The following is a 141627-nucleotide window of genomic DNA, read 5'->3' as shown; positions in this document are numbered from 1 at the left end:
CACCCGCCTGGAGTCGTTGCTCAGGAAGCATTCCTCAATCTTCTCTCTGTGGTCTGCCTTGGCCTCCCGGATGCCGCGCTTTAGGTTAGCCCTGGTGGTGCTGTACAGCAGTGTGCCCTTCCCTGCTAAGGCGTTGTCCCTCTCATTGATCAGTTTTTGGACCTTCCCAGTCATCCATGGCTTCGTGTTGGGGTAGACCCGGACCCATTTGTCCACGGTGACTGAGTTGGTGCAGTTCACTATGTGGTTCAGAACCGACGACGTGAACTGTTCCAGGTCCTCATGCTCATATTCCTGCCATGAGGTGTCATTCAGGCAGATCTGCAGTGGAGCGGACCCTGCTGGCCACGTTCTGACAGTCTTAGTGGTGATGGGAGCACTTTTCCTCATGGGAGTGTAGGCTGGGATCAGGAGGATTGACACATGGTCAGACATGCCTAGATGAGCTAGCCTTGTAAGCAAGCTTGATGTTGGTGTATACCTTATCCAGTGTTTTTTCTCCACTTGTTGCACATTTAACATGCTGATAGAACTTCGGTAGTACTACCTTCAGGTCAGCATGATTAAAGTCTCCGGCGATTATATGGACTGCCTGTGGGTCCGCGCTCTGTTCACCACTGATGACGTCATGTAGCCGCGCCAATGCTAAGCTACCATCCGCGTTGGGCGCAATGTAAACAGATATGTACACTGCGTTGAATTCCCTCGGGAGGTATGTGGGTCGGCATTTAACAGTCAAGTATTCCAGGTCTGGGGAGCAGTGGCTACTTACAGTTTTTGTGTTTAAGCACCAGCTATCCTTCGTAGATATAATGAGGCCGCCTCCTCGCGTCTTCTCACTAATAGTCCAGTCAATCTGTGGTTTAACCCAGGGGAAATTGCAATAGTAATCATTCAAGTTTTTTTTGTGATCCCTAGGGACAACCAAATAACATATTAAAAGTCTTAGTCTTAATATTTATTGGATCACGGTAAATTCAGGGGTCGAAAATGTGGGTTTTTGTGCCAGGCGCAACACAGCCAGTTAATAGGATAAAAAAATTAACTAATAGATATCACCATGAAACTTCACCAGTTAATCACTTACATTAAGACTAACATTTTTTGTGTTACAAGTTTTCTGAAATATTATGTTTAAATATGCAAATTAGGCATTATCTAATGAAATATGTGCTAATTTGCATAACATTCAAAATCAGAAATCTGAACATTGGATAAAGCCAGGTTAAAAATTCTTGTTTCATCTTGTTGTCATATTAGAGTCAAGGTCCTCTATAACATTTTGCCATGTTTTTAGGAGTAACTGTTACATAAATCAGGCTATGAATGATATATTAACAAACCCCTCTATAGCAGACCTCGGAATGTAGATAGGAATACAACTGGAAAGTTTGGTGTATGTAAGTGCTACTGAAGTGGAGATTTCTGGCTCAGAGTATGAGAAAAAACTATTTTTGAGAAAACGGCCATTACCCCCTTGGGGGTACCCTTAACCCAAAATTATATAGTTTTATTTTATTTTATTTTATTTTATAGTTTTATTTTATTTTATTCAAACAAAGTCAATCAAATTAGTTTATAACACATTTATTATCATTGACATTTCTGAACATACAGAAATTTTAATGTTTTTCCATGAAAACCATGTTGCATATCATATACAGATTAAACCCTTAAATGAGAAATAAACCATATAAACCTATAAACCTATTAAAAACTGTTTTTAGACCAAGCTTGAAATATGCCTTTACTGTAGGCCTACATGTAACCTTCACTCCATGTCCTCATCCAAATGTTGTGCCGACATATTCGCGCATACACCTCTGCATTCTGAACAGGCTACAGAGCAATCAAGTCCTTGACAACGGCATTTGCAGCGCATAGTGCCACAACCTGACTTGCAATTACAGCGCACAAGCTCCAACAAGTATTGAGGAGCAGGGTCCTGGTCGGAATGGATGGGAATGAGGCATGAGTCTTGGATCCTCCAGCCCCATTCCTCTGGTGGTAGCAAGTTTCCCATCCATTCCTGAACCTGATGGTACACTCTGAAGCTGTGAAGCATGGCAGACGACCATGTTGGTGGCAAGTTGCAAGGGTGGATAGCCGTTTTGCTGTCAGTCACTTTAGTATAGAAACTTTTCAGCCTGAGGTCATTGAGAGAATCCATTTCGGCACCTTTGTAGATTAATATTAGTATATTGGTATATTAGTGCATTGCCCTTTCCCCTGCAGCAGCAATTTCTTCCTTGGTAGCAGATTGTTTTTGAAAAATGCTGGCCTGTACTCTGAATGAGTCGTTTTCGCTAACCAGACACAGAGATACCCCTTTCCCAACCCCAAAGAGTCTGGATGTTGTATCACAGCCAAGCATGGCATGCGCGAATAAGATGTTGTTGCAAACAACCTGTAACTTGATGATCAATATGGACAACTTCTTCTTTGTTCAGTTTGACTGTGGATTTGGAATCCATGGTGACTGCATGTGCTTTCCTCTTGAAGGTATATTCTGTCACCTTTTTCCCTACCATGTCTTTTAAGACCCTTCTACCAACTTCTTTTGAATGGTCCACATTCACCGCATTATGGGCTGTCACACCAGTGATTAGGTGCTGAAGGTGTTCATACCCGGCAAACAGATTTTGTGACTCCAACCATTGTAAAAGTATTTTGATAGTGTCAGCGTTGTCTCGTGCTTGTCTTGATGCAGAAAGGTCCTTGTGCTGTTCACTAGTTTCATAGTTTACCCCTGTCACTTCTTTCATTGCATTGTTGATTTCAGATGTTGCAGGGTTGGAAAGAACCCAGACCAAACGTTGTGTTTCAGACATACTCCTTCCCTGTGTCAGTCCTCCGGTTGTTTTCATACTTCGCATGCGGGCTTGTTCTATTACAAGGTCGGGGGATAGTCCGGCCCAGTATTCATTTGATCTACGAACAACTTGCAGACCATCTTCCTGAAATCGTTTGTAAACTTGGGGATGTGTGTCTTCTAGTTGGTGCATTTTCTGGAGGTATATGGTCAATGATTTTACATACAAGTTATGTCCGGAGGCAGCCTTGAATGGCATCATGTCTGTCAGGGTATCAAGGTGCTGATCCCAATTTCCAGTTCTCTCCGATCCAATGAATGCACAGACTAGGTCGATCATCTCCATGTACTGTAGCCACAATGCTGCTGCCGGTCATTTACCATGGTTGTCTTCTCTGCCCCCAAACGCTGAGCTATGATCTGGAGTAGTGCACTTGCATTTGTCCCGGTTGCGGTGGCAGCCATAACACTGTCATACAGATCTGAGGCTTCTGCTAGTTCCTCTGGTACTTTGGCATGGTCTGTGGATTCTCCATCTGGCTGATCAGAAACTGTGTCCTCGCTGTCATCAGCAACGGTACCATCTTGAGTCAACTCTGACACATCCTCTGAGTCCACAGCATAGTTTGCTTGTCATACAGATCTGAGGCTTCTGCTAGTTCCTCTGGTACTTTGGCATGGTCTGTGGATTCTCCATCTGGCTGATCAGAAACTGTGTCCTCGCTGTCATCAGCAACGGTACCATCTTGAGTCAACTCTGACACATCCTCTGAGTCAACAGCATAGTTTGCTTTGTTTGGGACAGGCAGTTTGACATTAAAAGTTTTCGCTGCCAGTAGGGTGTTCAGTGCTCCATCAACCAGGAAATGACCTCGTATGGCCCTGGCAACTGCTTTTCCTTCGAGCATTTTGGGCACCGTATTTGGTGTGTACACTAGGCCCCCAGACTTCTGTACATATGGAACAATGTTAATGCGTCCGACATCTGTTAGGTCCTTTGCTGTCAACTTGATACGTGGAATGATGGAAGCTTGTTCAATTCTGCGGGTGCTGCATACAATAATTCCCATGCCATAGAACGTTCCATGGCCATCAATTGTTCAGATATTATGGTCAGCATTATCAGCAACATATTGCATGAAGTGCCCAGGTGTGAATCCATGTACCTCAAGTTTCTCAGCTACTGCAGCACTTCAGCCAAACCCAAGTTGATACAGACTGTCAACTAGACATTTTGATTTTGAGAAATGTCTAACATATGTGTTTGAACTACTTACCAATGACAGACTGGGAGTGGTGTTTTCATTGTGTATTTTTATTGAAATTACATCAATGATGCATCAAGTTGTGTTTACAGTGATATATTGTGGGGGACCAATAATATCTTTCACAGGATGGGGGTGGGGCGTGACACATGATAAGGAACATTTGTGACGCAAGCCAGTCTAGGGAGAAACTAGTCACAGAAAATTAAAGTGAAACTTATTGTGTCAACAATATTTGGTTTTCTTTTTTTTCTTCTCATAACACTCAACTTTAAGTTTTAAAGTACCCACTCAATATAGGCCTAATAAAGTTTAACGATCACTAAATACTACCAGGCTACTGGTAAGGGAGACTTGACTTGTCAACATAAGGCCAATGCACACGGCGGCAATTTTGTCGCACCGCCGAATTCAATTCCATTGTTTTGAATGAGACAATGCACACGGCGTGCGATGCGATTTTGTCGCACGATAACATTCGATTCTCCATTCACACCCACACACTTCGGTGGTGTGAATTGAGAATCAAATGTTGTCGTGCGACAAAATCGCACGCCGTGTGCATTGGCCTATACTCTCTTTTTTGTTCGTGTTCAAAAGCAAGGACTGTGTGATCATCTAATTATGTGTAGTTATGTGTTTTTAGCATGTTGATGTTCTCTCAGCATGTTGTGATGTTATAAAAATGCAGTTAGATGTTCGTAGCTATGTGCCATTCTTAGCCGCTAGCTGTTAGCAGCGTTTGTTGTGACTTTTCTCCCATTCTGTGTTTGAGGTGTACCAACATTCAAATACTTGTGTCGTCTTCAATTTCTGTCCAATTTCAATGTATGACACATCATTTGAAAGCTTACAATCTGTAGTTTCAGAATATGTAAAAAACTGAGAGTTTATGTAGGCAACTGATTGATGAAAACATTGTCTGGCGTCACATTTGGCAAATAAGTGGGTGTTGGGGTAGTTGTACCCCTAATACAGGTATAAGACTTAAGAATATCCTCTGAAAAAGTGTTTTATTGGAAAGATTGACCCCCAAAACATAGGAAAAGACACCAAAAATGTTGGATAGGTATACATAGGCCCTCCAATATTAACACCATTTTACCCAGATGGCTTCACTCTAAAACATTGTTTAACCTCTTTTGACCTTGAAAAAAGTATGATCCAATACATTAATCAAGTAAGACTTTTAATATATTGTGAGACAGTCCACCATGGGTGGCTTTCCCTGTTGTTGTTGTTGTTGTGTTTATGTTACCGTTATTGTTGATTGGTTACTGTATGTCACATGATCACCCAGAGAGAGAGATAGCTCGTTACCTTGGTTACGTAAACAGTCAGAAAAGGGAACAACGCTCATCGGTATGGACAGCAAAGCTGCTGTTCTGTGCCAGAGCTAGTTTTCCCGTCATCTATTAACCTGCCATCTGGGACACAATTAGTTGTATCTTGTATTGTGTATTGTGTTTTGAAGAAGTTCACTAAAGAACCAGAAACGGAGAATCCCTTGTCGTGTGAGTCATTATACCCACGCACATCAGACGGACAAAACACGACAACTGGTATCAGAAGTAGCGATCATCCGTGAGTACATCCACCTGACAGAGGAAAAGCTAACAGAAGCTAACGGAAGATAATAAAGTTATAAGAGCCAAAGCTAACGGGAGCTAATAGGGGCTAACAGGAGACAGCTAGCTAGCCAGCTGACTGGATTCAGGAGTTACTACAACAACTGGTTGAGTACTGCCACCTGGTGGTGTTTGGGCAGACTGTACTCCCGTTAGACTCAACTAAATTAAGTGGACAATTCCATTAATAAACAACTCAACAAAATCAAAGAGACAATTATATAAATAAACAACTAAATAATACAAAGAGACAACTACATGAATGAGAACAAGACAAGTGGAACAGACAATCCACCGAAAATAAAAGGACAATTACATGAACAGAAAACTCAATAAAATGACAGAGGAACAAGGAGCTACAGTAGGACCTACTGAGCCTGATAGAGCCCCAACATGGCTACAAGCTTTGTTGGATAGCCAAAATCAGCAGACAAAACACCTGCAAATGATGCTAGCCCCCGTACTAACACACATAACAGGAGGAAATCCCGTTACACAGCAAGCCTCACCACCACTTGCTGCTTCCAGTCGAAATGGGGATAAGATCTTACAGCGCCCCACATTGGACAGGCATGCTTCTGAGCCTGAAGCTATACCTTCAGCCTCTTGGGATATACCAGTAAGACCAAAAACTCGTGTTGGTGCCCCCTTTGCAGCTGAGTTGGATGTCATCAATCAGCGCACTCGCAACTTTGGTCCCACCAGGAGGGGCGGCAATGCTGAACCTGACAGTAGATGGAGAGACACTAGAGACTCTGAGAATGAAACCCAACGCTCATTTCCCTATGGTGAGCAGAGACTGAATAGTTCTGGTCACAACAGTCAGCACACTCTGCAAGAAGTGCGTAGACCTAAACTTGCCACATTTGAAGGAAATGATGACTGGGACTCTTTCTTGTTGCCATTTGAGCGCCAGGCCAGGAAGTATGGATGGAGTACTACAGAAAGAGTGGACAGGCTGCATGAATGCTTAAGAGGAGCTGCAATACGATATGTCTGCTCACTGCCAGAACGTACACGGGAGGATTATGCTCTCTTAGTGGAGGAGCTTACTCAGCGCTTTGGGAAAAGAGACCCCCCTACCACAGTAAGGAGAAAGTTGGGAGAACTTCGGCAAGGTAGAGAGGCGTCAGCTGAATTTGCAGAAGAGGTGAGACGCCTCGTCACACTTGCATATCCAGGAGTGGATCTCCAGCTGCAAGATCAACTTGCAACTGATGCCTTTCTTAAAGGTCTAAAAAATCAAAAAGTGGCCTATGAAGTTATGAACCGAGATCCATGCTCCCTTGCAGAGGCTCAAAAGTGTGTAGAGGCTCATGAACACAACTTCAAAGCTACGGTGGGACGTGAAACAGAAATAAAGAACAGAACACGACGCATTTCTTGGGCTGATGATGGAGACATCTGTGAGGACTTTACTCCTACCTCTCGTAGGGTACAGACCCCTCAGTATGTAACTGCTGAACAGTTTGCTACACTAACGGACCAAGTCAAGACCCTCGTACATACAGTAGGGAATCTACAGCTGCAGTTTGAACATCATAAAACTAGAGCAACAACACAACGTCCCCTGTCACTAGAGAGGACACAGAACCATTATCAGGTGCAGCCCGGCCGGATGCGCTCCCAGTCACCAAGCCCAATCCGGGGAGCAGCTGGCCCATGTTATAAATGTGGAGAACAAGGACACTTCAGGAGGGACTGCAGTAGATCGCCGAGCCCAACAGCTGCACGTAACCGCGGTGACAAAGGCCCAGACCAACGGGGGCAGTCAGAAGGGAGACTACATGCAGATCACAAACCACAAGGGCTACAGATTGGCTGCACCAAAAACAAGGGTGAGAGTCTACAGATTCCGGTGACAGTAAACGGCATTCCAACACAGGCTGTGGTGGACACGGGAGCCCAGACAACAGTAATCTCAGAGGAGCTGTATAGGAGTTTCTCTGGAGGTGATCCGACAAGCCTACGTAAGACCTACCTTCTAAATGCGGGAGTTGGAGATGGCATGGAAGCAAAACGTGGACTGAACGTCACCTTTAAAATTGCAGCCAAAACAATCGACTGGGACGTACACGTAGCCCCCATACGTGACTCTGTCCTCATAGGATTGGATCTGATGAAGACTCATGATGTTGTCATCCACACCCGTGGTAAGGTGTTCATCGGTAACGAACTTGTGCCCTCCAAAATAGTACGAGGGGATGGATCAGACTATCATGTTGCCAGAGTGACCCTAGGAGAGACCACCACCATACCACCTACATCTGAATGTGTGGTCTGGGTCGAGGTGGAAGAACCAAGGCCAGGTGTTCCAGCTGTACTAGAGCCTTTGAACATCACAGAAAATGTAGTCTCCGGGAGTGTTGTTACCACTATGGAGAAGCGGGTGCCAGTCCGGCTATGCAACTTCTCGACCAGCAAAGCGGCCCTGCCAAGAGGAGCATGCCTTGGACTCTTAGTTGAAGCTTATCCTGAGGAGCCATCATGTTCACCTGAGCAAAGTGTAGAGCCCATCATAGAGGGAGAGTCAGAGAGTGTGCCATCACTGGTGTTTGGAAGAGTAGCAGCAATCTCTGAGATACATGAACATCTCCAAAGCCTGGTTGGTGCTACTAGTGAGGCACTCAGTGAGGAGCAACAAGAACAATTTATCCAACTGCTAGTGACCTACCAATCCCTCTTTGCCAAAAGTGATTCCGACCTGGGTTACATGTCTGCTGTCACACACAAGATTGACACAGGATCGGCTAAGCCTGTGCGCCAGCGAGTGAGAAGGGCACCTCTTGGATTTCAAAGTGAAGAGCAAACACATCTTCAAGACATGCTTAAAGCCGGTGTCGTTACACCATCATCATCGGAGTGGGCCTCTCCGGTCGTCTTAGTACGCAAGAAGGATGGAGGAGTACGGTGGTGCATAGATTACCGCGGCTTGAACAGTCTGATGGTAAAGGACGCATATCCTTTGCCCAAGATTGAAGAGTGTCTTGATGTTCTTGGGGAAGCTACAATGTTCTCAACACTTGACCTTCAGTCTGGCTATTGGCAGATAGCAGTGGATGACCAAGACCGCGGGAAGACAGCATTCATCACCAAATGGGGCCTCTATGAATACACCCGCATGCCATTTGGGCTCTGCAATGCCCCAAGCACCTTTCAGAGGGCAATGGAGCTCGTCCTCAGGGGACTCCAATGGGAAACATTGCTGATCTACCTTGACGACGTCATTGTCATTGGCAGGGGAGTGGATGAAAGCCTGGACCGGCTCGCACAGGTCTTCAAGTGTCTCCACAGCTATGGGTTGAAGCTGAAGCCTTCTAAATGTCACTTGCTTCAAGAGGAAGTTCTCTTCCTGGGCCACATTGTGAGTGGAGATGGGATCTGTCCAAACCCAGCTCTGGTCAAGGATGTACAGCGCTGGGAGCCACCCAACAACCTGAAGGAGCTGCAAGCTTTTCTTGGACTGTGTAACTACTACCGCAAGTTTGTTCCAGCTTTTGCAGAACTGGCAAGCCCTCTCCACAGCCTTTCAAAGAAGGGGGCTACATTCCTGTGGACAAATGAGCACCAAGATGCTTTTACAAAGCTGAAAGAAAAACTGACAACTACACCAGTGCTGGGATACCCCACTGTTGGAGGCAAGTACATTCTAGACACTGATGCCTCGAACCACAGTATTGGAGCTGTTCTGTCACAACTCCAGTGGGGAGAAGAGCGAGTCCTAACATACGCCAGCAGCCATCTTACACCAGCTCAGCAGAGGTACTGTGTTACCAGACGTGAGTTACTTGCTGTCGTCCGCTACACTCGTCAGTTCCGCCACTACCTACTGGGCAAGAAGTTTCTGCTACGAACAGATCATGGCAGTCTCACCTGGCTGTTTCGGTTCAAAAACCCTGAAGGTCAGTTGGCTCGCTGGCTGGAAGAGTTGAGCCAATATGACTTTGACATAGAGCATCGAGCGGGCCGGCAACACTGCAATGATGATGCCATGTCAAGGCAAACCAGAGAACATTCAGACAAATGTGACTGTTACCAAGCTGGAAAGAACTTGTCTGATCTACCATGTCAAGGATGTAAGTACTGCCGAAGACTTCATGAGCAGTGGACAAGATTTGAAGACGATGTTGATGATGTTGTGCCGCTGGCAGTTAGGAGTATTGAGTCTGGTGAGACCAGTGGTGATAACACTCAGTCGATGGAAACAGATCCACCACATACAACCATGCTGGAGACTCCAGTAGTTAACTGGCTGCAGTCAGTCAGATTGGAAGAGCTTGCCAAACTTCAGAAAGCTGATCCTGTCCTCTCCACCCTCCACACATGGAAAGAATCAGGAACACTCCCTACTAAAGATCAGGTGATGCTTGAGAACCCTGCAGTGAGGAAGTTCTGGCTCTGCTGGCCTCAGGTCATGCTGCAGCAAGGAGTTCTCTACTACTCCTGGGAGAGAGTAGGAGCCCAACAACCAACCGTGTTGCTATTAGTTCCAGCTTCCATGCAAAGAGAGGTCCTGCAGGCTTGCCATAATCCTCCTCAATCTGGTCATCTTGGGGAAGCAAAAACACTGGAGCGCTTACGCCAGAGCTATCACTGGTATGGAATGGGTGAAGAAGTCCATCTGTTTGTGAAGAGATGCCAGCACTGCAATGCATGCAAAACTACGGGACCAGTGAAACGAGCCAAGTTGCAAAGCTACCAAGCTGGAGCACCTTTGGACCGTCTCCACGTAGACATCCTCGGGCCATTCCCTGTATCCAGCTCTGGAAACAAGTACATTCTCGTCATAATTGACCAGTTTACTCGATGGGTCGAAGCCTTTGCTGTTCCTGACCAAGGGGCGGAAACAACAGCAAGGAGGCTTGTGTATGACTTTATCGCCCGATTTGGAGCCCCCCTCGAGTTGCACACTGACCAAGGTCGCAATTTTGAGAGTTCCCTGTTCCAGAATGTATGCAAGCTCCTACAGATCACAAAGACAAGGACCACCCCCTACCACCCTGCCTCTAACGGACAGGTGGAAAGGTTCAACAGAACTTTACTCCAGATGATCCGGTGCTACGTGGACCAGAACCAAAAGAACTGGGATGAGCATCTGTCACTACTCACCTCAGCCTACCGCAGCTCACGCCATGCAATCACAGGGTTCACACCTAACAGGCTCATGTTTGGCCGAGAAGTTCATCAACCACAGGATATCCAGTCTGGGGCTGCAGAACTCAAATCTGACCGAATGGAGGTAGCAGATTTCCTTCATAACCTGGGAGAAGGACTTAAGGAGGCACAAAGCACAGCGAGGGAGCACCTCCGCACTGCACAAGAACGTCAGAAGAAGATGTATGATGTCCGAGCACGAGAACATTCTTACAGCGTTGGAGATTTGGTGTATGTAAAGGATGACTCGAAAAAGAAGGGATTAAGCCCCAAGCTTCAAGCACCTTGGAAGGGCCCCTTGATTGTGGCTGGATGCCGTGGTCCTGTCCTCTACGATATTCAAGGGTTGAAGCGCAGAAAGATAATGCACCATGATCGGCTTAAACCATACAATAGTGAGGTGGTCCCTGCTGGGATAAAACGTCAAAGGAGTCAAGTGCTGCAGCAGTGCCAAGACCCAGCTACACAGCTACCTGAAGAGGATGTCCCGTTGGTACCAGAGCTGCCACTACAGAAAGACAATGATAAAGATCCAGCAGGGGAAGGAGCTTCTCGAGAGTCATGTGATCAAGAGGAGAAACCTAATCTCAAAGCTCCAAGGTGTCAGCAGGAAAAAAGACAAGAGGACACTCCAAAAAATACTGTTAAAACATCTAAGGGACGCATGGTTAATAAGCCAGAGAGATTCAGGAACTAGTTATTGAAAGAGAGACTGTTTAGTTTATCGGCAGATTGGTTACTTCATCCAAGAAGTTTTGCATTATAAAGAAAAAAAAAAAGAAAAATGTTTTACTGTAAAAACTGTTTACAAGTAGTTAAGTGTTTTAATTGTTTCACTGCTGTTTAGCTATAGGGCCTACGAGTTTGCAAAGAATGTGATGTAAGTAATCAAATAATTTAGACATGTTCATTGAGTCAACTGTTCTATTCCTAGACATGTTAATGTTAAGTCACCTGTACTGAAGGGACTCAGTACTCTTGGAGGGGGATAGTGTGAGACAGTCCACCATGGGTGGCTTTCCCTGTTGTTGTTGTTGTGTTTATGTTACCGTTATTGTTGATTGGTTACTGTATGTCACATGATCACCCAGAGAGAGAGAGATAGCTCGTTACCTTGGTTACGTAAACAGTCAGAAAAGGGAACAACGCTCATCGGTATGGACAGCAAAGCTGCTGTTCTGTGCCAGAGCTAGTTTTCCCGTCATCTATTAACCTGCCATCTGGGACACAATTAGTTGTATCTTGTATTGTGTATTGTGTTTTGAAGAAGTTCACTAAAGAACCAGAAACGGAGAATCCCTTGTCGTGTGAGTCATTATACCCACGCACATCAGACGGACAAAACACGACAATATGATGCAGGAGGGTATTAGGAACAATAAAAACTATGAAACATTACTATTGCAATTTCTCCTGGGTTGGGCCTTTTTTTTAGTTAGATTGCAGAGTCCGGTCCGCCTGGTGTAGAGTCCTTCCTTCCAGGCCTACCGCGGAGTCCAAGATAGTGTCATTTAGCCAGGTCTCCGTGAGAATAATCACACAGCTATCTCCCACGATGTTATTAGTAGATTGACAATTTACAGCCTAAACTTTCTATAACCTCAAAATCAAGTAGCCCATTCGGCGGTAACTCGCCCCATCTGGCAACCCTGGACCCAACCCTGGACGCGAAATGCATTTTGGGGATCCAGTACGCCAAAAGTGTACAGTCGTAACATTATTAAATTATCCCGGAAATATTGCTCGCATACTAAATTTCTCGCATACTCAAATCTCGCATACTGTACAGTGTGAACGCACTGCATACTCGAAATCTACGTCATATCTAGTATGAGTAGTATGCTAGTTTGCTATTCCGAACACAGCCACAGTCTAACTATTTGATTGTAATTAAAAGGGGGAATCAGTGTAGCTGTCTCTTCTGGAGGGGCACTGTATATTGTTCACCAAAACAACAACGTCATCATTATCCTTGGACAAAATGACATGTGATGGGATAGTGTCACGTAATAGAAGTATGTGGATATTCTTGAGTATTATAATAATAATAATAATAATAATAATAATGCAGAGTTGCTGATATGCGACTTAAATAAATAAATAATAATAATTTTAAAATGTTTTTCAATTAACCGGAAGTACATCGTCCACGTTGTGTTTGTGTCTCGCATGCAGAGATGTCGGACAGCATTGCTTCGAAGAAGCCTAAAGTTGACCCTTCTCAGGTATTTAACGGAAAACGTTTAACTTTCCGAGTCCATTGTCATTCCATGAATGACAGTTTGTGGTTGGTATGTTGAAATTGAATCAGTTCTTAACAAAACACGCTTTTCTTTCATTCTTTTCACAGGGCGAGGATAAGGTCGACTGGAAGAAGCGGAAAGCGGAGCGTGAGTATCAGCTCCAACATGGTGTGATCGTCTTGTTTGTCGTTATGGCTGTTGTTTATATATCTCGCTGTTGCTGATCGGTAATACTGGTAGTAGTAGCCATGTGCACAGCTCTCAACCCCCCCCAACAAGCTTCTCCTCGCATTACGACCTGTCATTGATTTGTTTCTGATTGACACAGGTAAAGAGCATAAGAAGCGAATCAAAGAAGCCAAACTCATTCAACAACTTGATAAGCAAAAGCAGGACGAAGAGGAGGAGAGGGAGGCGACACTGCAACAGAGTCAGAGGAGGGACAGAGGTAACTTCACTGCACGCGGATGGATGCACTAGTGTCTTCTCCCGGTGGTCTTAATGCATTATGGTTAAGTAATGGATGGTTTTCTGTTTCTAGGAAGGCCGTACACAGTGAGCGTTGCCATACCTGGATCTGTCTTGGACAACGCTCAGTCAACTGAACTTCGCACATATCTTGCTGGACAGATAGCCAGAGCCTGTGCTGTGTTTTGTGTTGATGAGATTGTTGTATTTGACGAATATGGGGAGGATACAAAGTAAGACTAATGTAAAGTAATACGTTTCTGTGCATTTTATGTTCCTGTTGGTGTTGGTAGAAACTAGTTTGTTACTGTTCCAGGCTTAGACATTTGCCATAAAACATCCTTGTTGTTGTGTTTGTCTCCTAGGAGTGTGGAGGGAGAATTCAATGGTGTTGGGAAAAAGGGTCAAGCTTGCATTCAGCTGGCTAGAATCCTCCAATATTTGGAGTGTCCACAGTAAGTAGTGCTGACCTAGAAGAGGAGACGACCATGTGAAATGTATGTACACAAATGATGTGCGGTTGTGATAATCTTCCTTATATCTGTTCACAAGGTATCTGCGCAAATGGTTTTTCCCTAAGCATCAAGATCTTCAATACGCAGGTGAGGACCCCTGCAGCCATTCCCATTTCTGCTATTATGCATTTTTATAAATGAACCAAGGTTTCAGTATTCCGCTTGGCCTTTTCACTCCCAACACATGTTGATATTGTCCAGGCTTGCTTAACCCTTTGGACGGCCCTCACCATATGAGGATAGATGAAGAGTCAGAGTATCGAGAGGGAGTCGTTCTTGACCGGCCCAGCAAACCAGGAAAAGGCTCTTATGTCAATTGTGGAATGAGGAAGGTGAGCATGTGCTTTTGGATATCACATATGTGCTCAAATAGCAATCACCAAAAGCCTTGGGTCACACTAATATCTGTTTTCGCCTATAGGAGGTGCAGATAGATAAGCAGCTTCAGTCTGGACTTCGAGTCACTGTCCACCTTAACAAGAACCAGAAAAAAGGTATGTCCACTGTTCCACCAATCCTTCTTTTCATGAGATTAATTTCCACTTCTGTGCTATTTCTAGGCAAGATAGTGCATAGCAGTGGCAACTATTTCAAACAGAGAGGCTCAACAAGCAATCACTTCCTGTAATGCCGACATCAGAGGCTAAGACAGTTTGATTTCAGAGTTCGAAAATAATTCTTCCAAACCAGTAATTTCCAGGAAGTAATCGCTTCTTGAGCGTCCCTGGGACTAGCACGCACTAGCTCTCAGAAAATACAGAGTGGTAGTGGACAACATTTGGCTATGAATGTATTAGTCTGTGAAGCTCAGGCTATTGACCATAAAACCATGGAAGCACTCTCCGTAATTTGACGGTTTGTTTGTGTGTCCACAGAGAGTAGGTTTAACAAAGGGTTGGTGGTGGCCCCTCACGTGCCGAGGACTGCTGGAGGACATTACTGGGGCTACAGTGTCCGCTTGGCATCTGGTCTCAGTAAGCACATGACAAACCTACACATCTGGAGCCATTTTTACAAGACCAGTCTTTTATAGTTACATTTTCTGTGTTGATTGCAGGCAGTGTGTTCACCGAAAGTCCATACAAAGAGGGCTATGACGTGACTGTTGGCACATCGGAAAAAGGCAGCGACATTGATCAAACATCTCTTCCTCCCTTCAAGTAAGTTCAGTGCATGCTATAAAGGGAAAGAAGGCCTTCACATAAGTAGCATTGTAGAAGCACTCCCCTGTTGACACATTGTACATATCATCACTCAAGCCTTCCATCGTCTATATCTGTTCCATTACCTGGGGGGTATTCCATCAATGTCGCTAAAGGAAAATCCATGCTTATTTTGAGCTTCTCGTGAGCTTTTCCTTTAGCGACGTTGATGGAATACCCCCCTGGTCTGTCTCCTCTCTCGCTTGCTCTCAGGCACTTGCTGGTAGTGTTTGGAGGTTTGCAGGGATTAGAATCCAGTGTGGACGCTGATCAGAACCTGGAGGTGACCGACCCTAGTGTCCTGTTTGACCTGTACCTCAATACCTGCCCTAACCAGGGTAGCAGGACTATACGCACAGAGGTGAGAGGGGGGGCACAGTCAGATTAATAGAATAATAGTAATATGATATATATAATATAATATGTGACAGGGTCTGGTGAAAAAGGTAGCCTAACAAGTCTTCCGACTTTAAGTCGTGCAATTGAACAAAACCATTGTTTAAAAAAAAAGTTTTATAACGAAAGAGTTGGAAGAGCCCACTCAGTATAACAAAACAGTGTTGGATTCACTGTACCGTCTGCCGTCCTGCTTTGTACTTGGGTGAGTCATAGTGATCCATGTTCTATCAGCGTGTTGTGATGTGCTAAACATGCAGTTAGATGTTACATAGCTATGTTCTTTGGTGTTAGCTGCTAGCTAGCTAGCAATCACAATGGAGCACTGACTGTTTTGAATCAGAGCGATTTTCTTCGCTCTTTAGTTTGATGTGTACCAACATTCAAATAAGCATACCGGTAATCTATTTTCAGATTTCAATGCATGAGACATCATTTGAAAGCTTACAATCTTTCAAAACTGAAAAATGACCGTGCCGACCAAAACACCAGACCCCATCACATAAGCTATTTAGCTGTGTTTTAGTTTTTATCCAAAGTGACCTACATTGCAGTGTGTGTGTGCATACATTTTTCAATATGTATGGTCCCAGCGGGAATCAAACCCACAACCTAAGCGTTGTTGCCACAGAGGACTAGATTAGAGCAGAGAAAACAGTGTGGACATTACATTTCAGATTATCATTTATCTGTCTTCTGTCCCTTTCGGGTGTCTTTCACAGGAGGCTATCTTGATCTCCATGTCGGGACTGAGACAGAAAATCACTGACGCCTTTTCAGATGTAACCAATGTCTCATAAGGACGTGTTCAGCAGACAACACCTTACAGAGAGAAACAAAAGGACTACGTCACACCTTTGGGAAACAATGTGGAGCTGGTCCAGAAGCTGAGGATTCATATTTACAGTTGAAGTCGGACGTTAAAATACACCGTAGCCAAATACATGTAAACTCAGTTATTCATAATTCCAGACATTTAATCCTAGTAAACATTCCCTATCTTAGGTCAGGTAGGATCACTACTTTATTTTAAGAATGTGAAATAATAGTAGAGAGAATTATTTATTTCAGCTTTTATTTCTTTTATCACATTCCCAGTGGGACGTTTACATATACTTAGTTAGTATATGGTAGCATTGCCTTTATTTATTTTTACTTCGGTCAAATGTGTCGGGCACAAACTTCCCACAATAAGTTGGTGGAATTTTGGGCCATTCCTCTGACGGAACTGGTGTAACTGGGTCAGGTTTGTAAGGCCTCCTTGCTCACACATGCTTTTTCAGTTCTGTCCACAAATGTTCTATAGGATTGAGGTCAGGGCTTTGTGAAGGCCACTCCAATACCTTGAATTTATTGTCCTTAATCCATTTTGCCACAACTTTTGTAAGTATGCTTTGCGGTCATTGTCCATTGGGAAGACTCATATACAGGAAGCTAAAAATGTTTTTATCCTCCAAACATAATGATGGTCATTATGGCCAAACAGTTACATTTTTGTTTCATTACCATAGTCTGGCTTTTTTATGGCAGTTTTGGAGCAGTGGCTTCTTCCTTGCTGAGCCTTTCAGGTTACGTCGATATCGGACTCGTTTTACTGTGGCTATAGATACTTTTGTACCGGCATCTTCACAAGCTTTTCGCACCAAAGTATGCTCATCTCTAGGAGACAGAATGTGTCTCCTTCCTGAGCGGTATGCCGACTCAGTGACGGTGTGGTGCCATGATGTTTATACTTGGGTACTATTGATTGTACAGATGAACGTGGTACTTTCAGGCGTTTGGAAATTGCTCCCAAGGATGAACCAGACTTGTGGAGGGCCTCAACTTTTTTCCTGAGGTCTTGGCTGATTTCTTTTGACTTTCCCATTAAATACAGGTACACCTCCAATTGAATATAATTTTCTGGAAAAAGTTTAAAGGCACAGTTAACTTAGTGTATGTACATTTTCGACCCACTGGAATTGTGATATAGTGAATTAACTATCTGATAAGTGAAATAATCTGTCTGTAAACAATTGTTGGAAAAATTACCTGTCTCATGCACAAAGTAGTCCTAACCAACTTGCCAAAACTATTGTTTATTAACATTAAATATGTGGATCGGTTAAAAAATAAGTTTGAGTATATGTAAACTTCCAACTTTAACTGTATATGTGCTGGTATGTCAAATGGGCATTGCTAGGAGCATTCCATACTGTCTGCATTTCATTAAAGGATAAGACTATTGTACTTTATGGTATTTCATACCAAGGCTCAGCCCACCCAAACATGCATCTTGCCCATCCATTCGGGGGGGTGTTTGAATGTTTAATCTCCCATTTGTATTTACTGTAGGTCCATATACTACAGTGGGGGAAATAAGTATTGAACACATCAACCTTTTGTCCAGTAAATGTATTTCCAATGAGCCTATTCAAATGAAATTGGCATTGTATTAATGCAAACAATCCAGACAAAAAAATCTAAACATTAAAGTCCATATGTAAATAAAGTTATGTATAATGAAGTGGAATGAAACAGGAAAAAAGTATTGAACACACTAAGAAAAAGCAGTACACCAAAATACTTTTTTCCTGTTTCATTCCACTTTATTACATAACTTTATTTACATATGGGCTTTAATGTTTAGATTGTTTGTCTGGATTGTTTGAGTTAATACCAAAGTGTGTTGCACATTTCACTTGAATAGGCTCATTGGAAACACATTTACTGGACAAAATGTTGTTGTTTTACTTATTTCCCTCACTCTGTCTAGCTATTTAGTGCTGCCCATAGCCCCCCCAAACACTTGTTTTTATCAGGTCAGTGGGCATTTCCCTTTCGGTCCACAATTAGACTACTCTGTCTTCGCTGATTTTTCCTCATGTTTCTACCATCCCAGTTTGTTGAATCATGTACATTAAAAATACATGTCTTTGCATTGTTTTTCAAATGTACTGCATGTAATTTGCTCTCTTGACACATTACAGAACATCCATGAAGAACAGGTTGCAACACAATGATAACAATAAATAACAATACATTCTTTTGTATCATCCAAACTCAAGAGCTGCATGCCACAGGGTGTCACAGAGGTAAAAGCTCAAATATAACAAGGCAACATTTCAACATGTCGTAATCTGACAGAAAACAAGGGAACAAAATGTGCAATGAATACAGCACAGTGGTGGGAAGGCCTGGTTTAGAGAGAGGCAAAGGGAAACTGCAGTTTTACATTGCCTGAACAACACACCTCTTCAGCTTTCCCCCTACATTCAATAGGCATTGTGTAGTTCCGCTGGGTTGGTGTGTCGCTGGTACCTATGTATAGGTATACTGTAAGTTTAGAAGTCTTTATGTACCTAAGAGGTATCTGATATTCATTCGTGATACCTAATCAAACATCTTGGCTAATACAATTCCCCTCAGCATGGGAAATTTGAAATATCTTATGATGCGCCTTTAAGGATTCTTTTTAACAAAAACATTATAAACATGTAAAAATACATTTTTAAATAACAATTCATTTTGTTTCTATTTACAAAAACATTGTAAATTGTGCTCTGCAGTCCTTCGCTGAATACAATTTATATTTCAGAAATCCCGTAAAAATGAACTTCTTTGTTTTGATAGCTTTGCTAAATAAAACATTAAAACTATCTGTTAACATAATCACAAACCAGCAAGCTCACAGGTTCTTAATACGGGGTATTAACCCAAAACAAAAATGGCTACCATTCAGAAAGCAGACACACAGAAAGGTCATGTGACTAACCCTCCATATGTGAGAGGATCAATAAAGTATATTCAATTCAATATGTCTTATGCAGTCCCAAGATCCTTGATCTGACTTGTGGGTGTGAAGCTTCTTGCCAACCTGTGGGTTGTGGTGGGCCATGTCTTCTCACCATGTGGGGTGGGTGAAGGTGATGTTATACTGCTTTGCCCAGCGTGCAAACACCTGCTTCTCCGTGATGAAGCGGTGGTGGTTGCCCCTCCGACCCCTCTCATGCTGGAGGTAGGTCACACACTCGTCTGGGCCTCTAGGCTTGTAGTAGTGATAGGGCATCTTTTTGGGCAGAGGTTTTCGCCTGGGAGATAACATAGGCTACTCAAAGACAAACAAGGCCATTTTAAGTAGAAATCAATCAGTAATATCATGAGAGCTACTGTTTTCATATTGTAGTTATCAGTATTGATGCTAAACTAATCATTGCTCATTCACCACTAATTTATTATTATAAAATGTCTTCTCATTTCTTAGTGTGTTGATGGTCGTTCATGTGTCACACTCACCCACAGTGACTAGGCGGCACCATCCCATACACCTTGATGTTGTCACACATCTCTATGGCCGTCACCATGGTGAACCAGCCTGTGCTCAACCAGGACTGAGACTTCTGTCTGTGAAAGTAAATGATAGAACAACAAACAACATGACAGAGGTTTAGGAAAATAAACACACCGGAAACTATTTACATATACTATTTTTCTGGATAAGAGTGTTTTCTGTGAATGGAGACTTGACAAAATGGCTCCTACAGCTAGTTGGACAAAGCGTGAAGCACTTTAAATAATAATAATATCTTAGATTTATATTGCGCCTTTCTCAGACCCAAGGACGCTTGCTCTAATCTAGTCCTCTGTGGCAACAACGCTTAGGTTGTGGGTTTGATTCCCGCTGGGACCATACATACTAAAAAATGTATGCACACACTGCAATGTAGGTAAATGAATAATCATTAATATAAATAATAACAATAATAATCTTCATCACCATAACCCTAACCACTTTCCTCCCTGTTCCATACCTGTCTCGTCCTGTCTCCTTTTGAAACAGGCTGTCAAACTTGCGCATCATGTTGGGTGCGATCGTGAAGCTGGACAGGTTACTGTAGGTCATGCTGACTTTCTGGATCAAACGGTACAGGGTGCCTTTGGCCTCTTTCCCGATCTTGGAGGGGGGTCCCCAAAATATTACCACAGGATTGGAAGTGTGGTTCAGGAACTCGGAAGGCCGTCGGACCACCCTGAACACGCTGGAGTGGGCCACCACCCGGAGAGTGGTCCGGTTCCCCACGTCAGCCTGAAACCCAGTGGTGGGAGCGTCGTTCATACGGATCACACACTCCATGTGGTCGATCTCTTCACCTGCTCTACTGCCTAGTAGGTGGCTGGAGCTTGTCACCAGGGCACAGTGATGGCAGTGCATGGTCATACTCTGTAGAGGAAATGCAATAACACATACATTACACATTAGACAATGAAGGTACAGTGTTTGTGAGCACACAGTAGCTTCTCACAGGGCAGTGTAGTCAATAGTCATCCACTTAGTCATCCCCCCCCCCCCAGCCCCAGTCAATCAAGGCGTGCCTCAAGGCTCTGTACTCGGACCCCTCCTCTTCACCATTTACATGCTCCCCCTCGGCCAGATCCCCCGTCATCATAGCCTCAACTTCCACTGCTATGCTGACGATTTATCTCAGCTCCACCCCATCCTCTCCTTCCAGTCACACATAAAATCTGTCACCAAATCCGCCTTTTTTCACCTCAGAAATATCGCCAGACTACGACCTTCCCTCACTGACTCTGTGGCCGAAACCCTCATTCACGCCTTCGTCACCTCCCGTCTGAACTATTGTAATGGAGTCCTGTTCGGGGTTCCCAGCAAAGCCTTGGACAGGCTCCAGTATGTACAGAACTCTGCTGCCAGGGTCCTCACCCACACCAAACCCTGGCAGCACATCACCCCCACCCTCATTCACCTCCACTGGCTTCCGGTCAAGTCCCGCATCACCTACAAAATCCTCCTCCTCACCTACAAATCCCTCCATGCCTGCGCCCCCCAATACCTCACTGACCTTCTCTGTCAACACACCCCTTCCCGGACCCTGCGCTCCCTAGGCATGGGCCTACTTTCCACCCCCCGCACCAACCTACGGACCTTCGGGGGCAGAGCTTTCAGTGTGGCAGCTCCCACCCTCTGGAACTCTCTCCCCACAGAGATCCGCAATGCCCCTACCCTGGACACCTTTAAATTTGCCCTCAAAACTCACCTGTTCTCTAAGGCCTTTGGCCTCTAGTCTAGTTTTCTCACTCTCGTTATCTTTGTTTCTTTGTTTTTTTTTCTGTTCTGTCTGTCGATGAAATCTGTAAAGTGTCCTTGGGTCTGGGAAAGGCGTTATATAAATATAAGATATTATTATTGTTATTATAATATTATAAGGCATGCATGTGAGCTTTGCATTACTAAGCGGTTCCTAGGCTCATGCAATATCTGAGACCAGATTTCACCTACGATATTTACAGCAAATCACATCACTTAAACGGTTGTGACGATGAAGAGAAATTACACATTGGCTTTAGGGGTGGCCAAATAGTGGCCTTGATATTATGTATGTCTATTTATTGTGTTTTTCATATTTTCTGATTCTGAATTGACACATACATTCTGCACATTCAGTTTCCTTTCACCTTTAGCAGTGCCTACAACAATGTCTTTACGTGCCCACATTTGTATTTAGAAACTTAGGGGTACCCTGATGTTATGTTGGGGTCCAGCATTACTCAGTAATTCTGTCCTTAAATGACATTACCTTGTTTCCATAGACAGCCACATAACCGTCTTTCCCAGCCCATTTCTTCAGATCAGTAATCTTGACAGCATGGTGGGGTGAGGAGACCCTGAAGGCACCGTAGATTATGTCGTTCCCACTGTTGGAGCTATAGAGGATGAGGAGAGTCATCAGGAGGAAGATGGCCCCAAAGATCACCATCCTCTGGCTCTGCTGCCCTTGCTGACAAGGGTATGAAATAATATATTATACATTATTATCAATGTAAGTTTGCAGAATTTCAGTAAAACTTTTCAATAAATTCCACCAATTGGCTGATGATTGTAAATGTTATGTCATGTCATCTTCAAAGTCTTACCTTCTCAACCAGTCTGAGCCCCATGCTTCCTGGTCAAGTTGAGCTACATCACATTTCCTGTGATTGTATTTCATCGTACCTGTATAGAGAACCCAGTCATGATTATCACACAACAGACATTAGTCAAATCTAATCTCTAGTGAAAACCATGACATAATGACAAAGCATATTCATTGTGAAACTGGAAAATGTGTTGGATCGCATACACAGTAAATGTTACCTAAATGTCATTTTTCTGTGGTCTATCGACTGAATAGCACCGGTCGTTGACAAAAAAAACTGCTGGAGTGGGCTGTCAAAACAAGCTGAATCGAGGGCGGCATTTTTCTTCTTGCACATAATTGCAATATACGGTAATACTGTATTTATTTACTATTTTACTATTATTCTAACAATTCAACTCGTGAAATGTGTACAATACAATGAGGATAATATGATGCTGGCGCAGACCCGTTGTACTGGCGCAGACTCGCCGCACATCAGACTAATAATCGTGTTGACACTTTATTTTAAACCTAATGTTGGACAATGGCTGTCGTTATTTTGTAACAGAATACTTATGACTACATAGCTGAGAGCCCTTGCTTACCAATTCAGTGTTTTGTCCGTATGTGGTCCGTGCATCATTGACGTTTGCTCCGTCAGCTAGCCCCCTATCTTTCTGCACCACCGGGACTCAGAATGGCGTCATACATGTACCAGCTGCAGTGCAAATGGGCCGATCCGGATCCTGGCTGGTCAGAAGTCCGGCTCCGCCCTTTTATTTTTGGTTCCAGAACTGCACGTCTGTACTGTCCGTACCTCATTAGCTGTATTTCCAACCTGTAATATAAGGGATTGGTTCAAATAACGCTCCCTGGTGACTGACATTTTCAAGCAGACTGACACTATAACACTTTAAACATTTAGCATTTTATCCATCAGCTGAATGATGGTCACTGACTCTCATGGACTATAGTTTATGTCGTTTTTTAATTCATTACATTTCCTTCATAAACACGCCGTAAGAGCTGAATAAAATACAATAAAACATGTTGTCACAGTTGCACAAGATAGCTCATAAACAATATATTTAACAACAATATCCGTAGATCAATAAAATCTGTCAAACAACATCCGTATACAGCAATAAGCATGACACCAATACTAGCTAATAACATGCTAGGTTACAGCTGAACTAACATGACACTGAATTGAACATAATAATAATATATTTTATTTGTATAGCACTTTGCCTGCAAACGTTGCAGCTCAAAGTGCTCTAATCATTATAATCATCATTTAATTATTTAGTCAATTACAGTTTTTTACGGTCGCTAAGTCACAGTGTTCAATACTGAGTCACAACTTCATACAGTCAGCGAACCAAACTGTGACTCTAAAGGGCTCTGCACACAGCGTGCGATTTCTGTTGCGCGTCAACGTTCCATTTTGAAGTTTGAATGGAAGTCTATGAGAACATCGCATTTACCCACACACGGCCCCGATTTTAATCGCACGGCGAACATTCGATTCCATTAATTTTGAATGGGACACAGCAGTGCGACAAAACTCGCACGCCGTGTGCTTTGTCCCATTCAAAATGAATGGAATCGAATGTTCGCCGTGCGATTAAAATCGGGGCCGTGTGTGGGTAAATGCGATGTTCTCATAGACTTCCATTCAAACTTCAAAATGGAACGTTGATGCGCAACAGAAATCGCACGCTGTGTGCAGAGCCCTTTAAGCTATAAAATCATGACAAAAGCCCTCACCCAACGGTTTCAAACCCTCCTCCCCTCAGTTATAGCCCCTGACCAAACCTGTAGCGTCCCCGGTAGGTCCATCAACGACAACCTGCTCCTGGTGAGAGACCTCATCCTGCACTCCCAGGAGCGGAGGTCCCCTTTAGGCCTTCTCAGCCTGGATCAGGAGAAGGCCTTTGACAGGGTTAGCCATGGTTTCCTGCGGAGGGTGCTGAGAGGCATGAACTTCCCCCAGCACCTGCTCAACTGGACCGAACTCTGCTACAACAACATCACGAGCAGAGTTCGGATCAACAACCAGTTGACAGACCCCTTCCCCATCAAAGCTGGAGTACGGCAGGGATGCCCCTTGGCCCCTCTACTGTACGTCATCTACCTGGAGCCGTTCCTACGGAAGATCAGGAGCTCCCCCAACATCATGGGCTACCCTCTACCAGGGGCCCGGGGGGAGAGGCTCAAGGTGGTGGCGTACATGGACGACATTACCATCGTCGGCACAGATAGTCGCTCCATTTCCACAGCAACGAAAGTGGTGGAGGACTACTGTGCAGCCACTGGCGCCCTGATCAATAGGGGTAAGTGTGAGCTGTTTCTGTCGCAGCACTGGCAGGAGAACCTGGCAACCTCCTTCCCTGTAAAGACGGAAAACATTAAGCTGCTGGGGATCACCTACCAGAAAGATGGAGGAGCCTCCGGCAGCTGGAAGGAGACCATCCGCCAGGTCCAAAAGAAGATCTGTGAGTGGAGTGCACGGCCTCTCACAATGACAGGCAAGATCCTGGTCCTGAAGGCTATTGTTCTTCCCATTCTCCTTTACCTGGGCAGGGTGTTTCCCCCAGACAGAGCAGTATCCAAAACCATCGAAAGGATCATGTTTACCTTTGTCTGGGGGAGCCAGATGGAAAAACTAAAACGCACCACCCTGTACAAAACAGTGGAGAATGGGGGGAAAGGGGTCCCAGACATCCTAAACATCATTAGGGCACAGGGACTCTCCAACCTCATCAACAACATCAACAACAAAGATAGGAAAGCCAGGTTCTTTGAAATATACTATGCCACACCCATCCTCCGGACACTCAGGGTGACCGCATCAATAAATCACACTGTGCCCTACAGCTGGGACCCCCCTCCAGTCTACAAGATATGGAGGGACTTTGCCTTCAAGACAGGATTGTCCACGGCTGGGCTGGCCTCATGGAAATACAAAGACATTATGACCTTCATAAGGTCGAAGGAAACCATTACTCACCCCAAGGCCAGCACAGCCGTGGACTCCAAACAGGTATGGAAAAACATTAATCATAAATGTACTAACAATAAACAAAAAGACATTGCCTGGATGGCTGCTCATGGTTGTCTCCCCACTAGGGAATTCTTGCATAGGCGGCACATCGCAACGACTGAGAAATGCCCCCACGGATGCACGGACACAGAACACATTAACCACCTGTTCTGTGAGTGCTCCGTGGCCAGGCGGGTCTGGGCCCTGTTTGTTCCCTCTGTCTCCCTAAACAGCCTGCTGACCCTGCCCCGCTTGACGGGCGAGAACATCCTGTATGGTCCTCCCGGGGGGTGCACAACCCCCCAACTACAACAACAGTGGAGGATCATCAGCGCCGTCAAGCAGGTACTCTGGGAGACGAGGAACATCAGGGTCTATCAGAAACAGAGCGTCCACCTGACAACCCTGAGGAGGAGAATCACCCTCTTCCTCAGGGACCATGCTATGGTTGACTTTAAAAATAACCCGGATCAAGCAAGAGCGGTGTGGGGGGTGGAGAGATGGAAGGACGTCATCCTCTAAACCGCCCCCCATGCCGCGCCGCATCGCCCAACCCCCCCCACCCCGGGCCTACCTCACTACACCACCAGTTCCTGCACTATCACCTTCACCACCGTTCCAGCACAAGCCCTGGTCAGCAGTATCACCATCACAAGGACCAGGAGAGGAGCAGCGCACAACACCAACAGGGAAGTTTACTGCACCTTCCACCACCTACACATGTACACAGCACTGACCCACTTCCTACCCTCACCAGAATATCACCACACACAACCCACAGCCGAACCAGCCGTCTCTGCCAGCACCACCAGCACTAGGATGACCAACACCACTGGGTCACAGGGAAGTACTGATCACCCGCCTGACACCAAAATGCACACTACACAAACCATGCACACCTCCCTTCTCTCACTCCTGTATCTTTTCAGGCACATGTCATATCCAGCTCTGACACCTACCCAGGCTTCCAGACCCAGGAGCAGAGACCGGCGGGAACCACCACGTCACCCCAGCACCAACCCCAGGTTCCAACTCAGCGACCCCAAACCCCCTGTTCCGGGCCCCCCCCCCCCAACTCCAGGCCCCCAGCTACAGGCCCAGTCCCCTACCCGCCAACCCCCAACCCCCAGCCCGGAACAAGCTGAAAAGAGCCAGGGAGCCTTTTCCCTGGATAAGCTGTGTACAGGTTTTTCGCCTCTGCTTGCCTGCCATGCGCCGAGCTCTCTGGGCCTCTCCTCGGGGGCCTCCGGTCGGCCTGCGTGCTCAATCTGCTCCGCCGCTGGGGCGCCTGGTCCGGCTAGCCTCGTGAAGGGCTACAGGAGTCTGAGCCTGGTGGGCTGGGCCGGATGCGCCGGTGGTGGGGCGGGTCGGGTGTGTGGGGTCCCTCGGGGGAGGGAGGTGGGGGAGCCACGGCTTTGCACTGGTGGGCAAACTGGATAGTAGTCGCTCTACAACTAGAGGGCTGCAGGGGAATTTTTTCCCGGATGCACAGCGAACAGGTTTTTTAACCCTGCCTCCTACCGACACTGGAACCTGGACACTGAACACTGAACACTGAACATTACACTACACTGGACAATACACTGAACACTGAGCACTTTAGTTAGTTTAATATTGGTTGTTGTTGAATGTAATGTCTTAAATGTCTGATTGTTTGATTAATTGATTGTATACACGGTGTTGCGTTTTTATAAAAACCAATAAAAAACACCTTTAATTAAATTAAAGTGTACCTTTCTATTATCATACAATATTTCCTTGAACATGTAAACTCTATAATCATACAGTTGTCTTTCTATTAGTTGTCTCTGTCATACTAAACTGTTTGTTATCATCCTGAACTATCTCTGTTGCTCACCTCACCTCAGTTCTGTCTTTATTGCTCTCCTCTCCTTGTTGTCTGTCTCTCTCCTCTCCTTGTTGTCTGTCTCTCTCCTCTCCTTGTTGTCTGTGTCTCTCCTCTCCTTGTTGTCTGTCTCTCTCCTCTCCTTGTTGTCTGTCTCTCTCCTCTCCTTGTTGTCTGTCTCTCTCCTCTCCTTGTTGTCTGTCTCTCTCCTCTCCTTGTTGTCTGTGTCTCTCCTCTCCTTGTTGTCTGTCTCTCTCCTCTCCTTGTTGTCTGTCTCTCTCCTCTCCTTGTTGTCTGTCTCTCTCCTCTCCTTGTTGTCTGTCTCTCTCCTCTCCTTGTTGTCTGTCTCTCTCCTCTCCTTGTTGTCTGTCTCTCTCCTCTCCTTGTTGTCTGTGTCTCTCCTCTCCTTGTTGTCTGTCTCTCTCCTCTCCTTGTTGTCTGTCTCTCTCCTCTCCTTGTTGTCTGTCCGAATATCGGTTGTTAAGTCGTGACGTGTTTCCGGGTCCAACGTTGGCTGAGGCGCTCTCTTCGAAATGCCTCAGTAATAATAATAATTAATTATATTTATATAGCGCTTTTCCGAGGCTCAAAGACACTGACAATATGGAGAAAACGGGAAAGTGCTGTGTCCCTTGTTGTATGAATAGATCCCAATAGATCCCAGTCTCTGACAGGGACATATTGCAGGTGGAAAAAGCGCTAAGCACTGAACTGAGTAGAATTTTGCATCTGGCTAGCTGACAATAAACTATCAATACACCTAGGTAAAACTGAAACCATCCTATACGGATCCCCATCTAAACTCAGAAAGGCTGTAAATTACAAAATAAAAGTGGGTAACATTACTATCACAAGAAAAGAGGATATTACATACCTGGGCTCCATCTTAGAGGCAAATCTTTCCAGAGATAAAATGGCAGCAAAAGTAATCAAAAAAGTTAACCATAGAACTAGATTCTTGTACAGGATATCCTCACTTGTCAGTAAAAACACACTGAGGACCCTATCAGGAGCTCTCATTCAATGTCACTTCGACTATGCCGTAACATCATGGTACTATAGAACCACAAAGGCCCAAAAAACAAGACGCCAGACAGCCCAAAATAAACTGGTTAGGCTTCTGCTAGGCCTCAACCATAGGACACATCTAACCGCTGCTAATTTTTTGAGCCTTGATTGGCTACGAGTAGTTGACAGAGTGCAGCAGCTTGCACTGGGCCTGGTCTTCAAGATACGCTACACCACAAAGACACCCAAGTACCTGTCAACATACTTCCAAAAAGTGAACAACGTCCACACATACAATACCAGAGGAAGCTCCACGAACCACGTTCAACCGCGTTGCACCACAAACAAGGGGTTAAACTCGTTTGCAAACTATGCAGTAAAAATGTGGAACGCCCTTCCTATAATCTTAAAGGAGTGCAAAACACTGCCCACCTTCAAAACCACTCTCAAAAAACATTTACAGGAGGCTGCAATCCGTAACTGGACCCTCTAAATCAAAAATCAAATTAAAAGACCCGAACTACCCACTGTACATACTTTGTGTTTTGTCCCCCGCCCCCACCTGTGGTGTATGTCCCCACCTGTCCTACCCGCTGTACATACCTTATGTTTTGTTGTATTGTTCTTCCCATGATGGATGTATGTTTATCTTGTAGATAGTACTAGTTATTTGTCTGTATTATCTTGTAGATAGTACTAGTTTTTTTTGTCTGTCTTACATGTAACGATGAATTGAGAATCAAGGACCCCAATTGAAATAAGCCAGTGGCTTTCTTGGGTTTTTATCCTGTTAGTTGACCTTGTATGTAATATGTACTTTCATGTACCTACTTCTGCAAATCTTCTAATAAAGTTTTCAATCAATCAATCAATCAATCTAAAAAACGATTGAACTGTCATTCTACCGCTTTAGTACACTGGTATTCTGGTGCGGAGAATTTCTGGTTTAGACCCGGAAATTGCTAAACGTCACGTTTGACGTCAGACTTAACAACTGGATATTCAGGGATATTCAGGGCATTTTTTAATTTTTACTACCCCTAGTGGTAGTGGCCCTAGGCTGCAGCCTAGGTAAGCCTATAATCTGCGCATGCTCAGGGCGCATTTTCTTGCGCCCCGACCGAGAAATAGGAGACAGCCAATTGGAGCGCTGCTACAGCTCACGTGTAAGCCAAAAGTATTTGCAGTGCCATAGACTTGCATTCGGCCGGCGTCCCGACTCCTCCCCTATGTATTTTCACAGTGAATTTTACACACACACAGATAAAATGTTTATTGTATTGGAGGATTTTTAATGAATGCTGATAGGCGCCGACAGAATATCAGCCGCATTTTGTGAATAAACAATGTTTATTTAAAAAAAAACTTTTACAAGTCGCAACTAGGAAGTGAAGGTGGGGGCGGCGCCCTAGCGCCCTCTATTGGCCAGCCGCCACTGGTTCTGAACCCAAAACCCAGCGTGAACCGTCAGCTGCCTGCCCGTCTCCCGGCTCTGTCTCAAATAGAGTCCTGGACAGAGTATGCGGGCATTAACATTAGTTATCTGAAGTAGCTACTTAGCTAACTTACCAGATAATCCGATAGCAACAGATATTGCTCTCCATGATTGGTCTCTTCTAGTTACTGTATGTCCTTATACATCTCATAGCTGGGGGTCGTATAGCTCCCTATGGCACTGAATAAACGTTATCAGCTTTTCGTCATCCATTTTTACATACACGTAGCCTACGTACAGTAGAGTAAATATTAATTTTGGGTTGCCAGATGTCCGGTTTTCAGTGGACAGTGTCTATACACTGGGGGGTAGTGGTGGTCTAGTGGATAGTGAGTTGGACTTGTGATCGGAAGGTTGTGAGTTCAAATCCCGCCTGAAACCACACCACTACTAGTGTGCCCTTGAGTAAGGCACTTAGCCCTCAGTTACTCCAGGGGGAATGTCCCTGTAATTCGTAATTGTAAGTCGCTTTGGATAAAGGCGTCTGCTAAATGTTAAAATTATTAAATTATTAAATTATTATACAACATGTGTATAATTTGGCTGGTCATTCAGTCGTGCTAGATTAGAAATCTGGCAACCCCGTGCAGCCAAAAACTATATCGTAGATGAGTAAACTAATATAATGTATATAGTATAGTATATATTATAAGTATAAATAACGTTACTTGTTCAAAGATTTACGATAGCCTTCAACCTTCAGCACGTCATAGAAACACACAGTCAAGAAACAAAATATGTTTACATGTCTCTGATTCCTTTTCTGTTTCACCCTATCCTGCCTTGCAAAGTCACACATTGTTTTGGAGAGTTAAAAATATGTTTTAAAATAGGTCATTGATGTCGTCATGCAATTAGCGAAAAGGCGAGAAATTGCTAATGACAGCTGTGCCACGGATTAGTGAATGATGTGCCTGGCACACTGAAAAAAAGATGAGGTTTACCAAATGGCATCCATTATCCGTTGTGTCCAGTATGTATTTGGAATATATTATATGAAAATGAAATGATAATGTTGTACGTCATAAACCCTTCATGTACCGTAGGTGTATGTACTGTATCAGACCTTTTGGGTCAGACCTTCAGCCTTTAACTTCTCTTCAAAAAAGGAGACAGTCAAAAATGTATGCTCCAGTCTCTCTCCCCGTTATGAGTGACTCAATTAATTTAGATAGACCAGTTGAAGTTTTCCCAATTGTCCCATTGTGATGCAATAATCCGTCGCACCACAAACTTTTAGCCGTGTGCTTTGTCCCATTCGTTTTGGAATCGAATTTTCGCAGTGCGATTACAATCGCACGCCGTGTGCATTGGGATGAGATTTTCTCATAGACTTCAATGGTGTGAGTTGAAAATCGAATTTTGTGGTGCGACAAAATCGCACGCTGGGTGCATTGGCCTATACTCTGTGATTTTTACATTGCTTTCACACAAAATGCATTCAATGACCACGTTCTCCAAAATCCATAACAATTCTCTCATTCAAACTCCCCCACCTGCAAAACACTATGTATTTGCAACACTTTTTTCCAATGTTAACACACTGTGTTCATAACTGTGAAGAACTATGCAGTAATCATAGTTCTATTAAAGCTCGCAATAAACTGTTTTTTGTGTGCAGATGCTGTTATTTTCTATTGATAGTTTTCTACACTCTATTGATACTCTTCAGTTCCAGCACCTCAGCAAAGTCTGATAACGGATGAGCGGTGGTATTTTCACTATTTGCAGTAATCATATTGAAATGTCTAGAAAATATTAGCAGAATATACAATGAAATGAAATAGACTAGATGCATTGCCAGGGAAGACATTAGATGTGACCAGATGCAGACCAGAGGGTGGACCAAAACCCTCAGGAGTGAGACATTTGTGATTTCTATTGTATTGTAGCCCTGGAATTTCTGTTTTTCTTTTTTGTTTGAACTTTTCCACTTTATTTTCCACATGTACTTTGAAGTAAATGTAAGTATAGAAGCAAATTGCAGCGTTTCTGATTAATTATTTTTGCCTAATACATTACAGTTTTACAGTCAACTATTCTGTCTATGATTACTATAAATCAAACCATTCTTATTATGAAATATTAATTCTTGTGAAAATCATTCAAACTATGTAATGCTCCCTGTTGTTAGTGTTTTGTAGGTCAGAGTGTTATGAATGGCTGTGTATGCTTTCTGAGTGAACATTGTTGCCAGTGTGGTTGAACGAGCTTCTTTTGAGACATGAATGAAGTGATTGGCCAACATGCATGTTGGTAATGCAGACTGTATGAAGAGTTGTGACTCTGTGACTTCAGCATTGAACACTGCGACTTAGCGACCGTAAAAAACTGTAAAGGCAATATTAAAAAGATGGGGTTTTAGTCTTGACTTGAACATAAGCACGGTGGAATGCACCGTTTAACCAATCAGATTGTGCCAATGAGAGTGGTCGGATCTAACTGATGTATAACTGTGATGTGTGCACAGTTAACCAGGCTCTGCCTGCTGTAGTAGATATTTGACTTTGACTAGACTTTGATCCCTCACTCTAATTCAGGTGGACCAGTTTATCAAGCACCTCTCTGCAACCATCAGTGCCAATAAGCATGCTTTGGAGATAGCATGTCATCTTCTGAAGCTTCAAGGAAGGAGTTTTCCACAGGAATTGTACCTGTCTAGTTTAGTGTGTTATTGTACATATATATTATTAAGTGTGCTTGCAGTAGCAAGCAACACTTATTAGTATTGTACATATACATGTATATGTATTTAGTGAGCTTGCAGAATTGTACCTGTCTAGTTTTAGTGTGCTTGCAGGATGCAAGGCACACTATATGTGACACGGTTTAATTAAAAGGTCCGCATCTCGGCAATTGTGAAACCTCACAATCGAGCCAAACAAGTCTTGTTGTGAAAAAATGTGTTTTCCTTTTTTTGGCATAGGACGACAAACGAAGCGATGAAGAACCCACTTGAATATCATATCCAACAGTTTTACATTCACTAAATACCTACATTTAGTTAGCAAAGTCGGGTGGGGGGTATTAGTGTGGCAGTGTGTGTAGCCACGCCCAACCCAGCTGTAAGGAGCCATGTGCGTGCATGTGTATCTGTTGACAAGTTTACAATGCTATCAACAGAATTTCAAAAGCAGGCAGAAATATCGACAGTGGGCAATTAATGAATTCCTTCATATTGGACTATACATAACGGGAACTCCGAACGGGAACTCCGAACTCCGAATCTGACGATGACAGATGACAACGGAATGTCAGACATTGATCTCCACATCAGTTCACTATTCTTGGGACAGTCGTCTGCAGACAGACGTTCTGCTGTGTTCTTGGGTAAGTTAGTGAGTTACATGTGTTGTTTACTAGGATTTTGTGTTGTTTACTTAGGATAGCCAAACAGTTATTTGTTGTTTTGTGAGTAAGGTAGATAGCGCCTTTGTTAGCCTCAGTTATCAAACCACTGAAACTGCTCACCACAATTATGCCACCCCTCTACACAACTAATAGGAGATGGTGGGAGGTAGAAATAGGTTGTCAAAGATAAAACATGAATAAATACATTTGTTGCAGACCTACTAAACATGCAACATAGTGTAATATGTTTCATGCACCATTTTAGTGTGTTTGTGTGTACCAGCTAGCCAAACAAGTGTTAGCTTGTTAGCTAGCTAGCTAGCTTTGTTAGAGATATAATAGACTATAGGAAAAGTACATGCTTTTGTAATGAACGATAATGTTGTGTGGAATCAAAAATAATGATTAATTCATTGATATGTAGATTTGCTGTAGAATAATACTGTGAATTTAAATTATTTCACTAGCCTACTTCTTACAGTACACTGAGTCTATGGAAAACCTACACTAGAGAAGTGTCCACACCTCTGACCTGAAATTTGTGTTACAGAATGACGAGGTGAGAGGTTCTGAGAGATGACACCTTGATGAGAGTCACCAGCACTTCAGGTATTTGTCATTGTCATTGTATAAGCAATTCTATTTTATGAAGATAGTAGTAGGCTATTTTGTTAAAAGTGGTTTTGGTAACAGTGGGCAATCATTTTAAATGTACTGTCTTCTTTTTTTATTACATCTTTGATGCCCAGATGGGATGGGAAGGAACTACACCGAAGTCCCACTAGATGCTTTATGGACTATAATGATAAATGCATGCACACAGACACAACATTATAATTTTTTACCATTCTATTATTGTATTGCTCAATTGTATCTTGCCTAATTTTTTTCCATTGCCATGAATTTTACTATCTTGTACTTGTTATAAACTTTTGGCACACATGGCAATAAAAAATCATGAATCTTGAATTATTATTACCTAATTTTTCTGGTTTTCTGCTCGAAATGACATGCCCACAGTGAATATAGAATATCTCCACAATCACAAGGGCCTTCATAATGATATTGTTATCAAATGAAAGCTAACACCTGTGGGGTGGCTGTAGAAGTGTCAGAATCAAAATCTATGTTACTGTGTCAGAGCAAATAGAGCTAGAACATTATAAAACATCTCAAATTCAGTCTCCGCCTAAAAAAACAACAGCTTTTACAGTGAATATCACCTTGGAAACCTGATAACCAAGCCCAAATCATCTAGGAATCAGTACTCCAGGGTCTTATTAGTACTTGTGCCAAAGTTGATGCTAGTAATGTGAGCAAATGCAACTTTGTACCTGTTTTAGTACAGGTATGTTTAGGCGGACACCTATATGTTTAGGCCATTTGGAGATATTTTGGCACCATCTTTGACCTTTGACCTTTCTCATGTATCATTTTTTTTTGGGGGGGGTTGGCTGACCAATGGTATGGAAATTTGGCGTTGAAACCGGACATGACACATTCTCCAGTTGGAGAAAACTGGATGTGACTTAGGCCGTGTTTACCGTCTCGGGAAAAAAAATGTGGCATCGTATAGCATGCAAAATTGTGATTTTTTTTTGATATCGATGAAGAGAATTGATCGAGGTAAACTCTTTATATCACTTCGGATGCCCATCTGGGTCCGTGGATAAGAAGAGGTTAAGTGTGCTTGCAGTAGCAAGCAGCACTTATTGTTATTGTATTTGTACATATAACTTGCCCCGTTTAGCAGACAAAAAATCCCATAGACAATGAATTGGGCAATATTGAAAACGCCACAGCTCGGCCTCTGGGTGACGTAAAGACACGCGGGTTTCGTCGGGGGGGGCAGGGTGGTGACCAAAACACATACACACTCACACACACACACACACACACACACACACACGCACACACACACACACACACACACACACACACACACACACACACACACACACACAGACACAGACTTTTTGTGGAGAGAAATCGCCATTTTAATTTCTCCATTGAATAAATAATGCCTAGTTGAATGGCTAAACAAGACAACTGTCTGGACAGTACAATCCATTTGAGCTGCTAGAATCATTCACCTTACCGCTGCACAGATAGACAAAGGGTATAAGTCCATTCTGTTAACATTAGGTCTACTCTGCTAACAAAGACTATTCCAGTTGATTTGTCAGTTGTTGTGCATTATATTTTTGTTGTGTTTGCAGTTTGCCCTTTAATACAAGTTATATATATATATATTCTCATGCTAAAATCGACTGTAAATCCAGATTTTAAAGTTGATATTCTTCCCCGTGGAACCTGTGCCCCACCCAACATTTTTATCACCAGCCGCCACTGCTGGTTGGGGTGGAAATTGTCAATTCCGTCTGGCAACCGTGGTAGCAAAATATGGATTCAGCACCTTTTAGACTGGTTGGGCTGGAAATGGTCAATTCCGTCTGGCAACCGTGGTAGCAAAATATGTGCATACAACATCGTATCTGGGTTGCACCAATTTGGCGCAAGTCATTACTAAATGCAGGCATTTAGTAGTTACTAATAAACTATAAACCCCTAGTTGTTACTAGCTAGTTTCAAACTAAAATTTCTGTTGCACCACGCAAATCTTTTTCCAATCTTAACTAGTAAATACTCAGTTTTGGTAACTGCTTTTTGTTTCTCTACTGTAACATAACCAGGTAAATTAATAATAATAATAATAATAATAATAATAATTACAATTTACAATACAAATACAACAATTGGGGGTCCCTCCCCAAAAAATTGAGCGGGCTGCACGCGCACAAGATCAACCGCCAAGGCCTCATTCTGACCCAGGAAAAACCCTGGTATGTCCTGTATAACATGATAGCCTATGCACTGTATATAAGAAAGGGTCTTTCTGCTGCTGACCATGGGGCTGAGTCCTGTTGATGGGGCCCAATTTTCTTTTAGACTCTGTAGGCTACTGTATTTGTTTATTAACATTTCATAAATATGATATATTCTCTGAATTTGTCTTGTTTTATAATGTTCCAATTATTTTCATTTCTTGTGCTGGTTTATTATGAACAACATGAACTAAGCACAACAGGAAGCTAGCACAAATAATTGGGTGGGAGAGAGGGGCCGCCGCTGCCAAAACGTGCAGTGTTGGGTCGCTCCACCGCCAAAAAATATCACTCCAAACTTTTGGTGAAACTTGGCAGCCCTGCTAACGTTAGCTTTTTAGCTGGCTGTGTTGCAACTACCTTGCTACTTTGTACTAGCCAGCTACATTCAAAACACAAACTCAAATACAAAAGTAACGTTACATTCTTGATTAACATTAACATTATTATCTGTCTCTTTACGATAACACCACCCAGTTATCTGGTACTGCAGGTGCATAAAATATTCAGTTCATTGTTAAAAAAAAGGGCATCCACAGAGCTCTTGGGAAGTAGCATGGTAGTAGTGCAGTATGGACTACAATGAATTAGCCAGTTACAGTTAGCCAGTTTAGGAGAGTTGTTAGTCCCAAGGAATGCTGAGGTGAAATGGTAACCTGACTCCACCAGATGGTTTGCTTCACATTTTCGTGACATTTAAATGTTTATGTCTACACAGGAGCACCCTCTACAACGCTTATCAAGGAGAACTACCAGAAAGTACTGTCAGACCAAGGTTGTGAACTACTCACCATGTGGGTTCGTCATCCACCCTAACGCACCCTGGCTGGGGTCTTCTCCAGGCGGATTGATTTACGACCCCACAGAAAGCCCACCATTTGGCCTGCATGAAATAAAGTGTCCCAACGCAAAAAGCTATGTCGACTGCTCCTACCTGAGGCTCGAGGGAGGCAACCTGAAGCTGCACTTCTGTCAAGTGTAAGGACAGCTGCTTGTCACAGGACTTGACTGGTGTAACTTTGTGGTATTCGCTGAGGAGGACATGCTAATCTAACGGATCTATAAAGACAGTAGCATTGCAAACACCATCAGAGAAAGGACAGACCATTTATTCTTTTACTTCTACATGCCAAGATACCTCAATTAGTAATTGAGTTTTGTTTAATCAATTAAATTAGTTAAATGATTTGGTTGTTAATAAACATTTCCATTGTTATACTCATCTCAGCATTCTGTTCTATTCATTTGCGTTTGCCTGCAAATCATTGTAAAAAGTAAGAAGATCACCACTGTATTTTCAATGTATTCAAGATGATTTGCAATTATACCATGGTTTGTATAAATACTTGGTTCTGATTGGCTATAGCCTAACTATTCTGGTGGGTACATGCAAGTGGTAGTTTACTTTCTGTAAAGATAAAATTATAGTATTGTAAAAATGTTTACATGTAAATGAAGGCCATGGTATACGTGATATGAACCACCAGGAGACATGAGTGAGTTAAAAAAAAACACATTTTATTGTAAATGTGGTAAACGGGTTACAAAGTTCACCTCTAGACCAGCCTTTCTCAACTCCAGTCCTCGGGACCCACTTGCCAGAAGATTTTTGTTGTAACCAGGAACTCACACACCTGATTTAACTAATCAGAAAAGTAAGGAAGGAAGTTGGCCCATGTGAAGTTGGCCCATGTGATGACAATCCTACTGGCTGTGGTGGTGAATGTGGAAGCGATGGCCTAGATCGCTCAGTGTCATGCCCACCGTGCATCAGAAATAGGAACAGCTCGTCAACAGGTTCAATAAAGAAAAACAGGCATCCTGTTCTCATACACGATGCACAACAGAACAGCAGCTGATATAACCAAAAGATAACGGCAAACATGTTGTAATTTAACAGTTTTTAAAACTGTGTCCAGTTCAAAGAAGAAAACATACCGTTGCTCTTAAAGGAATAGGCTCCTCAGGGTCAGTAGAGGCTACCTTAGCCCGGGTGACCCTCACCATTTTGGAGGTAGAAGGCTCGATCATGCGTCAGAAGCACATGAAATGCTCATAGGTAGCAAACCTTAGGACACAAGCCAGAATACATGACGTGTTAGTTTCATTGTATCTATACAGTTGTTAGACTACAAGCATTTGTTAAAGTATAGCCCAGTACTTATTATCTACTACGTGGGTGTGCATGAGAGAGATGGGGGTGGAGAGACTGAACAGGTGAGTTAATTTGCCTGGGGGATTAATAAATGAAATTATACAAATCAGACATAGCTGGACGGTCTCTAGCTGTTTCTGGAGCCTTTCTATTTCGTTCCTCAATGACTCGTTTTGGACCAGGGCATCATCCAAAGTGGCAGGATTAGGAGCCACGCAATAATCTTGGTCTCTCGGGGCGTTTAGGTGGCGTAGCGGGTTAAGCGCTGACCATGTAACCGCAGGGTCCCCGGTTCGGACATATCCCTCCTATCTCTCTCACCCATCCTTCCTGTCTAAATCTTCACTGTAACTGTCAATAAAAATAAAAAATGTGAGTGGGACTGCCCCACTCAGAAAAAATTACTCTAAAATAAATAAAATAATAATAATCATGGTCTTGCAGGGTGACCTCCATCTCATCAGAGGAATCCTCCAGAGCTAGCAGAGGGGCGACAGCAGCACGCTCATGGCGCTCCCACACACCTAGCCTGGGTGCTGGTTTGGCAAACCCGTTCCATTTAAAGAGAATTAGGGGTCCAGACACACCCAATCATAAATATAAGCATTCCAATGTGTTTCTAATAGTAAAAAAACATAAAATAGACAACAGGTTTGCATTTCTAGTTCATTTGGTTCAAATGTTATAGCCAAAACCTTTTTCGGAGGGCGGACATATTGATTTGGCCGCCATGGCGACCCCGGTGGTCGTTGGCTCGGGCGCCCTGGCTAAATCCTTAGAGCATACTCTGAGCTACATTTGGGCCACATTTGGTGCTTTTGCACAAATTTGCACGAACATAGCCTCATATAGCCCTAAGGCCCCCAACTATATGATAAAACTCACTTTCGGGTAGTTGCCATCTTGGAAATATGCAAATTAGGGGTCCAGACACACCCAATCATAAATATAAGCATTCCAATGCGTTTCTAATAGTCAGAAAAACATTAAATAGACACCAGGTTTGCATTTCTAGTTCATGTGGTTCAAAATGTATAGCCAAAACCTTTTTCGGAGGGCGGCCATATTGATTTGGCCGCCATGGCGACCCCGGTGGTCGTTGGCTCGGGCGCCCTGGCTAAATCATTAGAGCATACTCTGAGCTACATCTGGGCCAAATATGGTGCTTTTGCACAAATTTGCATGAAAATATCCCTAAGGCCCCCAACTATATTCTTGGTGACACTAAATGCGTCCCTCCGAATCTTCGCTAGCCACTTTCCTCACAGTTGCTAGGGAATGAATGGAAACTTAAATGCGAATTATAGCGCGTCGAATTCACATAACGTTTTTATACATTGGAATGTTACAAATGCTATTTCTTTAGCTGTGTAGTTTTATTGAGTTAATACCAATGTCTGGTCTAAATTTCATATAAATAGCTGCAATGGAAATAGTAAATAACCCCATGAAAAGTTATTATTTTATGTTAATTAACCTGCCGTACATTTGTACATTTCTAGCTTACTTATTGCAAGACCGTTTTGTTATGTGATTCATATGTTGTTTGAATAGGATATCGGTGACTTTTATTTCTAAGAGCTTTAGGTGAAATGTGTATGTGTTTTGTTTTGATTCGGTTTCCGTAGTGATGAAGCTCGCGACATGTTTATGAAAACACATCAAAAGGTAATTCAAAAAGACAAATAATTGGAATTAGAACAATTAGAACAAGAACATCAACTTATTGTTGATGTGTTGAATACTTATTTCCCCCACTGTAGATGGTATGTTAGAAGGGCATAGACAGAATGTTGTCTGTCATTGGATGGGGCATCATCATACAGTAAGATAATGACCCCAAACAAACTGTCATAGCAATTAGGGAGTTTTTCAGAGCCTTCGTGTTCTTGACTGGCAAAGTCAATCTAAATCCAATTTAACATGCATTTCCTGATGGTAAGATTTTATATTATATGCAGATTTTTGATACAACACTGAAGATGGCTGCAGTATAGGTTTTTGATACAACAACTGAAGATGGCTGCAGTATAGGCATGATTGCATCACCATAGAATATACCAGTATGGTGGGTCCAAGACTTCAAGCAGTTATTGCTTGCAACGGATTGTCGTCCAAATAGTACTTTATTTGGACATTATATAATTTTTTACACTATGTTTGGAGCCCTGAAATAGGGGGAGTATTTTATTTATTTATTTAGTATGTTTTTTTTAAATTGTACTTTCTAAATGGTGAACCCAATCAGAAAATAACATTTGATTAAAGCTGAGAATCTCTACTTTGACCCCATAGTAATTGTTTGATTTCAAATCCACACTGTCGGTTTATAGAAAGAAGACACAATTCTTCCTCTTTCTAATTGTTATGTAGTGCACTATATCTTGTGATTTCTATGGTTCCTCATATGCACCAAAAAGGGAAATTAAACACATGCCTCAATGCTGATTTCAGTCTTTTGTTTAATAGTAATAACAGCAGACAACAGTCTAATTGTGCAAAGCGCAATTCTCTCAGGAGGTAGAGACAACCCGCTGATAACAAAAACCAACAGATACACTAATAGACACATTGTTATCTCCTAAAAATGTGAGCATTTTCATTTACAAAATACTATACACTATATACTATCATTGCTGACACAGTGCTGATCTATAGAAATAATCAATGACTACCTACTAAGATTATGTATGAGGACATAATTGAACAAAAAAATCAACCAACTAAAACATAGCTGGTCTGGAGTGTGTAAGCACTTGATATGCCTTCCACGCCACAATTGAGATAAACTGCAGCTATGTTTACTGAGGAAGACATCCCCTGTACCTAGCTCTGTGGAGGTCTTGTCCTACCAAACAACGTGTCTGGGTACAGGCATAGTAGGACTGACTGTCTGGGTACAGGCATGGTAGGACTGTCTGTCTGGGTACAGGCATGGTAGGACTGTGTCTGGGTACAGGCAGTGTAGGACTGTGGCTGGGTACAGGCAGGGTAGGACTGTGGCTGGGTACAGGCATGGTAGGACTGTGGCTGGGTACAGGCATGGTAGGACTGTCTGTCTGGGTACAGGCATGGTAGGACTGTCTGTCTGGGTACAGGCATGGTAAGACTGTCTGACTGGGTACAGACGTGCCTCCTGTTTTTTTGTCATTCATTTCAAGTGGCTCCACTTTCTTAGAATGTCTTCGGCAGCATTCAGTGTTGAGTCCTCCTGTTGAATGAGAGGGTTCTACAAGTGAGTAGGTTTGTAGGTGAAACTGCAAAACCTCTGAGGTTCCATCCAAATCCACTCATCAATGTAGAAAAAATTAATGATTGAGTTTTGTGTAAACTAACTCCATATCTGTTTTTTTGAGGGGGGAGGGATCCCCAAAAACTCCATATCTTAGTTTTTCCTCTGTCGCTTTAACACGTTTTCTGAAAGCATAGCTCATTTTCTCTTAACTCTTAACACAAATCCAAAAACTCACACACAAAGCCCTAAACTCTACAAATCTCTTGCAAAAGCAAACACTGCATTCAAAATTATGTTATGTCTTCTCAAAATGAAATGTTGTCGTCAAATGACACATACATACTAGGGCTGCAACTAACGATTATTTTGGTAGTCGACTAATCTGTCGATTATTTTTTCGGTTAGTCGCGATTAGTCGTGTGGCTTTTCGCTGCGCGTAAATGGCGACGCAGAAGCATAAATCCGGCTTAACTAGCTATCTAACCTAACGTTACGCCAAGCTACAGCTGCTCACAGAGCTAGTTGACTGGCTAGCTAGCATTGCTGGCTAGACTACAGACAGCTCACGTTAGTAGGCTACGCTTGGCGCTGTTTATCTTACAGACAGCTCGCTGGTGGACTCAACATAATTGAAATAGCATTCACTTATCAAGCATCATTCATGATCATCCACCATGACTACCTGGTATTTTAATAGCGACCACCCCTCACTTCATTTCATCTCGCGTTCTCCTGGCTTCAACATGGAAAACCCCTGCTACGTAACGTTACATACAAGCGCCTCTGTCTGTCACATGCGTGCCACAGGGCAAATAAATTAATAGCACAAACGCTCATAGCATGTACAGCCCTGTCCATGAGACATTGTTTTCCAACATGTAACAGTAAAGCTAACATAAACATTACGACCCTAACAATATAACGTAAGCCAGTTGGCTAACAACGTTAGCTAAAACTTACCCAGCTGATTCTTGCATGGCTCCCGAAAAAAAAAAAGAAAAAAAAAACCCCCGTTTTTTTAACAATTTTTTTAAATGCGATTAGTCGACAACAACATTTCACGTCGACGAATTTCCGTACTCGATTAGTCGTGACTAGTCGACTAATCGTTGCAGCCCTAATACATACACCATCAAATGAATAGACACTTGTAAGAACCAATTGAACACTGATGTGCACAATGGAAAAAACAGTACTATGATAAGATTATCAGTACGCATTTTGCATTCTCAGTGTTACACTACATACATACAGTAGCCTGTTATATAATCTGTTATGTTTTCATACTCAAATATAAAACACAAATACAAGAATAGAATGTTTTTTTATTCTGAAATTCTGTATATATCTCAGCAAACACAGTTGGATTTGTAAAGTGTTCTTCATACAGAACAAACAATAGAAAAAAGAAAATAAGACCTCTGCATATACTGTAAAGAAAAATAAAATTAGGCTGCATCCTGCCTTTGGTTTCTGTCTGGCCACAGGACCTCATCGACATCTCACCTCTCGCTCTACCTTTCTCCCTCCCCCCTCCCCCTCCCTCTCCCTCTCGCTCTACCTTTCTCTGCAAGTTGGCATCTATTGTTCTCCAACACAGGAGAGCTCATCTTTTATTGCTAAAGCTATGATTGCTAATCCAAAAGCAATAGGTGTTTGCCCGTATGAGGTGTGTGATTGTGTGATTTGTGGTTTGAGTTTAGCACTCTGAATGGTAGTGTTAAAGCGGTGTGTGAACACAAGAGATTTTAGCAAGGAAGATTGTGCCAAATGTAGAGAATTGTATTTTGTTAACTGTGTGGTTTAGAGTGGCAAAATGAGTGATGAGCAAGAAATGTGTTTGTCATTGTGAAGAATTGGTGTGAGATAAAATACACCAGTTTCAGGTTTTGGTCATAGTGTTTGAGGTTCGGATGTTAGTGTTAAAGCGGTAGAGAAAAACTGGAAACAATCATACATGTATGCTAGAGTTTACCTTGACAAAGCAGAAACGGATGTAGTTTTCAAAGTCCTTGCGGTGCTCAGGGCTGTAGAAAGCTGAGACAGGGATTGTGGCTAAACCCTGTATTAATCAAATAACCAGACACGATATTGGCATTCTATTTTATAACATTTTTATTATGTAAATAATGATCACCACTTATCTTAGATGGGTTATATTTTGGAAACACATCTGGTTCCAAAAACATCACTGTTGAACACTTGATCATGATCATAATTAAAATGTATTGTCACTGAACTTTAATCCTCACAAAGTCTAAACCCATCTTCACTCATTTACCTTCTCTTTAATCAGCCACTTCACAAATCTGGAGTCGTAGGGTTCATCCTGAGTGGTTGGATCATTCAAGTCAGCCTCTGAAACAAAACAAAAAAACACCCTTGATGAAGGCTTTAGGGGAGAGCTGAAACATTAATGGTTAAGTAACAGTAACAGTTCAGACCCCCTAAAGAAACACTCACTGACAGAGATGAAACAATGTTACACTAAATGCCAGATGAAACACTGAAGCTCTCGGTGATGGGACACTGAAATACTCACTGACAGAGGAGATGTCTGCCATCATGAAGTAGCCTCCCTCTGGCATGATGGGCTGCAGACCAACACTTTCCAGACAGGAGGCCAGCTTCCTCCGCTTGTGATGCAGCCTCTCAGGGAGCTGAAGTAAGTAGCTTTCAGGAGTTTCAAAATGCTCATACTCTCTCTGGAAGCCCTGTGCCATCGCCTCCTGAAGGATGCAAGAATGGGTCAGTCACCCACCCCCCGGAGAGCGTTCTCTTTCAAACGAGTGTCAGGGATTAAACCACGGAATAGGCATCCACTAATCAAGGGCCACTGGGTTCGATTTCAAATGATAATGAGGTTCGAACCTCAGGGTTCGATTTTAAATGATAAGCAAAAAAGCACACATCGGAAATCATATAAATATATCATCACACAATAAATATAACCAATGAATCTATGAAAACTAGACAGCAGTGTTTTGACAAGTATGATGAAACAGTCTTTTTTGGACCTGAGCTGCCGTCGCACAGTGGTACACTGAGTTCTGATGGACGGTCTTCAGGTGCTTCACGATGTGCCCAGAGCCGATGGCCCAGCCAACCTGAAACACAACAAGGACTCATTCAATACACACCGTGTGGATTCACCTGGCACAACGTCTCCAAACTATATTCCACAGCAGTATTATCTCAGCAGATTACCTTCCACCCTGTAGCACTGAAGGTCTTTCCACCACTTCCAATAGTGACGGTCCGCTCCCACATCCCAGGAAGACTTGCTTTATCAAATCAAGATAGCATTAGATTGAAAGTCATTCACGTATTTTTCAGAACCTGACTTGTGAATTTTAGGAAAAAAACATGCATGCTTTTTTATCATATCGCTTTCATGTCATGGGGAGGCTGGTGGATGTAGACATTCTTTCATGTCATGGGGAGGCTGGTGGATGTAGACATTCTTTCATGTCATGGGGAGGCTGGTGGATGTAGACATTCTTTCATGTCATGGGGAGGCTGGTGGATGTAGACATTCTTTCATGTCATGGGGAGGCTGGTGGATGTAGACATTCTTTCATGTCATGGGGAGGCTGGTGGATGTAGACATTCTTTCATGTCATGGGGAGGCTGGTGGATGTAGACATTCTTTCATGTCATGGGGAGGCTGGTGGATGTAGACATTCATGTCATGGGGAGGCTGGTGGATGTAGACATTCGTAGAGGAGGTGGTAGAGGAGATGGTAGAGGAGGTGGTAGAGGAGGTGGTAGAGGAGGATGGGGAGGCTGGTGGATGTAGACATTCTTTCATGTCATGGGGAGGCTGGTGGATGTAGACATTCTTTCATGTCATGGGGAGGCTGGTGGATGTAGACATTCTTTCATGTCATGGGGAGGCTGGTGGATGTAGACATTCATGTCATGGGGAGGCTGGTGGATGTAGACATTCGTAGAGGAGGTGGTAGAGGAGGTGGTAGAGGAGGTGGTAGAGGAGGATGGGGAGGCTGGTGGATGTAGACATTCATGTCATGGGGAGGCTGGTGGATGTAGACATTCATGTCATGGGGAGGCTGGTGGATGGAGACATTCATGTCCTGGGGAGGCTGGTGGATGGAGACATTCATGTCCTGGGGAGGCTGGTGGATGTAGACATTCGTGTCATGGGGAGGCTGGTGGATGTAGACATGTCCTGGGGAGGCTGGTGGATGTAGACATTCGTGTCATGGGGAGGCTGGTGGATGTAGACATTCTTTCATGTCCTGGGGAGGCTGGTGGATGTAGACATTCTTTCATGTCCTGGGGAGGCTGGTGGATGTAGACATGGGGAGGCTGGTGGATGTAGACATTCATGTCCTGGGGAGGCTGGTGGATGTAGACATGGGGAGGCTGGTGGATGTAGACATGGGGAGGCTGGTGGATGTAGACATGGGGAGGCTGGTGGATGTAGACATGGGGAGGCTGGTGGATGTAGACATGGGGAGGCTGGTGGATGTAGACATGGGGAGGCTGGTGGATGTAGACATGGGGAGGCTGGTGGATGTAGACATGGGGAGGCTGGTGGATGTAGACATGGGGAGGCTGGTGGATGTAGACATGGGGAGGCTGGTGGATGTAGACATGGGGAGGCTGGTGGATGTAGACATGGGGAGGCTGGTGGATGTAGACATTAGAGGACAGCCTTGTTGTTATGCATGGAATGGAAGTGTTTGATACATGATATCTTTCCGTCTTCCGTTCCGTTCAATTACAATGAGCCCGTCTTCTGATGTTGACACTGTGCAGCGTCTCTCCATTGATTCCACTGGGTCTTACCTATCTTCACATGCTTGATTCCACTGGGTCTTACCTATCTTCACATGCTTGATTCCACTGGGTCTTACCTATCTTCACATGCTTGATTCCACTGGGTCTTACCTATCTTCACATGCTTGATTCCACTGGGTCTTACCTATCTTCACATGCTTGATTCCACTGGGTCTTACCTATCTTCACATGCTTGATTCCACTGGGTCTTACCTATCTTCACATGCTTGATTCCACTGGGTCTTACCTATCTTCACATGCTTGATTCCACTGGGTCTTACCTATCTTCACATGCTTGATTCCACTGGGTCTTACCTATCTTCACATGCTTGATTCCACTGGGTCTTACCTATCTTCACATGCTTGGCGCCGTCGTAGGTCAGCCACTCGTACACCTCATCACTAATACACACCACGTCATGCTTTATACACAGGTCAGCAATCTCCTGGAGCTCCTCCCTCTTAAACACCTGTGTGATAGAGGGGAGAGAGTCCAGGGCGTGACGCACAGTGAGCATGGATGACATCTAAACCGCTTATATTTACATTTTAAAGCGACTATCATCTATCCACCAGTCATAGCAGGAAAAAAGTAATCTATGCTCAGGCCTGGGGCCATTAGTAGTCATAATGCTAGAAGAAGGAAGACCTATGTCTCACCTTGCCTAAGGGATTGTTGGGAGTGTTTATAATTATGGCTTTTGTGCGTGGGTTGAATTTACTGGCCAGTTCTTCAGAGGACAGGACCCAGTCTCCACTAGAAAAGGCCTTGCCCCCCTCCACTCTCTGGGATCAAACAAACACAGAATCAGCAATACATTAACCTTGCTCTCTAAAAACCAATGGCATTTACTTACAGCCACTTAAAGGCACAAGGCAACTACTCACTGGCCTCAGTGGGACAAAGACAGCCTTTCCTCCTGCCATCTTCACCATTGGTTGATAGCAGTCAAAAAATGGCTCGATAATTATGACCTAAAAGGAGGGCCAGATGACATTGAGCTGTTAGATGGAGGAGGAGTGCTTCTGGCCAAATGTTATTCTCTATATTGTCATTTCGTACCTCATCCCCTTCATCGACCAGTGCTTGAAACGTGCAAAAGAGAGCCTGGTAGGCCCCAACGGTGACCAAGATGTCATCAAAAGCATCCACCTCCCGTCCCATAACTCTACCAAAGAACTTAGCCAGAATCTTCACAAGAGGGGGGTGGCCCTGAGGATGGAGCGCATATATGAAATAACCCGTAGAAATGTAGGTATATTGCATAAATTACTTCAGTTACATTTGGAACTTTACTTCTCTTACAAAAGCGCGTGTATACTGATGCATTGGACATTCTCCGCTCACTGCTTTGCAGAAAGCCTCTTGCATGTAGGTGGGAGGGGAGAAGTCGGGAAAGCCCTGTCCGAGGTTCACTGCCTTGTAATCTGCAGCCAGTTGCGTAAATTCAACCCTGAAAATGTACATAATTTATCAACCACTGTGTGCATTAATGTCAAAGCAACACATCTTAGCCAAATTTCATTCAATTTCGATAAAACTATTACCATATATTTTTGTCCACGCCATCAATTCTGCGAGCATGAAACTGACGTGACATGGTAAACTGAAATAAAATAATTCAGTTGTATGAGTATCTATCTACAATATGCAGGAGCGCACTCATTATTTCACGGTGAAACGGCAATGAAATTACGATTATATATAGGTCCAGGACAAATAAATAATAACCTTACCTGGTTAAAATCAGCGTTTCTAAAGTTTCCTCTGTGACAATTTACTATATCTGCAGCTACTCTCCTTAGCATACCAATGAGAAGTGCGCAGATCACCTTCAAAAAAACAATCGTTTACTAGGCACTATAAATAACACCGCACTTGTGACAGCATTGTATTACTTATCTGTCACGTTGTACCGTACAGTCATATGAACATTCAAGAAAGTGTTAGGTATGCAGTTTAAAATGTGTAATTTCGTATTCTTGTTTGATTCTTGTTTCGATCTTTCACCATAAACGAAACATTTCGTCCTCATTCGCTGACTTCAGGGTTTCTTCAGCTGAGGAAGACGTCACATGACCACTCCCCCCGAACCTTGATACCCTGGAGGCGGAGCCAGCTGCCAACCTACTGATCAGGGTCAGCGGTGGCTTTTTCTCTGTGTATGTTACGGTACATGTGGGGGTTAGGTGCTAGGATGCTAGGGTTAGGGTTAGGGTTAGACACGCCAGCATGTACCAAGTCACCCTAGCACCTAACCCTAACCTTCCCACATGTACCGTATTCCCACATGTACTGTAACATATATACCCACTGTGGGCACACAAACTCAGAAAAAGTACCATGAATGGGTTCCTCAGAAAGAAATCTATTCACCACTCATTTGTCAATAAAATGACTATACAATAGATACATAGATGTGAACAAAACAATGAATGGGAGTCATTACTAAATACTGAAGACAAGACAATTGAGTCGAGCAAGAAACTGCCATTGATACTGCCAAGTCAAATTAGCTGGAGCTAGGTGACTGAACTGACATGAAGGAAGTAATTGAAGAATGCATTCACACAACCAACTGAATGAAGCCCACAACATAAGCCAGTGTCTGCATTTTACAAAAAGTATTGCATTTTGTTTATACCGCGACTGCCAAACACATCAAATTACAGAGAACAGTAGAATTAACTCAACAGCATTTTTCAATGAAGTTTACAATATAAACAGTATTTCTCATTGGCGTTTCCCCCTTCATAGTGCAGCCTTCTTCAGGTCCTCCGGCAGTACACGGCCCCTCTTCCGAGCTCTGTCCTTCTTCCTCTCCACTTTGCCCTTGTTTTGTTTCCGGATGTTCTTGCGCCGTTTGTCCTGCCGATTCTGCATCTTCTCCACCACGTTGTGGCTGCGCTCTGTCCAGCGCTTCTTCTTCTGAGAGCGCATCTTCTCCTTCCTCTTCAGCGAGGCGCGGAGCAGGTCCTCGTCGTCTTTGATCTTGATGCCCTCGGCCTTGTACAGCACGTTGGTCCACTTCATCTTCTCCTCCGCCTCCCGGGCCTTGTCCTCGTCCTTCCCCCGTAGCTCCTCCAGCTTGGCCTTGCGCAGCTCCACACGGCCCAGGAGCTGCTTGTAGTTCTTCCCCGTCAGCGGCGTCAGTGCTCCCTTGACCCGGTTCTTCTTCTCCTTCTTCTGCTGCGCTTTATCCAGGAAACCTCCCTCGCCCATGTCCACCTTGTTGAAAACGATGGCCGTCTCGTCTCTCTTGGCTGTGGCCGGTTTAGGAGCAGGAGCAGGAGCAGGAGCAGGGGCCTCTTCCTTTTTCATCTCCTCCACCAGTTCATTGCCTGCTTCTTCGGCTAGCTTTTTCTTTCTGAATTCTTTCCGCTTCCTTTTCTTACGCTCCCTCTCCTGCTTCCGCCTCTCCCGCTTTAGTATCACATCCTCTGAAGACGGGTCTTTGGGGGTGCCCTGGGGTACAGATGGGGAGGATGGATTTGGGTTAGCTATGGTTATGTCACTAACAAACAGACTGACACGTTGTCAGTTGCAACTGGTGATCTCCATGACGACATTTGGTTGGCACTATGAGAGAGACAGAACCCCTTTTGGATCACCAGATACATACCTGCCCACGAGACTCCTCAATCTTCTCATGAAGTCTCTGACGTAGAATATCTACCGTGGAGAATTTTGCCCCAGCCTTTCCACCTTTAACAGAGAGCATAGGTCAGTGCAGCAAATCCCATGTCTCTTACATGCATATCTTACTTATCATTCTTATACTTACTGCAACTCTACATTAAATACAGACAGAGAAAAAGCAAAAACACTGGTTGTTTCACTGGACAAATTGAGGCTATATTTACCTTTGGGCTGCTTCTTAACCACTGGCCCATTTGGCTTGCCTGGGCCACTCTGGACAGCTGCATTAGACCCTCTCTGTGCTGGGCTGATTGCCGGCTTCCGATTAGGTTTCAGAGTTGGCCTCTTGTGTTTCCCATTGATGCCGTTTCCTTTAGTCTGTTTCTGGTTGGTGTTGTTGGTTTTCCTGGGAGGACGAGCGTCACCTCGAAAAGGAACTAGATACAAATTGATTGATAATGTAAAGTTGCTCTTCAGTCAAGGTAAACTCAGTCTCAGGTCATCTCTGAGAAGTACACAGTACTTTTAATTGATGTGATCAATCGGTTACATCCAACAGTCATCACTTCAGACATAGCATTCCTAATTAATAATATTCCCAACACAAACTACAAACATTTAACAAGCTTAAATATAACAATCATTTACCATATGGCCTCTCCCTCGGTGTTTGGTTCTGATGAGCACACACTTTGCTAGCTAATTTTTGAAGGTATGAGTCTTTTGAAGCGAGACTTGCCATTTGGAGAAGACTTGCGGTACTGCCAGTGTACCTTGATGGAACAGTATTATGCTAAACAAGCTGGCTAGTTAGCTTAGGTATAGGCCCCTAACAGAGTAAATTAAATAAGCGAGAAGCAAGTCATCTCTCTATTACAAACAAATTACTTACTCCAAATAAAATACCAACATTCATTGGTTGTTAAACTATAACAAACATGAGCAATAATATCAAACAGCGTGCAAATAGTAAAGCACGTGGATAGCTACGTTAAAATGGGCGTGGGTTGTAGTTCAACCGGAAGGGGTAACTTCCAAAACATCCCCCCCTGTGTTGGAAACAAGTCAGTTATGTAGTTAGTTACTGTTAAATTGCCTCGCCGTATCTGATTCCAATATCTTCAGTAACTATGAGTAGTTTGAGGGGAATTATGCTCGCATGCTCTACCAAGACCTTGAAGATAATAATAACACAAAACGTAAGTTGCTATGTGCGGCTGATCGCAGACTCCATTAGAAATGGAATTTGCCATCCACTTACTGTTAGCTAGCTTGTTCCATAAGTGAGCAGTGTAATGTTGGTAATCTAGCTTTGTTACATTACTGTGTATACTGAAGCTAGATTCCTCCTTTTCAGGCACATGTCATTGATTTTAAGAGGAGTCTCTTTCTACCGCGGTTGCCGCTCTTTAAACATGCAGGTGGTAAGTGTCAAAAAAGGTTGAGTAAATAACAGGTAGCCTATCGCTTCATATACATGTAAATAGATTGTTCTTAATGATCTGTCAGTCATTTTCCTGATCTACACATTTTCAGGCAAGTACATCAACTTGGGTCGACAGTCAAGCTCCACAGCTGCCAGTGCAGAGAAAGGAGAGGACTCTTTTCTCAAATGGTTTCTGCTTCTGATCCCAGTCACCACATTTGGCCTTGGGTCATGGCAGGTTAGATTCTTAGATACAACAGAACATCTCAGTTGTACACATAGGCCTATGTGTTATTTCAAGGTGAACCTTGTTGCACTGAAAGGATAAGGAAATGTGATTCACTTCCTCTATCAAGGTGAAACGTCGTCAATGGAAAATGAAATTGATTGCAGATCTCCAAAGTCTTACCTCTGCTGAGCCCATACCACTTCCTATTGAGTAAGTGCTCAGAAACCCACACACTCTTGTCAGTCAGACATTATATATCAAACAAAAATATTGCTTTCCCAAGGATGCGCTGGATGTGTTTCTTATGTCCTTGTTCTGTGTGTCTTTGCCTTCAAGTCCTCTTGAGCTGAACCACCTGGAGTATAGGCGAGTCAGGGTGCGTGGACACTTTGACCACTCCCAGGAGAGGTACATTCTACCTCGCTCACCAGTTGACCCAGAAAAAGAGGCAAGGGAGGCAGGCAGACTGTCGTCCAGTGGGGAAACCGGCGCAAATGTCATCACCCCATTCTACTGCACTGACTTAGGGTAGGATGGAACCAATTCTTTACTGTACTTAACTACACTAAACATACACAACACGATCATGAACCATATTTGGTATGTGCACATAATCATCATCATCTTGTGTATGCGCATAATATTCATTAATGCTTTCCTTCACAAATGTTCATCTGCTAATACTCAAAATGTTATCCTATATAGGATCACTATCCTTGTAAACAGAGGATATGTTCCCAGAAATAAAATAAGGCCAGAGACGAGGATGAAGGGACAGGTAAAAAAAACGACCCTCTAATTCCATAATTCAGAACTCACTATTTTCATTATCTGGTTTCTTATCTGATCTTCATACTGTGTGTTATGGACGACGATGTTGTTGTGTTGTCCTGCAGGTGGAGGATGAGGTGGACGTGGTGGGGGTCGTGAGACTGACTGAGATCCGCAAACCTTTTGTGCCACAAAATGACGTGGAGAGAAACCACTGGCACTACCGTGACCTAGAGGCCATGGCCCGTGTATCTGGGGCTGAGCCCATCTTCATCGACGCTGACCTGGGTAGAGCTCCTAATGATCACCAATGCACTTTGATAGCATATTAGTGATAGTGATACTGATCATAGTTCAATGATATATCAGCAAGTAAAGTGTGTGACTGACTTGCTGTGTGATTTACATTGACTCCCGCCAGAGGCGGGTGACGGGCTACTACTCAGGCTAGGAATAAAGATATATACAGCAGTGTCCAAATGTGCTGTTTAGCCTGATTGTGTGAGTAGTTTTGCTGTCCTGAGGATGAAGTCAATGCTTAAGTTAATGTTCCCTTTCAGCCAGCACAATTCCAGGTGGACCAATAGGAGGACAGACCCGAGTCACCCTCCGGAACGAACACATGCAATACATTACGACATGGTATGTGTGGAATTTTCCAATGATTCCAATTATTTTCCAATGGGATTTCATACATTATTATGAAAACATTACTGCCTGTTTTCTTTCTCATGGATTGTGCTCCTCAGCCTTAATTGATTTAAATGAATAGCAACTACACTAATAAATATGCTTTTTTCCTTTCCTATAGGTATGGCCTCTGTGCAGCCACCTCCTACATGTGGTATGCCAAGTTCATCAAAAGGATTAAGTTATAAGATGTTCATTAAGTTACCAACGGCCTTATGAGACAAAGGGGGCTTGGAACCACCCTTTTTAATGTGTAAATAGTGGGGTTCAATTGTTGTATATACTGTACTGACCATGTATAAACAAAGAAAACCACAAAATATAGTTTCTTCATTCATTACATAATGCATTATGATTAATCAGTCTGAAACAAGACTTGCAAATGGATGAAATGTAACATTTGTATTAAGCAGAAGTACTGTACATAACACCAACATAACACAGTACTGTACATAACACCAACATAACACAGTACTGTACATAACACCAAGGCTTCAAGTGTTGTTCAGTTGCTGATCCAAGTAGCACCGTGCTCCTCTGGGAGCCATCTGAAGAGTTGTTTCCCTATCTTCCACTGCAGTGTCACTAATGTCAGACATATGGCTGACCAATTGAAGACCTGTGTTAGTGTATGATTTATCCAGCCAATAATAGGAGACTTGAGTTTCATAGTTGTATATCACTGAACACTTCTTTTATTCACATTTAGCCTCTAACATTCTAGGCCAGGGGTATTCAATACAAATTCTAAACTACATTTTTAGAGACAATTTCCTCAAGCAAAGGTCCGGAACATCATAAAGTCTAGATTGCGTTATGATTCCGTGATATATATATAAACTCCTCAAAAAACGTGTTTTGGTCGATTATTCCTCCCCTTTAATAATACCAATTGGTATTGTATTTTATATCGTTGGAAAGCCTGATTAGTCACAACGAGCCACTACACACACGTTTATCTGTGTTACTCATTCCACAAATGCATGATCCTCGTTGTAAAGGTAACTAATCAGGCTTTCCAACAATGGCAACTCTACATTGTGATTTACAAGAGATATTAACTAATATTAAGTAACATTATTACTTGGTTACATTTTGCAATTGATCCGCAGTATCCGTGCCGAACCATGGAGGGTGATCGTTACACCCCTAGTAGGGGTAGGACCCGTATCTGCGGTCCTGTGTGACGCTCCAGTGGCATGGCTTGTAACCGCAGCTTCGCCCGTGGCGTGGACTTTTATTGACTTGCTGCAGGCTTTGCATAGGGCCATATGTAAATCTTTAAGAACCCATTCTTTGTAGATCTCTGAGCAACACATCCTGAAATTTCCATTTGCCAAACACATCTTAAGGTTGATTAATCAGCTGTGCACTGTGTGTTCCAACAGTTTACCGCACAGCTAATTAATCAATTAAACCAATAGAGTGAAACAGGATATGTTCATGCAAGGTGCCTTTCAGGAAGTAGTGGAGATCGTGCACCTAGCCTATTAGCTAGTTACAGCTGTTTGCTGCCGTTTAACCTGCAACTTCACTGGAACTTTCTTGAGGCAAGTGGCGTGACTCAGCTGGTGGGAGACATGCAGACAGCATAACGTAGCCGTCTCAAATTCACAAACATTCAAGGATTTCAAGGACCCGTGGGAACCCTGCTATAGGTCACAATATCAGGATTTCCCGATTTATCAAATTCATCAAATGACAAATCCAGGCATGTTTGAGGGTACATTTATTTTTTTTACATGAAACTGGGTGGTGTTCAACCAAGCTTGGTGGCCAGCTCCTTGGCCTTGGCCTTCTCAAGCTTTGTGATGCGGGCTGTGGACTTGGGGCCCATGATACCACCTCCCCAGTGACGACGGATCTGGAAGACAAAGTCAGGAGTCAGTACAGTGGAAAATGGGACATTAGGAGAAGTCCGCTTGTGGAGTGAGGGGGACTTGAGTGCAAACAGGACAACTGAACGACAGACGGTGAAAAGCAGCTCTCCAGACGACGACGACCACTACCACGACTAACAACCAAAGCTGGGAACTCACCTCCTCGTATCTGTCGTTGTAGTTGGTCTTGATGGCTTCCACCAGCTTGGCAAGTGCACCTTTGTCCTCACTGAAAAAGGACAAATATGGTCAGTCCATTATCACCAACGTAGGGGTAGTGGTGGTCTAGTGGATAGTGAGTTGGACTTCAAATCCCGCCTGAAGCCACACCACTACTAGTGTGCCCTTGGGTAAGGCACTTAGCCCTCAGTTACTCCAGGGGGAATGTCCCTGTAATTCGTAATTGTAAGTCGCTTTGGATAAAAGCGTCTGCTAAATGGCAAAATTAATTAATTAATTAACTTGGCACCGACACATCCCTGATTTACACTCAAACCTTTGGCTCAGGGTTAAAAAGCTCATGGAACCACATGGTTGTTCAGTTGAAGAAATTCAAACATCATTGCCAGAGGGTTGAGTTAGCTTCTAGTTTCTACAGGTATTAATAAATGTAACTGTTGACATGCAACTTTACCATTCTACCCAGACTGTTCCTACACCATGGCTGTGGTCCAAAAATGCATTCTTGCGCACTATCTAGCGCTTATACTGTACTTGGTGCACACTCTAGACTGAGTGCAAGAAGGCATTTTGGAACACAGCCCATGTTTCCTCTTCAGGGATTGCTGTGTGTACGTACGGGTTTGTCTGTGTGATGGCAACTGAAGTGCAGGTCTTTCTGTGCACCAGTCTGCCCAGCCTGGCCTTGCCCTTCACGATGCAGTAAGGGACACCCATCTTACGGCACAAAGCCGGCAGGAAGACCACCAGCTACAGGGGGTGGGGGGGGAAATGACAGGAAGAATCAATACTTGTTTTTGGGATATAAATGTCATATTGGTTGTGCTTGATCTTATTTCAAATACATAAAATGGCTGTGGTCTCTGCTCAGCATTAAAAAGCTCGTGTTTTCATCCACACAGTTGATTCAGGTGAAGAAATTCAAACATCATTGCAATTGACCTCATATTTGCCCATTAATAGACGTTCTGACACTTGACATGATTCAGACATAGTTCAGGTTCATTAAGGGGAGTTGACATCACAGGTAGTATTCAGGAATTTGCTAGTCTTTAGACTTACCTCGATGGGGTCCACATCATGAGCGATGATCACCAGTTGGGCCTTCTTGCTCTCCACCAGAGTGGTGACTGTGTTCACACCTTTAGGAAAACACCACGGCTCCCATTACAATTGGCCAACTCTTCCATGGTACTCCTAACAATGCCCATGGCTGATGCTCAGGGTTAAAAAGCTCAAAAACTACATGATTTGTTTCAGGTGAAGAAATTCAAACATCATTGCACCAGGGCCAAAAATGTCTTGCCATCAAATGTATACTTAATCCAAACAGGCCACAAGTTTCCCAGCATGCCTCACCTGCACGGAGGACAGGTGGCCTCTTGGTTGGGGTGTCTCCCTTCCCAGCAGCCTTCAGCTCAGCACGGGCCAGCAGTCTCTGCTTCTTCTCCTGCTTAGTCTCGGGCCTGTACTTGTGAGCCAGCTTGAACAGCTGCGTGGCTACAAGGGGAATATAAAGTATTATAATACAATCATGTTTGAAAGATACACATTTCAACATTGGACAGCACTGAAGTGGACTAGACTGATTGCAAGTTAAAAAGACAGCTTGTAAGTCTTTGGGCAGGGTGCATCAGTGATCTTGGTGGGAGTCAGCATTAAACTTCAGTTAGCAAATATTCTTTCACATCATCTGCAGAGCCCATAAACTAACCTTGCAATAGTCTATATGCACACTCTCACCGATGTGGGTCAATTTATCCAGGAATCTTGCGCTACCGCAGCAAGTAAAAAGGAAAAGGGCTTTAAACTATATGTTTCAAGCTACATCGGAAATAAAGTACATGGCAGAGTCAGAATGCGGAAGAGAGTGTGCATATAGCCTATTGTGAAGAATAGTCAAAAATATCGACAAACCAACTACAAACCCAAAGTCTCCCTGGCTTACCGGTCTGCCGGTCCAGTGCCTGTGTGAACTGGTTGATTGCTGGGGGAACCTTCAGACGCTTGTACAGGATGGAGCGCTGCCTCTGCAGGCGGATGTAACGTGGCCATTTCACAAAGCGCGTCAGATCACGCTTGGGCTGGATGTCTTGACCTGTAACAGACCATGGGATGGTTCAGTACCCCAAGTCAATTCAGTGTGAACAGAAGGCACTGAAGAATAGACAGGAACCCTGTAATCACAGGAAGTGCATCAGCGATCTTGGTGGAGTTGTCTGCATCGTTGTTAAGATAGCAAATATTCGTTTACATCCTCTGCACAAACTTATGGAGGAAGATGTGAAACCCATTCTCTTGGGAATCAAACAAACATCCCCATAGCCGTCACATTAGCAGCTGAGCCACTTTGGGCTACTCACCAATGCCGTAGTTCTTGGGCCTCTTCTCGAAGAGAGGGTTGACCACTTTCTTGGCCTCATGTTTCTTGGCCACTGAAGGGGCAGGTGCCACCTTCTTCCCCTTAGCCTTCTTTCCTTTAGGCTGTCATGGAAAGTCACATTAATATTCAGGTTAGTAGCTGGGGACTAAGACATCAGCAGGTGATCAAAACGGTATTATGGCTTTAGCTCAGGGTTAAAAAGCTCGTATACAGAATCCACATGGAAGATTCAGGTGAATAAATGTAAATCATCATTGCGAAAGCCAGGGGTTCAACTTCAATTAGATCAATACTAGAAGATGCTTGTTAGCATTCTTGCTATGAAACACTACGGTAAATCTGATCAGCTAGCTACAAGACTACCAACTTGTCTAATTCGCTGTCAAACAGGCATGCAAACCCTAACGAACATTGCGCTTATAATCTTCTACTACTTTTCAGTGGTAGCCACTAGCCAACATGGTTGGGCGCCAGCATAGTGGACTCAGACAAGTTCGGGCCTTCGAAGCTAACGTTAGCTAGCAAGCTAGACTTGTCTACCAGCGGAACAACCTACACCCTAACGATTTTCTAAACTCGAAAACTTCGAAATACACAAGTGACTTACATTAGCACACACTGCATTTCAGCAGCACACATTCCAAAAAACTACGAATACATGTTACTAAAGTAAACACGCTGCAGACGGGAGTGCTCCCGTGTGGACATCTACCACCGGCAATATCACTGCCTTTTCATAGGAAATCTCAGATAAAACACCAAAACATATCCAGGCCATAATAACTTAATCTAGATAGTTTGGTTATGTACGACTAATTGAAATAGTTGGTGTCATGCAACATTGCTTTAAAAAGAAGATGCTGAAGGATGAAATCAACAAGATTTCTTCCCCCAGCTGAAGTATCTACCACTCACCATGTTGGATCAGACAGAAAGGCAGAACCATGGATTGTGGGTAATTTAAGCACCGCGATACTATTCTCATGTGACGTCATTAACAAGCGACAGTAGTCGTCGTTATTTCGTTTTTCCCTAAGTATTACGAACACAATGCATTAGAAGGTGAGTGCGATATTATAATTAATATAAAACAATTGTGCGCATATATGTATGCATGTAAGAACAATACATTTCGCTTTCTATGATACGTTTGCTTGATTTCATTCATTTGTCCAATCTAGCAAGACAGACTGATGATCATAAAAGAGGATGTTGGTAGCTAGTATTAGTTGGTAGTATTAGTGGCATTCTGATTTATTTTGATCTGTGTTGGCTTTAGGTTTTTCCATTATCTGAACGCGATGGCCACTCAAAGAGTGCTCCCTCAAAGCAAAGAGACACTTCTTCAGAACTATAACAAAAGACTAAAGGATGATATCAGGTCCATTCTTGACAACTTCACAGAAATAATAAAAACTGCAAAGGTAATGTGTGTGTGTGTGTGTGTGTGTGTGTGTGTGTGTGTGTGTGTGTGTGTGTGTGTGTGTGTGTGTGTGTGTGTGTGTGTGTGTGTGTGTATGCACCTTTGATATAAGCCTAGAGGAAGCCTTCATGACTAAGGTCATGAAATACCAGTAGCTTGTAGACACCATCTCAGAGCTAGGCTATAGGTGTACGCTATTAGTCTTTATATTTGGCAGTCTTGGACATGTGCACAGATTGGTTGTCAGAGGACTACGTCTACTGGGAATGTCCAAGGGAGAAGCAAAAAGGCTCAGCAAGTATTGCTCTGTCTCTGCGATTATTGGCAGCCGCCAAATATGGCGGAGACGGTGTTACTTGTACCCGTGAGTCTTGTCCTGTTGTATGTGAAAGACATTGTCCATGTCTGTTTGTGAATGCATCCCATCTGTGCCTTCAGTATTTGTGTCCTTGTATACTTGTTTCTATGTGGACAGAAATAAATGATTAAAATGTGTGTGTGTGTGTGTGTGTGTGTGTGTGTGTGTGTGTGTGTGTGTGTGTGTGTGTGTGTGTGTGCGTGCGTGTTTGTTTATTCTTGAGTTCTCTCCTTGTGAAAGGAGACAGATAACTTAACCAGCCATTGGTAAATGAGATTCCAAACAGCAGCTGTGATGTTTTCCTCTAGGTCGAGGAAGAGACACAGGTGTCTCGTGCTACACAAGCAGAGCAAGACCACTACGAGATGCATGTCAGAGCAGCCAACATCGTAAGTGCCAGTCTTGTGAGAGGGCTTACATGTACCCTAGGATGTGCATTCATGTTACTTACTTTATATAGTTCAATTCAAATACATGAAATGCACTCTCTTATAATGCGTGCTTTGCGTTTGCTGTTGTGGTAAAGGTGCGCGCTGGTGAGTCCCTGATGAAGCTGGTGTCTGACCTGAAGCAGTTCCTGATCCTGAACGACTTCCCCTCAGTGAACGAGGCCATCAGCCTGCAGAACCAGCAGCTGCGCTCGCTGCAGGAGGAGTGCGACAAGAAGCTCACGTCCCTCCGGGACGAGATCGCTATCGACCTGTACGAGCTAGAGGAAGAATATTACTCCTCCAGGTACAAGTAGGCTCATACAGCCCCCCTAGTCCCACCCCTCGCCCCATGTCCCCCCCCCCCTCACCATCCCCTTTACCACTGTGCCTTATTACCCCCCCCCCCCCCCCCCATCTCATTACAGGTTTGATCGCCTTCATTTCTATATCATCACACAAACATCATTTTCAACTGCAAACAAAATGTGGATGATGTAGGTTCATTGTATATACTGTTCACTTGTGATGTAGTGCCTTGTTTTTCTGTATCTGGTTGCTATATTCCTCCTCATTCATGTCCTTGTAATCATGTCATAATTGAAGTGATGAATGAGTCCATGAACACTTACATGTATCATAATGAACATATATTTTTGTTCAAATGCAGGCCATGTTGTAGAATATGGCATTGATATAATGCTGTTGGTTAAAATTGTGTGACATCACATTTCAATCAGCAAGAGAAACAAACCAAAGTAATAAATGACCATGTGTATTCTGCAGTATCAGAACATACACTTACTGTTCATGAAGTGAATAGTCTTCAGAGTTCCATGGCTTGAATCCAGGTATCACACTCAGCATTAGAAACATGTTGGTGTGTGTTCCAGGCTCCGTCAGTAATGATAAATACATGGTATTTGTTTTTCTTCTGGCAGTTTTGCAACACAAGGCTTTGGAAGGAAAGGGAAAAGACTAGAGTATGCTGGCATTATGTGCTTTAGAAAGAAAGAAATGTTAAACATAATGACAACCTATATGAATAATTGTATAATCATATCAAGAACATAATTTCTATATCATAAATCATAAACTTGTTTTAGATTCTTTCCTATATTGATTATGAATTGTGGATGTAGATTATAGATTGATTAATAGTTTTATAATAATTCCAGACATTTTAATATTTTGGTGTTATTTATGTTCTAAAGAATGATTTTTGACAATCTTCATAAGTGAAATTGAATGATGGTTCCTGGAACGTTGCCTTCTGTAAACGGAATCCAGTGTTGTTGTTTTTTTTAACAGATTCCGTCCCTAGTGTACAAGTGACCCAAGCCCTAACCGTGCAAAGTATCAAGCAAGCACTGTTGCACACATTTACTATGGCCATATGTATTCAGTCTGTGTCAGCTATCTGCATAGACCCGCTCTCTCTATTTTCTAAACATTGAAAAAAATAAAGTAGAGGCTACAAAACAATGTAGTTCTTTGTCTAATTTGTTTTGCTGTGAGAGATCTTGAGAGGTGAATGCTGCTTTCGGTATGCTAGGTAGGGGGCCACTCTTTTCTGCCTGTGTATGCGCTCCCTCTATTTTCCTGCATCTTGACTTACTGCACAGTTTACTGTGATGAGGCTCTATCCTGAAATGCATAATCTAAAAAGAGATTTATTGCATTCAAGAGCCCTTAATGATGATGCTATTGTGTATCTAACAGTCAGTTAGATTTCTCAGATGAATTATTCAACAAAAAGAAGCAGCTTTGGATGTGTTTCTCGACAACCGTACTGAAGTAATCGGAGGAAGAAAAAAAAACCTGCCAGTTAAGTTACATAGTGTAGCCTTGCAATAGCTAACAGTCCTCTGTGATCCTTGAGCGTACGCCTGCCCTTCTCTCTGCAGTTTCCTGCTTTTTATGAGTCTGTTTTTCATGTTTGTCTCACTGTGTCCATTCTGTTTATGTATGTGTATGTGTGTGTGTATATATGTGTCTGCGCCAAATGTGAGTCGGGGACACACACCTGCCCCCTTCTCTGTGCTGATTCTATGCCCCCCTATGGTTTTTGTTCTGGAAAGCTACAGTCAGTGGGACAGTACCGACCTGCCCCTGTGTGAGGCCTACCGGCGCCTGGACAGCTGGGCCTCCCCGGGCACAGCCTCCAGGTCAGCCCAGGGGGGGGCGGAGGACACAGATGGACCTGCTTCACACCAGACCACACCCAAGCACCACCTCAACGGACATGGGATGAACTTGGCAGAGAAACCCTAGAACATGCAGGAGCAGACCCGATATGGAAGGCACGTCGAAGCAGACCTCTATTCTTCACTCTGTGTGTCTGAGTCTTACAGTGGTGCATAGTTTAGTGAGTGTTTCATAGCCTTATCTACGTTACCCAAGTCTTCCATCGTCAGCATGTCTGTGTGCTGGACGTGGGGCCAAACAAAACAGGGTAGGACCTGTGACATCTCTCCAGTCTAGAGGATTTGTCCTGTTAGATACTGCAAGGGAATAGCATCAAGGATGACCTTCACTAGTATAGTCAGGATAAGTGGACTTTACAGTTAGGCTACACTCAAATAAGAAAAAACATATCATATTTTATAGTCATTTAATCTCTGCTTACTTGACCTTCATGTGCTATATAATAATCGATTGCAACAGAAATGGAAAAGTGCATTTGGACAAGACCAGGGGAGCCACCCCTCCTAAATTTCGTTGTTTGGTACCTGTACTGTAGCAATGACAAATAAAGTCCATTCCATTCCAAGATAGACATTTGAAATAATTCATAAAACATGTTTGAAGACTAAGCTGACATAAACAACTTCAGAAATCAAGATCAGACAAGACTTTTAATATTGTTCTCCATTTCAGTCTCTAGTGTCACCATTTGTACAGTGTTGATTCAACTTGGTGAAAAACATTAGGGATATGTTCCTAGATATAATTTCCTATATGTTAAAACAAAAAAACTACAATTTCTTGGATTTTGGATTACTTTTGTAAAACTTTGTATGTGTAATGTTACATAACAGTTTATAAGCTTTTTTTAATTCCATGAAGGATTAACAACTCAATAAAATACCCTCAAACTCAAGATCTTGTGACTCATCTTTACAAAATCTGCAATATTCCTGGTACAATAAAATAAAAACATGGGAAATGTATAGTCGATACCTTACGACAGGCTTATGACATTCTACACATTCTAGCAGTAATCTTAAAAGACGAATAAATACATCAAACGTACTTCAGAAAACATAACAAATGAATTTAAGGAGGAATACAAAGGAGAAGGAGCTATGATACGATAGATCAACAGAGTGGACAGTAATTTCCCTCAAATTACATCCAATCAGTCAGTATCTGCGGTTCATCTTCTTGAACTTCTCATAATGGTAGTCATCAGTAGCCTTCTCGTTGTTTGGCCGTTTGCGATGGTTGGGTGGCGACGGGGCTGTGGAAGATAAAGAGACCAGATCCACAGTTAGCTTCTCCAATCACTCAACACCAAGGGGAGGATTCACTGAAGGTATAGGACCATGTGCCATAGGGGTGTACACTATAGGTGTGTGTAGGGATGGGAATTGATAAGATGTTATTGATACCGATTCCATTGTCAATCCTTTAAATTCATAATAGCCTATATATTATATGACTACTTGCACACTACCTGATTACTGGAACACTACCTGACTACTTGTACTGTATCATATTTGCATTTCATCTTATTGTACTTTGCATAGCATTTTATTGATAGTATTAATTCCAATAAAGTACAACTGGTTCTGCTGTACCATCACTTTTTCACTTTATTATTTTATTATTACTCACTTTGTGATTTTGTATCTTGCTGCAGTGGCAATGTTGAAGACTTGTGTACAATTACAATTACATTGGATGTAATAAAATACATTCTGATTTGTATACAAGTGTCTTGGTCAATGTCTTGTCTGACAAACTGAAAACCGTTTTCCATTTTTAAAATGTGTGTAAATAGCAGGCGTGTAAATAGCAGGCGTGTTAATATCAGACGTGTTAATAGCAGGCGTGTTAATAGCAGGCATGTAAATAGCAGACGTGTTAATAGCAGACGTGTTAATAGCAGGCGTGTTAATAGCAGGCGTGTTAATAGCAGACGTGTTAATAGCAGGCGTGTAAATAGCAGGCGTGTTAATAGCAGACGTGTTAATAGCAGGCGTGTTAATAGCAGGCGTGTTAATAGCAGACGTGTTAATAGCAGGCGTGTAAATAGCAGGCGTGTAAATAGCAGGCGTGTAAATATCAGACGTGTAAATAGCAGGCGTGTTAATAGCAGGCGTGTTACCCTGTGACAAAAGGCGTTTGACACAGGGTGACAGTCCCTGTTCCTCTGCCCCGGCGTCAGTCCAATGGAATCGTCAAGCACAGCCTTCCCCATAGAAATACATCGGTGCGCGATTAACATTTCAGAGATGTACAATCATGTTTATTTAGAAATAAATTGTTTGGCCCCGCGGTGGTGTAGCGGTCTACGCACTGGCCACTAGTGCATGCTGCCCACCGGGGCCGGGGTTCGTATCCCGGCTCGCCAGATCCAGATATGGCCGAGGCACACGGGAAGCGGCATATTGGCCGGCCGCTTCCGAGGGCGGTATAGGAGTATTTCTGGACTAGGATCCGTCGCGCAACACCGCCCCCTGGGCGCCGGAATAACGGTACTGGGCTCGAGGAGCCAGTCAGCCTAGTCTGCCTGGCGGCCTCTTCTGGGACTGCCGGCCACGGGGTCGTGCGGCGGATCCTATGCAATAGGCAGGGGATAATTGGATGCTAAATTGGGTTAAATTGGCTACCAAATTGGGTGAAAAAGGGATAAAATCTGGAGAAAAAAAAAAATAAAAAAATGTTTGACAGCGGATGATGGTAGACATATTTAATGTTAAGTTATCTATCTAAAGTTATCTATCCACAGGCTGATATGTGCATGATAGGCGCGAATTCCCCCCCCCCTTGGTGGTATATGACGCTATAGTTGTATTGCGGCACTTATTATACCAAAACAACTCGCAATCTAATCCGAGCAGTTGTTATTATGTAATATTATCGATGGATGTGCCATTTTTGATGGAGGGCAGTGAGCGGGAGACTCATCAAGGACATGTAGTTATTAGTTAATTAATGCAGTGGACAGCGGCTGTTTCTCCAGCGTTCCTGTCACATCGGATTTCGGAACGTCATAAAAATAACTCATGCATAAGTCATGCATTTTTCCATGTTTCCCATTGATGGCATATGACGCCGTAAATGTAACTTAAGTTCAGCCGCGAAGTTGTTGCACTGTTGTCCTAAATCAGTGCAGACTGGCAGGGTAGGAGCACAGGTTTCATACAGGTTAGAGTGCCGTTATTCTGTCATGGTCTGATAATGAAGCATTGTTCTTTTTTATTTGATGACTTGTTTGATCGTTTGATAGCGTAAAAGTGAAGTTGTGAATGAATCGTGAGTGTCAATGCTTTTCTACGATACTACTGATGACGTATCAGTCTTGAAGGGTCGTCCCATTTCATAGGGGTAGATTTCAACCCCGACGGCTTGTGGCTCTGTTCGAAGGCCTTGGCTCGAAATCGAGTGGCACTCGAAAACGAGCCATAGGGGTAGAAAAGGGAATCGGGATTGGGCCTTAATAGCAGACGTGTTAATAGCAGGCGTGTTAATAGCAGACGTGTTAATAGCAGGTGTGTAAATAGCAGACGTGCGCCACAAATCTTAGCCTCTGCTGCTGTCATCGCTGCCGTGCCCAGCGACGCTGCCCACAAAGAAGCCGATGTTGTGTCTGAAGATGTGTTAACATAACGCTGGTGTTTCCACCCTTACTTGAAATTATAATTAAAAGTAAATAAAAAGTAGTTACAAGTACTAGTCTCTTTCTCTCTCTCTCTACAACAACATATAATAACAACAAATATTAAAACGAATAACATTTCCGTGGAAACGCTCATGCTCTGAATGATTTGTCTACTACTCTTTCTCTCGTTCTCTCTCTCACTCACACACACACACACACACACACACACACACACACACACACACACACAGACACACCCGGTCTCTTTGCTTCTCTCTGTGTGCAACTGTGTTCTGGTTATAACCGTTGGATGACAGCAGAGACTGAACCCAGAACAATTCATAATGAAGTGAAATGAAACATTATATTATTGATGGCGATTATCAAAGGCAAACTCAATGTCCAAAGATAGGGCTGACTGTAGCAGCTCCGCAGGAGACACGCAAGAGCCGGCTGGCCACATGTCGAAGTGTTCTTGGGCAAGACACGGAACCACAAATTGCTCCCAATGAGCGGGCTGGCGCCTTGCATGGTAGCTTGTCGCCATTGGTGTGTGAATGGGTGAATGAGAGGCCATTGTAAAGCGCTTTGGAAATAAGTCCATTTACACACATATCATGGATATCATGTCCTCTGTATACGGCTCAGTAGGTCTTGTGATTAACACTAAAAAAACAGAAGTCATCATTCAAGAGAGGTCTCCATCCACTGTCCTTCCAGTATTCACCATCGACGGTACTCCCCTCAAGGTTGTCCAGCAGTGTTGTTACTGTGGCAGCATATTAACACCCACATGTCTAATCCATGACGACATCCAGGCCCGCATCAACCTAGCCTCCTCTGCCTTTGGTAGGCTGCGCCTATGAAAACAATGTCTTTGAAAACAATCATCTAAGAACATCAAATGAGTCGCAGTCTACAGGGCAGTGTGTGTCAACACTGCTTTATGGTTCAGAAGCCTGGACAGCCTATCGGCGTCATATCAGACACCTTGATGCGTTTAACACCAGATGCCTCCAACGCATCCTCTGCATCACCTGGCAGGACTGTGTTCATACTGATATCCTCCAGCGCACTAGCACAGAGGCAACTCCAGTGGGTCGGCCATATCATCCGGATGCCTGCCTGCTGTTTGCCCCATCAGGTGCTTTATGGACAGCTCCTGACAGCCAACAGAAAGGCTGGTGGTCAGAAGCTGCGATATAAATATCAGCTGAAAGTGACACTGAAGAGGTGCAACATTGACCCCAATGACCTTGAATCAGCTGCAGCAAACCGTCCACTCTGGCGCTCCTTGTGCCACACTGGGGGTCACACACCTTGAGGAGCATTGCACCCAACAACAGATGGTACGGTACCAGAGAAGACACCGTCCTGCTGATCCAGCACCACCTCAGCCTCCTGAGCCAGGTCTCACATGTCCCAACCGTGGCAGGATATGTGCTTCTCGAATCAGGATATGTGCTTCTAGAACCAGGATATGTGATTCTAGAATCAGGATGTGATTCTAGAATCAGGATATGTGATTTTAGAATCAGGATATGTGCTTCTAGAATCTGGCTTCATAGTCATCTGCAGTGGCATCGTCGCCAGCAACGATAGCCACTGACAAACATATTCATCACAACACAAGGAAGCTGCGTCATCTTCGCTAGCGACGGACTACCATAAGCAAGCAAGCAAGTGTATCCTTGGGTCAAATGATGCCATGTAGTTGACACTAGTGCAGAGTAGCTCCAGTGATGTGATTGTGTTCTCTTACCCTCTGGTCCTGGTTTCTCGGTATCGCCCACACGGAGCGGCCTGGCCTTAGGCTCCTCTTTGTTGTGTCTGTTGAGATGTCTCTGTGGAGCGTTCACATCCTCACGATAGACTGAAAGAAGAGAGATCCACAGTTATTAAAGACTTGAACTGTCTAGTTCACTCGTTGACTTAACCACGGCAACAAGGTAACTCACAGCGGTTGTGTTGGACGTAGTTGACGGCGATGTTGGTGGGGACGAAGGAGGTTCCGTTGTCTTTCTTCTTGTTCCTCTGCTCAGCCAGGAGCTTGGCCTTGGCCTCTTCTGTGAAGATGATGTTCTTTATCTTCGCACTAAGAAACAAAAAGACAATTCAGATCATTCTCTATAAAGGAATGTTTTTTTTTCCCTTATCCATGTTCTAATGGATCTAAGGAACCTAGAGAAAGGTCGATAATGAGGTAAACAACCAGAAGACAACGCAATAGACCTATCGCTAAGCCACTCCCCAAAACAGAAATTGTCCAATCATATCACAGCAAAAGTCACTACAAGCAGAAAACTCGGACAAACAACTCGCTAATATCTGATGGTGAAAAGCTTCTAGACTAAATATTCTTGTCATCTTTAATGTATTTTTACTTACTTTTGAAATTTGAACTCCTGCCATTGCAAGTCATTGAATGTCATTCAGTCACGGTCGGTCAGTCAGTCTTTGTCAGTGAAGAATTTGAGCAAGCGTTGTTTGTTTGTCTGTTTTCAAAGGGGGCGTGGCTTAGCAATAGGTCTATTCTAGGTTCAGTCATCTGATTCGTTAGGACAGATATATGGGGACTCCAACCGCTACAGCAGCTCTCAGAGATCCTGTCCACTCACTCAATGCCCAGATCCACCTCAGGGATCCCACTCAGCATCTGGTTGGACAACATCTCCTCAGTCTTCTTTGCAGAGTTGACCCTGATGTTCTCAGGCAGCTCATACAGGAGGTCCTCTGCGTTTTTAACCTTAACCTTCTGTTCCTCTGCTTCAACCAGTCCCTTCTTCTTCTTCAGCTCTGTCTCAATGTACTTCATCCTAGACGAGGAAGTGTCTTGAGTGAGTAGGATTGAAGACAAGCTTCAATTCAATTTCAAGACAAGTCATGTTTACGGAAGTTGGCAGATGTTGGAGTCTACTTACATGTCCGCATCCTCGTCTCTTCTGTTTGTTTCTGCAGAGAAAGAGGTGCCCAGATTGAGGTCTGTTTCATCCTCTGTCCTAAAGGTGGAAAAAATATGTTGTTTACCTTGAGGAACATACATTCATACACAAACATTTACTTACACATTCCTTTGGGGAAAATATAAGCATAAAGCCTTATATGAGCACACAATTATAAGCAAACCCCCCCATAACTGGCACAAATTAAAACTTTACTTACATGTCTCTATTCCTGTCTTTCACTTTCACTTTTTTCATGTCGACAACCCCTCCTGTCTTCAATTTAAAGGGGTCGTCCTGTTTGAGGAATGAACGGAATGTCAGTGTTGATCATCCATATCAAGTTAAGAGCAGGAGAATATCAGTATCACCCTAGTCAACTGTAGCCAAAAACATACCTCTGCGTCTGGGTCCATGGGAAGTTTCTCCCCCACCAACAATGCAGCCACACTGGATAGCACATATGCAAAATATTAACCAATCACATTGTCATGATGCCAGGCTTATTAGGCAGCATTTCTTCAGCCCTTACAATACAGTAACTTACATGCACATAATAATAAATGAACTTTTCCCACCTGACTCCAGTCTGTCTTTTCCGTGAACTCTGGAGTTCTTTAGCTTCGTCCAGTTTCGATCTGAGAAGGGAAAACGAAATGTAACAGATCACCTCGTTATTATTAGTACCCAACAACGTCAACATCATCATGCTGGCTTAGCTAGCTCACTCTGCACGCTTGCTAAACCAGTTCTTGCCAAACGTTACCTAACTGCAGCTGTTATTTCGTCTTCCTCTTCATCAGAGGAACTTTGTCTTCTCCGTCTAAAATTCTTATTCGAAGGCATTATTGTTGAGTTTGAGATCGAAAATGTTGGCTCTGTCTATGCAACGCAACAACGCAGGAGAACACTTCCTGACGACGGACTTCTAGTATTCGTCATTTCCCCAAACAGGAAGTGACGGTGTACTGTGTATGTTTTGCGTTCTTGAAAAAAATGAAATACATTTGAAATACAGTACAGGCCAAAAGTTTGGACACACCTTCTCATTCAATGCGTTTCCTTTATTTTCATGACTATTTGGTAAATTGTAGATTCTCACTGAAGGCATCAAAACGATGAATGAACACATAGGAATTATGTATTTAACAATAAAGTGTGAAATAACTCTAAATATGTCTTATATCTTATATTTTATATTCCTCAAAGTAGCCACCCTTTACTTTTTTGTTGTTAATAACATATATAATAATAATATTAAATATAATATGTGTTAATAATAATATGTTATTATATATAGATTTAATATTATTATTATATATTTTATTAACAACAAAACATTTTTATTTTATTAACAACAAAAAAGCAAAGGGTGGCTACTTTGAGGAATCAAAAATATAAGACATATTTAGAGTTATTTCACACGTTTTTGTTAAGTACATCATTCTACATGTGTTCATTCATAGTTTTGATGCCTTCAGTGAGAATCTACAATGTAAATAGTCATGAAAATAAAGCAAACACATTGAATGAGAAGGTGTGTCCAAACGTTTGGCCTGTAGCCTACTGTATGTGTCTATCACTACTCAGTTGTCTATGTCAGCATGCACTGTTTGACGTTCATATGAAAGTTCAGCCCATGCTACAAAGTCAATAGGTGGGCGCTTCAAATTCAAAATACCAACAACACCAAAACGGTGCCGGTGCCAGGCAGCTCTCAGGGTCGGTCACCAGGACGTCAATATCACCTAGTGGGTAGCTAACCCTATCCAACTAGCCTGGGTTAGTAGTGGGTAGCTAACCCTATCCAACTAGCCTGGGTTAGCTAACCCTATCCAACTAGCCTGGGTTAGTAGTGGGTAGCTAACCCTATCCAACTAGCCTGGGTTAGCTAACCCTATCCAACTAGCCTGGGTTAGTAGTGGGTAGCTAACCCTATCCAACTAGCCTGGGTTAGTAGTGGGTAGCTAACCCTATACAACTAGCCTGGGTTAGTAGTGGGTAGCTAACCCTATACAACTAGCCTGGGTTAGTAGTGGGTAGCTAACCCTATACAACTAGCCTGGGTTAGTAGTGGGTAGCTAACCCTATCCAACTAGCCTGGGTTAGTAGTGGGTAGCTAACCCTATACAACTAGCCTGGGTTAGTAGTGGGTAGCTAACCCTATACAACTAGCCTGGGTTAGCTAACCCTATCCAACTAGCCTGGGTTAGTAGTGGGTAGCTAACCCTATCCAACTAGCCTGGGTTAGTAGTGGGCAGCTAACCCTATCCAACTAGCCTGGGTTAGCTAACCCTATCCAACTAGCCTGGGTTAGTAGTGGGTAGCTAACCCTATCCAACTAGCCTGGGTTAGTAGTGGGCAGCTAACCCTATCCAACTAGCCTGGGTTAGCTAACCTATCCAACTAGCCTGGGTTAGTAGTGGGCAGCTAACCTATCCAACTAGCCTGGGTTAGTAGTGGGCAGCTAACCCTATCCAACTAGCCTGGGTTAGCTAACCTATCCAACTAGCCTGGGTTAGGGTATGTGTGCTCCCAGAGGCTCCCAGCTGACGTGAGCATAACAAGCCTGACGTAAAGCCGTGTGGAGTCGGGGCGGGGGAGCGTTCTGGCATCTCCACTCCAGTAGCGTAGCTTTTTATTGCTAACGTGTTTAGCTACCTATTTATATCACTCATCGGTATTGTAAAAATGAACGTTTCTGGATATCACCGTTACATCACTTCGTGTTGGTAAATAGCCTTCCCTTACTATTGATACATCGCTATTGACATCACCCGTTACTGCTGATGGTCGCAGTAGTAGGAGAAGGGCCTTTAAACTGCAGCAGAGCTGTCATCGCTGTGTCCTGCTGCCACAGTCAGAGAACGCTGCATGGACATGTCATCATTTCGTGTGTCTTGTTAGCTGAAGTCTATTTGTGATTAGTGATGGTGGCTATATGTGATGTGTGGGTTGATGACAGGCACAGAAGCTTACAGCGAACGAAGCAGCACTTTCAAGCCTTGAGTAATTCAGACACTGCTTGTTTTCATGGTAAAAGCACTGTCACAGATCAGTAGGTTTTTATAGGCTAAATCCGGTAGCATTGTAAAAGCCCCCCTGAACACACTGGGGTGTAGAACCATATCATGTTTTGACAGCACATACTCCCTACAACCTGTACTCTTTTTAAATCAGATCTCCAACAGAAGAAATTGAATAAACATGACTGACCAGGTGGACATTTGTCCCCACTTGGATTCCATAGGGGAGGTCACTAAGGAGGAGCTTCTGCAAAAATCAAAGGTGAAAGGATGATAATTCATAGGACTTGCCCAAAGTGAAAGCCACTGAATTTACCACCTGATCCAGGCTACAGGATGTAGCAATAACATTGCCTATAGGCTATGTGGAAGTACACATAGCAATGTTACCAATGTTATGAATGTGATGTTTGAAATTCAAAATCCCATTAAGTGTCACATATATTGAAAGGCATTGTCGTTTGCGTTAGAACAACTCGTGAGCTTAGAATTATAAGGTTCTATCTCCGTTTAGGGTAGTTCAGAGATATTGAGCGTCAAAGTTTTTACATTCCATTATGTTTTGTGAGATGGAACCTTTGTATTTTATGAATTACTAACTCAAAAATGTAAACATTTTAAAAATAACACCACACAGGCATTAATAAACACCTAATGGATCAGCTTATGTAAAAAACTCAATTTTGCCAAAAATGGAGATGGAACCTTATAATTCTAACGTCACAAACTGTGATCTTCTCCTGTCTCTGCCTCAAGGGAACCTGCCAGTCATGTGGAGCCGGAGGTCCCAACTTATGGGCCTGCCTGCAGGTAAATCCAAAATAAGTGCTTTCTGTGTTGCTTCATCTTCACACTGTAGATATAAGACCTTTGTAGTAAGCCTGAAGTTCATAAGTGTCCTGTGTTATAATAGCAAGTATTTAGCATCTGTACTGCATGTAACTGGACTGGATAGTCAAATCTTTTTCAATCTCTCGACTGTTCTGTTTGCGATGTAATAATTACATTTCTCCTGTTCAGAGTGATTGTCCGTATGTTGGGTGTGGAGAATCCTTCTCAGATCACAGCACTCTACACGCGCAGGTAAATCCTTCACAGTAAAAAGAGAATGTCTTTCTCTTTTCAATCATTTTGTTTCTGTGTCTTACTGTCATTCTCCTTGGTCGAATATTGAATATTTTCAGTCATGCTTTAACAAACGTGTGCGTGTGCGTGTGTGTGTGTGTTTTACCAGGCGAAAAAGCACAACCTGACAGTGAACCTGACCACATTTAGGATCTGGTGTTATGTGTGTGAGAGGGAGGTGTTTCTGGAGCAGAGGCCAGCAGTGCCTGTGTCTGCCAACCCACACCACTGTCCAGGGGTGGAGCAGGTACGACCTAACATCAAGGTCAGCTCCCCTTCATGGCTACTGTAGATGATGTTGATCAATAAACAGTGTTGCAGATGCAGGGGGGTATTCCATCAACGTCGCTAAAGGAAAACCCAGGATTAGTTTATCAAAATAAGCCTAGATTTTCTTTTATTGACGTTGATGGAATACCTCCCTGGTGTCATTGCAGGGGTATTCCACAAGCTTGCACTCATTGTTCTTTGTTGTTTTGTAATGACTCACTTTTCCCAGGATGCAGGGCCTCCAACAGTAAGTCACCCAATGAAGGCGGTCCCCATCGCAGTGGCAGAAGAGGAGGGCTCTGAGTCTGAGGAGGATGAGCTCAAACCCAGAGGTGAAGATGTGACACAACAGCCATCCTGAAACATGCTCAAAATATGATTACAAATAAAATATAAATATGTTTTAGGGCATTTCTGCATTATTGGGATAGAGACAGTAGAGATTGACAGGAATGATGGGTGAGAGAGAGGAGGATAGAGACAGTAGAGATTGACAGGAAGGATGGGTGAGAGAGAGAGGAGGATAGAGACAGTAGAGATTGACAGGAAGGATGGGTGAGAGAGAGGAGGATAGAGACAGTAGAGATTGACAGGAAGGATGGGTGAGAGAGAGGGGGATGATGGTGATGATATGGCATAGACCTTGCCGGGCTACGCCACTTACACACCCCATCTCATGTTTAAGCATCATAGATTTTCTCTCTGTGCTTATGAACGAAATTGTATTTTAGTTCTGCAATCATATCTGTCAGCGTTTGTCAATCGGTGATATCAGCTCATTAGAATCCTTTTTAGAACCTTCTCCTGGGTAACTGTGTGGCAAATCCAGGACGTAATGTCTTATGACAACCTTGTTATGGCTGAGGGGGACCTCCCCACACCCTGGTCATCAGATGGTAGCTTCGGGTGAAGAGAATAGAATTGGTTTGGAGCCAAAGAATAGGCAGAGGCTCTACTCCATTAAAGTGAGGTGACTGTTGATAATGAACTGCCTGTGGCAAATGCCCCAGATATATTTCAAGCTCCAATTGCATGACATTCCAGTGACTTTGTAACGGTCTCTCCCGACTCTCTAAGGCCTCACAGGGATGAAGAATATCGGTAACTCCTGCTACATGAACGCAGCTCTTCAAGCCCTGTCCAACTGGTGAGGTCACCCCCTGTCTCACTTCCTCATTATAGACAGATAGGTGGTGTGTTCTGATGGTCTTGATATTGAACTGTGTGCTTGTGTGCATGCGTGTTTACAGTACGTCACTGCATCACAGAGGAACCCTGTGGGTTGTTTTCAAATGTAATAGATGTGGAACTCTTCCTCTTCTTTGTCCTCTCCAGTCCCCCGCTCACCCAGTTCTTCCTGGACTGCAGCGGACTGGTCCGGACCGATAAGAAGCCTGCACTGTGCAAGAGCTACCAGAAACTCATCTCTGAGCTCTGGCACAAGAAACGGTAAAGTGCCCTAAAAGCAATAACCCTGTGTTTACACCCCTCGAGACTACTTTTTCCTATCTGACCGTACTGCTTAAGCGGGGTACACACATAAGGATTTTCAAAATCTTAACCGAAATCTTATCTGAGACAGACCCCACACATGAAGAAACAAAATCTTGGATTGAACAGCCTTGATCGTGTTGTGTGTGGTGTGCGCCAATTTCCCCATTTCAGCACCCCACAGACATAAAGATTTTCGTTACGACAGACTGCAAACTCTAGAGTCTCGTTCCCCAAGCCAGAAATCTCGCGTGAACCCATCCTTTTAATATTGCCTTTATGGATATTATTTTGTTTGTGGTTTATTTTATTTTATTGACATGCATTAAGTGTTCCTTGATGTTTATTTGAAACATAAATATTGACGGGAGTGGAACTACCTTCTGGGCTTCGTTCCCTCCTTGCACAATCTCTTGTGTGCTAAATATATAAACTAAACTAAATTACAAAATAATTAAATTAAGATTATATAATGATTAAAGCACTTTGAGCCGCAACGTTTGCTGGAAAAGCGCTATACAAATAAAGTTATTATTATTATTATTATTATCTAACGTAGTACCCTGACTGACCTGTACGAGACAACCACAGGGCAAATAAAGTGCCGAATAATGAAAAGAAGAAGTCAGCTCGCTTCTTGATTGGCGAGCAGGGTTGCCAGATGGGAATGACATTTTCCACCCTAACCACAGTCTAAAACCGCAAATTTCACCAAACAATCTGGCAACCCTATGATTTCTGCTCGTAATTATTGAACACATTTCACATTTACGATTGCCGGCCACGCCCATTTTCCGAGCAGGTTGCCGGGAGAGTTGATTGCACAATTGAAGAGAGTTGACTCTTAACACACCTCACACCACAGGATTTTGTTATAGGAAAATGTTAAGATCCATCTGATAATCGGGCGTTTTCTGTCGTTTTCAGACATCCCAAAACCGGCCAAAAAATCCTTATGTGTGTACCCCGCATTAGCCCTCTGGGTCTGAAGCCAGTAATTGAATGAATGAATGAATGAATGGTCTTTATTGTCATTGCTATAGTACAGGTACCAAACAACGAAATTTGGGAGGGGTGGCTCCCCTGGTGCTAGGAAAGAAAAAAAAAACAAGAAGGGAAAGGAGCTGGTTTACATAAATAAAGGCCATGTACACTATCCACTATACTATACTGTACAGATAAGACGACTAGGGTTGTCATATTGCACATAGTGTTATTGCACATTCATTTAAAGTGTCGCAGTTTGCAGGCTTGAAATGTACACATTTGTGCCTCAGCACTACACCTGATTTTTTCAGTCCAGCAGCTGCCATCAATCCGTCCAGACTGTCCAGGGCCCAGAACCTAGGTCTAATTGCAGCGCCACTAACAATTGCAGCCCTTTTTAAAACTTTTTAACACACTTACTTCTTTTTACGAACGCGTCGACTCTCTTAAAGTTAAAGACTATGATTCATGGTCACCTGCCTTACCCCCCCCCTTCTGTGTCCTTACAGCCCCAGTAGGTCTCTCAGGTCCTCTGACTAGGGTTTGTTGTTTGTCCCCCATGCCAGATTAAAAACCGAAAGTGATCTAGCATTCCAAACCGTGGCTCCCAAACTTTGGAATGCTCTTCCCCTCAGATCAGCGGTCTCGGTCAAAGCTTTTTAAAAAACAGCTCAAGACTGTCCTGGGGCCGATTCCTAGAAGCGCGATTAACTCTGATCCAGGATTAAATCAGATCCGGGCGCTAATTTCAGCTTGCGTTCGGTTCCATCAATGTGGCTCAAATAATTCGCTGCTTGGTTGCTATGCAACCAATCCTTCTGAGTAATTCTGGTCACGAGCAGGTTTAGAGGCTGGTTTAGGTAATACGTGTCTCACAGTCGGAAACTATATCCCGAACGACAGTTCCGTCAAGTGTCTTTTAGGAAATATTAGTTCCCACTTTTTACGAGATAGATAGATAGATAGTTTGACTGTGTGATAGATAGATAATTAGATATTTTGAAAGTGTGATCGATCGATAGATAGATAGTTTGATTGTGTTGTAGCGGATAATGATGATGACTATGATGTACATAATTCACCTGTGTGTTTGGTTATGGGGAATTGTGTGCGGGCACTTTAACGCCGGTCACTGGGGTGTGACGTATGGGGGTTACAGGTAACATTTAAGGAAGTGTTGTATGTTGCTAATGGCGCTATGTCATCAGTTAAATAAATGCAGACACGGTCGGCTTTATACTGGCACCAAGTCTCCGTTTCGTTTGTACGCTCCAACTCCTACAGTGGTGACCCTGACGTCGCTTTGGGACGCTTTCCAAGGATTATATTGTTTTTGTTTTTTCAACTATGGATAACGCACCGGCTACGATGAACGCTGTCGCTATGAAGTTGCCAGAGTTCTGGGAGAAACAGCCGAAAGTGTGGTTTGCTCAGACGGAGGCACAGTTCGTGCTTAAAGGAATTACCACGGATATTACGAAGTACTACTATGTCGTCTCTGCTCTCGGGAGCTCTACAGCAGCCAGGGTTGTGAGTATTCTCGAGCAGCCTCCTGAGCACAACAAATATGGAGCATTAAAGGCGTACTTATTAGAGACTTTTAGTTTAACTGAATCTGAACGTGCCCGCCAGCTACTCTCTCTGCCCGGCCTCGGCGATGCTAAACCCTCAGAGTTGATGGATTATATGCTAGCTCTTCTAGGGGATCATAAGCCGTGTTTTCTTTTTAATGAACTATTCTTGCAACAGCTACCATTACAGGTTCGGGCTGCATTAGCTAATACAATTACTAAGGATAGCCGTGCTTTGGCTAGGGAGGCAGATACGTTTTTTTCTGTTGATGTGCAACGGTGCAGCATGACAATTCGAGGTTCAGCCAGTGTTAACCCATCGTGGCCTGGAGACACAGTGGAGGTGGCCGCTGTGGGCCGACGGCAGCAGGACACAGGCCTGTGTTACTACCATGCACAATATGGCTCCAAAGCTAGGAGGTGTCGCCCCCCGTGCAACTTTGAGGCATCGGGAAACGCCAGGGCCGGCGCTCGATAGCTGCCATGAGTGTCGGCCGTTCAGGTAGCGTGTTGTTCATTACTGACACAGTTTCGGGACGGCGGTTCCTCTGTGACACAGGGGCTCAGCTGAGCGTCCTGCCTGCATCACGGATAGAGATCCAGAGCGATAAACATGGCCCCATTCTAGAAGCTGCCAATGGCAGCCCCATCCGCACTTTTGGGATCAGGAAAATACCACTGTGCTTCGGAGGACAGCGTTTTAACTGGGAGTTTATTACGGCTACTGTGTCTACTCCCCTTCTTGGCGCCGACTTCCTCTGCGCTAACGGCCTTTTGGTGGACGTCAAGAACCGACGACTCATCAACGCAGAAACTTTTAGTTCCCTCGCATGTGCACTCAGTGGTGCGGGCACGACAAGATTGTCTAGTGCTCTTTCTGCTGCTGATGTGTTTTCCCGCCTCTTAGCTGAGTTCCCGAGTCTTACGGAGCCCACTTTTTCGTCAGCCGCCACTAAGCATGGGGTTGAGCATTACATCGCCACTACTGGACCACCAGTCTATGCTCGTGCCCGGCGCCTGGATCCAGCTAAGCTCGACATTGCTAAGGCGGAGTTCGACACCATGGAGCGCCTTGGCATTATTCGCCGGTCAAATAGCCCCTGGGCTTCTCCACTACATATCGTCCCAAAACCTGGTGGGGGGTGGCGTCCATGTGGCGATTACCGCCGTCTCAATGACATTACAACCACTGACCGTTACCCAATCCCACACATCCATGATTTTTCTGCCCGGCTGGCGGGGAGGTTGGTGTTCTCTAAGGTGGATCTAGTTCGTGGCTATCACCAGGTTCCTGTCCATTCACAGGACGTCCCGAAAACAGCAGTGATCACCCCATTCGGCCTTTTTGAGTTCCTCCGTATGCCGTTCGGTCTTAAAAACGCGGCACAGGCTTTTCAGCGGCTGATGGACACCGTGCTTAGGGACCTGCCATTCCTGTTCGTTTATCTGGACGACATTCTTATCGCCAGCGCTTCCATGGCAGAGCATGTGTCGCATTTAAGAACTCTCTTTGAAAGGCTTAACCAGCATGGCCTGATCATCAATCCAGCCAAATGCCAGTTCGGACTGACGTCAATCGATTTCCTTGGACACCGCATCACTAACGACGGGGCAGTGCCCCTGCCCTCAAAAGTGAACGCTATCGTGGATTTTCCACGTCCACTCACAATCAAGGCCCTACAGGAGTTTTTAGGCATGGTGAACTTTTACCACCGCTTTGTTCCCCGAGCAGCCTGGTTTATGCGGCCCTTGTACGAGGCTCTTAAAGGCAAGACCGCCAAGCACATCATCGGCTGGTCTGTGGAAATGGACGATGCTTTCACTGGGACTAAGAGAGCTTTGGCTAGGGCAACTATGCTGGCACATCCCTCGCCGAATGCACCGATTGCCGTAACCACGGATGCTTCTGACTATGCAGTCGGGGCGGTGCATGAGCAGTGGGTGAAGGGAGCTTGGCAGCCACTCGCTTTTTTCAGCCGGCAGCTCCGCCCTAACGAACGTAAATACAGCACCTTCGATCGGGAGCTCCTGGGCCTCTACCTCGCCGTTCGGCACTTCCGTTTTCTGTTGGAGGCCAGGCCATTCACAGCTTTCGTGGACCACAAGCCGTTGACATTCGCGATGGCGAAAGTTTCAGAGCCATGGTCTGCCCGTCAGCAGCGCCAACTGTCCTTCATCTCTGAGTTTACCACCGACATCCAACATGTTGCAGGGAAGGACAACCGGGTTGCTGACTGCCTCTCACGGGCGGTCGCCGGTGCGGTTCACCTGGGCATCGACTACGCCCGCATGGCAGGCGATCAGGCCTCTGACCAAGATGCTCAGGCCCTCAGGACTGCTGTCACAGGGCTTAAGTTGGAGGACGTGGTCTTCGACGACACCGGGACCACACTCCTATGTGACATGTCCACTGGGCAGCCACGGCCCATCGTGCCCCTTGAGTGGAGACGACAGGTTTTCGACGCTATTCATGGCCTGTCCCACCCAGGGAGGAAGGCTTCTCAAAAACTGGTGGCAGCTAAGTTTGTCTGGCACGGGCTTAGAAAGGACATTCAGAAGTGGGCAGATGCCTGTGTCATGTGCCAGCGTTCTAAGGTGCATCGACATACGAAGGCCCCTCTGGCACATTTTTCAGTGCCGGAAAGGAGGTATGATCATGTCAATGTGGACCTGGTGGGGCCTTTGCCACCTTCTCATGGGTTCACCTACCTCCTCACAATGGTCGACAGAACCACACGGTGGCCGGAGGCCGTTCCACTATCATCTACCACGGCTGCTGAGGTGGCTCGGGCGTTCGTTGGCACTTGGGTCGCCCGGTTCGGTGCTCCATCTGATGTCTCCTCTGACCGGGGGCCACAGTTCACCTCTGAGCTCTGGAGTGCGGTTGCCGGAGGCCTGGGGATGAAGCTACACCGCACTACCGCGTCTCACCCACAGGCCAACGGGTTGTGCGAGTGGTTTCATCGTTCTATGAAAGCTGCACTTCGGGCTAGCCTCAAGGACAGTGGTTGGGTCGACAGGCTCCCGTGGGTCATGTTGGGCCTTAGGACCGCCCCTAAAGAAGACCTTCGGTCGTCATCCGCCGAGCTGGTCTACGGACAGCCGCTACGGGTTCCTGGGGATTTCGTCCCTAACGCCACGATCCCTTGGTTGGCGCTCAAACAGCGAGCCGAGTTTTTGGATAATGCCAAGGCTTTCGCACCTGTACCCACCTCACAGCATGGGCTACCCCAGTCATATATGCCACCCTGCCTGCGAACGGCGGAGTAAGTGTTCATCCGCCATGACGCCCACCGAGGGCCATTTCAACCGCCCTATGACGGACCGTTTCGGGTTCTGGAGGCTGGAGACAAGGCTTTTCTGGCCGCCCTCCAGCTATGCCCCCACGCCACCGCAAAGCCTCTAAAAAACACCTGCTGTCCCTCATAAGCAGGCCCCTGTTGAACTTTCAGTCCCTGCTCCGGTTTTACGGAGCCGTTTTGGACGGGTGATCCGGGCCCCGCAATGGTGACTGTTCTCAATTATGGTGAATTCTGGGGGGAGGTCTGTAGCGGACAATGATGATGACTATGATGTACATAATTCACCTGTGTGTTTGGTTATGGGGAATTGTGTGCGGGCACTTTAACGCCGGTCACTGGGGTGTGACGTATGGGGGTTACAGGTAATATTTAAGGAAGTGTTGTATGTTGCTAATGGCGCTATGTCATCAGTTAAATAAATGCCGACACGGTCGGCTTTATACTGGCACCAAGTCTCCGTTTCGTTTGTACGCTCCAACTCCTACAGTGTGATAGATAACTTGATATTTTGAAAGTGTGATAGATAGATGAAATAAAATAAAAAAGTATATAAAAAATAGGTATGTCTATGAACTTGCATTGCCATCATCACAGCGGTGTGGTTGGCGCAGGGGTGAAGGCAGCCAGCTAGAGGTCCGAAAGTTTATTTTTTTATTTTTTTATTTATTTATTTTTTACATTTAACCGAAGCCTTCATGCAAATCGATTTACTATATATATATATATATATATATATATCTGTCTAAGTGAATCATCTATCTATCAGTAATCATAAGAAAAAAGAATCTATGCCAAATCCAGGGTCTAGTCAGAAAGGCTTCAAACACCATTGTAATCGTGTCAGTTCTTGTTAGCCTGCACCATCATTTTATAGCCTACATACCTTTTTAGATGAGATTTTAGATAGATTAGATTCAGACAACGAAATGCAGTAAAAAGTGTGTCAGAAGAGGGATTTGAACCACCGTCTTAAAATGACGAATAAATACTATGTCAGCGGTCAATACCACTATGCCATCATGACGATATGACTGTATGTAGCCTGCTGCTGATGTCACCACAGTAGTAAATATTAATTTATTAAAATATGAACATATAACAATAACTGGGGCTAGTATGACCTACGCATTTAATCGGTCAGCAATTTCTTGCCAAACCATTTCCCTCGCCTTGTTAATTGCGGCAGTACTGCACTATTTTACATCTTATTTTTCGTCTTCATAAAGATCAATAAGTAGGAGTGCTGCGCAAAAAGTAGGACCGCTGCAGAGTGTAGTATCTTCATTTCGACAGTTCGACTCTTCGGGGCTCTTTATGTCTGCGTGCACACGCCCATATCGAGGATTTCTAAACCGGTGTTCTGTGAACACTGATGACACAAGCCTGATCCTCGTTCGAGGAATCACCTGAGGCTTGAATCCCAATCATGAGTTGCCTGAACGCTGCTTTTTTTTAAATCGCCGATATACTAATCAATGTACGTGGAATACCCCCCTGTACACACAGGCTTTTGGCTAACTCCAAAAGCCTGTCTTTTTGTGCCTTGTTATTATTTGTTGTACACTTGTTATTTGTTTCTTGTTTTTATTTTCACTTATTCCTTTAATCTGCTATTACTTTTGCTCTTTAATTATGTTTTTATAGCCTATGTAAAGCACTTTGTGACCGCTGGTCTGTGATAGGGGCTATGTAAATAAACTTGACTTACTTACTTCTCTTCCCCTGGCAGACCCAGTTATGTGGTGCCCACCAGTCTGTCCCACGGCATCAAACTGGTCAACCCCATGTTCCGTGGTTACGCCCAGCAGGTAGGGGCAAGCTCCCAGCAGGTAGGGACAAAACCACCTCCGACACCACCCCCCCCTCCCGACGCCCCCTGTTTTAAAACCCTGACGTAACCCCCCGCCTCCTCCCCCACAAAATGACCCCCCCCCCACCCCCCTGTTGTGTGGCGGATTGGCATCTCATAACAGCTGTTGACACCCCCCCCCCCCAAAGTAGGGTGTGTGCCAGGACTGAAATGATCTAGCTACCCCCCACCGTATGTGACTGTGATGGCTTCACGTTGCTGTGTGTGTGGAAGGCTTTGATCGCAACTCCAGTTGTGTTTTTGTTTTTGTTTTGTTTTTTAACTTGTTTTTGATTTGCTGTGGAAAAAAAATCAAATAATCAAAGAAGAGGTTGAGGGAAAAATAGTGCACTCAGTCCAGAGTGTCCTTGGTGTGTGTCCTTCTGTTCTGTCCCTCCTCTCTCCTTTCACTCTGTCAGTGGTTCTCTTTGTCTCTTCAGGACACACACACACACCCCCTCACCATGTCTCAGCATGGTGCATGTACCTACATACAGTCATATGAGGTGCTGTGTAGGCCATGATTCAAACTTGCCTCTCACATACACATAGCATTCTTGCATTCACTACTGAACCTCTCACACACGCCTAGAATGCTCTCACATTCAACTGAACTTCTCTCACACACACATATAAAAGCTCTTACATACTACTTAAATGCTCACACGCACACATGAAGAGCTCTCACACGCATACATGTTTCTTTCACATAACTTAAAAATTCTCACACACGCATACATTTTTATTTCATATAAGACTGAAATGTAAACAATGACAAAACAAGTCTTCAGCTCACACACATAAGGTACCATATCACACATATAACAGGATGTCACACACATCACTGTAATGCGCACACATACACAAAAATAGTTTGAATGTTTCAAATAGAAGCTTATGGAAAACCGTATATGGCCTATATGAAACCCACATTTTGGTTGTATGTGACATAAAAATGTATGCGTGTGAGAACTTTGAAGTTATGTGAATGAAAAATGTGTATGTGTGTGAGCATTTCACTGTTATGTGATAGCTTTTATTTGCATGTGTGAGAGGTTCACTAGTAAATGTGAGAGCTCTTCATGTGTGCGTGTGAGCATTTAGTAGTATGTAAGAGCTTTTATATGTGTTTGAGGGAAGTTCAGCTGAATGTGAGAGCATTCTAGGCGTGTGAGAGGTTCAGTACTGAATGCAAGAGAAGAGAAAGACCGAAGACAGTCAGGAAAATAAGTATTTCACCTATTCTGCTGATTTTGTGAGTTTACCCCCTTACAAAGAACTGAACAGTCTATCATTTTAATGGCAGGTTCATTTTAACAATGAGAGACAGAATATTTTTTTTAAATCCTAGAAAATCACATTATATGATTTTTAAAAAAAAAGCTATTTGTGTTTTATTGAGGAAAATAAGTGTTTCACCCCCTAGCAAAACATTCTCTCAGTACGTGGTGGAGAAACCCTTGTTGGCAAGCACTGTGGTCAGACGTTTCTTGTAGTTGGTCACCAAGTTTGCGCAGATCCCAGGAGGGATTTTGGCCCACTCCTCTTTGCAGATCCTCTCCAAATCCTTAAGGTTTGGAGGTTGTAGCTTGGGAACTCGAAGCTTCAGCTCCCTCCATTTTCTCATGTAAACACTAGGGGTGTAACAGATCACCTAACTCACGGATCGGATCGGATCATGCTTTTTGAGTCACGGATCGGATAATTTTTCGAATCAACACAAAACATTTTTATTTTTATAAAAACTGCTTTTTCCTTGAATTCTGTAAAAACACCACTTTTATTATGTGAAAAAAACAACAACAACATTCAAGATGTCAAAACTGGTAATATATATATATATATATATATATATATATAATATATTCTACACTCAAACATGACATATTATACTGATGAATGAATGAATGAATGAATGAATGAATGCACTTTATTGTCATTGCTACAGTACAGGTACCAAACAACGAAATTTAGGAGGGGTGGCTCCCCTGGTGTTAGGAAAAGGGGAAAAAAAAACACTTTTTAAAAAAAATCACAAGAAGGGAAGGAGCTGGTTTACATAAATAAAGGCTATGTACACAATCCACTGTACTATACTGTACAGATAGACGACTAGGGTTGTCATATTGCACAATAGTATTGTTTCACGTTATTTAAAGTGTCACAGTTTGCAGGCTTGAAATGGACATGTTTGTGCCTCAGCACTACACCTGATTTTTTCAGTCCAGCAGCTGCCATACAATCCGTCCAGACTGTCCAGGGCCCAGAACTTAGGTCTTTGCTGTGTTTAGGGCCTGGACGGCCCTGTGGTGAAAGCACAGGTGGGTATACCTGCTGGGCATTGCTGCCTGTCGCACCTCCGACGGTGCCAGTGGGCTGACTGCAGGGTCGTCAGCCGGGAGCCACCCTTTACTGATGTTTCGCTCCTTTAATCCCGGAACATCTCGAGGTGGTGGAGCAGTGACAGGGACGTCTCCCTGCCACTCCCTGCAGCCAGCCCTAGGATCCTTCTTTCCCCCACGCCTTGTCCTTTCTTCTGAGCCAGAGCCAGAAGCTCCCTTGTTCAGCCTCCTCCGCCAGGTCTTTGAGCGCCTTTCTCAGCTTGGATCCTGTGATCCCCAGCGACCTCAGGAGCCGCTGTGTAGATGTTCCTGTGTAGCCTCTGCACCCAACTTCCACAGGATAGGTGACTGCCCTCCACCCTGCTTGCGAGCATGCAGCTGCCAAGTCTGTGTACTTTTCCTTCTTTCTCTCGAAGGCAGCCTCCATCCCCTCTTCCCATGAAACGGTCAGCTCCGCCATGATGACTGTCCTCATCGGGGTGGACCAGAGTACGACATCTGGCCGAAGGGAGGTTGATGTGATCTCGTGTGGGAACTTCAGCTGTCGATCGAGGTCAGCTCTCATGTTCCACTCTCCTCCAGGAGACAGGAAGGACCACTGCTTCGTGCTGCTGCCCTGACTTTCTCCCCCTTGCCGGACAAACTGGATCCGCTGCTGTGATGTGACTGGGCTGCTCTTGTTTGATTCCAGTCTGCGTGCTTCCAGAATTTCGCTAGTTTGCACAGCACCCAGTCGTGCCGCCATCTGTACCGACCCTGCGTCAGTGCCGCCTTGCATCCAGAGAGGATGTGCCGCAAGTTTGGGTTGTTGGCGTTGCAGAGTTGGCAGGTCTCCTCTGTGCCGTACCAGAGGTGCAGGTTCCGGGAACTGGGAAGGGTGTCGTAGGTGGCCCTGATCGAGAAGCTCAGCCTTGCTTGGGGCAGCCTCCACATATCCTTCCATGTAATGGCTCTGTTGATCACAGCCTCCCACGTTGTCCACCTTCCTTGCTGTTGTTGGCCCACGGCTCTGATTTTGTAGCACTCCTCTTCGATCTTTACGACTTCGGAGATCACTAGATCTTTCCTTTCCTTCCTCGTTGCCTTGGACCACATCTTGGGTGCTGATCCCCATCCAAAACCAGTCCTGCCTGGCTGCAGCACCCCGACGATCTCCTGGTGTTTCAAGCGATTGATGGCCTGGTCAACTGCCTGCGTGGCATCCCACTTGCGTCCTGTGCAAACCTGGGCCTTGCTGTGTTGGACAAGCGGGTCGGTGAGTCTCTCAGCTCGAACACGAGTCTCACCTTCTCCTGTTTATAGCCCAGGCTGATGGATTTCAGTGGGAGCTTCAGTGTGGTTCTTCCAAACAGCGCTGTATTGGAGAGGCAGCGGGGAAGGCCCAGCCACTTGCGGATGTAGTTGTTGGCTTTTGAGTCCAACTTCAGCACTGTTGTTAAAGTGATGTCACACAACTTCAGGGGCCACATGAGACGTTGGTATAAGGTGAACTGGTAACACCACACCTTGAATTTCCCTGGCAGGAGGCTTTGGTCGATCTTCTTCAGGCCGTCCAAGAGCTGGGAAGTGACGGAAGAAGCCATGTGCTTGTCAGAAAGGTCAGCCGTGTAAAGCCTTCCGAGGCTTCGCACAGGATGGTCCACTAGCAGCGGGATCTTCTCGCCATCGACTGAGAAAGAGATGTTGTCATTCCGGGCTCCTTTTCTGATTGAGAGACTGCGGGACTTAGTTGGTTTTATCCTCATCCGGGCCCATGTTAGGAGCTCCTCAAACCTCTTCAGAAGTCTTGCTGTGCATGCTGCTGTCTGAAGGAGTGTGGTGACATCATCCATATAGCTCCGTAGGGCTGGGAGTCGCAGACCTGACTGGGATCTGACTCCTCGGACCATCTGTCTTCCGCCGATTAGGATGATCTCAAACGCTGCTGTGAAAAGGATGGGGGAGATCGAACAACCCATCGCTATCCCTTTCTCCAGCTGGTGCCAACACGTTGAGAACTCCTGGGTTGTGTAGCATACATGGAAGTTGTTAAAGTAGGTTGCTACTAGGCTCTGGATGCACGGTGGTATGTGGAAGAATTTGAGGGCAAAGTGGATGAGCTGGTGGGGAACAGACCCATATGCATTTTCAAGGTCCAGCCAAACGACGTGCAGGTCTGATTTGCTCCGCTTCGCTGGCTGGATCTGTTCCCAGATCACAGCTGAGTGCTCCACGCAGCCAGGAAATCCTGGGACGCCTGCCTTCTGACAGCTGGTGTCGATGTAGTTGTTTGCCAGGAGGTAGCTGGTCATGCGCTTTGCCATCACTGAGAAGAAAATCTTCCCCTCCACATTCAATAAGGCTATGCCTCTGAATTGGCTGATGTTATGGGAGTCTTTCTCTTTCGGGATGAAGGTAGTGACTGCTCTGCTCCATGCTGAAGGGATGGATTCTGTTTTCCAGGCAATGCCCATTAGTCTCCACAAAAGCTTCAGGGTCCTTGGGCAGTTCTTGTATACCCTATAGGAGACGCCATTTGGTCCGGGTGCAGATGCAGCTCTCGCATGCTCCACCACCTGCTTAACTTCAGACCATCTGGGGGGAGTGGTGTCAAACTGAGAAGAGGGCTCGGGTGGGAGCGGTACGTGCCCTGGGGAACCAAGGGGACTCTCCTTTTGGCTGTCACTGAGCTGGTCCTTGATGTGTTCCTCCAGCTCCTGCTCGGTGGTCTGCAGCTTTCCCGATTTCTTCTCCTCAAGCAAACCCCGGGCGTACTTGAACCGGTCCCGGAAGAAGTTCGTCCTTGCCTTTTCCTTGTTGCTTCTACACTTCCTGATCCGTTCAGCTTGCCTCAGGTGGGTGAGTCTGGTTCTGATCTGACTCCAGAGGTTCTGCAAGCCCTCCTTCTTCTCTTCCTCAGCTCTCCTCCATGCCTTCCGCAAACGTCGCCGCTCCTTTACCAGCTGGAGGATTTCTCTCTCCCGCCTCCCGCTCTGCCTGGGAACGGTCCTCCTCTGAGGCATCTCTCCAAATCTTCCCTTGCCTTCCTCATAGATGATATGGCCGAAGATGTTCAGCTTAGACGTTACGCTGCCTCTTAGACTGTTCTGGAGGGTGGTATGTAAGCTTTCGTCGAAGCTTCTCCATGAATCCTTGTCGCTGGCCTTTGGCCACTTGACCTTGGGTTTCCGGTCTGGCTTCTCTGGGGTTTCTATGGTGGATTCTCTACCTGACGTTCTGCTCTGATGCTCCTGTTGTGGGTCGTGCAGATGTGGTTGCAAATCCTGCTGGGGAGGCTGTTCTTGCTCTCTCTCACCGGATGCAATGGTGGGATCAGTAGCACTGTGGTGCTCAACCTGGCTCTGATTCCTCCTTGTCTGACCTGCTGGCGCAGTGCAAGCTTGCATCTGGTAGCTGCCGCCGCATTTTGTCCTCCCCTGGTGGATCCGCAGGCCCAAGTAGGTTGTTACTTTGGACCACCCACAGCTGCATTCTCTCAGGATCCTTTGATCGTTAGTCGTTGCCGTTCCAGTCGTTACCGTGTTATCTGTCCTGATTGGTCCATCTTCCATCCCGCCTCTCGGTGGACCACCGGGTTGTTTTTTCCTTATTCTGCTTGTAGTTAGTTTGGGGAGTCCCTGTAGCAAGGCTACAAGGATGTGTTTAAAGGGTAACTAGCCCCGCCACCCCGGGTGCAGTCTTTCCTGCCGCCAGCCAGACTTCCCTGGCAGAAATACACATTCAACTTAAATTATAGTGCAATATGAGAGAGGGAGGAGGAGCCTGGTTGCAGCAGTGAATCACTGGGCTCTTTAAAGCAGACGAATACACATGTTTTATGTCACTTTTAACTAAATAATAAAGTGAACCCTTTCTTTGAACATGGTATGAAAAAAATGGCTACATTATCAGAAGTTGTCGAGCTACCTTTTTCGTGCCTCCCGTCATAATTGACAGAGAAGCCAAAGTGCTCCCATACATGGGATTTAAATGGCGAGGGAGGCATTTCGAGTTCTTCTCCGCCGAACAACGTAACTAGCTCGCCATGATACACTTGGGCCGCGTTCGTTAATTCGCTTTGAAAGCGCTGGAGCGCACACTGGGTCCGACGTCATAAAGGGACCAAGTAATTTGATTGGACAAGAGGCGTTCCTTGAATGCTGATCAGATTCCAGGGCGAATTTACGAACGAAGCCTTGTTGTTGTGGCTTCCCAGCTTCACGTGTAGTGAGTAAACAACGGATTCTTATTTTTTTGCATTTTCAACCTCTCATTGTGCTTAGAGTAAAACAAAGCACACAACTGTCGCGTCTATCTTTTCATGGCAACTCTACATTGTGATTTACAAGAGATATTAACTAATATTAAGTCATATTATTACTTGTTTAAATTTTGCAATTGATCCGCGGTACACATGCATCACATTACGGATAATATGGATTATCCGTGATCCGTTACACCCCTAGTAAACACGTACCAAACCCGCTTAAGGCCATATTCCGATTCAGCAATATTCTGATTAAGACCCCTGGCATATGCCTGTTAGAATCTGAATATTGTGACATGTAAACACCTTAAGGCGGCTACACACTAGACGACTTTTCAAGTTGTAACATCGCTGAGCCTCTCACACTAAACGACCGTCGTGCTGGTGTCCGCGTCGCAGCGGCGCGCAGACGTCGCAGCACAGCGCAGACTACAGGATGTGGCAGCGACGGGGGCTCACAGACTACACGATTCTTCACTTGGTCAGGACGATTCGCCAAGCTGTAGTGTCGCGATATCAGCACATGATGACGAGGCGTTGACAGCTGTCAAAAAAAGATGGAGCTAATTTCTACTACAAAATAGCCATATTACTATATGTAATATATACATATATATACATATATGGCTATTTATATAATAGGCTATTTACTATTATATAAATAGCCATTTCTACTTTCACGCCTCCTCCGCGCTGCATTTCCTCGACCTCTCATTGGCTGTGCTGTCCACACAGGTCGTTGCCCATGTCAGACTAGCAGAATGTAGATTCCGTCGGCCGATAAAATGAAACATGTTTGAAAAGATCTGGAGCCCTGCGACGGCCCCTCCGACGGGATCGGCAGTCCTCCGATTGCGTCTCTGAGCCTGTCACATTAAACGAGCGTCGGAGACGGCGCGTCCCCGGGTTTGCAACGACTGGAGGATTTTGTCGCCGACCGCAAAAACTGGTCGGCGACAGCTAAATCGGGGTTAAAATCGTCTAGTGTGTACTCGGCTTTAAGCGGCATATGACCCTTTTCGGAATATTCAGTTACGTCTGTGCATGCCCGATTCCTTAGACAACTCTTTGCCCATGGTGGATTGATTCCAATCTAATCTGTGTGCCTCATGATCACATAACCGGTCTGTGGGAGCCAGAATTATTGCTAGTTGGTAGGGGGTGAAATAATTATTTTACTCAATAAAACACAAATATATATATTTTTTTTTCATATTATGGGATTTTCTGGGATTTTCTTTCATATTCTGTCTCTCACTGTTAAAATGAACCTGCCATTAATATTATAGACTGTTCATTTCTTTGTAAGGGGGTAAACTCACAAAATCAGCAGAGGGTGAAATACTTATTTCCCCCACAATATGTGTATGTGAGAGGCAAGTTTGAATTATGGCCTACACGGCACCTCATACAGTCATTCCCCCTGTCTCTCTCACAAACCCCCTCTCACGCACACACACACACACACTCACACACGCACACACACATCCTCTCTATCAGTACGACCCCTACTACACTCCCCCCTCCCTCTCTTCAAGTCCCCGTGCTTGTAGGACAGTCACACACTTCTTCCCCTGCGTCTGTGTGTTGGTGTGTGTAGGACACTCAGGAGTTCCTGCGTTGTCTGATGGACCAGCTCCATGAGGAGCTGAAGGAGCCCCTGACGGAGTGCGGGGGTGGGGGGGAGGGCGGGGTGGAGGGCGAGGGGGGGGAGGAGAGGAGGGACGGCGAGCGCTCGCCCTCCGAGGACGAGTTCTTGTCCTGCGACTCGGGCTCCAGCAGCGACCGGGGGGAGGGAGGGGGGCGGGGGGGAGGGGAGGCAGAGCTGCTGCTCATCCAGGACGAGTGTCTGGTTGGGGGGGCGCGGGGGGTGGCGGCGGCAGCAGCGGGTGTGGGGGTCAGGGGGGTCGGGGGAGGGCCCATCTCGGAGAAAGAGAGGCTGAAGGAGAGGAGGGTGTCAGGGTCCCCCCTCCACGGAGGCTCCCAGGAAATGGACGAGGATGCGGACGTCGACACGGCCGCCACCGCCGAGGGGGGGGCTCCTGAGAGGGCGGCCAAGGAGGAGGAGGGAACCCCCCCTGACCCTCAGACCCAGACCCAGACCCAGGCTCAGAGCCAGGCCCAGACCCAGGCTCAGACCCAGGCTCAGACCCAGACCCAGGCCCAGACCCAGGCCACAGGACAAGCACGAAGCAGCAATGCCCCAGGTAATAGAACAACCATGATCTAATGAATCATAAGAGTTCGCTGAACGGACGGTCCGACGTAAAAGTTTGGTGTACGGACGGTCCGACCTAAAAGTTTGGTGTACGCGTTCGAAAAAGAAAAGTCGTTCGATTGGTTTGACGCTCCCTAGTCTGAAGATGTTCTCATGGTCAGATATGTTTAACGTCGGACGACCCTGACTCTCTCTCTCTCTCTCTCTCTCTCTCTCTCTCTCTCTCTCTCTCCCTCCCTCTCTGTTCTAGACCCTGACTCTCTCTCTCTCTCTCTACGCCTCTGTTCTAGATCCTGATTCTCTCTCTCTCTCTCTACGCCTCTGTTCTAGACCCTGACTCTCTCTCTCTCTACACCTCTGTTCTAGACCCTGACTCTCTCTCTCTCTCTCTACGCCTCTGTTCTAGACCCTGACTCTCTCTCTATGCCTCTGTTCTCGAACCTGACTCTCTCTCTCTCTACGCCTCTGTTCTAGACCCTGACTCTCGCTCTCTCTACGCCTCTGTTCGAGACCCTGACTCTCTCTCTATGCCTCTGTTCTCGAACCTGACTCTCTCTCTCTCTACGCCTCTGTTCTAGACCCTGACTCTCTCTCTCTCTACGCCTCTGTTCTAGACCCTGACTCTCTCTCTCTCTACGCCTCTGTTCGAGACCCTGACTCTCGCTCTCTCTACGCCTCTGTTCTAGACCCTGACTCTCTCTCTCTCTCTCTATGCCTCTGTGCTAGACCCTGACTCTCTCTCTCTCTCTCTCTACGCCTCTGTTTTAGACCCTGACTCTCTCTATGCCTCTGTTATAGACCCTGACTCTCTCTCTCTCTCTCTCTCTACGCCTCTGTTTTAGACCCTGACTCTCTCTATGCCTCTGTTCTAGACCCTGACTCTCTCTCTCTCTATGCCTCTGTTATAGACCCTGACTCTCTCTCTCTCTCTCTCTCTCTATGCCTCTGTTCTAGACCCTGACTCTCTCTCTCTCTATGCCTCTGTTCTAGACCCTGACTCTCTCTCTCTCTATGCCTCTGTTCGAGACCCTGACTCTCTCTCTATGCCTCTGTTCTCGAACCTGACTCTCTCTCTCTCTACGCCTCTGTTCTAGACCCTGACTCTCTCTCTCTCTACGCCTCTGTTCGAGACCCTGACTCTCGCTCTCTCTACGCCTCTGTTCTAGACCCTGACTCTCTCTCTCTCTCTATGCCTCTGTGCTAGACCCTGACTCTCTCTCTCTCTCTCTCTCTCTCTCTCTACGCCTCTGTTTTAGACCCTGACTCTCTCTATGCCTCTGTTATAGACCCTGACTCTCTCTCTCTCTCTCTCTCTACGCCTCTGTTTTAGACCCTGACTCTCTCTATGCCTCTGTTCTAGACCCTGACTCTCTCTCTCTCTATGCCTCTGTTATAGACCCTGACTCTCTCTCTCTCTCTCTCTATGCCTCTGTTCTAGACCCTGACTCTCTCTCTCTCTCTACGCCTCTGTTCGAGACCCTGACTCTCTCTCTCTCTACGCCTCTGTTCTAGACCCTGACTCTCTCTCTCTCTCTACGCCTCTGTTCTAGACCCTACTCTCTCTCTCTTTACACCTGTTCTAGACCCTGACTCTCTCTCTATGCCTCTGTTCTAGACCCTGACTCTCTCTCTACGCCTCTGTTCTAGACCCTGACTCTCTCTCTACGCCTCTGTTCTAGACCCTGACTCTCTCTCTCTCTCTACGCCTCTGTTCTAGACCCTGACTCTCTCTCTCTCTCTACGCCTCTGTTCTAGACCCTGACTCTCTCTCTCTCTCTACGCCTCTGTTCTAGACCCTGACTCTCTCTCTCTCTCTCTCTCTCTACGCCTCTGTTCTAGACCCTGACTCTCTCTCTCTCTCTCTCTCTCTCTCTCTCTCTCTACGCCTCTGTTCTAGACCCTGACTCTCTCTCTCTCTCTACGCCTCTGTTCTAGACCCTGACTCTCTCTCTACGCCTCTGTTCTAGACCCTGACTCTCTCTCTATGCCTCTGTTCTAGACCCTGACTCTCTCTCTCTCTAGGCCTCTGTTCTAGACCCTGACTCTCTCTCTCTCTAGGCCTCTGTTCTAGACCCTGACTCTCTCTCTCTCTATGCCTCTGTTCTAGACCCTGACTCTCTCTCTCTCTTTATGCCTCTGTTCTAGACCCTGACTCTCTCTCTCTCTACACCTCAGTTCTAGACCCTGACTCTCTCTCTCTACGCCTCTGTTCTAGACTCTGACTCTCTCTCTCTACGCCTCTGTTCTAGACCCTGACTCTCTCTCTCTCTACGCCTCTGTTCTAGACCCTGACTCTCTCTCTACGCCTCTGTTCTAGACCCTGACTCTCTCTCTCTCTACGCCTCTGTTCTAGACCCTGACTCTCTCTCTCTACGCCTCTGTTCTAGAGCCGGACAACGAAGCGTTGATGCGGCAGAGGCTCCCCCGGTCTCGGCCCTGCAGCCCTGTCCGGTCTGTCCAGGAGCTGCACCCCAAGCTGGCCCCCGGCCCCCCTCCTCGCTCCAGCCCCCTCCGCTCTGCAGGGCCCCCCGTCTACTCCCTCAAGAAAGGTATGGAAGTTTCTGGAGCGAGCCTCCCGTTTCACACACACACACACACACACACACACACACACACACACACACAGTCACTCAACTAAAGGCAGGTATAGCCTGGAGGTTAGAGAGGCCATCGGAGGCGAGCCTATCGGAAGTTTGCCGGTTCGATCCTCCCGCCTCAGGAGAGGGGGGTCTGCATGTGAGCTGGTGACTGGAGGGTTAGGCTGGCATCGTTATCTAAGGTGCCTACCACTGGCATTGTGCCCTTGAGCAAGCTACTTAACCCCTTAATTGCTCCAGGGGCGCTGACTATGGCTGACCCCGTGCCTAGAGCAATTTTTTTTTTGCACTCTGTGCAATGACATGAAGGTTGAATCTAATCTAATCTGACCTGATCATCGTGGTAACAATTGCCAGTAGCGAAACAGTAGTATCGTAGACTGCCATTTGACATTCTTGACTCCGTTTCCCATAATCCTCCTCTGCAGCCCAGCTCCTCTTTGGTGCCAGAAAGAAGAAGCAGTCGTGCTTCCGCAGCGTGATCTCTGACATCTTTGACGGCTCCATCCTCAGTCTGGTCCAGTGTCTGACCTGCGACAGGGTGAGCTGTGCTCTACGTCTGCTAACACCAGGGGGCGCCACTTACATACCTTACATAGTTTCAATGCGACAGTAGCTCAACTAAACCTTATTTCGTTACAGGTATGCACAGTACAAGGATTATAAATGCCTATTTTTTCAATTGCAACAGTTGGCAATAATGCCACTTAATAAGCGTTGTTATGTCATAGTTCACACTGTAGACAGGTGTAGTCGTCTGGTCATCTCTCCTCTCCTCTCCTCTCCTCTCCTCCCCCCCTCCTCCCCACCCCTCCCTTCTCCTCTCCTCTCCTCCCCTCCCCTCCCCTCCCCTCTCCTCCCTGGCAGGTTTCAACCACAGTGGAGACGTTCCAGGACCTGTCCCTGCCCATCCCAGGCAAAGAGGACCTGGCCAAGCTGCATTCATCCATCCACCAGAACCTTCCAGCCAAGACAGGCGTGTTTCCAGACAGCTATGGTTCCCAGGGCTGGATCACCTACATCATGGACTCCATCCGCAGGTCAGGGCTAGGACAGATATAGAGCCATGATAAGGGCTAGGCTTAGAGTAAGGCCCTATCCCATTTCACCACCTTGGCCCTCCGTTTTAGCCCTACCCCTCCATTTTGTGCGTTCACATGTAGGGTAGGGGTGTCCCAAGTCTTGTTTTCATGTAGGGGTAGGGCCAAGTGGTAGGGCTAGTACAGCCCTCCAAAATGAGGTTTTTAAGATGCAGATTCCGAAGAGAGCCCCAATCGAAGTGTTCTGAAATCCCAGAATGCCTTGCGAATTATCGGTACGATAGTGGAATGAGGAAAACAAGCAGGAAGAAAACGAAAGAAAAGTTGTTGCACTGTTCTTAATCACCCACTTCCCCTTGTGACTCTTCTGAGGGGCAAGCCGAAAAGCGAGTGGGACTCCAAAATGAGGGGTAGGGGTAAAAAAGGGAAATGGGATAGGGCCTAAGTGTGCAACTAAACTGGAAAATGCATAGACTCATGTAGTAGTAAAAACAGTACATTTGAAATGGGATAGGTGAACTGCATTTCATTAAAACTGTTTCACCTATCTAATGTGCAATTTGCAGAGTTGGACTTTATATTATTAGTTAGTTAGTTAGTTAGTTAGTGCAGTATCAGTTGATTATTTAAAGTCTGATACGTTATTATAATGTCTGGTATCCAATATAATAATAATAATAATCATAATCATAATAATCTCGAGGGGACTACAAAAAAAAATTACAAAAAATAATACAGAACAAAAATACAAAAAGTTTAAATCATAGTCAAGATCCCCCCAAAAATGTGTTGGAAGAGCTCAGGCAACTATGGGGAATAATGTTCCTCAGGACTCACGCCTTGCTGTAGGAAGGGTTAGGGTTAGTAATGTTCCTCAGGACTCACGCCTTGCTGTAGGAAGGCGAGTCTGAACAGATGGGTCTTGAGTCTGGTCTTGAATGTGTTGAGAGTATCAGAGCATGGGATGGCTGGTGGTAGGGTTGGGTGCAGCAGCAGAAAAGGCTTGGTCGCCAAGTATGCGTGGCCTAGTGCGGGGTATGACGAGGAGGTCAGTGTCGGAGGATCGGAGACCACGTACAGGGGTGTAGGGGTGGAGTAGGTCAGTGAGGTAGGCAGGTTATTAGGTATTATCGAATATTATGATTTTAGAGCGCATTGCAACCTTGTTCTCTGACAACAGCCTGTGAAAGTGCTTCACTCCAAATATGTGCCTGTAACGGGTTCACGCACAGAGGGAGCCGGACAACAGGAATAGCTGGGTGTAATAGTGGGCGGAGCCCAGTTTATTTCAAGCAATTGTCTCTGATGCTGGAGCGCAGGGCGTATTCAGGCTAGTATGGCCGTGAGCTCTGAGCCTCGCTCGGGTAATCACCCACTCGCCGGTACCTCCGAGCCTCGCTCAGGTAGGCTATGCACTCGCTTCGTGGTGCCCGACCCTTTCGGTCGCAGCTTGCTGGGTTCTCTCTCTCTCTCTCTCTCTCTCCTCCTACTGAACTCCTGGGGGGAACAAAAACACACATTAAGAAACCGTCTGATGGGGACTCAATTGGCATCAGCCGGTGCCAATTACTCCCCCATCCCCTTCACCAACCGTCCTGCAGCTCCCCCTGCAGGCCAGAGGTGACATACTCCCCACAGTGCCGAACTACAGTATTATTATTATTATTATTATTATTATTATTATTATTATTATTATTATTATTATTATTATTATTCACAGTCCAGGCGATTATCACAATCAGTATCATGTACTCATCATGGATGTTGGGATCAGGATGTTGAGTAATGTTACACAGCGATACATACTGTAGATTCCTCTCTGCTACTTCTGTGGAACATATGTGGTTCAACAGATAACAGATAGCAATGGTTATTTTTTTCTGAGTGAGGGCAGTCCCACTCATATTTTTCATTTTACTGGATAGAGATAGTGAAGATAGACAGGAAAGTAAGGAGAAGAGGATTCAAACCCATGCCGACATGGTCATATGTGTGCACTGTAGACGGCGGTGCTAGACCACTGGACCACCCCAGCCTGAGCCTCCCTCCTCTGTCCCTCCCTCCCTCCCTCCTCTCCCATAGACGGATTATGAAAAAATGGGCCCCTGGGCCTGGACGTGTAGAAAGCCCCCCCTCGTCCCCAGCGCACACACACAACATTTTACCGTGCACATAAACACAATGCCAACAGCATACCTAAGACATAGACAACATTCACCTGCATCTCAACAGGATTTATGCAGAACACTCAAAGCCAACAGCACAATAACTAGAAATAAATTCACCTGTATTTCAACAACACAGGATTTACAGCGCAGGCAGGCCACACTCAATTGAAGCCAACAGGCTTCCGGTTAACCGGAATTCAAAATGACATTGTTGAGCTGCCAATTTCAAATAATGGAGCCCTATTATACTACTACAATACATTAATTTCGAAAACACAGGAAGCACAGTCGCAACACAATTAGACTACTTCATAGTTTCACAAATATAAGTGGTCGCTGGAATGCGATTTCTTTCCAATAAATTATTTGTGCATATAAGACGCATCCATAGACCGAAAGGAAATTCAACCAGCAAACATCATATTCACCTCAGGAGCGCAGCGGCAACTTCAAAGAGACAAAGCGGAGATTCCTTATTTGACAGCATCTAGACAACACAACACTGAGAGTCTGCCCAACCAGGATAATGCCAGCCCTCCAAAACCAACTCAACCGGTAATCAATCAGCCAAACATCCGTGAATATGCAAACCGTATATCATCCATTAATACACAGCTTAATGCGCACACACAGGTAAGCCTACCTGGCTTCTGTGATTGTCTTTGGTTGTGGGTCCAGAAGTAGTAATATGTTGACAAGTTCCGTGATTTATCTCCGATGGTCACTTAGTTGATCTCCTTCCATATGATCCTTCATCCGATGTTATTGCGCGAGCTTTCGGACTATCATAGACCTTCTTCAGGCATACGCGCTACCAAAAACAATTCGTATTGTATCCTACAGACTGTAGCTTTCTGCAATGTACCCCATCACAGTGGGCATGAAAGTGGCATCAAGACTAGTCTATTTAGTCCGTAAGGCTATTCTAGTTTTTTTTGCCAGAATAACAAGCTTGTTCACCTTTTCAGTCTTCAGAAGGGCTCGTAACACATGCTCTCTTTTTTTTAAGAGAGCGTCTCATAGCTTCCCTAACAGTGTTGCCAGATGGGTTGTTTTCCAGCCTACAGCCTTCCAACCACAGTTTAAAAGCTGCCCAGTGTGATCATAAGTAGCCCAATTGGGCGGGAATACACGCAATCCGGCAACACTGTTCCCTTTTTCTCTGTTGTGAGGAGAAGCTGTCATGTGAAATGTCTTTTTAGACTTTTTATTGACAAATTACATTGTTTACAAAAATCACTTTCATAGCATCTTCAACCACACACTTTTATGGCGTTTATTAAATACAACAATTTATGATGCTGTGATTAAATGTAATTTTTTCTTTTTTTATCTTTGGTAAAAAACGTTGCTATTTTTAGAAACCCCGGTTTTCGGTTTAACCGTAAAACCATCCAACCCTAATGTAGCCCACACAAGCTTCACTCTTTCTCAAGACATGAGCCCCTATAAACTGTTCAAAATAGTTTTTTTTGTTCATATAAGGAATCTCATTTGTCCCAGTTACAGTAGGAGCATACAGTGATGTGTTTTATGATTTAGGGGGCCCGTTCAGACAGATCAGGGGTGGATAACAACTTATAATGGGGTCTTCATGAACCACTTAAAAGAAATGCCATATAAACTGCTAATTTCTGTGTGTGAAAGAGCTTCTAATGCTATCATAAGATCTAGTTTTGGTGGGGCCCAATACTATATTCTTTCATAGGGCCCAAAATTCGACCGGCGTCCCTGCAACTAGAAATGCAAAGGGCCCCTTGAGCTCTTGGGCCCCTGGGCCTGGGCCCGGTAGGCCAGTTGGGTAATATGTCTTTGTCCCCTGCCCAGGTTTGTGGTCTCCTGTATCCCCAGCTGGTTCTGGGGACCCATGGTAACCTTGGAGGACTGCCTCGCTGCCTTCTTCGCTGCTGATGAGCTGAAAGGTGACGTGTGACTGTGTCCACGTTCAGGAGTGATATTCTACTGTCCAGCTCCTCCTCCTCCTCCTCCTCCTCCTCCTCCTCCTCCTCCTCTCTCTCTCTCTCTCTCATTCTCTCAAACTGTAGTTTTTTTCCCTTTACACCACATATTTGGTATGTCTATATTTCTACACATTTTTAATGACCCAATCTATCTGATCTCACAGCTCATGTCTTTCCCTCATGGTTTTGCAGGGGACAACATGTACAGCTGTGAAAGATGTAAAAAGTAAGTAGAAATAGAATAGAAAAGGAAATGCGCCATTTAATGGTGGCTGATGTTTACCCCTCTTTGATGATAGAATCATTAAGATGAACCAGATTCATTAATCATGTAGATCACATCTCAGCCCTGTACCACGTCCTCCTATAACGTTCCTATAGACAACCTGAAAGAGCTTGCATAGTCATCATGTTTCATGCATAATTTTAAAAACACACATATATATATAACATTTTCTTCACTCATCTTGCAGATTGAGAAACGGTGTCAAATATTGCAAAGTCCTTCGGTTGCCTGAAGTAAGTTTCTTCTTTTTTTTTTAAACAAGTCCCTTTGCTTTATATCACACTTTGACATCCTGTGCAGGGTGTTTTGACGTGTTTAAAGATCAAAGATCTTATCTTTTTAAGAGTGGTGACCTTCCATGGTATCAGTGCATCTGCTTCCAAGGAAAGCAACATCCATCTCAACGCCTGAATTCTCTCGGCAGATCTTGTGCATTCACCTGAAGCGCTTCCGGCACGAGGTGATGTACTCCTTCAAGATCAACAGCCACGTGTCGTTTCCCCTGGAGGGCCTGGACCTGCGGCCGTTCCTGGCCAAGGAGAGCCCTTCTCAGGTCACCACCTACGACCTGCTGTCAGTCATCTGTCACCATGGCACTGCAGGAAGTGAGTTTTCCAGAGGGCGGGGGGAGCTTGCGTCACTTCCTCCTTTTTTTTTTACGAGTTATTTGGAAACCGCATATGATTGTGAGGAGGACATACAATGGGGGAAATAAGTATTGAACACATCAATATTTTGTCCAGTAAATGTATTTCCAATGAGCCTACTCAAGTGAAATTTGCACCAGACTTATTAACTCAAACAATCCAGACAAAAAATCGAAACATTTAAGTCCATATATAAATAAAATTATGTGTAATAATAAAAGTGGAATGAAACAGGAAAAAAGTATTGAACACACTAAGAAAAAGCAGTTCCTTCAATTACGGCAAGATAAAAGATAATCATACAGATAACCACAGCAAGATAAGGCAAGGAACCAGCTGAAAACCATAACTAATTAGGAGGCAACTCTACCTCCAATCTGTGCTAATTAATGTCAACTGGGTTAGATTATATTGATGGGCTATAAAAGGTTTTTTTGTTACCAAGGTGCCACACAACAAACATCTAATGATGGGTAAAAGCAAAGAGCTGTCTCAAGACCTTCGCAACCAGATTGTTGCAAAACATGAAAATGGAATTGGCTACAGACGTACAGTACAGGCCAAAAGTTTGGACACACCTTCTTATTCAATGCGTTTCCTTTATTTTCATGACTATTTGGTACATTGTAGATTCTCACTGAAGGCATCAAAACTATGAATGAACACATAGGAATTATGTATTTAACAATAAAGTGTGAAATAACTCTAAATATGTCTTATATTTTAGATTCCTCAAAGTAGCCACCCTTTGCTTTTTTGTTGTTAATAAAATATATAATAATAATATTAACCCTTAGAGGGCTGGGGCTATTTGAGCCATTTTTGTCATACTAAGGATTTTGACCTCATATACCACATAAAATATAATATGTGTTAATAATAATATGTTATTATATATATATATTTAATATTATTATTATATATTTTATTAACAACAAAAAATATATATTTTATTAACAACAAAAAAGCAAAGGGTGGCTACTTTGAGGAATCTAAAATTTAAGACATATTTAGAGTTATTTCACACTTTTTTGTTAAGTACATCATTCCACATGTGTTCATTCATAGTTTTGATGCCTTCAGTGAGAATCTACAATGTAAATAGTCATGAAAATAAAGGAAACACATTGAATGAGAAGGTGTGTCCAAACTTTTGGCCTGTACTGTATTTCACAACTTCTGAATCTTACTGTAAGCACCATTGGGGGCATTATCCGTAAGTGGAAGCAACATCACTCCACCATCAACCGGCCACGCACAGGAGCTCCTCGCAAGATTTCTGATCAGGGAGTCAGAAGGATACTTAGAAGAGTAGCCAAAGAGCCAAGGACCACTAGGAAAGAGCTCCAGAAAGACTTGGAGGCAGCAGGTACAACTGTGACAGAAAGAACAGTAGGCAATGCACTCCACCGCCATGGCCTCTGTGCACGCTCATTTACATTACATTTACATTTACATTTTTGGCATTTAGCAGACGCCTTATTCCAAAGCGACTTACAATCAATACATTTGACTAAGCAAGTGAATCATCAATCCACCGGTCGTAGCAGGAAGAATAATCTAGCTCAGGTCCGGGGCCATTGGCAGTCTCCGTGAAGGAAAAACTCTTTTTTATATAGACACTGGAGAAACAGTACAAGGGGGCAGTAGAAGTCTTGGGGGACACAGTAAAGGGGAAAAGCGGGTGTCTCAGGAGACGCAGTGCTGCGGGTAATAGATGTCTCAGGAGGAGCAGTTAAGGTGTAACCTGAAGAGATGGGTCTTCAGTCTCCGACGGAAGATGGGTAGTGACTCTGCAGTTCTGACAGCTGTGGGAAGCTTATTCCACCAGCGGGGAGCCAGTGTAGTGAAGAGACGTGATCGGGCAGCGCGACTGCCGTGTTGGTGTAGAGGTGGTGGGGCCAGTCGGCCAGCAGAGGTGGAGGAGCGGAGTGAACAGGCTGAAGTTTGGGGGGTGACCATTGCCTGCAGGTAGGCAGGGGCTGTCCCTTTAGCTGCCTGGTAGGCAAGCACCAGGGTCTTGAATCTGATGCGAGCTGCTATGGGAGCCAGTGCAGGGTGTGAAGGAGAGGGGTGACATGAGAACATTTGGGGAGGTTGAACACCAGACGGGCAGCAGCGTTCTGGATGAGCTGCAGAGGTCTGATGGCGGAGGAGGGGAGCCCGGCCAGGAGTACATTGCAGTAATCAAGGCGGGAGATGACCTGTGACTGGGTCAAGAGTTGCGCTGCTTCTCTGGTGAGGAATGGTCGTATCCTTCTGATGTTGTAAAGGAAGAATCTACAGGAGCGTGCCATTGCTGCAATGTTCTCTGCACAGGATAGTCGGTTGTCCAGGATCACTCCAAGGTTCTTGGCTGTCAGGGAGGGAGTTTCAGTACAGTTCTCCACTGTGATGGAGAAGTCTTGGAGAGGGCAGGCTTTCCTGGGGATGAAGAGTAGCTCAGTCTTGTTAAGGTTAAGCTTGAGATGGTGGGCTGACATCCATGTTGAGATGTCAGCGAGACATGCAGAGACAGGTGTTGCCGTGTGTAGGTCAGAGGGGGGGAAGGACAGGAAGTCTTTGTCTGCGTAGCTGTGGTAGGAGAACCCATGTGAGGAGATGCCGAGCCAAGAGACTTGGTGTAGAGGGAGAACAGTACTGGATTCAAGGTTAGTGGACAGAGGGCGTCGAAGGATGAGGTGAGAGCGGACAGGAGGGCGGAGGATGCTGCATCAGTGGATAGAAGGGAGAAGGATTCAACAGAGGGTAGGGAGGATAAGACAGAAGGGAGGGTGGTGGGGGACAGGGTACCTAGGTTGCGACGAGAGGGTCTAAAGTGGTTAGAGATTGACAGGGAAGAGGTGGGAAGAGAGAAGGATACAAGGATTATCAGAAACTGGAAGAGAGGTAACAGTAAGGTTGAAAGTGTGGGAAGGTCTGGTGAAGACAAGGTCGAGCTGATTGCCTGCCTTATGAGTCGGAGGAGAGGTTAAGGCTGAAGGAGAGGAGAATGTCAAGTACTCCAGATGAGAGAAGCTTCTCTGATTGGAAGTTGAAGTCACCCAGTAGCGGAGTGCCATCATCAGGGAAGGAGCTGAGAAGGCTGAGAAGGCCATCTTGCCTAGGAAGTCACCGAGCTGGCCTGGGGGGCAATAGATGACAACAATGTGAAGTTTGACAGGAGAGGAGACAAAAACAGCATGGAATTCGAAGGAGGATATTGACAGGTGTCACAGGGGAAGGACAGTATGTGACCACTTAGGTGAGATGAGGAGTCTCCTGTGCCTCCCACTCGACCAGAGGGTCTAGGGGAATGAGAAAAGGAGTAGGCATCAGAGAGGGCTGCTGGTGTAGCTGTGTTTTCAGAATAGGAATAGGGAGAAAGCACATTGTGATATTAGTCAGTAGAGGGGAAGAGGGTTAATGGACAAACAGAAGTAGGAGTAGCTAAGTGCACTCAAAGTACCGGTTGACAAATATGACAAGAGACAAGCACCCCCCCAAAAATAGAAGAGAAGATACTTAGTTCTTAAGGCCAATGCACACAGCGTGCAATTTTTGTCGCCGGACAACATTCGATTCCAATGCACACGGCGTGCGATGCAATTTTTGTCGCACCGCAAAATTCCATTTTCAACTCACACCATTGAAGTCTATGAGAAAATCATAAAAAATCTCATCCCAATGCACACGGCGTGCAATTTTTGTCGCACCACAACATTCCATTCTCAATTGTTACTTTATTGTTACGTAGTCGGACCAGGCAGGCTGATTACAATAGGCTCTACCAATATTGCTTGCCTTGCTTCCACAATTTCTACAAGATACAACTGGACATATTGTGATAAAATATGTGGGTCCCCTGATTTAGGGGTATTGGTAAAATGTCAGGAGAGGGAGCGCACAAAACACACAGCCAGAAAGGTGTATTATAAAAGCCACTTTATTATTATGGGCGATGATCAGGCAGACATAGATTCGGAGGACGGAGACAGTCATCAACGAAAGGAGACAAACGAAAATGGGTGAGTAGCAACGTTAACGTTGATATGCTTTTATGTAATGATAGCAAGCTTTTTTGCTAAACTATAACTATATAAAAAGGTATGCTCCAGTCTCTCTCCCCGTTATGAGTGACTCAATTAATTTAGATAGACCAGTTGAAGTTTTCCCAATTGTCCCATTGTGATGCAATAATCCGTCGCATCACAAACTTTTACAAAATTTGCAAAATTTGACAGTGCGACAAAACTTGCACGCCGTGTGCTTTGTCCCATTCAAAACGAATGGAATCGAATTTTCGCGGTGCGATTAAAATCGGGGCCGTGTGCATTGGGATGAGATTTTCTCATAGACTTCCATTCAAACTTCAAAATCGAATTTTATCCGGCAACAAAAATCGCACGCCGTGTGCATTGGCCTTTAGTGCCCTGGCCTTCCTCTCAGGCCTTCCTCTCAGGACTCCCACAGATAGACTCCCTTGTCTTGTTGTCCCGGAGTCTTTGTGTCTAGGAGGCTGTGTCAAGGAGGCTGTCGCTCTCAGAGCGACCGGATATTAATGGAGGCTCAGTGAATGCTGCAGGCTTGCAGCCCCTCCCAGCTAACGATCAGTAACGACCGGACAGGTGTACTCACTCAGTCCAAATGTATGATGACACTGAGGCTACGTCCACGCCAATACGTTTTTTTGATCAACGTTTTTCGTATATAAAAATATTACCGTCCACACCAGCATGTTTAAACGCAATATAAACGCTGTCATTGAGCATTCCACACCAGTAGTCGGCGATATAATTTTATCCCCATAGCCCCGCTGGCCAATCAGACGCCTCTGTCTCTCAATGTTCTCGATCATTAACTGTGCATTTATCTGTAAACAGGTTCAAAGTCAAGTTAACAGTGAAAGAACTAGAAGCACTTTGTGCCCTGCGACGGCCCTCCGACGGGATCGGCGGCCCTCCGATTGCGTCTCTGAGCCTGTCACATTAAACGAGCGTCGGAGACGGCGCGTCCCGAGTTTGCAACGACGGGAGGATTTTGTCTCCGACCGCAAGAAACTGGTCGGCGACAGCTAAATCGGGGTTAAAATCTAGTGTGTACTCGGCTTAAGGCTACGTTCACAGGGCAGGTCTTGATGCTCAATTCCGAATTTTTACATAGATCCGATTTTTTGGTTTGGCAGTTCACATGACTTTTAAAATGTGACCTATATTTGACCTACATTGAGTAGTGTGAACATTCCACGGCCCTGAACAGACCGGCATACGCAGAAGGACAATAACAATGACGTCAGGATGTCACGCGCAGCGCACTGTTTACAGAAGTAACCATGGATAATAATAATAATAATACAAATAATACATTAGACTTATATAGCGCTTTTCCAGACACTCAAAGACACTTTACAAACTGAAAAGATCTAGTAGTAAAATAAAAAGAAACACAAAAATAAATAAAATAATAATTTAATTAATCTTTAGATTACTAAATCTAAATCTAAGTCTCTTTGTAGGATACAGGTCTACTCTGTATATTGCAAGTATATCTAGATTTATGATATAACATATATAGGATAACATGTTACAACCGGTTTCATTTCAAGTTTTTGTGCAGCGGAAGCCGGTAAAGATATGAGCAAGACATAACATGAGCAATTCCGTCTAGAGTGCAGGGTTGCCAGATGGGGCGGGTTACCGCCGAATGGGCTACTGGATTTGGCGGTTATGGGCTGGTTATGGGCTGGTTAGGACAAGCCAGTGAACTACTGGGAGCATGTACTCTGGTCAGATGAGACCAAAATGTAACTTTTTGGCTGTCACACAACACACCAAGTTTGGAGGAGAATATCACCCGAATAACACTATACCAACAGTGAAGTTTGGAGGTGGAAGTATCATGGTGTGGGGCTGTTTCTCCTCTCGTGAAGGAACAATGAATGAAGCCATGTACAGAGAGATTCTTGAGATGAACCTGCTGCCATCCACCAGGATGCTGAGGATGAGGCTTGGGTGGACCTTCCAGCAGGACAACGATCCAAAGCATACAGCAAAGAAAACTCGCAATTGGTTTCAGAGAAAGAAAATCAACTTTTTGGAATGGCCCAGTCAATCACCTGACTTAAACCCAATTGAACATTTGTGGAAGCATCTGAAGATCCAGATTCACAAGAGGCCCCCCCGCAATCTTCAAGATTTAAAAACAGATCTGTGTAGAGCAGGGGTCCCCAAACTACGGGCCGAACACGGCGGGCCGAACACGGCCCACCCCCACACTTGGACCGGCCCTTTGAACAACGTCGCCCCCACACACTCTCAACAATGCCAGAAACATATTTTGAAAACAATTAAATATATGTTTTAATCATATCATATCTGTATTTGATATTAAAGGTTGGCTTTCAAATTAAAATGTCCCTTAGTTATAAACTATTTTCATTAATAACATTATTAGTTAGTTTCACCCCCCCACAGAATGCGGTACATTCAACGTAACGAGCACGGATCTATAGCAGGTGCACGCGAGCTAGAACGAAAATTCAGAGAGATGAAAAATTGGCAAACGGTTGGTAAAGAGAAAAGTTGATTCAGAATGCAGGGTTTTTAACCAACAGTGCACAAGTGATTATTATTGTTAAATAGAAAAGGCTCATCTGTCAAGAAGCGGTGTCTGTGTTCAAAGAATACAATCTGCGCCGACACTATGAAGCCCGCCACAAAGACAAGTATGCTAGTTTACAAGACCAAATGAGAGCAGACAAGTGTCGAAGCTAAAATCAGCTCAGCAGAATACGTTTGTACCCGAAACCCAGTTATACCAGTCATCCGTTCGGGCCAGTGCTGATGAGTTTGTCAATAAATGTATGAATGTGGTCGCGGAGGAGGTGTGTCCCGCGGTGAGTCTGTCCGCAAGTAGGCACCAGATGAATTGAAACAATGGGGGATTAGATAATGTAGATGCCCAGCTGCAGGAGAAAACAAAATAATTTTACCGATATGTTCATGATCTGTGTCAAGCAGGGTTTTTCCTGCATAGAGAATTATGAGGCGGCCGCCTCCGTCATATTTCTAGCCGCCTCCAGCTCTCAACAAAACTCTGACGGTCGTATTTTCTACAAGCGTTGCACTCGGTGGATTTGTCATTTCTAACTGCAATTGCGGCATTGCGCCGACGTGGTGGTGAGGGCGCTGTTTCGCAAATAAGTTAGCTTTCGTGTTTGCTAGCGAAATAGCTGATAGTTGATGTTGACTGCTCAAGGAGAATACATATTTGAAAGTACAGAATGCCTGAGAGCCTTATATTGCATTATATTACATTACATTTTGAATGATCATCTGGTGCCTGAATATTGTGTTTTCCTTCACATAAATAATGACATTTCCACCATAAATTGATGCAGAAAGGGCACAAATTGGTGCATCTAAATTCACCAGAATGAAAGAAATTAAGGGCCGGTTTCACAGACAAGGCTTAAGCCTAGTCGTGGACTAAATCACACTTTCAATGTAAAATCTCCATTGAAGATGCTTTTTAGTCCAGGATTAGGCTTAAGCCTTGTCTGTGAAACTGGCCCTAAGTGTTTGATGTTTAAGGACCCCCAGACAGCCCTGCTTCATGGGTCCCCCCGTGTATGATGAGGATCCTCCCTCATGTATCAGACTGTAAAACTGATTATATTTCATTGACATATCACTATAGGTATAAATTCCATCCAAATTCAACTGTTTAGACTTTGTTTGCATCCACCAGTGCTCTCCTGCGCGCAATTGCTTTGCGCAACCGCCTCCATTTCACACCGTTCCACTCTGTTCCATATTATTTTATGTTAGAGACCGACCCAGGCCCCCCATCACAGAAAGGAAAAATGATGTGGCCCTCACAGAAAAAAGTTTGGGGACCCCTGGTGTAGAGCATCGTTTCTCAACGGGGGCGTTCAGACAACATCGGGGGGCGCTGGAGCAAATTTTTTTTAAAGGGGGGCGTTGAGGTGTTCTTGTTCTGCTGTGAGCAGTGTTATTACGGGTACGTTCATAAATGCACGAACGGTCAGTTCGCTCGGACAAACCGTCTTTTCAGTCAGCTGGCCCAAAAAAGGTTGAGAACCACTGGTGGAGAGGAATGGGCCAAAATCACACCTGAATACTGCGGGCGATTAATTACTTCATACAGAAAGCGCCTTGAAGCTGTCATTACAAACAAAGGCTTCTCCACTAAGTATTGAATTCATTTCATTTAGGGTTAGGGTTAGTACTTTTTTCCTGTTTCATTCCACATAACTTTCATAATATTTACATATGGACTTTAATGTTTAGATATTTTGTCTGGATTTGTTTGAGTTAATACCAGTCTGGTGCAAAGTCTGGTGCAAATTTCACTCGAATAGGCTAATCGGAAATACATTTACTGGACAAAAATGTTGATGTGTTGATACTTATTTCCCCCCACTGTATGCATACGATGTGTTCTCACATTTTCCGGCCGTTACTCAACCTCTTTATCCCCTCCTCTCCTCCCCCCCTCCTCGTCACTCCTCTCTGCCTTTTCTCCTCTCTCTCCTCCAGGTGGTCACTACATTGCGTACTGTCAGAACGTGATTAACGGCCAGTGGTATGAGTTTGACGACCAGTACGTCACGGAGGTCCATGAGACCGTGGTCCAGAACGCCGAGGCCTACGTCCTCTTCTACCGGTCAGTGATGATGTCACTGCCTCCTGCAACCTCACTGGTCGTCACGGGAGACCACTTCAGTCAACCTAATGTCTCTGTGTCTGTATCTCTGTGTTTGTCTCTGTGTCTGTGTCTGTATCTCTGTGTCTGTATCTCTGTGTTTGTGTCTGTGTCTGTGTCTCTGTGTTTGTCTCTGTGTCTGTGTCTGTATCTCTGTGTCTGTATCTCTGTGTCTGTCTCTGTGTCTGTATCTCTGTGTTTGTCTCTGTGTCTGTGTCTCTGTGTCTGTCTCTGTGTCTGTGTCTCTGTGTCTGTCTCTGTATCTGTCTCTGTGTCTGTATCTCTGTGTTTGTCTCTGTGTCTGTGTCTCTGTGTCTGTGTCTCTGTGTCTGTATCTCTGTGTCTGTATCTCTGTGTTTGTCTCTGTGTCTGTGTCTCTGTGTCTGTATCTCTGTGTCTGTCTCTGTGTCTGTCTCTGTATCTGTCTCTGTGTCTGTGTCTCTGTGTCTGTGTCTCTGTGTCTGTATCTCTGTGTCTGTATCTCTGTGTTTGTCTCTGTGTCTGTGTCTCTGTGTCTGTATCTCTGTGTCTGTCTCTGTGTCTGTCTCTGTATCTGTCTCTGTGTCTGTGTCTCTGTGTCTGTCTCTGTCTGTCTCTGTCTCTGTCTCTGTGTCTGTGTCTCTGTGTCTGTATATCTGTGTTTGTCTCTGTGTCTGTGTCTCTGTGTCTGTATCTCTGTGTTTGTCTCTGTGTCTGTCTCTGTGTCTCTGTGTCTGTATCTCTGTGTTTGTCTCTGTGTCTGTGTCTCTGTGTCTGTATCTCTGTGTCTGTCTCTGTGTCTGTGTCTCTGTGTCTGTATCTCTGTGTTTGTCTCTGTGTCTGTGTCTCTGTGTCTGTCTCTGTGTCTGTGTCTCTGTGTCTGTCTCTGTATCTGTCTCTGTGTCTGTATCTCTGTGTCTGTCTCTGTGTTTCTGTGTTTCTGTGTCTGCGTGTGTCTCTGTGTCTGTGTGTCTGTGTCTGCGTGTCTGTGTCTCTGTGTGTGTGTCTCTGTGTCTCTGTGTGACTGTGTCTGTGTCTCTGTGTGTCTGTGTGTGTGTGTAGGAAGAGCAACGAGGAGTCTGTGAGAGAGAGGCAGAAGGTGGTGGCCCTGGCCAGCCTGAAGGAGCCCTGCCTGCTGCAGTTCTACATCTCCAGAGAATGGCTCAACAAGTTCAACACCTTCACAGAGCCCGGCCCCATCAGCAACCACAACTTCCTCTGCCAGCACGGAGGTCAGTCAGTCCCCTAGACAGACAGACAGACAGACAGTCAGTCAGTCAAACCACAACCGCAATCACGTCATTCAAAACCATCAACCACACCTGACCGTGGACGGAGGTCAGTCACGAACCGCTCCCACCGGAACACCAACCCACCCACCTGGACCAGCCAGTCGACAACCCATCGAAATAAACATCTCCTGTTTGTCTTGTATGTGTGTTCAGGGATCCCTCCCAATAAGTACCACTACGTGGACGACCTGGTGGTCATCCTCCCCCAGAACGTGTGGGAGTACCTGTACAACAGGTGAGACAGCCCGGCCCTGGGTGACTGTCTGTCTGTCTGACTGAATGACTGTCTGTCTGTCTGTCTGTCTGTCTGTCTGACTGTCTGACTGTCTGTCTGACTCTCTGTCTGACTCTCTGTCTGTCTGACTGACTGTATGACTGTCTCTCTGACTGTCTGTCTGACTGTCTGTCTGCCTGACTGACTGACTGTCTGTCTGTCTGTCTGTCTGACTGAATGACTGTCTGTCTGTCTGTCTGAATGACCGACTGAATGACTGTCTGTCTGACTGTCTGTCTGACTGTCTGTCTGTCTGTCTGACTGACTGAATGACTGTCTCTCTGTCTGACTGACTGACTGTCTGACTGTCTGTCTGTCTGCCTGACTGACTGTCTCTCTGTTTTTCTGTCTGACTGAATGACTGTCTGTCTGTCTGTTTGTCTGACTGACTGACTGACTGTCTGTATGTCTGACTGACTGACTGACTGAATGACTGAATGTCTGTCTGTCTGACTGAATGACTGTCTGACTGTCTGTCTGACTGAATGACGGAATGTCTGTCTGTCTGAATGACTGACTGAATGACTGTCTGTCTGACTGTCTGTCTGTCTGTCTGTCTGTCTGTCTGTCTCGCTGACTGTCTGTCTGTCTCTCTGTCTGTATGACTGTCTCTCTGTCTGTCTGACTGTCTGTCTGTCTCTCTGTCTGTCTGACTGACTGAATGACTGTCTCTCTGTCTGTCTGTCTGTCTGTTTGTCTGACTGACTGACTGCCTGTCTGACTGTCTGTATGTCTGACTGACTGACTGACTGAATGATTGAATGTCTGTCTGACTGAATGACTGTCTGTCTGAATGACTGACTGACTGACTGACTGACTGACTGACTGTCTGTCTGTCTGTCTGTCTGTCTGTCTGTCTGTCTCTCTGTCTGTCTGTCTCTCTGTCTGACTGACTGAATGACTGTCTCTCTGTCTGTCTGACTGACTGACTGACTGTCTGTCTGACTGTCTGCCTGCCTGACTGTCTGTCTGTCTGTCTGACTGACTGTCTGACTGACTGACTGACTGACTGTCTGTCTGTCTGACTGAATGTCTGTCTGTCTGTCTGTCTGACTGTATGACTGTCTGTCTGGCTGTCTGTCTGTCTGTCTGGCTGACTGACTGTCTATCTGTCTGCCTGACTGACTGTCTGTCTGTCTGTCTGACTGAATGACTGTCTCTCTGTCTGTCTGTCTGTCTGTCTGACTGAATGACTGTCTGTCTGACTGACTGACTGAATGTCTGTTTGTCTGTCTGTCTGTCTGTCTGACTGAATGACTGTCTCTCTGTCTGTCTGTCTGACTGAATGACTGTCTCTCTGAATGACTGTCTGTCTGAATGACTGTCTGTCCCCCAGCTTTGGAGGAGGCCCAGCGGTGAACCACCTGTACGTGTGCGCCATCTGCCAGGTGGAGAAAGAGGCACTGGCCAAACGCAGGAAGATAGAAATAGACACCTTCATCAAGGTAAAGGGCAGTACAAGAGAGTGTGGACGCACGTGCGTTGTGTTCTGTATTAAAGGCCTCATATGTCTCTCTGTGTCTATAGCTGAATAAAGAGTTCCAAGCTGAGGAGGCTCCCACAGTCATCCTGTGTATCAGTATGCAGTGGTTCAGGGAGTGGGAGAGCTTCGTCAAGGGCAAAGACAACGGTACTGCCACAGTGAAAATAATATATTAATATATATATATATATATCCATATTATATATCTATATAGATATACAGTGGGGGAAATAAGTATTCAACACATCAACAGTTTTTTAATTCAACATTATTTCCATAGTTCTTCACATGAAATGTAAACCAGACATTGGTCACTCAATAAAACTGCACAGCTAAAGAAATTGTAACATTCTAATCCATAGAAAGGTATGTGTGCAATGAAGTGGATTGACACAGGAAAAAAGTATTGTAGAAAAAGAAAAGTATGAAAAAGCACTAAACCAGCTTATGCCACTAATGAGTTCTCCTACCTGTGATAATTAAAATTAGAATCAGCTGAGTGCATATTGGTGGGTAAGTACATCCTCTCTTTGAAAAAGGGTTTCCCACCTCTGAATGCAAATAACAAATCATTTGTCACCAAGCTTTCCTGCAAGAAACATCTCATGATGGGTAGAGGCAAAGAGCTCTCTCAAGACCTTCACACCAAGATTGTAGAGCAGCGTAATAATTATGTAATATAGTAATTAACTAGTGCTGGTTACCGATGGGTTTCTCAACTCCTACATATTCCTATAAGCACTATTGGGGCCATTATCCGAAAGTGGAAGGAACATCACTCGACCATCAACCGGTCTCGCACAGGAGCTCCTCAAAATATTTCTGACCGGGTGGTCAGAAAATTTGTCAGAGGTGTAGCCCAAGAGCCAAGGACCACTCAAACAGAGTTCCAGAAAGACCTGGAAGCAGCGTGTGCAGTTGTCACAAAGAAAACAATAGGCGATGCACTCCACTGCCACGGTCTCTAGGAGAATATAGTCTCGTCAGACGAGACAAAAATTGATCTCTGCAACAATATGACGCGCCATATGGAGGATAAATGGCTCTGCATATGATCCTAAAAATACCTACAGTGAAGTTCGGAGGTGGAAGCGTCATGGTATGGAGCTGTTTCTCTTCACAGGGTACTGGTTGAATCCAAATTAGGGAATATGAAGGGAAGATGAATTGAGCCATGTACCAGGAAATTCTTGAGGATGATGAGATGTGGGTGGATCTTCCAGCAGGACAACGATCCAAAACATACTGCAAAGGAGACTCTCAACTGCTTCAAGAGGAAGAAAATAAAGGTGTTGGACTGGCCTAGTCAATTGACTTAAATCTAGTAGAACATTTGTGGAAGGAACTGAAGATCAAGTTTCACCAGCGGGCCCCCCGGTATCTTCAAGACTTAAAGACTGTCTGTGTTGAATTATGGGCCAAAATCCCACCTGATCACTGAGAGAGATGAAGCTGGTGGGGACGGATTAAATCGATCGATTACACTAGGCAGACTGTATTTGAATTTGTTCCCCCTTTACTGTTGATCTCAGGTACGTTTTCACAGGTTTCAACAAAGAAAACAATCTTTCTCCTGAACAGTTTGCAATCGGTACAAAGGCACATGTCCATGTTAGGGTTAGGCCTAGCTCTCTGAGTGTCTTAGACATGTCCATGTTAGGGTTAGGCCTAGCTCTCTGAGTTTCTTACACAAGTCCATGTTAGGTTTAGGCCTAGCTCTTTGAGTGTCTTAGACATGTCCATGTTAGGTTTAGGCCTAGCTCTCTGAGTGTCTTAGACATGTTAGGGTTAGGCCTAGCTCTCTGAGTGTCTTAGACATGTTAGGGTTAGGGTTAGGCCTAGCTCTCTGAGTGTCTTAGACATGTCCATGTTAGGGTTAGGCCTAGCTCATACACGGGCTCGTTCGCCAGACAGCGCCAACGTTCGGAGGTTTCCGAACGCGAACCGGCACGGTTCTTTGCCGGTGTGAAAGCCCTATGAGTGTCTTAGACATGTCCATGTTAGGGTTAGGCCTAGCTCTCTGAGTGTCTTAGACATGTCCATGTTAGGGTTAGGCCTAGCTCTCTGAGTGTCTTAGACATGTCCATGTTAGGGTTAGGCCTAGCTCTCTGAGGGCCCTATTATGCACTTCATAAGTCTTAAGCAATAAGACGAGGCGGTAGATCTAAACTTAAGACGTGGAGGCGTGGTCAAGGCCACTTTGCTATTATGCGTGCGGTAGTGGGCGCCTAAAACCCGGCGCTAAGCAAAGAAATTAGTCATGGGTGTGTTTTGGGCGTCTTCTCAATCAACCCAATCAGCGTGCCAGGTGCCATTCCCTTTAAGAACCGGCTGCGTTGAGTCATTAGCGCTATGCTATTATGGAAGTCCTAAGAAGGAGGTCAGCGCGCTTCTCTGCCTCTCCCTTCTGAAATAAAGCATTTATACTGTGACCGTAATTGACGTCTTGCCGTGGAGCCACGTGCGTGTTCATGTGTGCCCACATGCATACGCAAACCGCGGAGGCACGCTCGTGTTTCAAAACGTGCATGAAGTCTAAACTTAAGAACTTTTCAAACCACTTCTTAGCGCTAGGAGCAAAGTCAGATCGCATAATAGCAGGGGCGCCTAATGCACTTCATTAACATATGAACACTCCCACAATGAGTAATATATGCACGGGAGTATTACGTCTTATGTGTGGGCGCCTATCGACACCGGCATAATAGCAGTAGCGCGTATGAAGCGCATAATAAGGGTGGCGGTAGGTCTTAACCTGGCGGTGCGTCTTAATTAAGACTTAAGACGGCAAGTTAAGAAGTGCATAATAGGGCCCTGAGTGTCTTAGACATGTCCATATTAGGGTTAGGCCTAGCTCTCTGAGCGTCTTATATATGTCCATGACTGATTGTTTCACTACATTTTTCACCATTTAGATGAACTGGCAAAACTCTGCTGTAAAGTCCTCCTCAAGATCATGTGGGTATATTTCCTTCAGATTGTCTGTCGCTGCATGCATTTCTCTGATATCCACTGATTTGGCTTTTGTAAGGAAACCAAATTTAAAAGAAAAATGATATGCTTCTTTTTTGTTGTTGTTGCAATTCCTACAGTTTCATGGGTGCCCATTACTGTTATTAACTGACACGCCTATTTTAAAATATATGTAACATTATTGAGGCAGCTGATGTTCCCCTCTCTGTCTGGGCCCCCTAGTGGTGAGGAGGCCCTAGGCATGTGCCTAGAATGCCTCTATATGGTAGATCCGTCGATGGTCATTGGAAGCAAAGGCTCCACCAAGTATTAAATACATTTCAGTTAGCGTGTTCAATATTTCTTTACCATGTCATTCCCGTTTATTGCACTTTTTTAATGGATTGGAGTGTTGCAATTTCTTTGCCTGTGTAGTTTTATGAAGTTAATACCAATGTCTGGTCTGAATTTCATGTGAGTAGCTGCTATGGAAATATGTTTATTTTTTTTATTTTTTTTATGTGTTGAATACCGTACTTATTTCCCCCACTGTATATATTACAATTACTGTAAGTCTATTATATTCAGGCCATATACAGTATTTTGGGGGGATTACAGGTAAGATGGGTGATTCGTTGTTTCTGAGGAAATCTATGTATTGTACTGATGATGTTGTCCTTGTCATTGCCTCCTCAGAGCCTTCGGGCCCGATTGACAACAGTAAGATTGGTGTGATGAAAGGAGGACACATACAGCTCAAGCAAGGTAAGCAGTGTAGTTTCACACACACAGACACACACACACACACACACACACACACACTCGATAATGTGTGTGTGTGTGTGTGTGTGTGTGTGTGTGTGTGTGTGTGTGTATGCGCATGTGTGTGTGTGCATCTAGGGGCTGACTATGGTCAGATCTCTGAGGAGACATGGCAGTACCTGCTGAGTATCTATGGTGGCGGGCCTGAGATCGCCGTGAGGCAGACAGTGGCCCTGGCCGACACAGAGAGCCTGAGAGAGGAGCACGGAGAGAGGAAGATACAGGCAGAGACCAGGGCACTCTAACAAACACTGAGAGGTGAGTTTTTCTCACATTCATGTGTATACAAACACACACATGCTGTTTACACACACACACACACACCCCCCCCCCCCCCACACACACACACACACACATGCTGCTACACATACAGTAGATACACACAGATGATGCCAAAACCGAACCCTTTCGGAGCAGTGTTTTTACGGGGCTTATAAACATTCCTCGCTCTCCCAAACACTGGGCTCTCGTAGCGGTCTGGTACCGCCACGGTCCACTTGTGTTCTTCGCACGCTGACGTCATTCCCAACGAGCTCCCACATTCCTCCAGTGCAGCAGAGGAAGAGGTGAGAAGGTCTGTGTGAACAACAGGGTGGAGGAGGGCTGGGCGCGCATCATCCAACAAGCCCATAAATCTGACCCCAGACCTGTACCGTATGCCCGCTGGTTTGTTCTCTCCTCTTTCACGTGGTTTCTGATTTTTTTTCCTTTCCCTCTCTTCTAGGTGGACCGACTTCCCCTCCACACTCCTCACCCTCACGGGCGCTGAGGAACCTGGACCTCGGTTGAAGAAGCCTCTTTTGTCGTGAGCACTTTGTAAAATGTAGCAACGCGGCATCATTTTTTTAATCGCCCGTCCGAGAAGAAGAAGACGTAGCGATCATTAGGATCATATCGTAGTGGAGAGGTATTTATTTATTTATGGAACACATCTTTAAGGTGTTTTAAGTCGGACGCGGCTCACGCCCTCACGAGGGTTACACCTGCGGTGTAAAACGGCCGCTGTCGTAGATACGTGTCACATCTCGAACAACGTCTCACTCGCTCAGACGAAGAGACGGAAGAAGCGTTTACGGACCGTGACACAGAGGGCGCGGCGATACGCGTGTTAACTGCTGCTTGGCGACTCTTGCCACTCGTGCACGTTCATCTTCAGTTTCAAACTACACGTTAGGCCCTTTTTGTTCTTTTTGCAAGACAGTTCTAGAGCACGGATTGTTGGCAAAAGAACAGAAAGGTGGATGCTCGTGGCGTTTAGTGCTCAATGTGACAGAAGCTGGTGAAACCAGGAGCAAGTCGCCAACCAATCCGACTTTTATTATTTATTATTGTTGAGAATCAATGACACACTCGCTAGTCAAGCCAAAACATTGCAATGCAATGGATTCGGTGAGTAATCCCCACTACTCTACACTAACTAGGTAGTAGTGGGGGATTACTCACTGAATCCATAGCATTGCAATATTAAATATAAATATCGGTCGGTTGCCGACTTGTTCCCGGTTTCACCAGCTGCTGTCACACGTGTGTGACCTCCTGATGTGACCTCCTGATGTGACCTCCTGATGTGACCTCCTGGTGTGACCTCCTGATGTGACCTCCTGGTGTGACCTCCTGGTGTGACCTCCTGATCCCAGGGGACTGCAGAGGTCATCGTATAGTTGGATCATCGTATAGTTGGTTTATACACAAGTCACACCTAGTCCCCCAAGTACCGTATTTTCCGGAGTATAAGTCGCTCCGGAGTATAAGTCACATCAGTCCAAAATGCGCCACGAAGAGGAAAAAACATATATAAGTTGCACTTATTTAGACATTTATTTCACAAAATCCAAGACCAAGAACAGACATGTAATCTGGAAAGGCAAGTTATTCAACTACACAATAGCACACAGAACAACAGGCTGAATAGGTGTCTGGTATGTTAACGTAACACATTAACAGTTATTCAGCTACACAATAGCATAAAGAACATACCTGGGAGGCTGAATAGGCTAAATTAACATAACAAGCCAGCGAGTCCAACAAGCAAGTTACCGGTAAGCAAGTTCACCAAGCTCCTTGTTAATGTTTCAGTTAATTTCTTCAGTGGTACAGGAGCAGCATATATAGGTGCAACTCAAAAAATTAGAATATCATGCAAAAGTTCATTTATTTCAGTAATTCAACTTAAAGGGTTAAACTTAGATATTATATAGACTCATTACATGCAAAGCTAGATATTTAAAGCCTTTATTTGTTATACATTTTATGATTATGGCTTACAGCTTATGAAAACCCCAAATTAAATATCTCTGACATTTTTCATATTACATGAAATCAATAAGAAAAGGATTTTAAATACAGAAATGTCAGCCCTCTGAAAAGTATAATCATGCATATGTACAATGCAATGAGTCTATATAATATTTAAGTTTAACCCTTTAAGTTGAATTACTGAAATGAATGAACTTTTGCACGATATTCAAATTTTTTGAGTTGCACCTGTAGTTGTCACAAGCCCAGAGCGCCCTCTCGTGGCTGTAGACGGTAATGTTTACTCCTTGGTTCATGTCAGTCATATTTTGATATATAAGTCGCACCCGACTATAAGTCGCAGGACCAGCCAAACTATGAAAGAAAGTGTGACTTATAGTCCGGAAAATACGGTATAGGTTTACACATGAAGAAGCCCTTCAGAGAGGTTCTGGTTCTAGTAGGTTTCCATGTGTAGGAGACACCTAGCCCTGGACAGGAGTGATCGTCCACCCCTGTCCATCTGGAACTGATATGGTGGCATACGCAGAAGCGGGGGTGCCAGGAGTAGAGCTTTCACCTGTTAGAAGTGAGTGTTTCACCTCACGTGTCATTTACCTCAGCAGCAGACTCTAAAACCCACAAGTCACCACTCCTTCAGGCCACTGGCCTGCCACACAGTGTCACCACTCCTTCAGGCCCCTGGCCTGCCACACAGTGTCACCACTCCTTCAGGCCCCTGGCCTGCCACACAGTGGGTTTCTCTGCTATGAGGAAAACCAACAATCACTCTACCCACGCCTCAATCCAACACTCTACCCACGCTACAATCCTTCCGCTTGTTGCTTGTAAGTTCTGTATGACGGCACACATGTTCAATCCTGTTTTGGTTTTCTTTTGTATGGGATAGGGAGATATTGCCTACACCAACAAAGCGGGAGATGATGTCATTACAAGCTTAAAGAAATGTGTCCTGTATATTCCAAATTGCCATTTATTGATCAAATATCTTATGGTGAAGCTCTATGTTGCAGAGCATAGTAATGAGGTGTCTACAGTTCTGACTAGTCTCTTGTTCAGAGTCAAGATAAACTGTAAATGAACCCTAATTAGAGATGTAATGATCACTTGCGGTGATTCTGTGTTGCCGTGCTGGTAAGTGGTTTGTTTGTACGTGTCCAAAGAGTAAATTCCTCAGTTTTTAAAAGGAGAACGTGTTCATTTAAAATCCCTTTTTAAACTAAACTCTTTTTTTTGTATTGTTTGTTTTTCAAAGCATCTGTCCTGTCAGTAGAGAGGTCAAACGTCTAGAAGTATGTTTTAATTTTTTAATTTATTTTCTTTTGGAGAAGTGCAATGAAATCCTTGATTTATTTTTTTGGGCTGTCTATTCCTAGACGCCTTCAGAGAGGGAAGCTGAAGTGTTTGAACAGCTTACGGTGGCGACTCCGGTGCAGAACAGTATTCCAATGTTTTTTGAAACTCTCAGTGATCGATGTCTTAGTTAACCTCACTTGTGTGTCTACGTTTGGTTGTGTTAACAGTTCACACGCACCCATATAATGTGTGTACTGTAAGAGTTTCATGTCACTGGCTGTTTGAACCGAAAGGCGTTGGTGTGTGGTGGGATTGATTGAATGCATCCATAAATAATGATTCACCACTCACGTCTCTATCATCGAAAAATCCTAGGACTTAATCACCGGAGTGTGGTTGTTGTGGTCTTATTGATAATGGTAACACATGACTTCAGTGGTTTATCAAAACACAGATGAGTGTCTGTGAATGTCTTTAAAAACTGATGTATTCACCAATGACTACGATTAAAAAGCCTGTTCTTTCATTTCTGTGTCTCTGGTGTAATGTTTTCCAGATGTTGAAATTAGAAACAGCAGCAACAACAGTAGTAAAAGTTTGATTTGCAGTTTGCACTGACAAGTGTATATATAAAAAAATACATCTCCCCATGCAATTGTCTCATTCTGAACCATGGCACAAGATGATCAATATTATTTTTGAAGTATGCTATCACCCTGTCCTATCACCCTCCCCCCACATTCATCACTCCAATACGTTTGTAAGTTTCTGTTTACGGATTCAATTCATTCTCTGTTTTTCCAGACACTTAGAATAGATGAGATTGTTATGATGTATACCGGTAATCACATAGCCTATGAAACATCACCATGATCGTCTTAGTGGTGGAATGAGACCTAGATCGATAGGTAATTTTGAGGACCAGATGCTCCCCATTGATTAAGCTCTTAGGGGCGCTGACCCCTAATACAAGCTGGGAATAAACATAGTGTGTGTGTGTGTGTGTGTGTGTGTGTGTGTGAGAGAGAGATAGATACTGTAAATGGGCAGCTATGATGTCATCTCAAGTCCCCTAGTCCCCAGCCTGGCCGTATCAAGCAAGCACAGAGAGAGGCAGACAGAGGGAGGACCGAGGAGAGGGAGGAGGAGAGAGATAGAAGTACAGAGGGAGGGAAAGAAAGCAGAAACAAGGAGAAATGGCAGATGCAAGGATATGGTGCCCACTAATCATCCTCTGCTGACTGGAGCCAGAAAATGACAAACACGGTAGGAAACAGAGGGAATCTACCTCTTTATTATTCCTGTTTTTTGTTTTTTAAATTCTCGTCTTCTAGATCAAGCTCCCTCCTCTCTCTCTCTCCCACACACCCCAACGCATGACTGCTGTTGCTCGATCCAGTTCTAGTTTCAAAACATCAACATGTGTTCCACTGCTCTGACTGCTGCACATGCGTGACCAGCCTCTGTGCATGACTGTGCATTCTTCACAGAGAGCTGTTGATACACAATGAACACGGCTGTGTGCCTATTCACTGTGAATCGGTCATTTATTTTAATGATGTTACTTGATTTTCTGATACTGTCACAATGACACAGTTCATTGCATCCTATGATACAACATATGCATGTATTTTAGGAGAGTAATGTGATTCAATATGAATGCTCTTAATTGCGAAGCCTTTGCTACAGTTGAATCTGAAGATGAAGCTGGTGATAAGTGTGCGTGCGTGTGCATGTGTGTGTGTGTGTGCGTGAGACGGGGACACCCCCAGCCACGTACCTTAGCTGGGCTGGGGTGTGGCAGCCGCAGCAGCCCAGTAACTGACGGCTGGAACGGCTCTTTGTATGCAAACCTGTCAGCTCTGCATGACGCACCACAGGCTGCGTGTGATGTCACGGAAGGTCAGACGGCGGGGACGTGTTCTTATCTGTTCAGATGGACGAGGATAATTAGTCACTATCCAGATGACATGGACATGATAGTGATGACAGTAATAGCCCTTATGGAAGAGTGAAATGGAAAGTGCAATTATATCCAGGCATGCCAACTAATGGGTCTAGGGGTGATACAGTACGGGTATATGGATCATGAATATGGTACCAATACAACAATACTGTATCTACATATCTGGATCTGTATCTCTATATACAGGAAGGAAGGACACCCTTGATTATTCCATGAGTCAGCTGAAGGTTTGCTTGTTCTGGTAGAGTGGTAGCTCCACATCTACTCATCTCCCCATCATGTACAACTTAACATTACATACTGTATATGTGTACTTAGAATGCCAGATAATGATTTAAAAGCTCTAAATACATATTAGACTAAATAAAACTAAAAATAAATCACTTTTTATCGTGTCTTACTTACGGCGTTGACAAAAACAAAGTAATGTCTGGAAAAACGCCTATTTTATGACAAAAATACAAAATGAGGAGGTTGCACCCAGCCAATACCTTGGTCTATAATGATATAACTTTAAAATAATTTAACAAACTTTTTAAAACCAGTTTTATCCAAATTCCCAAGAATCAGTGATATATTAGAAATGTGTAACCATTGGGCTGTGGGAACATAGGGTTGTGGGAACATAGGGATGACCCCCCTAGATGCATGCATCGCAAGGTACAAGAACCACATGAGGTCACAAAGGCACTTTTCTGGCAAACCATAATGCTAGGCCTTGTTAACGCATGGCTGATCTACCGCTGTGACTGCAAACTGTCTAAAAGCCACTGAAACAAAGCAGCTTCCAGGCAGAGATTCTTATTCTCCTCCATTCACAAAAGGGCCGCCCATCACTTGAAAATAAATAAAATAAATAATAAAAAGACAAACCGAAAGAGATTGTCAGGTTGATTTATTTTCCAATGAGGAGTAAGTTTCATTAACTATTAACTATTAACTATTAACGCCCAATGTGACATATACACTGCGTTCCAAATTATTATGCAAATGATATTTTTCTCTGATTTTCCTAAATAGTCGATGCAAATGACAATCAGTATAATTTTCAAGTCATCAACCGTTAGAGTATAATTCAAATTTTATTGAACAAACCTCCCAATGATAACAGTATTTTTTTTTTAAATAAGAAACTCAAAATGCACTGTTCCAAATTATTATGCACAACAGAGTTTCAAAACATTTTATAGGTTGTAAAGAACTAAAAATGGTAATTTGATGAATTTAGGGTTAGGAGGTCATATTAGGAGGTCATATTTACTGAAATCAAAAGCTTTCAAACAAAAACATCTTAACAGGTCAAGTTACATGTTAACATAGGACCCCTTCTTTGATATCACCTTCACAATTCTTGCATCCATTGAACTTGTGAGTTTTTGGACAGTTTCTGCTTGAATTTCTTTGCAGGATGCCAGAATAGGCTCCCAGAGCTGCTGTTTTGATGTGAACTGCCTCCCACCCTCATATAAATTTTGCTTGAGGATGCTCCAAAGGTTCTCAATAGGGTTGAGGTCAGGGGAAAATGGGGGCCACACCATGAGTTTCTCTCCTTTTATGCCTATAGCAGCCAATGACACAGAGGTATTCTTTGCAGCATGACAGTGGGCTCAGAAATACATGAAGACTAATTTCCAAACAGTCTTGTTTACTGATGAGTGCCGTGCAACCCTGGATGGTCCAGATGGATGGAGTAGTGGATGGTTGGTGGATGGCCACCATGTCCCAACAAGGCTGCGACGTCAGCAAGGAGGTGGCGGAGTCATGTTTTGGGCCGGAATCATGGGGAGAGAGCTGGTAGGCCCTTTTAAGGTCCCTGAAGGTGTGAAAATGACCTCGGCAAAGTATGTAGAGTTTCTGACTGACCACTTTCTTCCGTGGTACAAAAAGAAGAACCGTGCCTTCCGTAGCAAAATCATCTTCATGCATGACAATGCACCATGTCATGCTGCAAAGAATACCTCTGTGTCATTGGCTGCTATAGGCATAAAAGGAGAGAAACTCATGGTGTGGCCCCCATTTTCCCCTGACCTCAACCCTATTGAGAACTTTTGGAGCATCCTCAAGCAAAATATATATGAGGGTGGGAGGCAGTTCACATCAAAACAGCAGCTCTGGGAGGCTATTCTGGCATCCTGCAAAGAAATTCATGCAGAAACTGTCCAAAAACTCACAAGTTCAATGGATGCAAGAATTGTGAAGGTGATATCAAAGAAGGGGTCCTATGTTAACATGTAACTTGACCTGTTAAGATGTTTTTGTTTGAAATAGCTTTTGATTTCAGTAAATATGACCTCCTAGTATGACCTCCTAACCCTAAATTCATCAAATTACCATTTTTAGTTCTTTACAACCTATACAATGTTTTGAAACTCTGTTGTGCATAATAATTTGGAACAGTGCATTTTGAGTTTTTTATTTAAAAAAAAAATACTGTTATCATTGGGAGGTTTGTTCAATAAAATTTCAATTATACTCTAACGGTTGATGACTTGAAAATTATACTGATTGTCATTTGCATCGACTATTTAGGAAAATCTGAGAAAAATATAATTTGCATAATAATTTGGAACGCGGTGTATGTAACATTTCAGATCGTTGCCACTAGGGGTGGTATTTTTATTTCTTTTTCAGAAATATGTTCTATGTGGTCTATTTAATCAGTTTTATGTCCCCCATAATTTTCCTTGAAGGAGAAATGTTTGTATAAAGTTTGCATAAAAGTTTTCTTTTGTGCGTACGCAACGTTTCTAAATGAGAACCCTAGTCATTCTGAGGTAGTAAGGTCTTTTTTACAACCTCTTTGTGTTGTGGACTGAGGGAACAGACTGAGTGCTCCATGTTAAATCCTCATTCCTCATCCCTTCTGTTTCCATCCCTTATGTTCCTCATGGGAATCTTCACACTAAAGACATCACTGCCTGAACAAAACACACCCACATTCAAAGCCATAAACGCTGGAGAGAACACAACGACAGTATGAATAAAGGAGATATTTTAAGAAGGCAAGAGTAGAAGCACCTGTTTACAGTACTTGACCACGACGAAGTGTACCAGAACTGAACCAGAACAGAGTAACTAGACTCAGAGTATAGTTAGAGTCGAGCTGTGCTAAAAGTCCTGGATCATATCCTGGATTAACCTCTTCTTATCCACCTAATTTTTCTGGTTTTCTGCTCGAAATGACATGCCCACAGTGAATATAGAATATCTCCACAATCACAAGGGCCTTCATAATGATCTTGTTATCAAATGAAAGCTAACACCTGTGGGGTGGCTGTAGAAGTGTCAGAATCAAAATCTATGTTACTGTGTCAGAGCAAATAGAGCTAGAACATTATAAAACATCTCAAATTCAGTCTCCGCCTAAAAAAACAACAGCTTTTACAGTGAATATCACCTTGGAAACCTGATAACCAAGCCCAAATCATCTAGGAATCAGTACTCCAGGGTCTTATTAGTACTTGTGCCAAAGTTGATGCTAGTAATGTGAGCAAATGCAACTTTGTACCTGTTTTAGTACAGGTATGTTTAGGCGGACACCTATATGTTTAGGCCATTTGGAGATATTTTCGCACCATCTTTGACCTTTGACCTTTCTCATGTATCAGATCAGATTTTTTTTTTTTTTTTTTTTTTTTTTTTTTTTGGGTTGGCCGACCAATGGTATGGAAATTTGGTGTTGAAACCGGACATGACACATTCTCCAGTTGGAGAAAACTGGATGTGACTTAGGCCGTGTTTACCGTCTTGGGAAAAAAATTGTGGCATCGTATAGCATGCAAAATTGTGAAAAAAATGTGATATCGATGAAGAGAATTGATCGAGGTAAACTCTTTATTTCACTTCGGATGCCCACCGGGGTCCGTGGAGAAGAAAGATAATCTTACCAGACCTACAATCACCACGACTGAATGAAATCAACGAGCTTATGCTACACTGGGTCATGTCTTTTTACAGGCCCTGCCAGGTTCTTCAGCTGGTCTTGGAGGAGTAGCTGAGGTAAATATTGACCTTGTGTGTCTGCCTTGCCAGGTCTGCTCTGAGAGGGATGAGGAGATGTATGAGAGGGAGCAGCATGGGAGCGGCTTCGTAAACCTGTGACCTCTCAACTCCCAGCCACCTCCCGAGTAACCCTGAAGGCAGGGCTGGATGTGAGGCAGCTGTCTGCGGTCGACCGAGAGAGGAGGAGGCACACACCGGCCGTTTCTCTTTCTTCTCTCCTCTCCTGTGCTACAACCTCTCCCTCTCTCCGCCTCAGGCAAAGGGGAAAGTTCCCGACAGGGGAAAGTTGGCATCCAAACACATTCTGAGGGGAGACATTCTCACACACACACACACATTCAATACCTCTCTCACTCACTGGAGGTCCTATGAGAGAGAGGTGTGTGTTAGTGAGTCTGTCAGTCTTGCTTATCTCACCTACCTGTCATGTCTGTCTGTCTGTAGTGTGCGTGTGTGTGTGTGTGTGTGTGTGTGTGTGTGTGAGAGTGTGTGTGAATAACAAATGTAACGAGTGAGTTACGAGTGTGTACCTGTCATTGTCTGTGAATACACTGTGCATCAGTGTGTGTGTGTGTGTGTGTGTGTGTGTGTGTGTGTGCGTGTGTGTGTGTGTGTGTGTGTGAGTGAGAGAGCCTGAGTGTTTGTCGGTGTGCGGTGGTGTAAATCCACTATGGGCTGTACCATGTGTTCCCAGATGATTGACATGTTGACTGTGTCAGTGAGCAGATCCAGCCGCAGGGCTGTGGAACTGACGGCATTCCCAGAAGCTTTCCAAGCGGGATACCACAGAGTTACTGGCCTCCACTACATGTCCTCCTTCTCGGACGCTGAGGACTGCTGTGAGGACGACAGCACCAGCAGCTCTCTAAGCGTGGACGGTCAGGGACAGGGTACCGACGACTGAAACACTCAAACACACTTGATGATTCCAATGATTCCAAACCCTGGGTACTGTACTGACCCCAAGCATGGATGTACCTCCAACTGTTAAATAAACAAAAAAAACACTACTGTTAGCTAAACCTATTGTGTGAGTCAATTATGGGGGAAAATGTTTATCATTCCAGCAAGATTTGCACCATCGATTAACAGCCTCTGTCTGTTTATTTTCCTTTTGTCAGAGTGGAGAGGGAAAGGCAGCCTCTCTCAAAATGTCAAGAACAACCAACATTAGTGTGGGCTTACCACGGTAGGAACCTCAACACTGTAGGAACCTCACCACTGTAGGAACCTCACCCTTACCACGGTAGTAACCTCACCCTTACCACTGTAGGAACCTCACCACTGTAGGAACCTCACCCTTACCACTGTAGGAACCTCACCCTTACCACGGTAGGAACCTCATCACTGTAGGAACCTCACCACTGTAGGAACCTCACCCTTACCACTGTAGGAACCTCACCCTTACCACTGTAGGAACCTCACCCTTACCACTGTAGGAACCTCACCACTGTAGGAACCTCATCCTCACCACTGTAGGAACCTCACCACTGTAGGAACCTCACCACTGTAGGAACCTCACCCTTACCACTGTAGGAACCTCACGATTGTAGGAACCTCACCACTGTAGGAACCTCACCCGTACCACTGTAGGAACCTCACCATTGTAGGAACCTCATCCTCACCACTGTAGGAACCTCACCCTTACCACTGTAGGAACCTCATCCTCACCACTGGAGGAACCTCACCTCACCCTTGTGAAATAAGATATCCTGCAAAAAATGTTGTCCAAGCAAAAATGTGTGGTACTGCATTTTATACAAGAGACCCCAAACCCCATGTTATACAAGGTGACCTGAAAGTGGGGTGTGGTTAACCTCACCCATACCACTGTAGGAACCTCACCACTGTAGGAACCTCATCCTCACCACTGTAGAAACCTTACCACTGTAGGAACCTCACCACTGTAGGAACCTCATCACTGTAGGAACCTCACCTTCATCACTGTAGGAACCTCATCCTCACCACTGTAGGAACCTCACCACTGTAGGAACCTCATCACTGTAGGAACCTCATCCTCACCACTGTAGGAACCTCACCACTGTAGGAACCTCATCACTGTAGGAACCTCACCACTGTAGGAACCTCATCACTGTAGGAACCTCACCACTGTAGGAACCTCATCCTCACCACTGGAGGAACCTCATCCTCACCACTGGAGGAACCTCATCCTCACCACTGTAGGAACCTCATCCTCACCACTGGAGGAACCTCACCCTTGTGAAATAAGATATCCTGCAAATTAATTTAATAATTAATAATTAATTGCAAATGTTTTTGTCCAAGCAAAATAGTATGTGTGGTACTACAACCGAGTACACGGGGGGAAATGAAAGGCAGTTAAAATACAACAACATGTTTGAGAGACAAACATTTTATACAAGAGACCCCAAACCCCATGTTATACAAGGTGACCTGAAAGTGGGGTGTGGTTAACAATATCCTGCCTGTTCACCATTCAAGTGGCAGATACTGAGACCACAGGCGTAGCTGAGACCACTTGTTCATTGTTCCCAATTGGTGACCAGACAGACCTGTTTGATTAGCATTACACATTACACATTTCCTTACACCTCCATGGACCAGACACATTATGTACTTTTTTTTAACGATTTGGCAGACGCTTTTATCCAAAGCAACATACATTTAGAGATGACAGACTCAAGGGCACACTAGTGGTGGTGTTCACAGGTCTTACTCAAGGGCACACTAGTCTAGTGGTGGTGTTCCCAGGTCTTACTCAAGGGCACACTAGTCTAGTGGTGGTGTTCCCAGGTCTTACTCAAGGGCACACTAGTCTAGTGGTGGTGTTCCCAGGTCTTACTCAAGGGCACACTAGTCTAGTGGTGGTGTTCCCAGGTGGGATTTGGACTCATGATCTTCTGATCACCAGTCCAACTCACTATCAACTAAGCCTCCCCTACCTAATGTACTGTACCATAGTATACACTTGCTTCATAGTCCATGCATACTGTATGGTAGTCTACACTGTACATATTGTAGTTCATACTGTATTATATAACATGTTGTATCATAGTCCATTCATACTGTAGCAATAACAGCCTATAATACGTGTTTCCAGTGACCGCGTAAAGGCCGATTTAAGACTGGTACTGGTAGGCTAAGCAACTGCAAGTGTCTGCCTAAACACACTGCTGCGGAATGCCTTGGCATCGGAGTGTTAACATGTGGGTGAGGGGGAAATCTGCTACTTAGTTACGCACATTACTCTGCCCTGTAGGAATCTGGATCGATTTCACAGGACAACATCTCTTCTTTGGTGGAAAGGAACATTCTCAAGGTCCATAATCATCCTTATTGCTAATCACAATACGCTTTTTTTGGGGCGCACGTTTATCGCACGCATTATTTTCGCAGCTCAACATAAACCTCTTATATATAACATAACACAACATAACCTCATATAACATAACACAACATAACCTCCGGCTCGTGCTGTTCTTCCTCCGAATCTGAGCACTCTGAAAATTCCATCGCCGAAAGCTAAAGGTGGGGGGGGAGGGGGGGGGGGGGAAGGGAACGTCAGGGAAAGTAAACAGTAAAAGGTTTGTCTCTGGGGCTCCATCCCTCACACTGTCCCGCTCAGCAGCGCAGACGCACGCACCTCTCCTTCGAAAACATCAGCAGTTCATTACAGATAATAGATAGTTAAGTAGCCTATATTATTTTGGTAAAAGCAATGATGTTGAGGAACGAGGTTTTTTCATGCTTTGTTTTCTATAGTGTTCTCCTTATACTGAAGATGTACATTATAGCTGTTATCACGGGACAATTGAGGCTGCGTAAAAAGGTGAGTGGCTCCGATCCACAAGTCCCTGTCTATTATTTGCCATTACTTATTATAGCCTGCATATTCCTTTCTAACTTTACAAGACCGCTCTATGGTATATGCAACCAGTAATGAATGACTCTTCTTCCTCCTGGATAGGCTTTCGCCAACCCCGAGGACGCAGTGAAACACGGGGGCTTACAACACCACAGGACGGATCCGGACGTGGAGCGCTACCGAAGGTGAGAGCTCAACACATCGAGTTAGCCTACTGTCTATATGTAGTGTGTGTATATACACCATCGATATTGGAATAATAGGCTAAACGCTGATAAATGTAAAGTGATGGCCAGCCCATAGGACCTAGAATTAAATGGATCATTATTATGACACATTGTCGTCATCTGTACCGGCTCCTTGGTTCACGTGTCTCCAGGTTATTATCTGTCTCCAGGTTATTATCCTTTTTATTTTCTGCCGCTCGTCTCCTGCAGCCTCGGGGTCTGTCTGGTTTGTTTGAACTTGTCGGGAAATGATCCATTGCTACTAGGGAAAACAGCTGGTATAAGGGAAAACTTTACTTTCTAATTGTTTACCTCTCGAAAGCCTGACCTGGCCCATGTATGACGGGAAACAGGCTGAGCTGTGGCATTTACTCACATCTTAAGTATTCCCATCTGGTAGCAATTAAGTCCAACTCTTAATTTATTAAGTCTTTACCAAGCGCTGCATTCAGAGGGAGTCAGGGGGCATGTATGCCTAACCCTAAGGCCCACTCCCCTGACCCCCAACCAGTTGTTTTTACTGATTCTGAATGTGGTTGAATTCTTATCAGATCAGGACTACAATAATATTTGTGCAGAGTGTGATTTTTAGCCAGAGAGGAAACTGTTTAATGGTGGGCGCAGTTGGAGCTCCCATTATGTACATGTTGGACTGGTTCCTCTTTTTTTTTCAGCTCTGCTGGAAGGTCTACACTATGGGGTGTATTCTATTTAGTCCTGTGAGGTCTCTTTCATGGATTTCTGTTGATTGATTTGAATGTTAATGTTGCGTGAATCATATATTTTCTCTGTCACTGGAATGATTCATCTAGATTTAGTTTTTGATGTAAAAAACGTGTAACTAAACTAAACTTTTCAATTTTCCTCTGTGAGTGAAAGTGTGTGTCAGTCAAAAGGCCTCCCAACCCCTCATGTTGAGGAAACCCTTGATTTGAAAACCTGTGTGTGTGTGTGTGTGTGTGTGTGTGTGTGTGTGTGTGTGTGTGTGTTTGTCAGGCATGCATGTCCCAGTGCAGCTCTGTCTCACAAGGATGGATGTACTTTTCCCTGTTACTCATCACTCTTACTCATATTGGGTCATAGAGAAAGTTTTCTGTGGGTGAGCTGTATTGTATTGATGCAATAATGTGGTTGATCTTTTGGCGGAAGCACTTTACACGCTTGGTTAACATCCAGGAAGCTGAGTCAGAATGTAGAGTATGCTTCAGCAATGCAATTCTAATGAAAACCAGATGCAATAGGAGTTTTGGGTGTATGCTGTCGCTCTGACTGTAGACCTTATATCTTATAGAATGACGTGTACTCTATACACATTTTCTACTCCCTTGACCTTTCAGAGGCTTACTCCTCTCTGACCCTCTCTAAATGCCTTATGTATCACCCTGAAGCTGGAAAAAATGTGACACAGTCTGGTGAAAAGGTCCGCATACCGGTGTTGTGCCGTTTTCTGACTCCCCCGCAGAATCAGACGCCCCTTCGTATTAGGCTACTTGTAAACTAAGTGCTCTCTTAGTTCTTAAGGCCCATATCTCTCTGTAAGGCCCATATCTCCCTGTAAGGCCCATATCTCTCTGTAAGGCCCATATCTCTCTGTAAGGCCCATATCTCTCTGTAAGGCCCATATCTCTCCCTGTAAGGCCCATATCTCTCCCTGTAAGGCCCATATCTCTCCCTGTAAGGCCCATATCTCTCTCTGTAAGGCACATATCTCCCTGTAAGGCCCATATCTCTCTGTAAGGCCCATATCTCTCCCTGTAAGGTCCATATCTCTCCCTGTAAGGCCCGTATCTCTCTGTAAGGCCCATATCTCCCTGTAAGGCCCATATCTCTCTGTAAAGGGCTCTGCACACAGCGAGCGATTTCGAAGGCCCATTTCGAAGGCCACAGCGAAGGCCCATTGCGCGTCAACATTCCATTTTGAAGTTTGAATGGAAGTCTATGAGAACATCGCATCTCAACACACACGGCCCCGATTTTAATCGCACGGCGAAAATTCGATTCCATTCATTTTGAATGGGACAAAGCACACGGCGTGCGAGTTTTGTCGCACTGTCAAATTTTGCAAATGTTAGCTTCAAAATGAATGGAATCGAATTTTCGCCGTGCGATTAAAATCGGGGCCGTGTGTGTTGAGATGCGATGTTTTCATAGACTTCCATTCAAACTTCAAAATGGAATGTTGACGCGCAACAGAAATCGCACGCTGTGTGCAGAGCCCTTAAGGCCCATATCTCTCCCTGTAAGGTCCATATCTCTCTGTAAGGCCCATATCTCCCTCTAAGGCCCATATCTCTCTGTAAGGTCCATATCTCCCTGTAAGGCCCATATCTCTCCCTGTAAGGTCCATATCTCCCTGTAAGGCCCATATCTCTCCCTGTAAGGCCCATATCTCTCTGTAAGGCCCATGTCTCCCTCTAAGGCCCATATCTCTCTGTAAGGCCCATATCTCCCTGTAAGGCCCATATCTCTCTGTAAGGTCCATATCTCCTTGTAAGGCCCATATCTCCATGTAAGGCCCATATCTCTCCCTGTAAGGCCCATATCTCCCTGTAAGGTCCATATCTCCATGTAAGGCCCATATCTCCCTGTAAGGCCCGTATCTCCATGTAAGGCCCATCTCTCTCCCTGTAAGGCCCATATCTCCCTGTAAGGTCCATATCTCCCTGTAAGGCCCATATCTCTCCCTGTAAGGCCCATATCTCCCTCTAAGGCCCATATCTCTCTGTAAGGCCCATATCTCCCTGTAAGGCCCATATCTCTCCCTGTAAGGTCCATATCTCCCTGTAAGGCCCATATCTCTCCCTGTAAGGTCCATATCTCCCTGTAAGGCCCATATCTCTCCCTGTAAGGTCCATATCTCCCTGTAAGGCCCATATCTCTCCCTGTAAGGTCCATATCTCCCTGTAAGGCCCACATCTCTCCCTGAAGGCCCATATCTCTCTGTAAGGCCCATATCTCCCTCTAAGGCCCATATCTCTCTATAAGGCCCATATCTCCCTCTAAGGCCCATATCTCTTTGTAAGGCCCATATCTCCCTGTAAGGCCCATATCTCCCTGTAAGGCCCATATCTCCCTGTAAGGCCCATATCTCGCTGTAAGGCCCATATCTCCCTGTAAGGCCCATATCTCCATGTAAGGCCCATATCTCCCTGTAAGGTCCATATCTCCCTGTAAGGCCCATATCTCCCTGTAAGGCCCATATCTCCCTGTAAGGCCCATATCTCTTTGTAAGGCCCATATCTCCCTGTAAGGCCCGTATCTCCCTGTAAGGCCCATATCTCCCTGTAAGGCCCATGTCTCTCTGTAAGGCCCATATCTCTGCCTGTAAGGCCCATATCTCTGCCTGTAAAGCCCATATCTCCCTGTAAGGCCCATATCTCTCTCTGTAAGGCCCATATCTCTCCCTGTAAGGCCCATATCTCTCTGTAAAGCCCATATATCTCCCTGTAAGGCCCATATATCTCCCTGTAAGGCCCATATATCTCCCTTATATCTCTCTGTAAGGCCCATATCTCTCTCTGTAAGGCCCATATCTCTCTGTAAGGCCCATATCTCCCTGTAAGGCCCATAACTCCCTGTAAGGCCCATATCTCTGTCTGTAAGGCCCATATCTCTCCCTGTAAGGCCCATATCTCTCTGTAAGGCCCATATCTCTCCCTGTAAGGCCCATATCTCTCTGTAAGGCCCATATCTCTCCCTGTAAGGACCATATCTCTCTCTGTAAGGCCCATATGTCTCTGTAAGGCCCATATCTCTCTCTCATTTGTGTCACGTTCTAATGCTTTGGTCCTCATGTCGGGATCTGATGTAATGATCAGACTTTTCTTTAGAAAAATTTGAATACATTCAATCAATGACACATCGCTAGTCAACTAACACAGCTTGTTTTGTGAGCCTGCTAACAATGTAAAGTAACTAGGTAGCAGTGGGGATTACTCACCCAATCCATTTTCGTTGCAGTATTTTGGCTTGACTAGTGAGTTTGTGTAGTTCCGTGTTTCAAAAGAAAAGTCCAAATATTTTGATTGGTTGCCAATATGCAGACCAAAAGACTAGAACGTGTCACATTTGGTTTGTTCCTGTGTTTCAGGGCTCACCGGAACGACATGGAGAACATCTTCCCCTTCCTGTTCCTGGGAGCCGTGTACTCGCTGACGGGGCCGTCTCTGCCGGCGGCACGCGGCCACTTCCTGGTGTTCTTCCTGGGCCGCGCGACGCACAGCCTGGCCTACCTGTGTGCCTTGAGGCCGCCCGCCCGCTCCCTCGCTTACGTCATCGCCCAGGTCCCCTGTGTCTCCATGGCTGTGCAGGTCCTCATGGTGGTGGCCTCATACGCATGACGCATGACATCCCTTAGTGTGGGGGGGGGCGGGGGGGGGAGTTGTAATCACGTGGTGTTCTGTCTTCCCTCTGAGACTGGATCAATCTGTGACTTTGAGATCGGTGGGCCATGGCAGAGGACATGGCAGAGAACATGGCAGAGGAGGGATGCATCACCTTCAAGAGAAACCCAAAAGACCCCTGGTCCATCAGACCGCAGACACTAACAGAGCAGTCTGTTTCTCAGCCGCAGGATAAGAACGGTCGCACGAACGCTCTGAAATGAAGTCAGGACTGTACTCTTGTATTCTTGTAGTACTGTATCTGTGTATGCTGTCATTATGCTTGAAGTATTTAACCCTCTTCTGAACTGCCAGAGGACACTATTTAATGAGATAGATATATTTGTGTTGCCATGCATTTTTTTTCACAGATGAAGGTTTTGTTGTGTTTCATATTACTCAAGTGACCTTTAAAAAGGAGGAATGTGAGATATCCGTGGTTATGCTGCACGTTAGTTCAGTATGTTGGTTATTCTGTTTACAAAGCGTTGACCACCACGCTGCTTACCCCATCAGAGGTGATGACGACTAGAGAGATATCCACTGTAGAGAGATATCCACTGTAGAGAGATATCCACTGCGACTGTTCCTGTGTCTATGGAAGCTACTTAAAACAGCTCCATATATAGTATGTTTCAACTGTTGCCTAAACACTTGAGTATTTAGTGTTGAACAAAGTTATAATGGATGGTTTGATGATACATTCTCTATAGAGCAGTGTTCTACGTGGCAGCCCTTTGAGGCTCAGTGGAGCAGACATTATTCTCAAAGCCTTTGTTTCAGTCGAGCATCAATACTACACATTATTAAACATTGAAGATGAAATTAGATCTATCTCTACTAGGACTGACATTTGATGTTCTATAGTATATTCTTTTGACTGTGTACTTTGTTTTGGAATGGTCATCATGTTGAATGGTCATCATGTTGAATGGTCATCATGTTGAATGGTCATCATGTTGAATGCTCATCATGTTGAATGCTCATCATGTTGAATGTGCAAACAAATGTTTTTGGCAATGTACTGTATAGTGCACTTGGGAGCCAATGTTTTAGAGAAAGTAAAACAATGTATACAAAGAATTAAGTCTGTTAGTCTCACTCTTTATTTTATTGCACATACCGGTAGTTCCCTTCCTGAGTGGGTAGAAAGCCTGACTGTCAAAGACACCCAGCTTGAATTAAACAAGATGAACCCTAGTACTCTTCATTTGTCTTATACATGACCACTTAAGGATTCCTTTTGTTTTCTTAAATCTCTACTAGGCATCATTCATTTGCACACAGATTTAGCCGGTCACTACTGTTATGTGCAGGCACACGTATCCTGTAAGTGACTGGCCTGTCGTATTCATTTGGCTAGGCGGTGGCTCCTCTGTTGGGAGACATTGTGTTCTCTGGCAGGGGGAGAGGGGGTGCCGTGGCTGGGATGGAGTTATTTATCTGGCCTCTCTCTATGTCTGGAGGTCCAGGGGCACGGGGCTTAGCTCCAACATTCCTATGCCTGTTATGTAAGGTCCTGAGCTGGGCTGGGGGCCATAGGACGGGGCCGGGGGTGGAGGGGTGGGGGTACAAGCAGGGAACAGGGAACAAGCAGGAGAACATTGAGAGTTTATCAAATAAACTCTCATGTTCACCAACGGATATGCACGCTGTTACCATAATGTACACACACATTCATAATGGGGCTGTCAGTCGACGAAAATGAGTTGATTAATACACAGGACTGATACAAATCTATGGAGGCTAATTAGCTAAACATTTCTATGATGACAAATGCCACCAGGATGGTTAGCCAGCTGCTGTTGTCTGATTGGAGGTCAGTGCTTGTCCCCTCTCGGGTTAGAACAGTAATTAGCCTACTCATTTAGACAAATGGAAGCAGAATTTCGGTGACTGTTGGCAACTATAGATTTTCCTCATGCCATCATCGACATAATACGCTACCTTCTGGCCATCTTGTATCCCGTGGTTCTTCTACTATCTCACTTTCTTTCTACTTACCAAATATATCTGTCTCTCCTCCAAACCATCTTTCAACTTTCCACAACCAAATTCATAATTTTTTTAGTTTACAGTTGTATTTTTAGACAAGAAAACCAAAGTAGTAGAGCACTTTACAAGTGAATACACCTCAAGAAACACTTCTATGGCTGATGGCTACAGTCACATTAATTTGAAGCGTTTGACCACAGGATTAACATTGCCTTCATGGCCTGGGGTGATCCAGTGGTCTAGCACCGTGGTCTACTGTGCACACCTATCATATAGGTGCAGGGCCGGCCAAAGGCATAAACGGACTAAGCAGTCGCTTAGGGCCACAACCACTAGAGGGGGCCACACTTTAATTTATTTTTTTGTAGTCTTGAAAAGAGTCCATCTTAATTGCAAGGGTAATAGTTAATGTAATTTTGGAATCAATTTCTTTGTTTTTATACGGTCTCTAATTTACATAGGAATCAATGTGGATCAGGTTGTCATTATAAATTGAGCAAATGGAGAGGAACAAAACTGCTCAGGAATGCGACCCTGAGGCCTGGGGAGACTCACAAAAATGTACAAAGTTGAATGGTGGAAAATTGGTCTATAACCAAGTGATCAAAAAAAAAACTTTGATGCACCCAGTTCCTGCACAATCTCTCATGTGAAAAATAGTGGTAGCTGTATCAATGTATGGCTATATTTGTCACTGGTATGGACTGAGGAGTTTGTCAGGATCAAGAGAAAGTTATAACATTTGAGTTGGTAGTGACATCCTAATCTACACAGTGTGCAATTGATTCCTATGCAAATCAGAGGCCCTATAAAAACAAAGATATGGATTCAAAAATGACATATTATTACAATAACTATTATCCTTGCATTAAGATGAACTCAATTCAAGTTACTGAGTGATTTGTTGATGACATTTTTGTAATTCTTTTTAGCAAATTTTAAGAGTGTCATAGCAAAGGGTGTGAAGACTTAAGCACATGAAGTAGTTTCAATTTGTTTTGAAATTTGCAGAAATTTAAAATAACTTGTTTCATAAATGAAAAATAACAAACTGGCTAACCCTTTAAACTGAAACAAAAACCCGGAATTGCTAAACGTCAAACAATAATCCCAACTTAAATAGCATGATAATAATAAGTAATGTATACGTCGTTGTTTACACTTTGATTTGTCCGCACGCTCTCCAAAAACACACAGCCCCTCTGCCACAGGTGTCTGTGTTTTCCTCTCACTCATTCATTCATTTGTCCCACCCCCGTGCACTTCCTCAAACTCTCAACATAATTATGACTTCTCAAGTGATCTGATTGGCTTAGTGATTCATCACTCAAACAAACAACAAAACATGACCGGTTCCACAATATATTCTAAAAAAATAAAATAATCTGTTTATATATACATTTTTCAGATCTCTACATACTCCCCCCACTAAAAGACAGCATGCCCCCATGCTGGGCTAAACAACATTTATACAAATTAATCAATGGGCAGAAAGAGTGATACTATAGGCATACATGACTTGCAGTGGGCAAAATAATTACACCACCATGCATGATCACTATTGTAGTGTTTGGCAAACTGTTGCGTAGCTGAGTGAGCATTGGTACTAGTACAGACTTAAAACTGCTTTCCTGGCTGTGTGTAATGTAAACGTTCTACAGGCTTTCTCTCTCTCACTGATCTCCTTATCTCAGGTTCTGGATTCACTACATTAGGCGTATCTGTAGTGTGTGCGGTTTCAGCAGAACTGTCCTGTTCTACTCCCTCAGTCTCATTTACTACCTCATCTATCGAAGCAGGTAGATTTTCTAAAGATTCTAAGCTTGTTGCCACTTCTGGCACTTCTGTGGCATTTGTGGTAGAATTGGACTCTGATGCTAGATCCAGTTCCGGTTGTTCACAGAGTTCATCAGGATTGTCTATGATCATGTCCTAGTATTCAAATGTATTGATTGTAAGTCGCTTTGGAATAAGGCGTCTGCTAAATGCCAAAAATGTAAATGTAAAAATGTAATGTCCTCTGGGTAATACCCATACTCTGACTCTGAGTCAGAAAAATGTTGATCTCCAACAGACACATTAACATCTTGGTGATCCTCCGAAGTTTGATTCCTCTCTTTTGCTTTTCGATAACGGAGGGGTCTTGGAGAGGGAATAGGTTTTGGGTCAACCTCAGGGCTCAGTCAGACTTGTTGCCCCAATGGCAAAATATGATTGCGGTGCATAACCTTAATGGGTCCTGAACCATCCACAGGCTTTAGACGATAGACTGGAAGGTCAGACATTTGACTCAACCACATTTGGATTTGCTCTCCACCGATCAGCAAGCTTGTGTTTTCCCGTCAGTCCAAAGTTGTGAATGAGGACTCTGTCTCCAGGATTTAAGCAATGGTAGCGCACCTTCTGGTCGTACCTCTCTTTGTTACTTTGGTTCATTTTAGCAGAAGTGGCTTGGGCCAGCTGATAGGCTGCTTTCAGTTCTCTCTTCATTTTAGATATGTATTTCAAGTGAGAGGTTGTTGAGGTCCCATCTGCTGACACACCAAAGCAAACATCCACCGGAAGTCGGGCTTCCCTTCCAAACATTAAAAGGTAGGGTGAATATCCAGTAGCTTCATTCGGGGTACAGTTGTAGGCGTGTACTAGATGTGCAATGTACTTTGATTTGGCTCAAGAGTTCCTAGCTTATTCAACAGAGTTCTATTGAACCTCTCCGGTTGAGGATCACCTTGTGGGTGGTATGGTGAAGTTCGTGATTTTCTCACACCCAACATGTTCAGCATCTCCTTCACTAGTCGGCTTTCGAAATCCCGACCCTGGTCTGAATGTATACGAGTCGGTAGTCCATAGTGAATGAAGTATTTCTCCCAGAGAATTCTTGCAACCATTACAGCTTTCTTATCCTTGGTTGGGAATGCTTGTGCATATCGAGTGAAGTGGTCAGTGACTACCAACACATTGCACACATTGCGGGAATCAGGCTCGATAGATAGAAAGTCTATGCATACAAGATCCACAGGGCCTGAACTTTGGATGTGGCAAGGTGGTGCAGCTCTTTGTGGCAGAGTCTTTCTCTTAAGACAGCGTTCACATGTTTTACAGTAGGTCTCTACGTCCAGCTTCATGCGGGGCCAGAAGAATCTGTCACGGACTAGTGCATATGTCTTGTCAAATCCCAGATGTCCATTGTTGTCATGCAATGACTTCATAACAATGCTGTGAAACTGCTTGGCTCAAGTTGTCGCCGTACATGCTGGTCAGACTGCTTCACTGTTCTGTATAGCAGACCTTGCTTGATTGACAGCTTCTCCCACTCTCGTTTCAGAAGGGTAAGATCTGTCTGGTTTGTCTGTATTTAACTTGAGGGTGCCTTCTGATTAACAGCTAGCCAGGCTTCTCCTATACTCGGGTCATTTCTCTGAGCAGCTTGAAGCTCAGCTGGACTGAGTGTGGGTCAGTTACTACAGCAGTGGTGTGACAGAAAGCCATGGGAAGTGCAGATACATGAGCTCCTATTTGTTCAATCAGACATGGGTAGGTGTGTGCTGATCGTGTGCTACATGACACAGTCTGACAGAGAGCCCGTACTCCTGGAGCTGGAATTTCTTGTCATTCATCATCTGGTGCCATGGTGTCATGGGGACGTCGGGACAAAGAGTCTGCGTCAATGTTTTGCCGGCCTGGTCTATACTTAAGGCTGAAAGTGTAGGTGGAAAGTGCTGAGAGCCAGCGATGACCAGTGGCATCTAATTTAGCTGATGTTGTCACATACGTCAGAGGATTGTTGTCTGTTCTAACTTGTACGGTGGCTCCGTAAAGATAGTCATGGAATTTATCTACAATAGCCCATTTGAGAGCTAAATACTCCAGTTTGTGTGCTGGATAGTTTTTCTCAGATGGTGAGAGACTTCTACTTATGAATGCAACTGGGCGTAGGCCCTCCTCATGCTCTTGGTATAAGACACCACCGAGCCCTTCCAGGCTAGCATCCACGTGTAGAACGTATGGCTTCTGTGGATCTGCAAACACCAATACAGGTGCTTTGGTGAGCCGGAGCTTGAGTTCTTGGAAAGCCTGTTCGCATTTCTCACTCCACCGAGAGCCGAAGGGTTCAGAAGGCTTGAAGTATGTCTTATCAGGTGGATTTGCAATCTGACTCCCCTTAGAGCGGGAGCAGGGAGAATATCCTAGACACTTTTGGTTTCTGTTTATATATACATTTTTCAGATCTCTACATGTGGATCGATGCCAATTTTTGATGCCCCACCCCCCCCTGTCGATTAAACACCCGTCAATCGGAAACTTCAACCCCCTGACAAAACGTGTGTGGGGGGGGCACATTAAAAATCTCGCTTAGGGCCCCAAAAGTTCTAGGGTCGGCCCTGTATAGGTGTATGGATATATCATCACCACATCCGAGGTGTATGAACAGGTGTCAACTCTGTCATGGTGTATTACTGAACAATGCAGACAGGTTCTTAAAGTTTAATGCTACTTGTGGAAGTAAGGTGGGGGGCTGGGGGGGGCTGGGGGGGGCTGGGGGGGGCTGGGCGGGGCGGGGGATCTGGCCCTGTCTTGCCCCACTCTGTGAGGGGTTTCCTGGTTGGGACCTGTTATGGAAGTATTTACAGTTGAGGCCAAAATTATTAACATACTTCCCAATGTTTGCATCATTGATAAAACATTATATAATCAAACATTCACCAGTGCTATTTATTAGCTTTTGGTACATTTTGGAATATAAAATAAGTTTTTAGGCTTGCTTTAAAACAAATATAGTGAAAAATGGGGTGGTCAAAAATATTAGCCCCCATGTGAATATTTGCTTTAAAAACACACCTAAGCAACCAATCAGATTTCAAACCACACCTGTACAGTCAATTGGCTTCCTAACAACACCTGAGCATTCAATTAGCATAAAAGGACTCCAAGAAACAGGGCACTTGAACACATTATTGAGAGGGACTATACTACTACTCTTACTCACCATGCCAAAGACAAAGGAAATCAGTCTTGAGCTCAGAAAGAATATAGTGGAGGCTCATGATAAGGCGGAAGGCTACACTGCCATTTCCAAGCGTCTCAGTCTAGAACCGCTGTACGTTGCATCATTGCTAAGTACAAGGAGACAAATTCTGTAAGAAACAAACCTGGGGCGTGGTCAAAAGCTCAAGATTTCAAGAACTCTGGAGAGGAAAATAGTCAGAGATGTCAGCAAGACACCAAGGACATCTGCCAAGATGATTGTTGCTGACCTGGCCTCTTGTGGAGTTGATGTTTCAAGGAATACAGTTGTGAGGGCTCTTCATCGTGGTGTGCTTCAGGGCCATCATCCCAGAAGAACCCCTTTACTCAAAGAGCGGCACATCAGAGCCAGACTGAGGTTTGCCCGTGAACATTTGAAAGGTAAAGATGAGTTTTGGAAATCTGTGCTTTGGTCTGATGAGACTAAACTGGAACTGTTTGGGCACATGGATGTTGCTTATGTCTGGCGAAGAAAGGGAGAGGCCTTCAACCCTAGGAACACAGTTCCCACAGTTAAACATGGTGGTGGGAGCATCATGCTGTGGGGCTGTTTTGCAGCCTCAGGCACAGGGAGCCTTGTTCAGGTGCATGGCATCATTTTGAGGGATAATATAAAGAAATCTGCTCTTAGTCTAGGCTTAGGTCGTCACTGGGTCTTCCAACAAGACAATGACCGAAAGCATACATCAATACAAACCAAGGTCCTGGAGTGGCCCGCACAGAGCCCAGATCTCAATCCTTTGAGAATCTGTGGCGGGTGTTCAAAGTGAATGTCCATGCTCGGAAACCGACGCAGTTTGGACCAGCTGGAACCATTTGCAATGGAAGAATGATCCAAAATCCCTCGAGAGACCTGTGCCAACCTAGTAAAGAACTACTCTAAAAGGTTTTTGTCAGTGTGGCTCAGAAAGGGTACACTATTGACTATTAATGGCCAGGGGGCTAATCATTTTGGACGTGTCATTTTTGCCCTTTCTTGTTTCAACTCAGTGCATCAATAAAATATCCTAATCAAACTTGGTGGACATTTTGTCTTTATTATTTTGGAAACAAATACACTATAAACACTTGTTGTTAATGGTCATTTCCATGGAGAAATCATGGGTTTTGTCTGATTTCACAAGGGGGGCTAAACATGTTGGCCTCAACTGTATGTATCTAAATAGAAAATAGAAAAAGGGTAGCCTGATTCACAAACAGAAAATATATTTCATTATCTTTTATAAAAGGAGAACAGTTTACAAGCATGTCAGACAGAATATCTGGACAGTGAAAGGATTCTCAAAAAAGTCGGTTCACATAGGAGACGGAAGCAATTTACCATAAGAGGAAGGGGGTTGTGGACTCATTTACCACTGGTACAGGGTTGTGCCGGAAAACCCTGTACAGTGGTAAATGACTCCACAACCCCCGC

The 141627-nt window shown here is 44.5% G+C and overlaps 10 protein-coding genes across 16 annotated transcripts; 5 read left to right on the top strand and 5 right to left on the bottom strand.

Annotated features, from left to right (window-relative positions):
- Positions 1–13036: 13036 nt before the first annotated feature.
- spout1 (SPOUT domain containing methyltransferase 1) lies at positions 13037–18550 on the top strand (the record flags this gene model as incomplete). 2 transcript variants are annotated; one of them, XM_080530406.1, is made up of 12 exons in its annotated part: positions 13037–13084; positions 13210–13249; positions 13431–13550; positions 13644–13803; positions 13936–14025; positions 14123–14172; positions 14287–14417; positions 14507–14579; positions 14961–15059; positions 15143–15245; positions 15501–15648; positions 16406–18550. In XM_080530406.1, 12 exons carry the CDS (start codon positions 13037–13039, stop codon positions 16481–16483), a joined length of 1140 nt encoding a protein of 379 aa, XP_080386532.1. In that variant the 3' UTR covers positions 16484–18550. The 2 variants fall into 2 exon arrangements, with proteins under 2 accessions (XP_080386532.1, XP_080386531.1); XM_080530405.1 differs by lacking the exon at positions 13037–13084 and having other exon boundaries at positions 13153–13249.
- A 1016-nt stretch (positions 18551–19566) lies between these two features.
- st6galnac6 (ST6 (alpha-N-acetyl-neuraminyl-2,3-beta-galactosyl-1,3)-N-acetylgalactosaminide alpha-2,6-sialyltransferase 6) lies at positions 19567–23235 on the bottom strand (the record flags this gene model as incomplete). Its single annotated transcript, XM_080528186.1, has 6 exons — positions 23185–23235; positions 22596–22674; positions 22259–22459; positions 20474–20883; positions 19959–20066; positions 19567–19753 (listed from the first exon to the last, which is right to left on the bottom strand). Exons 2-6 carry the CDS (start codon positions 22617–22619, stop codon positions 19567–19569), a joined length of 930 nt encoding a protein of 309 aa, XP_080384312.1. The 5' UTR covers positions 22620–22674; positions 23185–23235.
- Positions 23236–40827: 17592 nt separating this feature from the next.
- On the bottom strand, positions 40828–48441 carry kyat1 (kynurenine aminotransferase 1). The gene is made up of 13 exons (XM_080530206.1): positions 48141–48441; positions 47952–48010; positions 47710–47857; positions 47467–47616; positions 47292–47378; positions 47064–47189; positions 46753–46873; positions 44808–44884; positions 44618–44707; positions 44143–44329; positions 43882–43958; positions 43576–43662; positions 40828–41576 (listed from the first exon to the last, which is right to left on the bottom strand). Exons 1-13 carry the CDS (start codon positions 48210–48212, stop codon positions 41517–41519), a joined length of 1341 nt encoding a protein of 446 aa, XP_080386332.1. The 5' UTR covers positions 48213–48441; the 3' UTR covers positions 40828–41516.
- Positions 48442–49053: 612 nt separating this feature from the next.
- Positions 49054–51018, bottom strand: surf6 (surfeit 6). Its single transcript, XM_080529029.1, has 4 exons — positions 50692–51018; positions 50268–50480; positions 50027–50109; positions 49054–49869 (listed from the first exon to the last, which is right to left on the bottom strand). The coding sequence occupies exons 1-4, from the start codon at positions 50783–50785 to the stop codon at positions 49156–49158; spliced, it is 1104 nt and encodes a 367-aa protein (XP_080385155.1). The 5' UTR covers positions 50786–51018; the 3' UTR covers positions 49054–49155.
- A 101-nt stretch (positions 51019–51119) lies between these two features.
- On the top strand, positions 51120–53420 carry surf1 (SURF1 cytochrome c oxidase assembly factor). 2 transcript variants are annotated; one of them, XM_080528499.1, is made up of 9 exons: positions 51120–51242; positions 51401–51467; positions 51580–51707; positions 51826–51908; positions 52035–52226; positions 52404–52476; positions 52595–52757; positions 53030–53111; positions 53281–53420. In XM_080528499.1, exons 1-9 carry the CDS (start codon positions 51174–51176, stop codon positions 53345–53347), a joined length of 924 nt encoding a protein of 307 aa, XP_080384625.1. In that variant the 5' UTR covers positions 51120–51173; the 3' UTR covers positions 53348–53420. The 2 variants fall into 2 exon arrangements, with proteins under 2 accessions (XP_080384625.1, XP_080384624.1); XM_080528498.1 differs by lacking the exon at positions 53281–53420 and having other exon boundaries at positions 53030–53245.
- Positions 53421–54871: 1451 nt separating this feature from the next.
- rpl7a (ribosomal protein L7a) lies at positions 54872–58562 on the bottom strand. Its single transcript, XM_080528179.1, has 8 exons — positions 58518–58562; positions 57583–57703; positions 57168–57317; positions 56579–56719; positions 56282–56361; positions 55839–55969; positions 55199–55268; positions 54872–55023 (listed from the first exon to the last, which is right to left on the bottom strand). The coding sequence occupies exons 1-8, from the start codon at positions 58518–58520 to the stop codon at positions 54919–54921; spliced, it is 801 nt and encodes a 266-aa protein (XP_080384305.1). The 5' UTR covers positions 58521–58562; the 3' UTR covers positions 54872–54918.
- Positions 58563–58633: 71 nt separating this feature from the next.
- Positions 58634–62115, top strand: med22 (mediator complex subunit 22). 4 transcript variants are annotated; one of them, XM_080530271.1, is made up of 5 exons: positions 58647–58664; positions 58882–59026; positions 59692–59772; positions 59910–60118; positions 61893–62115. In XM_080530271.1, the coding sequence occupies exons 2-5, from the start codon at positions 58904–58906 to the stop codon at positions 62083–62085; spliced, it is 606 nt and encodes a 201-aa protein (XP_080386397.1). In that variant the 5' UTR covers positions 58647–58664; positions 58882–58903; the 3' UTR covers positions 62086–62115. The 4 variants fall into 4 exon arrangements, with proteins under 4 accessions (XP_080386399.1, XP_080386397.1, XP_080386398.1 ...); XM_080530272.1 differs by lacking the exon at positions 61893–62115 and adding an exon at positions 60240–61283; XM_080530273.1 differs by lacking the exon at positions 58882–59026 and having other exon boundaries at positions 58634–58664.
- Positions 62116–63140: 1025 nt separating this feature from the next.
- On the bottom strand, positions 63141–71372 carry cUnh9orf78 (chromosome Un C9orf78 homolog). Of its 2 annotated transcripts, none has more exons than XM_080530270.1 (9): positions 71245–71372; positions 69162–69221; positions 68982–69033; positions 68804–68880; positions 68563–68640; positions 68260–68457; positions 67600–67736; positions 67404–67514; positions 63141–63274 (listed from the first exon to the last, which is right to left on the bottom strand). In XM_080530270.1, exons 1-9 carry the CDS (start codon positions 71259–71261, stop codon positions 63177–63179), a joined length of 828 nt encoding a protein of 275 aa, XP_080386396.1. In that variant the 5' UTR covers positions 71262–71372; the 3' UTR covers positions 63141–63176. The 2 variants fall into 2 exon arrangements, with proteins under 2 accessions (XP_080386396.1, XP_080386395.1); XM_080530269.1 differs by lacking the exon at positions 71245–71372 and adding an exon at positions 69350–69474.
- On the top strand, positions 71260–116722 carry usp20 (ubiquitin specific peptidase 20). The gene is made up of 25 exons (XM_080530267.1): positions 71260–71315; positions 71764–71871; positions 72366–72419; positions 72630–72692; positions 72844–72981; positions 73234–73336; positions 74082–74151; positions 74340–74453; positions 82085–82163; positions 90393–90999; positions 93398–93559; positions 94036–94148; positions 94475–94647; positions 98643–98737; positions 98969–99002; positions 99250–99295; positions 99487–99667; positions 108250–108376; positions 109457–109626; positions 109840–109921; positions 111297–111405; positions 111488–111590; positions 115092–115160; positions 115296–115475; positions 115942–116722. The coding sequence occupies exons 2-24, from the start codon at positions 71791–71793 to the stop codon at positions 115460–115462; spliced, it is 2940 nt and encodes a 979-aa protein (XP_080386393.1). The 5' UTR covers positions 71260–71315; positions 71764–71790; the 3' UTR covers positions 115463–115475; positions 115942–116722.
- Positions 116723–128437: 11715 nt separating this feature from the next.
- ptges (prostaglandin E synthase) lies at positions 128438–133151 on the top strand (the record flags this gene model as incomplete). The annotated part of the gene is made up of 3 exons (XM_080529038.1): positions 128438–128548; positions 128687–128769; positions 132902–133151. 3 exons carry the CDS (start codon positions 128438–128440, stop codon positions 133149–133151), a joined length of 444 nt encoding a protein of 147 aa, XP_080385164.1.
- Positions 133152–141627: the final 8476 nt, after the last annotated feature.

The sequence above is a fragment of the Nansenia antarctica genome (genome assembly GCF_963989245.1).
Source record: "Nansenia antarctica genome assembly, chromosome: 4".
Lineage (NCBI taxonomy): Eukaryota > Metazoa > Chordata > Actinopteri > Argentiniformes > Microstomatidae > Nansenia > Nansenia antarctica.
This window is presented reverse-complemented; position numbering and strand designations above follow the sequence as displayed.

Bases quoted from the DNA above. Each gene is read 5' to 3' on its own strand.
- surf6 (XM_080529029.1), bottom strand. From the start codon at position 50,785: ATGGCAAGTCTCGCTTCAAAAGACTCATACCTTCAAAAATTAGCTAGC. The intron at 50,481-50,691 runs GTAAATGATTGT...ATTTGTATCTAG, and splicing joins ACCGAGGGAGAGGCCATATG to TTCCTTTTCGAGGTGACGCT. The intron at 49,870-50,026 runs GTATGTATCTGG...TCTGTACCCCAG, and splicing joins TTGAGGAGTCTCGTGGGCAG to GGCACCCCCAAAGACCCGTC.
- usp20 (XM_080530267.1), top strand. From the start codon at position 71,791: ATGACTGACCAGGTGGACATTTGTCCCCACTTGGATTCCATAGGGGAG. The intron at 72,982-73,233 runs GTACGACCTAAC...CACTTTTCCCAG, and splicing joins ACTGTCCAGGGGTGGAGCAG to GATGCAGGGCCTCCAACAGT. The intron at 109,627-109,839 runs GTCAGTCAGTCC...ATGTGTGTTCAG, and splicing joins CTTCCTCTGCCAGCACGGAG to GGATCCCTCCCAATAAGTAC.
- rpl7a (XM_080528179.1), bottom strand. The intron at 57,318-57,582 runs GTGAGTAGCCCA...GGTCTGTTACAG, and splicing joins GCCCAAGAACTACGGCATTG to GTCAAGACATCCAGCCCAAG. The intron at 55,024-55,198 runs GTGAGTTCCCAG...TTTGTCTTCCAG, and splicing joins ACAACGACAGATACGAGGAG to ATCCGTCGTCACTGGGGAGG.
- cUnh9orf78 (XM_080530269.1), bottom strand. From the start codon at position 69,429: ATGCCTTCGAATAAGAATTTTAGACGGAGAAGACAAAGTTCCTCTGAT. The intron at 69,034-69,161 runs GTGGGAAAAGTT...TGTGCTATCCAG, and splicing joins AAAAGACAGACTGGAGTCAG to TGTGGCTGCATTGTTGGTGG. The intron at 68,458-68,562 runs GTAAGTAGACTC...TTCCTCGTCTAG, and splicing joins AGAGACGAGGATGCGGACAT to GATGAAGTACATTGAGACAG.
- med22 (XM_080530271.1), top strand. From the start codon at position 58,904: ATGGCCACTCAAAGAGTGCTCCCTCAAAGCAAAGAGACACTTCTTCAG. The intron at 59,027-59,691 runs GTAATGTGTGTG...GTTTTCCTCTAG, and splicing joins AAATAATAAAAACTGCAAAG to GTCGAGGAAGAGACACAGGT. The intron at 59,773-59,909 runs GTAAGTGCCAGT...GTTGTGGTAAAG, and splicing joins ATGTCAGAGCAGCCAACATC to GTGCGCGCTGGTGAGTCCCT.
- surf1 (XM_080528498.1), top strand. From the start codon at position 51,174: ATGAGTAGTTTGAGGGGAATTATGCTCGCATGCTCTACCAAGACCTTG. The intron at 51,468-51,579 runs GTAAGTGTCAAA...ACACATTTTCAG, and splicing joins GCTCTTTAAACATGCAGGTG to GCAAGTACATCAACTTGGGT. The intron at 52,758-53,029 runs GTAGAGCTCCTA...GTTCCCTTTCAG, and splicing joins CTTCATCGACGCTGACCTGG to CCAGCACAATTCCAGGTGGA.
- kyat1 (XM_080530206.1), bottom strand. From the start codon at position 48,212: ATGCTAAGGAGAGTAGCTGCAGATATAGTAAATTGTCACAGAGGAAAC. The intron at 44,885-46,752 runs GTAAGACCCAGT...GATTTGATAAAG, and splicing joins CGCCAAGCATGTGAAGATAG to CAAGTCTTCCTGGGATGTGG. The intron at 41,577-43,575 runs GTAAACTCTAGC...CTCATTCAACAG, and splicing joins TCCGTTTCTGCTTTGTCAAG to GAGGACTCAACACTGAATGC.